Source organism: Rhinolophus hipposideros (genome assembly GCF_964194185.1).
Source record: "Rhinolophus hipposideros genome assembly, chromosome: 13".
Lineage (NCBI taxonomy): Eukaryota > Metazoa > Chordata > Mammalia > Chiroptera > Rhinolophidae > Rhinolophus > Rhinolophus hipposideros.
This window is the reverse complement of record NC_138059.1, coordinates 17695412-17839590: the sequence shown is the minus strand read 5'-3', so window position 1 is coordinate 17839590 and position 144179 is coordinate 17695412. Positions and strand designations below refer to the sequence as shown.

Genomic DNA, 144179 nt, shown 5'->3' with positions numbered 1-144179 from the left:
GTTCTTATATAACATCACATCACATCACAACACAATACAACATAACATAACATAATTAATACAATACCAGGTCCTATATTAATTTTTGCTCCAAAAGACGCATTAGAGCTGATTGTCTGGCTAGGTCTTATTTTGGGGGAAACACAGTACTAAAAAGAAGATTTGTCCTTTGTCCTCCAAGACTTCACGGTCTAATTGACAATAAGAGAAAAGTACAGGAGAAACACTAAAAATACTAAAAAACTGTTTAAATCAAAAGGAACTCTATTTCAGTAATAAAGGAGTGAAATACAAGAGAGCTGAGAGGAGTTCAGGGGGAACAGAATGCTACAGTGGGTGAGAACGCAGGTTTGGGGATCAGCTGCACATGGGTTGACAACCCGGCTGTCATTCCCTTGCTCTATGATCTTGAGAAAATTAATTAGCCATTCAAAACCTGTTTCTCTACCTGTAAATGGAGCTAATAATGTCACCTACCTTACAGGGTTGTTATGTAGAGCACTTAGCAGAGTGATAGGCCTGGAGCAGTCACTCAATAACCAGTAATTTAAAAAGAAGTGTGGGTGGGGGAATAATTTCCAAATGGGACCTAGAGAGGATAACAATATTTCCCAGAGAATGTTAAGATTTTTATCTGAATGTTAAATCCGTGGGTTGGGGTAGGAATTCAGTGGGCTGTTAGAGGAAGAGGTAACAGGCTGAAAGCTCATGGGCTTGGGGAAATGTAAGTCGATGTATCTGAGTAAATGGGAGGGTACAATTAGGCGGACATGGAAAGACAGACTAGAAAAGTAGGTTGCACTTGGATACTGGTTGTCCTTAAAAGCCAGACCAAGAAGTTTGGGTTTTGTCCCACATTCTCCGTTATTCAATAAAATGGGGCACCTTGCCCTTAGTTCTTATGAAAAATGTTTTAACTCACTGTACATTTTCCCAATAAACCCAGATACCATCATGAAGAAAACATCTGTTTTTCCCTTCATATTGTTCAGGAGCAAATCCCAGTTTGATTTTCAGAAGCTTGTTCAGCCCTAATGTAAAAAATACGTAATAGTGCTCAAGTGGTAACTAAAACTATTTCAAAGGAATTTTAATTTAAAAAAAATGTTTAATGTAGCCTCTTTTTAACCCCAAAGACACCGAAGGTAAATGAGTCCTTGGACTTTTCTTCCATTTTCCTTCTAAGACGAAAGCTTTCTAAAAGAGCTTATTAATATCACGCCGATTTAATGTGATGGGTAAGGTCATTCTGCGTTAGTGAAACTTCTAAATTATTCAATATGTTTAAAGTTACTTTAATACTTTCTAGAACAGTACAAATAAGAGATCAACAAGGTATTTGCCAGATAGACATCATAAGGAAACAGAGAATCATCATCGGTGAGTTTGCCTTAATGAGTTTTACGTAAATGCATTCTGTTAAAATGGCCTGAAGAATGAATGGGAAAGTTTCTGTCCCTTTAAATACAATCATGCATCCAATTAGTCCGTATTAGGCACTGAAATGAATGAGATAGATTCCCTGCACTCCAGTAGCTCACATCTAATGTAAGTAAATGATGGCAATAGCTTCAGGATGCTAAATAGAGGTAAAACCAGAGTCTGACCAGAGTCTTTAACAGACAGTACCCTTGGTTCTTTGTTACTTTGTTCTTTATTACTTTGCTTAATAATCCCGATTTTTAAGAACGGTCGAAAGTGATGCTACTGTTCAGTCTCACTAAGATTTAATTCCACTCTCATCAACTCCAAAGTAGTGGATTCCAAACACATAAGATCTCAATGCATGTCATATATTACTACAATCATCTTCTAAAATCTCACCAACAGAAACACTGCCTATTGCTCCAAACTTATTTCCTTCCTTGGCTTTTTCTTACTTGAAAGTTCAATTTTGAAACCTTTCGGGGAAACTAAGTTTCTGTTTCTATGTCTGGGTTGAGAGCTTCTTGATGATGAGGATTGCAGCTTCGGTTTTCTTGGATTCCCTAGATTCTAGAACAAATTAATAGAAAGTGAGAAAGAAGAAATGAGTGAGCGTGTGAATGACTGAATGACTAGTTGAATGACTGAATGACTGAGTGAATACTTTAGGAAAAGGGGGCTTTGTCCAGAAAACAGTCATTTAGTTGAGAAAATTTTATCTAATAATGTAACAATTGTAATCATAATTGATAATAATTATTGAGTGCTCACTGCGTTGGGTTTTGTTTTGAGCATTTTGAGTTCACTCATTTAATCTTCATGGTACAAAGTATTGTCTTTACTTTACAAAGAAAAATGGGAAGAGATGTTACATAATATATGGATCTGGAACCTGTTTGAGAGGTCTTCACTTGGGTACATGGCCTCATAAGGGCTTTTGGGAATCTGTACCTAAGTTTGTATTTTTCTGGGGACAAGGACCCTACTTTATTGAGATACCCAAAGTAGCCTGTGACATGACCTCTCCTCAAAAGTTAAGATGCTTTACATGTTTTAAACTCACCTTAGATACAAATGTTTAAAAAATCAAGTAGTCATTACACTAAATTAACTATAAATCTGGTAATAGTATTTTAAAATAAAGGTTTTTCACACTTCAACTCAATTTCCTCCAGGTTTTCTCTTCAAAATAAATGAACAGGCAAAAAGACCCTTAGAGAAATTAATTCCACCAAACTTTTCTAAATGTCCCATCAGACATTTCCATAAAAGACAGAACTAATAACAAAATCAAGAAAGTGCGATAATGACCATCTGTTTGCCATCCCAAACAGCATTTTCTCAGGTCCCCTTTATTGTTTAGAACTACTAGATATCTTCCCCACCTGCCTGGAAACAAGTTCCCTCCTCATTCTCCTACTGTCTCTATTATGCCTCTATCTCCTTCATTAACTTCTCCTTGAATGGTGGGTAGTCCCCAAATTGCATTGCTTAACTCTCTGCTCTTCCTTTTTCTCACATTTTGTCAAAGCTCTCATCCATTCTCATCACTTCAGCATGAACCTCTAACCAAGCAGCTCCCCAGTCTTTGAAGGTCATTCATGACAGTTTTCCTAAGTGTTGGTTATACACACTGGAAATTTCCAACAGATGTCATCTTCCCATCTCAAAGTTAACACATCTGAAACTTAACTCAGCATCTCCCCCATTACACCCACTCCCTTTATTATCTTCTACTTCTATCAGTAATACTACCATTATTGAGATTGTTTGTGCTTAAAATAACAAAACAAGAAACTACTTGGTTTTTCTTGCTCATTTCTCCCCATATCCAAGATCTATTTTTCACAATACTTGCTTCATCTGCCCCTTTTTTTCAATTCCTCTTGCACTCATCCTAACCCAGAGCTTCCTCATAACTTCCTCCTCCCAAATGCCTCCAGTGTCTTGAATTTGTGAGTTGTTTTCTCTTTGCTAATATTCCCTATGCACCCTTTGGGACTTCACTCAAATCCCATCTCTTCCCCAAAGCTTCCTCGAAGAACCCTGTAATGCCATCTTTCCTCACCAAATAAACAAACTACTTATCTGACACCATAAACATTCAACAGAGTTCAGGAAAGAATGGGATAACCCTGCATGATCCCCTGTTTTACAGATGGGGAAATTAAACTCAAGAAATGTTCCGTGATTTGCCCCAGGTTGCATCACTGATCTGTGACAGACAAGTTCTGGAATAAAGGACTCTTTACTCCTAGTCCAGGCTCCAATACCAGGCTCTCGGCTCCTTGAAAAATGAAAGCATGGGCTTTTACTTCTTTGCGGCCTCCTGAATGTCCAACACAGTATTATGTGCATAGCAAATGCTCAGTAAATTAAAGTAAGATGGGGGGAGGCAAGGAGAGAGAGAGAGAGGAAAGAAAGAGGGGGAGAGAGAGAGAGATCAAAGATGGGAAAGAAGGAAGAGAACAAGGAATCTCCAGCTAACCTGGTAAAGCTAAGAAATCCACACCTTGGACTGGCTGGGTAGCCAAGACCACAGCCCGCGCCAAGACTCTCTTGAGAAGAGGAGAGAAAGCCAGCATCTGGATCACACCTGGAGACCACAGGAACACCATGTCCCAGCCTTCTAGTTGCCGCCTGCCTTGACCCAACACCAAGGGACTTTCCCAAACCTCTAGCTCACTGTGTGGTTGGTGACTCAGAACGGTTCCTGTCGTCCAAGGTATCATTTGTAAAGTACTTTCTTGGAAGAGAACATGTTTGGGACAGCTGGAAGGGGAGCTCCCTGTGCTGGAGTCACAAGGAGCCTTGCTGTGTGCCGTGTGAAAACACAGGCCTCTTATTTCCCTCTCTCTTCCCTTTGGCTGTGTTTATTTAAAGCTCCCACCACCATGGTGGGGGTGCGTGCCCAGGACTTCAGGCGAGGCCCTGGAACCACGGAGGAGCAGGCCCGGCACTTAGTGCAGGGACCGCAGTCGTCATGGACAGAGGCCTTGGGGCCTCATGAATCAGGGAGTCCAGCCAGGACAGTGGGAGGCATTGGGAAAGAGTTGTTATTGTGTCTTTGGCAATCCTGTAATTATTGTGTTTGCTGTTATGTTTCTGTCTCTGTTGCCATTTCTCTTGGTAAATCTGTTCCCACTTGTGTCTTATACAGAGAGACCTTTTAAAACTACATTATTAGAGAGGCAGGCTCTTGGGTTGATTCCACAAAGAAACTTCGGAGTTAATGTGGTAGCTCAGGAGAGGGCTGAGAAGACAGGTACCACCAGGGAGGATGTGTCTTCATCAGCAAGAGAAGGACGTCAGGTGGGCCATCCCTGCCACCCAATGCCCCTTTTGCTCACCTAGCACCACCCAGCGGATTTATGACCTTCAACATCCTACCGGCAAAGGGCTGTTCAAATGCACTCGGAAGCCTCCTCCACTCCCTCCTGCACAGCAGCTTCTGTTCAATCAAGAAATGACAAGGGGAGAATAGGGTCAGAGTCTCTTTACGTTGCCAGCAAAGGGGCCCAAACATTCCACCTCACACATCTTAGGACAAAGGGTAAACCAACAAAGATGTCCTGACTTACAAAGCCAGACCATTCTTTCCCTGTCAGAGCCTTCTGCACAGACACAAGTGACGGCATGGATTTATCAAATCCTCACCTGGTTTCCTTCCTGGAGAACCTCTGTTTGCCAGTGGCAAACATCAATGAGGCTGGGTTTTAATGTAATCGTGTTTTTTTTTTCTGTTCCCCCAAGAAAATCGCCAAAGGCAAGCAGGATTGAGCCTTTTTAGAGTCAGGAAAATTGTCTTAATAATGACCATAGTGGGCTTTCCAGACTAGAAAGAGAAAAAGAAACTTATGTTTAAATCTACAAAGACGGTATGATTCCACAGTGGTGAGCAGACATTCAATTACAGCCATGCGCTGCCTCAGCTTTTCCTCATCAATTTAAAGCAAAATTCTATTTTTCAGTTCTTACTCTACCAGTGGCTTGTGACACACTGGGTATTTATAAAAAGAGGAGGACTCTCATTAAAGATAATTACTAGGTATTTATAAACTTAGCACCATTTTTTCCCTATTAAAACTAATAATGCAATGAATATATCCTTACATATAGCTTTTAAAGATGAAATCTTTCCTTGAAATAAAATCCCAGCATATCAATATGTCTGCATCAAAGACTAGGAATACTTTATGGCTCCAGATAGATAGATAGATAGATAGATAGATAGATAGATAGATAGATAGATAGATAGATAGATTGACAAATAGATAGGTATATAAAGAGATAGAGATATCTCCTTAAACTGTTTTCTGAAATAGTTGTACTGAGTGAAAATGCCCCCAACAGAGTATGAGCATATACATTTTTCTAGAATGTCACCAGCACTGGCCATTACTAGTGAGTGTTAAATAGTATCTCAGTTGCAATATATTATTTTACAAGCTTGTCTAATGTCTGGTGGAAACATATTTCTCACCCTAACCTCTATTCTTGTTCAAAGATGTGTGTGGTTGCCAACTGTATTATTTTTCCGAATGAATTTTTTTTTGAAAATTTTGGTAAATTCCAGGGCAAGAATCCTATAGGTTTGATTGAAATTGTATATCTCTACATTAAAATTATAAATCCACAGATTAACTTTTAAAAAATAATAGACACATAGAAATCTTTTGTGTTTACATTTAAAAATAGCATGCATTAATTCTGTTGATTTTTTTCCTATCACTCCCCTTATTATTTCTGCAGCCATGTTGACAGTTGTAAGGTTGTGACAGAGAAAGTCAGTGCTCTCCCATATATATGTTTCTCCTCTCCTTTCTGGGCTCTCCCAGGAAGACTGTATGTCCCAGTGTCCCTTCTAGGAGCAGCCATGCTGCAGAGCTCTGAACAGTGGAATATAGGAGAAAGTGTGAACTGTCTGCAGACCTGACCTCTAACTACCCCCGTGTGAGCTGCCAAACTCATTTCCCTCCTCTCCCAGTCAGATTCAGAAGATCCAGGGTTAACCACATGACCCCTGGAAGATGGCAGAGCCACTGGATAGAAGCATGGTTCCCTAATCACCGTGGAGAAGGCCAACATGCCAATACTGTGCTGGATCATTACATGGGGGAAATAAAATTTTTATTGTGTCAACCCACTGAGATTTGGGGATTGTTTGTTATAGCAGCTAACTTACTCTAATGCAATAGTGAGACTTCCTACCTTCTAAGCTGAAGACTCAAGTTTAATTAAAGACTGTATAACTCAGGGTTCTCCTGAGGAAAAAAAGGCAATAGGAGAGAAAGAGAGAGAGAGAAATATTGATTTAAGGAGTGGCTCACACAATTGTGAAGGCTGGCAAGTCCAAAATCTGTAGGGCAGGCCAGCAAGCGAGAAATTCAGGTAAGAGTTGATGTTGCAGTCTTGAGTCTGAAAGCTGCTAAGCAAACCAGCAGGCTGGAAACTCAGGCGTGTTTCTGTTACAGTCTTGAGGCAGAATTTATCCTTCTTAGGAAAACCTCAATCTTTGCTCTAAGGCCTTCAACGGATTGGTTGAAGTTCACCCAATAAATAGAGGGCAATCTATTTTACTCAAATCTACTGATTATAAATGTTAATCACATCTGAAAAAATTACCTTCACAGCAACTTCTAGACTGACTAAACAACTAGGCAATTATCACCTAACCAAGCTGGCACATAAAACTAGCCATGATAGGGACCAAAGCAGTAACATTAAAAAAAAAGAAATTAGAGGCATCATGGTGTAACAAAAACAGTATGGCCGTGGATACAGGCAGACCTATTGGTGTCACACAGTTCTTATAATCGCATATTCTCCCTCAGTTTTGTCATCTATAAAATAGGGGTAATATAACGCATCATGCAAGTTTCTGATAAAAATGAAAGGAAACCATGTATGTAAATCTCATAGCACAATGCTTGTCATATGAGAGCAATGGTTCTCTTCCCCTTCCACTCAAAGGGGCGTGGTGACCTCTCTGTCAGCAACAGCTTTAGAAGGATATTTTCACTCCTTAATTCCCCACTGCCCATTCCTCAGAGGTGATTCATTGGATTTTCCAACCACTTAGTACACTTCGTCCATTTAGGCTACAAAAGTTACTTCTTTATAACATGCAGGAATCACACAATTCAAGAACAGGAAATCTATTTACAGGTAGGTAAATTACAGGGACAGTAAAAATAATGAGCTCTTTAACTTGACAAGCTTACCAAAAATGTATGGAACTCATTTCAAAAGTCCAACCTGTTTTACCCACAGTCCCCCTGAATTAGATCCCTACGGCTGCCGTAATGAAGCACCACAAACAGGGTGGCTTAGACAACAGCAATTAATTTTCTCACAATTCTGGAGGCTAGAAATCTAAGATCAAGAGGTTGGCAGGGTTGATTTCTTCTGAGGCCCTTCCTTTTGGCTTGTAGATAGCTGTCTTCTCCCTGTGTCTTCACACAGTCTTCCCTTTGTGTGTGTCTCTGTCCTGATCTCTTCTTATAAGGGCACCAGTCATGGTCCCCTCATTTTAATTTAATTACCTCTTTAAAGACCCTATCTCCAAATACAGTCATTCTGACGTGCTGTGGGTTAGAACTTTAACATAGAATTTGGGGGTGACGTAATTCAGCCCATAACACCACCTAACTTACCCACCACCTCCATTCTAACCACCCTCACCTGGTGATACACACAAACCACTCAGACTGTTCTTACACGCCTGGTGCTTGAAGGGACCTGACCTTGCCTGGTCTGTTATCTACTCAGACCACAAGTGATAAAAGATTTGAAGGGACACACACACCCTCTTTGCGATCAGTGTTGAACAGGTTTCTAAATCACAAAATCAGAGAGCGGACTCTGACCACGGAACTGAGCCATCTAGGGATTGAATTGGTAACCTTGTAGTTAGCAGGATTTGCTGATTATCCACAAATGAAAAGGAAGCACATTGCAAAATAAACAGAATGGGTCAGGGTATTCTTCTTAGCCCATTAATCTAGGGATGGCAACCATACTGCATTTTACTAGCAATAACTAATACTTAAATTAAATGGTTCAGAGTGCACGAACTCTATCAATAACGAACACGCATATTAGCTGAAAGAACCATAAGCATTTAATTATCACAAAAAGCAAAAGGAAAAGCATCTTAAAACTATGCCAACAAAGAAGCAGATACCACTCTGCATTTTGAACAGGTTTCTAAATCACAAAGGGTGGTAAATCATGTTACTTATCATTTAAAAATAACTAGGTTTTAAGAAATGAAATTAGACAAGTGATTAATGCGTCAACTTCAGCCAGAGTTCCTTTGATAGTTGGAAGAAAATAAAAGCCAGCCAAGAAATAAACATTTCAAATTCAGGTGCTTTGCAATCTGTGCTCCAAATGTTTTCCTGAGCTCGTGAAGAGGTGGCTTGCTCTGCATACACAGCAGCCAGATTGCTGGCTCGAGTGGATTATCTTCAAAATAAGAGTGTTGGCACAAAAGAGGAAAAGCCACAGTCACCACGATGGACAAAAGTCCACTTGAAAGAAGTGGGGCAGGGGCAGAGGGATACCACTGGCTAAAAGGGTTGTCAGGTGCTGTTGAGAGAGGTCTGGGGTGGGTTTTTTTTCTGCTAGTTCCATTTATATTGGGGATCCAAAGATGCGGTAGAGTCTTTCATATTGAAATTAAAAGTTGCTTATAACAAAAAGAAAAAAAAAAATGTAGTTGACAGGACAGAATGCACAGAGAGAGAGTGAATTAAGTTAAGTTAGGGCAGGCACCATAGGAACCCCACTACATGAGTCAAACCCCAGCTCAGCCACTTACTGACTGTGTGGCCTTGGGCACTTTAACTCTCTATGCCTCAGTTTTTCCATCTGCAAAATGGAAACGATATAAACAGTACCTACTTCATCAGGCTATTATGAGAATTAACAAGTGTAAAGCACAAAGATTCTATAGAGCTACATAGTAAGTGCTGTAGTTATGTACTCTTCTTATCGTAATATGATTTTTTTTTTATTTTGTAGAACAAGACCAAAAAAAAAAAAAAAAGTGGTTTTAATAATAATGGGCCAGGAGTAGGGTGAGATGAATAAGACAGAATAACAGAATTCACCTCAGGTACAAAATTAAGAGGGGTGCCAAAAAGTTCAGTAATCAAGATAAATAATAATATTTCAATGTAATTTTCTGAAAATCAAAGTAATGCAAAAAAAAAAAATCCAGGATGAAGAAAATATCAAAATTTTAAACAAAGAAAAAAATCAGAATTGTTGATTTTTTTTTTTCCTTTTGCCACAGGCTTCAGTATGGGGTAAATTTCATTTATATCATAATAAAATATTTGGAAGGTTATACCCAAACTTTTGTTTCTGGAATGAGAAATTACATCGAATTTTATTTTCTGTTTTACGCTTCTGTGTATTTTTAATGTTTTACCGTGAGAATACATATCATACAAAACGAGGATTTTAAAAGTCTCATTTCTTAATGAAACCATGAAAGAAAAATACAAGATGGTACAAAGTATATCTAGGCAGTCGACTGATAAAAGAGAATATGGCCAAGTAGCCCACAGAGACGCCACTACAAACCATCTCCCAGCATTGCAGAGCTGGCTCTTTTGTTCCTTAAATCTACGAAAAGAAAAAAGAAAGAAGAAAGGGTAAGAAACAAGAGTAAAATTCACTTAACCTCTCTGAGCCTCCTTTTCCTGCTTTGTAAAAGGAAAAGATTAGCAGACACCCGTCATGCGGCACTGCCCTGGGTTCTAACCAGTATCTCCCTTGGGGTGAGTGAGGATTCTTCCATTGGCCTGTGTCCAGGGAAAATGCAGGCCTTGGGCCTGCCATCCTGTTCAGCTTCACCATGCACCAAGCCTGGTAGCAGAGGGCCCTGCAGAGTCCTTTTTTGTGAACTCTTTATTGTTAGAGAGAGGCTGGGATGAATCTGTGCTCCCCATCCGAAGACCTGGAAATGGAGCCTGGTTCTGTCGAGGCCCCAGCTGCTAGAATTTGAAATGGTTCCAACCTCTCTGATTCTGTGTCCTCATCTGTAAATAGGAAATAATAATTCTGTTTCTGTTTCCTCATCTGTAAATAGGAAATAATAGTTCCTAGGATGGCTGTGAAGGTAAAATGAGAGAATATATGTAAGGCATTCCATATATGGTAGGCCCTCAATAAATGTAATTTCCTCCCCCTCCCCACTCCTTTCCTTTGGGACAAAACTGTTAAAATATTTCAATTCAAATGTCTCTGCTATGAGAGGGAACTAGTAGCACGTCAGTGCCCTGCAGCAAATGATGTAAAAATGATCGAGATTTCACTTTGGAGAACGGTACATCGTTCCTCCTTTGCGGTAGATTTCCCTCCTAATTACATTTGCTTTGAACAAATGTTAAAATTCTTTGACATTTAATGAACACACTGATGATCTGAGAAGGTGACCCAGGAGCCTGCTGGTAACAGAAGGTGGGCAGTGATTAATAATTTGCTATGTTTAATCCCTAAAGCAGACCAATGGAATGTAGATAGTCAGTGTCCTTTTTTCTGTTTGGACTATTTCCAGTGGAGAGAAGGCACAACACTTACCTACACAGGTTTAACCTTCCAGAGAACTTTATAAATCAAAATAAGAAAAATGGGGATGAAACCGTGGGTTATGAAACTTTAGAGTAAAGTTTTTTTTCAAATACCATCAATATAACATCCTGAAAACAAGAGAAAGTTAACCAGTAAGTCTCTCCACATACATGCTGCCCATTTCCCCTAAATTTTCTGGTTCTTTTTAAAAATATGTTTTATTTTAATAATATTCATAAAGTGTTTCAATAAAAAAAAATTAAAGGCAAAAGTTAAAATAATCCCACTATCTAGGGAGTCCTTGCTGACATTTGAAAAATAAAATAGAAAGCAATGCTTCCACACGATTAGAATATTAAATAGAGCAAGGTAAAATAGGAGTGTACCCTCCACCACACTCCAGGCTTATCCAATTATTTACCCCAAAAGTAAATCTGCTTACTAGTTCTTTGGAGAGCTTCACAGACATATTTTCAATGCATATACCAGGATTTATGTATCTTTTTCAGTTACACATAAAAGATTATACTAATCACAAGGTTATCCATCTTTTTTTTTTTTTCCGTGTATGTTATGGGATGAATTGTATCCACCAAAATTCATGTGTTGAAGTTCGAATCTCCAGTATCTCAGAATGTGACTATATTTGGAGATAGGGCCTTCAAACAGGTAATTGATTAAAATGACGTAGTTAGGGTGGGTGGCCCTACTGGTATCTCACTGTTGTGTCCATATAAGAAGAGGAAATTAAGACCAGCAGGGCACATATGTACACAGAGACAACCATGTGGAAAGGCAGCAAGAGTGTGGCCAGCTGCCTGCCAAGGAGAGAGGTCTCAGAAGAAATCAAACCTGCCAGCACCTTGATCTTGGACTTCCAGCCTCCAAAACTATGAGAAAATAAATTTCTGTTGTTTAAGCCACCCAGTCTGCAGTACTTTGTTATGGCACCCTAGCGAACTAATACAACATACCAGCATATGTTTGTGACAAATCCGTATCAGTGCTCATGCGCCCACATTCCATCAAACAAATTATCACAATTTCTTTAAACTCTGCCTTATTGATTCACACTTACATCTACTCCTGGTTTTTGGCTAATTCAAACAACGCTGCAGTGAATATCCTTGCATTACTATCTTGTCATAATTTTTTAAGTATCTTTACAAAGTAAATTCCCAGAAGTAGAATTGTTGGCTCAAAGTATAAATGCACACATACTTAATTTTGATAGATATTGTCAAATTGCCCTTCAAAAGTTTCAACTTTCACCAAAGGTATGTAAAAATGCCATTTTCCCCACTCTCCTGTCAGCACTAACTATATCAGGCTTTTAAATTTTTATCAATCCAATGGCAAAAAAAAAAAAGATTTATTATTCTAGCTTGTTCCTATGAATAAGTCTGAGCGTCTCAGAGAGCTGTTGAGAGCACAGGCTCAGGAGCCAGATCATGAGCTTCAATTCCGTTTCCTAGCTGTGTGACCCTGGCCAAGTTGCCTAACTTCTCTACACATCAGGCTCCTCTTCTGTCAAATGAGATAATAATGGAAATTACCTCACCGCAGAGTTCTCATAAGAATTTCATGAGTGAATAGATATCAAGTGCTTACAAAAATTCTTGGAATACAGTAAGCTCCAAATTAACGTTAGTTATTATTGTCTTTTAAAAAAAACCAATAACATGTTTATTGACAATATGTATTATTCTTTTTATGAATGCCCTATGTTATGCCCCGCCTCCAAAATTCATACATTGAAGCACTAACCCCCAATATAGCTGAATTTGAGATGAGGCCTCCAAGGAAGTAATTAAGGCTAAAGGACGTCAAAGGGTGGGGCCCTGATTTGATAGGATTAGTGTACTTATAAAAAGAGACAGCAGAAAGATCACTCTTCCTATTCACACAAAGATGTCATGTGAGTGCACAGAGAGATGGAGACCATCTACCGGCCAAGAGAAGAGGCCTCAGAATTAAACTTACCTTATTGGCACCTTGATCTTGAACTTCCCAGCCTCCTGAACTGTGCAAAGTAAATTTCCATTGTTTAAGCCACCTAGTCTGTGGTATTTTATTATGGCAGCCCAAACAGACTAATACACCCTGTTTATGTCTTTTACCCATATTTCTATCCAATTAGTCTTTTTCTTATTGATTGGTATTGAGTTTCCCTCACCCATGTTACTTTAACTTGATTTATAAGGACAGATGTGCTGACCAAAAGACTCTGATTGAGAAATGAGGGCATATGGTATCACAGATTCTATTCCGGTATTACCCGTGGTTTCTACTCAGATCTCCCAACCAGAACTGGGCTAGATGCAGCAGAGAAGTAGGGCTACAACCACTGTCAACCAAGAATGTGAATCAGGCAGTAACTGAGGTAAAATTTTGAGGCTAACCAGTCTAGATTTCAGGTGTGTGTAAATTCTGGTCTTCAACAGCAGCACAAGCGTGGCATTCCACAATCTCCTCCAAAGACTAGGAACAAGCACCAGGACAACTGCTCTTGACATTGAATGTTTTTACACATCTCTCTATTAAAGAAAAATGTGGACGGTATCAGTTACTTCCTACCCTTGTTCATTTCCACATCAAAGTCTTGGTACCAAAATGCACGTTTTGAAACTTAAACGCAAAATTGTAATTTAATGCAGAGCAATTATAAGTAACAGATGCCGAAAGGTTTGCACTTTTTGCTTCCACAAGAAATATACACATTGGATCCAAACTTTTGGATATGATATCCAAACTAAGTTAGGGGCTGGAAATGAGAGATTGTCCAATTTAAGCCCACTGGAAAGTATGGGGAAATTGGGAGACCAAATGCATAAAGACTGTACTGTATTTGACAGACAGCCTCAATTGATTGGCACACAGGACTCCAAAGAGGAGATAAAGTGTCATTAACTAGCTGTATGATCTTGACCAGGGTATTTACCCTCTAGGATTACGTTTCCCCAGCTTTAAAATATGAATGATGCTACCCACCTTAGCGAGTTATAAAGATTCTATAAGTTAACCACCAGAATGTGTTTAGCCACCTGTGTGACATATGACTAAGAGCTCTGCAAGTGACTAAGTATCTCCAAGACTTTCTCTCAGTATCTGAACTCTTTTATTTCTAAGTTTTTGTGATCTGTCCAATCCAGTTCCACGTTCATCAATTGCCTAGTAAGTGATTATTGAGTTCTAAATGCCCAAGACCACCCGTACAAGGAATAAAAGAATAAGGCCCTCAAGAAACTTCCAGCCTCATTACAGAGGGCAAATGGGTACATATAAAATAATTAGTGAGCGACATAAGGCAATGAAAGTCAAGTAAGTCAGACCATAAATGTCACTGGTGCTTGAGCCTGGAGGTGTTCAGGTGGCATGGGAAGGAGAATGCTTTCCACTGGTCAAGGTGTAGGTCAGTCACCAGATGGGCATTGCTAAGAAGGCTGTGACTATGGCCAGCTGCTTCATTGACTGTAACATTCCATCCTCACGGGCCACAAAGCAGTTCTCCTTCCTCACAGAGAGTGTCCCAGGCACAGGTGTGGTGTCAGCCCATTTAGGTCCCGCCGAGTTTTTTTTTTTTACATGTGGCCTGGGTTAGGGAGGGTGGACATTTCCGTTCCCCTGAAGTATTTCATAGATACCTTTCCTGTGGCATTGCCACGCAGTGTCATGCACTGTTCTATGCACGCCTTCCCCACCAGTGGTGGGTCTCTCAGGGGCAGGGAAGGTGCTTCCTGTCCTTTGACACCCTGCCCGCCATAACCAGGTGTCCTGGTCTCCCACTAACAGTCACCTCCGTGACTAAACAACTCAGTAAGTACATGAATGAATGAATGAATGAATGAATGAATGAATGAATGAATGAATGAAGCTCAGATGTTCTAATATATCTTATGTCAGAGAGTGGGACAAGTAGAAATGGAGTAAAATGAGAAGTGAGGAATATAAACAAAAAAACCTGCTTGTCAGAAAACGTGGACACCACTTACCAGAAGTCTATTACAACGAGACTTCCATCACATCCTATAGTATTTGTTTTCTTCATCCCTCTAATTCCAACCAATCAAGTTGGAAGAAGCAAATGAGATTTTAGTTCGCAAACACAGAGTTCTGTTTTCAGAGGAAGCGGCAGGAGGCAGAGAGGGTGTTTCGGTTATCCGTGCTGCGCAGCAAGCCACCCTCAGCCACCCTCAAACCTAGTGGTTTTTAAAATGACAGTATCTTCTCCCTCATACTTCTGTGGCTTGACTGGCCACCGCAAGGCAGCTCTGGCATGGGGGCTTTTGTGAGGATGAAGCCGGAGGACAGACAGCAGGGGCGGGAGTCATCTGAAGGCTCCAGGGGCCGCCTCTCCACGATGGCTCCTTCACGCACATGCTGCACCTCACTCTGGGGCCCCGAGGCATCGCCCGTGCCTCTCTCTCATCTGGTATATCATCCTCCAGAGCCTCCCACGTGGCTTGGATATCTCACAGCGTGGTGCTAACAGGGCAGTCTGTCTCACTCCATGGCAGCCAAACTCCAAGAGACTGAAAGTGGAGGCAGCTAGACCAGGTAAGACCTACAGAAGTGTCAGTGTCACTTCCACCGTCTTCTGTGGTCAAAGCACTAATGGGACTCAAGGGAGTAGAGACATAGACTCCATATTCTGATGAAGGCATGGCAGGTTCACATCTGGGAAGAGAATGAAGGATGAAGACATGGTTGCAGCCAGCTTTGGAAAACACAGTCTGCCATCGTTTGTTGCCGTGCTGTCACCGCGAATGCTGTTACTGTTGAAGAACCCCTGCTTAGTCAAATTAATGTGAGAGAATGTATAAAATAGTCCAATCCCTAAATCCCACTGCCATCAAGTCTGATGGCTAAATGGCAGTGAGACGGACATGTTGCTTGAGACGAAGATTCTCCCATGAGCCCCCAGTGCCCCAAACCAGGGCCCTTCACCAGGCAGTGAAGCGCCTCTGTATAAATGAGATAAAGGTGCCCTTTCTTCCAAGTACATGCATACCTTGGAGGGCTGTGGCCACCGGTATGTGCCACAGCCTTCCTCCTGGCATAAGGCTCTACACGTAGTAGGCCTACAGTGAAAAGTTGGTAACTTCATGAATGAATCAGCAAGATATAGGCACGTTTTCCTTTTAACCGGGTGGTCTATAGAGTAGGAAGGGGAGAGAGACAGGGGGAACTGGATCAGAAGACAGGAGGATCTCCACAGCCACTCAGCTCCCACAGGCAGCTGAAAGCCACACCCCACAAGGTCCCCTCGAGGTGACAGTGAAGAGGAAGGACAGTGCATTTGCAGCTGAATGGAACTCCGTTCAAATACAGCCAGGAAACCGAAGCTAGTGGCAACTAGCTAACCTAGGAAAATAAAAGTAGAAAGGACTGTTATTTACAACCTAGTGAGGCGATTCAGCCAAAAAAACATTGTCTAAAGCATGACCAAGGAACATAATTTTTCAGATACATAGTTACTTTTTCAGAAACTTATAATTCACCACCATGATTTTAAAACACTGCCCTTTGAAGCCGTAAATTACCATTTGTGGGTGTTTGACTTATCTGTGGGCTTATTAAATCAGACCTTCCCCCCCCCTTTCCAAGTTATAGCTATCAGTTTACGATTAAACTTTGGCAGGGTGTTAGTGCTGTCTTTGTGGTGGCTCAGAAAACTAACCAGCTGCAAGTAGAAATTTTTAGAAGTTGCATGACTTTAAAATTCCTTTTTGTATAAACAGAAAAATAAATTATATATACATATATAAATTTTCCCTCTGCTCTGGTTATCAAAAGCTTGTGCAACTGTTCACTCAAAGTACCACAGGAGACTATCCAAGCTCTTCCAAAGCCAATATGGTCTCCATTCTCCCCCCCCTCCCCAACTAAGAATAATTTAGGCAGAAAAATGTGATTTCCATGAAATCCGTAAAGTATTGCTTTGCATCAGGTGAAGCAAAACCATAATCCCCGAAGACTCATGGATTTGGAAATCTACCAAATCACTTCACTCTACCCACGAAGGACTTCTAGGGATGTAAAAATGTAAATATTTTAGTTTATAGTTTATATGGGGTGTTTTATACAGCAGAGAAATCGGAACACCCTTAACACAACTCCGTAAACCTACCATGCTCTAATATCGCCCGCTGTACTCCTCTCTTAATTCCTCTTATCAGGGATGTAGGGCAGCTCCTACATGCGTGAAAGCTTTCGACATTCCTCACAGAAGATCCTGGAGAGAACTAAGTCATGGGAGTGGGTGTGTGGAAGTGCAAAGCAGGTTTGAGAGCCCTCCCACTCCTGACCCTGTAAACTTTACCTTAAGAAGTTCACACCGAATTGAGTGAGGACCCCTCACATGCTAAGAGGGCAGGGTTGTTGTTAAGACTAATAAGTGCACTAGTAGCTGAAATTCATCACAAGCCAGGCAAGCTCTTTACATGCTTTCTACCTCATTCCTTCTCACATGACCTAGGTGGTGGGCACTAACAGTGATCATGTCAACAATAATACCAAATATTCATGCGGTGCTTACTAAGTGCCAGGCACCATTCTAAGTGCTTCCTGTGTATGGACTCACGTAATCCTTACAACCACCGAAAAGGCAATAATACTAATTAGTATTACCATTTGATGAGGAAACAGAGGTGAAATAACTTGCTTCAAGTCACCCAGATAGTAAGTGACGGAGGCTGACTCTGAAGTCAGTGTTTTTAACCATCATTCTACCCATTTCACAGATGAGGAAAGTGAGGCATGGGGAGACAATATGACCTATGTTCATAAACCTTGTGAGTGATCAAATGGGATTCCACGATAAGTATGCCTGGCTCCAGAACCCGAATCATGTGACTGACAACCTGACAGAGGCCAGATCACAGAGGCTCACACTGAGGAAATTCAAGCCGCCCCTGTTTACAGACTGCCAACCTCCAGACATGTCAGTGATGCCATCCAAGGTCAACTAGCAACCAGTCTCCCTGCCTGCTCCACAGATACTTGAAAGAGCCCAGCAAAGATCGTCTGCTCTTGCCCAAACCTCCCAAACACCCACAGAACCTCGAGCTAAATAAAAGGTGTATTGTTTTAAGCCACTAAGTTTCGGGGATGGTTTTTTGCTAAGCAAAAACGAAATGATCAGTATATGGTGGCACAATGCTAGACACTATAGCGGTGGCACACAAAACAAATAAAACCCTGTTTTCACTCACTTTGGTCCATCCTGACTCATATTTACTTACGTACAGCCAGGTGAGTTCTCCAGAGAAGCGCCACCATCCCCTATGGGAGCATGGAGGAGCGTGAGACTGAATCTGCATGGGGGTGGGAGTGCTGGTGAAGGAGAGCATGTAATTGGGGTGTAGAGGTACCAAGTCATCAGGCACAGCTGAGGACAGGGGAGCCTGGGGGAGGAGGGGGGCAGAATATTCTGCTTAAAACCCAGGAAGTAGGAAAATAGTAAGTAATCCTGGAGGTTTGTGATTAGCTTGGGCCAACTCAGATAATCCAGAATAGTCTTCCCATCTTAAAATCCTTAATCATACATAAATGCATGTACCCTCTTTTTGCAATGCAATGTAACCTCTTTACACTCTTTTTAAAAAATGTTAAAGAGGGTGGCCCAATGGCTCAGTTGGTTGAGTGTGAGCTCTCAGCAAGAAGGTTGGTGGTTCAATTCCCGTATGAGATGGTGGGCTGCGCCCCCTGCAACTAAGATTGAAAAACTGCAATTGGACTAGGAGCTGAGCTGCGCCCTCCACAATTAGATTAAAGGACAACGACTTGGAGCTGATGGGCCCTGGAGAAACACACTGTTCCCCAATATTCCCCAATAAAAATTTTTTTTTAAATGTTGAGGATTCCAAAGAGCTATTGTTTAAATGATTTATATCTATTTATTTATTACTCTATTAGAAATTTAAACCTATTTTTAAAATATTTTATTAATTGATTTTAAATTAACAATAATGAGCCAATTACATGTTAAGTAAATAACATTCTATGAAAAATGTTTCTTTATACAAAATGTGAAAAGAGTGGCATTGTTTTGCATATTGATAAATCTCTTAAATGTCTCTCTACATAGCAGACAGCTAGATTCTCATATCTGCTTCTGTATTTAATCTGTTACAATATCACACTTCATATAGCACTTGGAAAACTCCACTGTAAACGCATGAGATAGTTAGACATCATGAGTGCCTTGAAAAGATCTCAGAGACCTCCAGTGGTCCCAGGACCACACTTTGAGAAATGCTATTCTTGCAACACAAATGGCTTGTAATTTACTGCACTCGCCTTCCCAACCCTATCCTTAACCAGTGAACTTCTGCTTTTCTTTTAAGACTCAGACATCGCATCGTCCAGAAAGTCTCTCCTGAGCCCTGCAGGCTGAGTTAGATGCTTTTCCTCTGCCTTCTGGGAGCACATCTTGTCTCACTGGCTCTTGCTGTCACTCCACTCATGTTGCCCTGTCACCCTGGATTTAATTCCCTGTGTAGGAGTCCATCCAACCACCACACTGCAAGCTACCTGAGGATGGAAGCCATGTTCTTTTCATCTCAGTGGCCCCACAGAAGCGGTGTGCTATAAATGTTTATTGAATGTAAAGTAAATGAGTCCCGCCTTCTGGCAATATGAGCAACCAGCATGAGGGAACACAACACAGGGAGTTAGGTAGGCAGCACCTGCTGTTACAGACTTTGTTTCTTTCCATCTGGCCCAGTCCAAATCAAAGACCCTTACCATGTTGTAGGGCACACACGCTCAACCTACAGGATTTCTGGCTCTGAGAATGCTGAGTAGTCACTAAGCAGAAGAAATGCTTGCAGGCCCCTAAGAAGCTTGAATCTCCGAGTCTTGTCAGGTACTCTGTGGATCACATGGGAGGGTCAGAGTCCACAGCACAAAACACATGTTTACATCCCCCATCTGCCCTGCAGCCCTGAGTTAAAGGAGCAAGCAGAGAAACATATGGAAAGCCAATGATTAGGAATTAGCCACATGCCTGTAGTTGGAATTTGCCTAAGGTCTCACTTAATACAATTTTCTAGAAAACGTCAGTGAGCTTAACCAGCAATCCTGTTGACTTGTCCCCCAAACAAATGTAGAAAAGACATGAAATGTGATTGCTTTGATTCCATGGTTTACATTGAGGGCCATGTCTAGCAAGTTCAATGGCTGGGTCTGTCTCCATCAAAGGGCACCTCGATTGCTTCAATTGCCATGTCCGTCCCCACAGAAAGAATGTGCCTGTCTGCCTACTTATTTCTCACAACACTGAATTGGGTGCACACAGTATACATTATATTACAGGTATAAAAGGGTGGGCAGCGGATCACTGCCAAGTATGGCAGCCATGAGAATGCACCTTGTAGACCTCTAGCTGCAGGGAGCATAATTGACCAAGGGACAGGCTGTAAAAGCAATGGCTGCACTGTGCTAAGGCCACACTTCCCATGCTGCTCCTGTGTCAGGCCAACCTACTTCTGTGATTACCAACTGGGGTTCAAAGACTTACCAATAGCACTGCCAGGCCTTCTTTAGGCTACACAGCACCCCTATGTTTCGACCCAACCTTCCCTCGCTTGCTCCTTCACTTAGTGTCAGAGTTGCACCATGGTCTGCCAACTCTCCCACACTTTTCTGGCTCCCTCCCCCATTTTCTCTAACACAGGTACGTCTCCTAAGAAAATTCTTGCACATTTCATCCTGTCTTGGCATCTGCTTCTTGGGGAATCTGGACTAAAACTCCAGGCAACACCAGGTTCCATGTTCAAGAAAGAACACCGGACTGCAAAGCAGGAAAATTAGACCACTGTCTCAGCTCTGTCCTTTTCTAGTTGTATCAACCTACTTCTAAAAACCTCATTTTCTCATCTGCCAAATGAATTAGCTGGATTGCATATATCTACGTTCTCTTTTGACTTCAGCCCTTTGAATTCCATAGCTCCCATCCTGCCATTTATGACCATAGGGTTCCTGGAATAGTAAGAGACAGGGTCCCTAGCATGGTGAGATCTCAGCTGAGGAGTTGCATTGCCATATGCTGCCCTTGGCCAAGAGAAAGATAAGAGGTGGCCAAGCCCTTGATGGGTAGTACAAGGGTGTCCTTGGGCTAGACCCTTCTAGAGAACTAAGTAAGTGGAACATATATGGGGGTGCCAAAAAAATGTCTACAAGTGGACACTTTGGTCAATGTTGCTTAAGCAGTACTTCGCTGTAATCAGAAGTGTCTGGACACTGATGGTAACCACTTTGAGCATCTCTTGTCATTGCAGAAGTCAAACATGACTTGTATTCATCTTCCGTTATCGGTATATATTGAGTATTATAATTTTAATAGAGTTTTCCTTTCTTAAAATGTGTCTACATTTTCTTGGCAGCCCCTCTATTTTGCTGTCCAAGTTGCTGTGTAACTAGGAGTTCCCCTTGACACCAGAGCATGGGTGTGCTACCCAGCTTGAAGAGATTCTACCCCTCTCAGGAAGAGATGAGATGTGCCTGCATCTGAACCTCTAGAACCCTGTGTCAGTCTTATCTCCAGACACTTAGTACATGTACCTCACATGTACTGACAGCTGTAAATTAAAATCATCGGTGAGCCAGCGAGAGTTTACGTCAGTTAGGGCTAGGTATGGCCACCGGGGTGAGAAAACCTACATTAACAGCAGCTTAAACACCCTAGTCTTGTTCTCTCAAAAAAACAAAACCAAAAAAAAAAAAAAAGTCCAGCAGTAGACAGTGCAGGGCTAATAAAGTGATTCCACAAAGTTCAAGGACTTATATTTCATTCACCTTTCTACTCCACTGTATTTTGATCCAACTTGGCTGCAAGAGCTCCAGCCATCATGTCTGAGTTTCAGACTAAAGGATGGAAAACAGAAGAAGAGACCACTTTCTCACTTTAAGCACATTTCCTAGAATTTTCACCATTTCCAATTGCATCTCTATTACTGGCCAAAACACAGTCACATAGCTTTACCTAGCTATAAGGAAGACTCAAGAATGTATATATAGTCTTTTAGCTGGTGACAATGCATTCAGCTGAAAATCGGGGGTTTTATTACCAAGGGTAAAGAGGGACTGGATATCAGGAGGTAACTAGCAATTTCAACCACAAAGACTGATGGGGAAAAACATGCCTGGAGGAGTGGGAAAAAAGAGGGCTCACAGAGAAGGTGAATGAGTCTGGCATGGAAAAGACATCACCCACCATCTGGGAGGCCATAGTTTGTCTCAGGACAAAATTTGTCCCAAAATCTGTCTCAAATTTTTCTCATAACCAATAATAATAAAAAAAAAAACTTGGCAATCTTTGCCCTAAGAAAAAATACGGACATGACTTATATTCTACAATAGATGTAGCTAATTCACATCTCATTTTAGTTATACAATATAATTTATAAAATATTACTTATTTGGAAAATATTATGTTTATAGTATTTATGTTATGATTCAGACACATTTTTAAAATACTTTCTCTGGGAGTCAAGATGTAAAGTTGCAACATAGTGGGGGCTGATTTGTGATGTTAGAAGTGAGCATGTGTTTCTTGGCACACCCTGTACCACCTGCACCACCAGTGAGTGAGATGCTTGAGTTTCTTAGGTGCCCTCATTCTTCACCTGCAAAATAAAGATAGCAACACCTGTCAGTATGGAGTGTTATGAGGGTTTCAAATAATGTTCTCAAAGCAGCCACTGCCGGTCTGGCTCATGGTAAGTGCTCAGTAAAAGCTATTATTATTTCTGGTCTCCATTGCTAGGTGGAGGTTCCCAGAGAGGAAGAATTTGTCTTCTTCTTTGTGCCGCCTCCTTTTTTGTTTGTTTCTTGAATGATAACATTTCAAAAAATGATTTTTCCATTAAAAAACCTAGCTGGGTCCCATTTAACATTTTTAACGCTACAGGCAGAAAGAAACTATTCTTAAGATACAAATGGATTGGAAAAGGAACTCTCTTCAAATAGTTGTTTGTTTCTTTTATTCCACATTTATTTTTGCAGACACAAAAATGAAAATGACACAGCTCTGTATTCAAGATTAATCAAAGAGCAGACACAGACAGCACAAATCATGACACACAATAACAGCTACACAATAGCAATGTAAACAATGCTATGGGAGCACAGATGAGGGCCCAGTGAGAGCCAGGAGAGTCAGAGCTTTACAAAGGTTTCATTTCAGGTCCTTCTGGTGTTGCTGCTGCCCAGTTTTTTCATGGGACACTGGGTTTTCCCACAGCCACAATGGCAGAGGTCCCAGTGTCCAATCACTGATTCCATGGAAGTAACAGACAGAGAATGGGGATGGGGGTCCATGTTTTGTTGGTGTGAATCTGGAAGCCGTGACCTACTTCTGGAGGCAATGGTGGTCACAGAAATCCATCCCTGGATTATAACCGGGAGGGTGTGTACCTAGACCCATCAATTGCTGTGTCAGCTTCCTGATTCCCCAACTGCCAAGATGGCAGCTCCCCAAATAGGCTGCTTCTGTGTTGTTGTTTTGGAAGTCACGCTGAAAGCCCACTCTTCCAGCCATCTAAGGATTTTATGAGCACCTTATTCCCTTTTTGATTAAAAACAGCTAGACTGGTTTATGTTAGCTGCAAGTCAATCCTGTCTGATAATGGAAAACATTCAGAGGCATTAAATGATTCACCCAAAGTCTGATCTCCAGGCTAGGACTGGAACCCAGTTCTCTCAACACTAAGTCCTTTGTGCTGTTCTTTCTCCAGTCAACTATATCTTACACAGGAATGGAAAGAGAGAATGGTGCTAAGCCTAAGGAAAGGGCTTGGGTTTGGGGTGCGGTTTGGTGCGCAAATCTTCCTCCCAAGTTCCTCTTCTCCTCCAGAGTTCTTGGCTAAGGAAGCATTCACACATCGAACAAATATCAAATAAAAACGAAATGTTATTCTTTTAGAAGCAAAGCAAACCCTGATACTCCCATAAAGTGAGATTCCAAGGTAAATTGGGGGGAGTCATGAAGTGTAGGCTTCTCCCCATTCCAACAGATATGGTGAGATCCCCCAATCTTCTGGCTTGAGCAGTCAAATGTACCAGCATGGCCAACCTAAAGCAGGGACCCTTGGGTGTCATTACCACATGGAAGCAGGACTCACTGGCGAACTTTTGTAATGACATGAGAATCAGGTAGAGAGAGATGGAGAAGGATTTCCATCAATGTCTTGGGCTCCAACCACCCAGATTGGTAGTTCTCTCTCTTATATGGGGGTGAGGGAAAGGAAGCTAGAAAATGGATGGAAAGAACAATGGAAGGGCAGGCAGAATTCTTCACCCCCTTTGGACAGCAGTGAGACTCTGGGGAGAAGATCCTGAGCATTCTCCTCCCCCTGTGGAAAGTAGGACTAATAGGAAACACTAGGTCCTAGAGTCTAGGGTATCTGGACAACCAGGGGAACCAGGAGGGTACCAGGTCCTGGAAAGAATGGTGAAAGATTTGAAGAGAGAAAGGTTGACAGAAAGATGCAGGGTATTGCAGAGATTCCTTGTCCCCCTTCACTATCTTGTTCAAGAATCTTTTAGAATTTAGAGCTTTTACATCAACACATAAATGCCTAGATGAACATCTCTATCAGATTGATGTTGAGAGATGCAAAACTCTTATGCCTCATGCTGGGCCTGCTTGGCTCCATTCCCTTCTAAGTGATGCTTGTTCATAAGTTGGCATTCATCTTACTCTGGTGAGTTTGTTTTATCACGGACTCACTGAGAGAAAAAAAAAAAAACATTGCAACTTACCACAATAAAGTAAATATCACAAGATAAATGACAATGTTGGAATGGAAACCACTTAGGGACTCAGAATGGTCAGAAGCAAACAGTTTCTAGACTATTAGCTGTTAAAGGTCATGCCTTATGTCACCCAAAAGGGGTTTCTCCTAGATTTATAGCATGCTCTCGAGGAAGATTTATTGCCATGTTAATTTTTTCCCCCATTTTAACTTTATGAACTATCAGCCTGGAATTCTCTCTAAGTTATTTAGGACTGAGGAGTTGCTGGTTTATAAGAAATGCTTGTGGTACATTTTCTACAATGTTAATATCCATATTATGAATCAGATTATAATGCCCTTGAGAAGGAACCAAATCACCATCTTCCATTTGCCTCTTCAGATTCACTCTCTAATGTTTTCTACCCGGCGCTCTGTCCCAGAAAACTGACCTGGAAAGACACAGAATAAGACTCTTACCTTTGGCTTCCAGTTGGGGGACAGGCACAAGGAGAACTGGCTGGTATTGGAGGGAGGAAGGACTTAGGCTTGGGGCATTTACTTCTGCAGATCCCTCTTCTGTGCTCCATGGTGGGCTCCACCCTTGATGAAAAGTGGTAGCTCCTGTCAGGTAGCCCACTCCTCATAGTTCTCTCTGTCTCTAGTCTCCAGTTACCCCTCCCTCCCTGTCATAGATTGTATCATTTGTTTACAGATGTTCATGTCCTTTCTCAAGGCAGAGTTTGAGCCCACCCCACAGATTTTGGACTTGGCCATCTGACTTGCCTTGGTCCATGGAACATAAAAGCAGGGTATGATATTCAACACATCAGAGCAGAAGCAGTATGTGTGTTCTTTCATGGTCTGGCTCTGCCCTCCATCATCAGACAGTATGTCCCAATCCACAACTACTGTCAGCCTGGATTCTCACATGTGAAGACATGTGCAACTCAGTCAAGCCAGCCAAGTGGAGCTAAGGCCCACTGAGTCCAGCTGAACCCAGCCGAGCCCAGCCGAGTCAAGCAGAACCACACCCAGTCGCCAGCCCTTGGGTCACATGCACAAGAAACAGACATTTGTATCATAAGCCAGAGATCATTGAGGTTGTCTGTTATCACAGCAAAAGTCAACCGATACATTTTCATTGCCCCTTCAGACCTATTTTTAAAGAGCACCTACTTTCTTAGATTTTTCTATACCCCTTGGGGTTTCCCCCACACACTTCCCAAGCCTTTATAAATAGTTCCTTTATTAAAGACTCCTCAATTTACTTAAGTGATTATGGCATCTGTTTCTTGCTGAGACCCTAACAGATACATGTCATATGTAGAGCTGAGAATATTATAAGAAGCCACAGAAAGGCTTGATATAGAGAGCAACGCTTCCAAACTCGAACAGTTAATACAAGGAAACAGAGGATGGGAGGGAGGAAGAAGAAAAGAAGGAGGAAAATAAGGAGGAGGAGGAAAAAGAAGAGAAGGAGGAGGAGGAGAAAAGGATGAAGGAGAAGGAGGAGGAATGAGAAGGAGGAGGAAGTGAGGGGAGAGATGCCGAGGAAGGAAGAGGGAGGGAAGAGGGAGAAGAAAGCAGTTATTGAGGATTTACTATGTGCCAGACACTGCGCTGAGAAGTCAAAGGTTATCTAGTTTCATCCTTACAACAACCCTAGGTACTATTAATTATGCTCATTTTGTAAACAAAAAGAACAGAGTAAGCAGCTCTAACAAGGTCACCCACAGAAAAGTCCAGATAAATCGTTCCACAGCCTCAAGACAGAACACATCTATTATAGTACTGGTGGTGAAAGGCTTCATGATGACGGCGTCTGAGAGGGCCTTGAAGCATGGTGGAGTGACGCTAGTTATTCAAAACTCTTGGACAATGGATGCCAGGTCTTGCTGGGCAGGGGAACTACAAAAACAAGGACAATTTGCAAAGTGCCAACAGCGAAGCAAGTCAAGTTCATGCCTTTGATAAAATGTGAGTCTCTGAGTAGCTCCAGAGCTGATTTGGGTTCTGTGGATTTCATAAAAGAAGCTCCATTTAAAGCCTACTACGTGCATAGAACAAGCAGCACACAAATAAGTGAGCCGTGGGGCTCTCCTCTGAGGGAGAGGTGAACATACAAGTTCCCATTGTCTCTTGGGCGTTATTTCTGCTTCAAGATTGTCCTCACACAAGTGACAATTTAGAAGAGGCCTCTACCTTGCACTGATCTTCCAATCACACTCTGTCCATTCACCAGTATTGCATGGAAGTCTGTCTCTAGAAATGCAGGCAGATGTGCCATTATTTAATTGTAATGAGCCTTTTGGAAGAAGACTCACACAACCAGTTCTGCAGCATCACCAATTACCATTTACAAATGATCGACACATTATTGATAAGGCTGCTGATTCCACTGCTGGGTAACTGAAATCCTAATCCTTTCTATTTTTGGGGGGGAGGTTGGTGAGGGGTACAGTGAACTTTATTGATAGTGCATGACAATGTAGGTCTCCCTAAGACCCTTCTTTTCTTCAGGGGGTCTGAGATGGAAACTGCGGACATCAGGAGATTCTCAGTCTGTTGTGGATCAATTTGGGGCAAAGACTCTCCAGCAGCTGAGGGCCTCTCTTCCTCTCATTGGGGCTGGTGGTCCGGGGGCTCTTACTCCTTGGAGGCCATCTAAACCATGAGGTCCACCACCCTGTCACTGTAGCCAAATTCACTGTCATACCAGGAAATGAGTTTGACAAAGTGGTCATTGAGGGCAATGCCAGTCCCAGCATAGAAGGTGGAAGAGTGGGTGTCACTGTTAAAGTCACAGGAATCAGCCTGGTTCTCGGTATAACCCACGATGCCCTTGGGGGCCCTCCAACCCCTGCTTCACCACTTTCTTGATGTCATCGTATTTGGCAGCTTTCTCCAGGTGGCAGGTCAGAGCCACAACTGACACATTGGGGGCAGGGACACAGAAGCTCACATGCCAGTGAGCTTCCCATTCAGCTCAGGGATGACTTTGCCCACAGTCTTGGCAGGAATGATGTTTTGGGCAGCTCCTCGACCATCATGCCACAGCTTCCCCTAGGGGCCATCCACAGTCTTCTGGGTGGCAACGATGGCAGAGACTGTGGTCATGAGTCCCCCCACAATGCCAAAGTTGTCATGGATGACCTTGGCCAGGGAGGCCAAGCAGTTGGTGGTACAGGAGGCTTTGCTGACAATCTCGAGAGACTTGTCATACGTCCCACAGTTCACACCCATCAAAGACATGGGGCATCTGCAGAAGGGGCAGAGATGATGACCCTCTTGGCTCCACCCTTCAAGTGAGCCCCAGCCTTCTCCAAGGTAGGGAAGACACCAGTGGACTCCACAACATATTCAGCATCAGTGTCACCCTGTTTGATGTTGGCGGAATCTCGCTCCTGGAAGATGGGAATGGCTTTCCCTTAATGACAAGATTCCCATTCTCAGCCTTGGTGGTGCCTTTGAACTTGTCATGGCTGGAATCATACTAGAATATGTAGACCACGTAGTTAAGATCAGTGAAGGGGATTCCTTGATGGCCACAACATCTACTTTGCCAGAGTTGAAAGCAGCCCTGGTGACCAAGCACCCAATACGACCAAATCCGTTCAGGCTGACCTTCACCATCGTGTCTCAGGGCCACAGCTGGCACTGTGACGGGAGACGCAGCCAATGGTCACAGGAGCAGAGAGCCTTAATACCTTCTGATTTCATCTCCTTTCCTGGAAAGGTTCTCAGCCACCAGTGTATCTGCCGAACTCCTTCACCTTCAAAGTGGAACTCCAACGTCCCTTGTGAAGTCCTACGATAAGTGGCTGGTTGAGCGCAAACACTCGGCTACTCAAGCTCTAAACCCCAGCTCCAACCTGGCTGTGTGACCACAGGCAAGTTACTAAACGTCTCTTTGCCTCAGTTTCCTCAGTTATCTGATTCCTCCTTTTAGATATTGGCGAGTAAGGCAAAGAGCATAAAAGCCTTCTGGACCCAATAAGATAAGAGTGCCTACCCATGAGGCTGCTGTAAGAAATGAATGTGTACCTTCTGTAGAGAGTGCAGAATGGTGCCTGGCACATAGCGAGTGGCATTGAAATGTGTGTTATTATTTCTGTATACCTTCGCTCCTAACAAACTGTGCTAATTAGCTCTGTCTTTCCAGCCAGACTTGACTTAATTCCTTGAGGGAAGTGTTCTGTGCGTCTTATTCACCTTTATGGCCCCAACTCTCAGCCTGGTATATAGTAGGTTTTCCGGAAATATTTCCTATTTGCTGGTTATTTTGAGCTCAGCTAAGCTTTTCTCCCTCCCCCACACTTGGGCTGGTTCCACCAGCCTTCTGGGGAAACATGGAAGCATGTCAAGTGACCCCTTTGAAGGAGGACAGGGCTTGCTGATCTGAAGACAGCTAACCACACAAGTATAGTTTTCCCTTTTTGAGACAAATCATCACCCTGTTACTGTATCTGCTCCTGCATGGGCCATGTTCACTATTTCTCCAATTCCAAGGCAAGCACAGGCCAAGAAGGAAACAGGGCAATGAAACAGGACAGATGGGGACAGTGGCAAGCAGGCAAGTACGTGCCCTGAATGGACAAGGCAGCTCCTAACTCATCACTGCCATAAAAGTTGCGGGGTCTGACGTTGCCAGAGCTCTTGATGTTTCAAGAGAAAGTAACGGTTTGTGGGCCACCTCCTGATTTTTAAATATTTGTGACAAGCTCAAAAAGATTAAAAGTATTTTGCAAATCATATAACACACATCTGGCGGGGAGGTGAGGTGATGGATATATTAATTAAGCAGACGGAGGGAATCCTTTCACAAAGTATATGTATCATGATGTACACTTTAAATATATTACAATTTTGTTTGCCAATTATACCACAGTGAAACTTAAAAATAGCACATATCACTAGTTAGCACTAGTTGGCAACTTGTGACTTACTAGCAAGAGCTACGAACCAGCCCCCAGGCACAGTCTGAGTACATAATTTCCAATAGACAACCCAACGTTAGGTCCAATGGTAATAGATGAATAAACTAGTTCTGAAAATAGCGTGGTTCTGTACTTTAGGTGCTCATTCTTTCCTTTGTCCCCCCTCAGACAGTAATTCCCACTCATTTTCTTCATGCTGTTTACAGCCCCATTTTTCTCAGTACTAGTTTGACAAGTGTTCATTGAGCAACGACTACGTGCACAGTTTAGAAACTAAGACACAGCGGTGCACATGACAGAGATAATCTCTGGTCTTAAGAGAGTCATTCAGGCTTTCTTATTACTGCATGGCCCTGCCCCAGTATCGACCACGTACCCGCCATGCATCTGCTATGCCCCAGGCCAGAATTGCCTCATGGGAATGGGAAAGCCCCATGGAGATCTGCGAGTTGCCTGTGGTCGGCCAGATTGATATTTAAAAGCATCTAATGCCCTTCCTGGGGGAAGATTTAGTTCCCTGCCCCATTGGCAGCAGCCTTAGCTGTAGGACTTGATTTTGCCAGAGAAACATGAGCAGAAGAGAGATGTGATATTTCCAAGTAGAGACTTTAAAACCCAGCTTAGCAGTTGCCATATTCTGGTTTCCTTTCACTACAAATAACACAACTTTCAAGGTAGAGTCTGTTCCATCAGCCCGAGTCATGGAATAAAGCCACCCTCAATGAACCTGAGGCATGAGTACAGGACAAACCGATGGCTCAGAACCACAGAGGTGGGGTCATTTGTCATTGCAGCATGACCTCGCCGATTCAGGGCCCTTAACGGCCAACGGGTCTACAGTCAGGTTGAGTTGGGCTTGAATCCTGACCTTGCCATTTACAACCTTACCATGTTGGCATGTGCCATTTTGGCAAGTTGAGTAACCTTTCTGAGCCTTAATTCCTTATTTATAAAAACGAGGATAATAATGCCTACCACATATACATTTGAGGTAAAATCTAAATGAGATAACAAACATGGAGACCTTCGCTCTGTTTCTGGCACCCCACAAACATCTGTCCTCAACCTTTCTCCATCTGTAAGTGCAACCCTAACAAGCAAAAATGTGGGTACACATGCATCTCCCCATTCCCCGGGAGCCTTTTTTCCCCTGTCCTGTCCTCCTGACCAGCATTCAGACCATCTTCTGCCCTGCTCTACACTTCCATACTTGCTCTCCTGTTGTCCCTTCTGACAAGCACCCTGTTGTCCCCTGCACGCACACCCAGACATTCATCTTCCTTCTGACGCCTGCCCTTCCTCCCTTTTCCAGCAACAACTGTCTTACTCGAGAGCCTCAACCTCTTTGCCTGCATCTGTAATCACCAGTGAAATGCTGAGCACAGCTGGATTTTCACAGCCAATGGTTAATTGCAGGGAGCTGAGGGTGACCCAATGGCAATTTCAAGTATTTGGAGTGTGAAATAATGAAGATGCTGGTGAGCAGACAGCCTGAAAATCAGCATACAGCCCCCCTGGACTGCTTCCAAGGGTTCTGATGAAAGCGCCTCTCCCCATCTGGTGAGGCCTGTGCTTGAGTTGGGAAGCAGACAAGAACCAGAGACCACCCCAGGGAGAGGCGTGGCAGGAAGAGTGCATCCTCAGACCTGTAGAAGGATTGTGATACCTTCCCAGTTAGCATGGCAGCTAGGCTCAGAAAGGAATACACAGGAAGTAAGCAGCAAAATCTTTAATGAGGTGGTGACCTTGAAGTCCCAGGCTTCCCCTAGCCAGCCACAGGGGTCCCTGATCCCTACCACCTTAATGAAAGCCTCCACTAACACACCCACCAAAGAACAGGCCCCATGGATAAAAAAGGAACCTGATCAAATATGTGAGACCCGCAGCTCAGTGCTCTGAAAACCATGAGGTCAGCCCGTGCCCCACATTTTATCTTTCTTTGCCCAATCTACAATCCAGACAGTAGTGGGTAGATAAATAAATACCCAAGGAGACTACTTTAGAGGCTTCATGTGGTGTCATGGGTTTATCTGTACAGAGGAAAGTTTCCTAAAACGTCTTCAACTTCCAAAAGCAGCATTTTTTTTTCCTAAGTGCTTATTCTGTGCCAACACTGGGGACAAAGCAATAGAAAAATCTAGGCCCCTGTTTTCAAGGAGTTTACAGTCAAAGGGGAAGAAATATAAACAAAGAAACCATTTGAACAGTGAGGCAAGCCCAAGGTGTGGGGCGTGGGGAGAGGTAAAAAGTGCTTACCATATGACAAGTGCTCCATAAAATAGTTAATGTAAACGAATTTGTTAATTGTGGAAATAATCAATAAATGGAATCCCTATACCAGGTACCTTCTTCTCACAAGACATTTGTACATGCTCGTCCTCTGTCTGGAACACTCTTCCCCCAGTTACCTGTGTAGGACATTCTTGTTGCTGCTGTAACAAATTACTATAGACTTAGAAGCTTAAATCGTTCATATGTTCTTTTACTGCTTTGGAGGTCAGAAATCTAAAATGAAGGATTTAGCAGGGCTGCGTTCCTTTTGGAGGCTTCAGAGGAAAATCGGTCTCCTTACCTTCCCCAGCTCCTAGAGGCCACCTGCGTTCCTTGACTGCTGGCCTTTCCTCACATCACTCCAGCTTCTTACTTTGGTCATCCTTTCTCTTCCTACTGACTCTCACCTTTTTGCCTTCCTCTTTTAAAGATCCTTGCGATGACATTGGGTCCCCCAAGAAAATCCAAGATAATGTCTCCATCTCAAATCTTTAATCACATCTGTAAAGTCCCTTTACCACGTAAGGAAATAGTCACAGGTTCTGGGGATTAGGATGTGGACATTCCTGGGGGGTTGGGGGGATTATGTTTCGGCCTATCATAGCCCTTATTCCTGTCTTTAAATTCTCTGCTGAGATACTACAGTTGATCCTTGAAAAACAGAGGTTTGAACTGCATAGGTCCACTGACACAAAGATTTTTTTCAATAAATAATGTAAATGTAATTTCTCTTCCTTGTGATTTCCTTAATAACATTTTCTTTTCTACTGTTTACTTCACTGTAATAATATAGTACATAATACATATAACATACAAAACAGTTGTTAATTGACTGTTTATGTTATTGGTAAGGCTTCTGGTCAACAGTAGGCTATTTATTAGTATTTAAGTTTTGAGAGAGTCAAACATTACATGCAGATTTTCATCTATGTGGGGTATCGACACCCCTAACCCCCTCATTGTTCAGTGGTCAACTGGACTTATCTCTGAGGCTTTTTTGGCCAGTCTAGCAAAAATCAGACACACTGCCTGTACCTCTCGCATTCTCATCTTCCTTACCGTGATTATTCTCCACTTTCTGTATCACCATGGAAAATACTTTTTTTTTTTTGCTCATTTATTTATTTATCCTCCCTCCTCCCTGCCCCCAGTAGAATGTAAGCTTCATGAAGGCAGGTACTTGGTTGGTTCGTATGTCACCAGAGCCTAGAAGAGGGACCGGCCCTTAAAATGGAAGAATGTCACCTACACATGAGATGGCACGAATGATAGGAACTCAGCCAGGTGAAGGCGTAGTAAAGAGAAAAAGGGGGTGGGGTGGGCTCCAGGCCAAAAGAAAACATGAACAAGGCAAGAGACCTAGTTAGGTCCAGAAGTAGAAAGAGATTCAGTATCACTCTGAGGTGCACATTTTTGGTTGCCCAACGAGCAACCATTTCCCCATACGTCTCCTAACAGAATTTCAATTTTGAGCATATACTCAGTATTCACGTACATACACACTCAGCAGACGCTGACCCCATGCTTTCTTCTTTGTCACACAGGCCCTGACGCCTGCAAGCTACATTTCCCAGGTTCCCATGTCAGCCATTGGCTTGACCAATGGGAGGCCCTGGTAAGAGATAGAGGTGTTATTGACTGACACATGTTCCCTCAAAATTCACATATTGAAGCCCTAATCCCCAGTGTGACTGTATTTGGAAATGGGGCCTTGAAGGGGGTAATTAAGGTTAAATGAGATCAAAAGGGTAGGACCCTACTCTGATAGAACTGGTGTCCTCATAAGAAAAGAAAGAGACACCAGAGTTCTCCCTCCCTCTCCACACACAGAGGAAAGGCCATGTGATGAAGATACTGCAAGAAGGCGGCCATCTGAAAGCCAGGAAGAGAGGTCTTACCAGGAGCCATCCCTGATCGTACCTTGAGCTTGGACTTCCAGCCTCCAGACCTGTGAGGAAAGAAGTGTCTGTTTAAGCCACACGGTCTGTGGCATTCTATGACAAGCTGGGCTGACTAAGACAGTTAGGAAGGAGAAAGAAACAGCCAGAATATTTTTCTCCCTCCTCCCCTGACTCAAGCAATTCTAGCTCATCACCGGCTCCTGCTGGACAGGCCCATGTGGTCCCTGCTTCTGCCAGGTAACAGAGGCTCCAGCGGTGGCCTTTGTCCCTAAGCATCTCTTCTCGCGAACCTCTGGGCTACCACCTCATCCTCTGTTGGCCTCTCAGCTCTCTTTCACCTGTCCCACCAAGTCCCTGTATTTCATCCCCTCCGTTTTAAGAACTCACAAGGCGTCTTCTTTTCCTGGTTGGCTCCTCCTTGACACCTCATGTGGCACATAAGGTGTATGTGAGGGAAGCCTCACCAAAGGTTATTAAAGGGTGTTGTAGGGGCCAGTTCACCAAATTCCTTGCCCATCAAATTACCGGGGGCAAGGGGGGCGCCAACACAGAAGTATTTTCAGCAGGGGCAGAGGGAGTATGTTTGAAGCTCCATTTTAAAAGATGGAAGTCCCAAAAGGAATGTATCTGTAGCACCTGGACAAGTATTCTGTGGTGCTTACATTTTCCACATGGTTTCTCTAATGCCGTGTAGACCCTGCCAAAGGCTTCTCTTCCCAAAAGGAACGATAGTGGGAAGGAGCGGAGAGACACCAAAGTGAATCAGAAGTAAGAGCTAGCCCTCCCATCTTGTCCGGATCGAGGCATTTTGGCTCTTAAATTGTGTCTAAACCATAATTTACCTGGTGGAGCCCACACCCACCCCACAGCCACCTTTTCTCCCTTTGTAAGCCCCTGGATTCTCATGCTCAAAAGCCAAGGACAGCCGCAGTTGAGAAAATGCAAGCCAGAAACCCTCTAGTCAGCACTTAGAATACAGGATTTATCAGTTCCAAAGAAGGGTGTTGTGTGGGTGATGCCGTGAATGGCAGCTGGTACCGGTAGCTGGAACTCAAAGGGCCAGCATAACGCAAACCTTCTTTTTCTCTCTCTCTCTTTTTCAGTTGGTTTGCTTTTTTCTCTCTCCCTTTCCTCTTTTCTTTCTTTTTCTTTCTTCCTTCCTTCTTTTTTTTAATTTTCTTTTTTAAAAAAAATATCCTTGGAAACACTCTTCTGCCAATCACTGTCAGCAGCTCCTCAGACCCGGGTAGAGCAACAGCAGATGCAGAGGGAGATGCACAGACTTGGAAATGAGCTACGGAGGGTGTGTGTGGGAGGGAGTCCTATCTCCAGAACGAGCAGATGAAACACGCAATGCTAATACCGCCGAAGACAAATTCTAACGTAATAAGAATCATTCCTCAGGTACACAGACAGGCAGAAGACAGAATGGAATGCTTCATCACACAGGACTGAGTTAAGTATTGGGTTGGTGCGAAAGTAATTGCGGTTTTTGCAATTACTTTTAACCTCTGAAGCCACAATTCCTTTGTCACCAACCTAATACTATTAGAATTGCTATTCTCCTCTAAGAGACGGCCACTGAGATGTACACATATTGCTCATATATTGAAGGCAGAAGAAGGAACGGCAACAGTGTCCAATAGGGGCATGGGACCTCAATGGAAGCAGACAATGCCAGGGCTCGAGGAGGGGCCTCCTGTCCCGAGAGGCCAGGAATCATTTGAGATGCTCTTAAGACAGGTGTCCTTGTGTATCCAGGTCAGAAGGGCTGGCTGGAGTGGTTTGGTGAAAGGGAACAGGTTGTAAGGACACTAGAAGTCAGCTAAGGTTCCTCGTGTTTAAGAAAAGCCAGGGACTTCAGGAAAGGGCTCACAGGAATTTCAGAAGATCTGTGTCTTTCCTGGCCTCTTGCACTCTTCACTGACCTGCACAAAGCCGTGCTCTGCCATCACCACGAGACCTGCACAGACCCCCCCCCACACCAAGGACTCGGGGCCTGAGGCTGGGAGGCGAGGGGGCAGGTGGAGGGGACCCTGTCGGCCTCATGGTTAGATTCTTGCTGTCAGTCTTCACGTATTAAACTGACATACTGTGTCCCTGAGATACACTCCCAGGACTAATTTTATAACCTGTTTCGGCATTTCATCATTTTTTTTTAATACAGTGTTGATGATTGGGACCGTTCCTCAACACGGAGAAGCCCTTGGTGTCAGTGACTGACAACGTCTTCATGAATAAGGTCGGAATGTCCCAGTGTCCCTCGGGAGCAGATAGATTCACTTCTTTGACATTTTATGTACAGGGACTCAACTGGGTCTCCTTAGAGTGTATACTTGAAGAGGAGGTTCTTTTCCATAGCAAAAAAAAAAAACAAAAAAAAAAACGACTGTGGAATCCCAAAATAAAGAACATTAGAAAAGAACAGAACTGACCCCTTTTAAGCCCCCAGAATTCCTATGACAATTTGTGAGACATCAAGACTCTCTCTCTCTCTCTTTCCCTCTCTCCGTCCGTCCCTCCCTCCCTTCCCTTCCCTCTCTCTCTAGCTCCAGCCTCTCACTCTCTCTGGAATATTCTTCCCAGCCCACTCCTGTGTGTCTTTCCAGCCTCAGCCACAGGAAACCCCTTCCTGCAGAAAGGCTTCCCAACCTTTCCTAATAGCAGGTTCTCTGGGCTGCCATCTGGTGGCCCCTGTACTTCTTACCCATGGCTCTAGTCACAATTGCAAAGCATCCATAGCTTACGTGATGATGTGTTTAATGCCTGTCTCCCCCTCCAGACTGTGAACTCCATGAAGGCAGTGAGGCAGCCCTAAAAATGCACCACTCAGGTCTCCTGGCCTAGGGAGGGTAAGGGACCCGTGGCCCCCTGCTGGGCTGGGCGTCCCCCATTGTGTCCCAGCCACTGGCCGTGGCAGCACTGAATGTGGGTCCCATTCCTGCCAGACGTGGGACTCCTCTGACAGGCTACTCCACCTCAAGGGCTCCCTATTTACCAGGTCAAAACTTCCTCAGAACTTAATGTTTATTTAAAAAAAAAAAAAACCTGAAAAAAATATGTTGTTCCCCCACGCTCCTTCCTGCCTCTTCACAGGACCATCTGAAGGCTCTCCTTACACGGCCAGCTCCCTTCCCTTTTTTCCTCGAAATGCATCTGCTTCCCTAAGGACTGGAGGACTGGCACTGATGCAGGCAGTAGTCCTGCTTATTCCCCGCAGTTTTCCCCAGGACCTGGCACATGATACATGAACTGATGTATCATCGGTGCTCGGTAAACACGTGTAAAATAAATGAACGTTTGCAGACACGGTGAGAGACCGGTTGAGAGAGGTGGGTGAATCAGAGCAAATCACTCTCATCCACTGGGACCAACTCCAAAGATACGCCCCACAGAATCCAGACCAATGGCCTGTGACCATCCCGATGGCTGAAGATAAAAGCTGTTCGCAACAAGGTAACATTAGCATCAATGCAGCTACCTTTTATTGAGCCTCTGGTAAGTGTCAGGCATGGACAACATGATTTATAAACACCAATTTATGGAATTCTCACAATAGCAGTATGAGGTTACTCTTACTCCCATTTTACAGATGAGAAATTTGAGGCTAAGTCGCTCAGAACAGCTTTAAGTTTTGCTATAGTGACAAAAACCCTCATATCGTGAAGACTCAAAACTATTGTATGTCAATCAGAGTTCTATTTTTGACACCCGGCACCGCCTTCTCACCTTTCAGAGAAGAAGCTAACAACCTTTGAATAGCTCCAGGGGCTAAGTGTGGCCTCCACACCCTGAGTCTGAGGTCCTGCTTAGTTTGGACCTCCTGTCACTCAGGAACATCTATGCATTGCTTGATGAGGTCATAGCAGTAGACGGGCTCTTGAAATGACACCCTCGACTCTCACCATCCCTGGCAAACCCAAATCAGTGGGCTTTCCAGTCACAGCCTGAAGCTCATGTGCCCTGATAAAAGCTGGCATTCAGCCCTTTCAAAGACTGGGCACTTTATTATTTTCAGTCCTCACTTTATCACTGTGTCCAGAATCCCCTGGTGTGGGCGAGTTTCAGCCAGGCAAATAGAAAAGAGTCTATTTTTATTTCAGTCTCTCTCTCTCTTTTTTATACACATTAAAATCTTCTTTTAATAAACATTAAAATCTCCCAGTCTCTCAACAATTTTTAGAATGACTCGTTCTCCCAAATGGCCAAGAGAATTTGATTGAGCTTTTCCTCTTTGTAGTTCACTTTTGGCAGATAACAAGATGGGCCAATTACAAAGCCAAGAGGTTCTCTTTTTTTAAATTCCAAAATACAAACTAAAACCATAATATGAAATACGCTGATTCAAACTAAACCTTACTCTCCCACTCCCCAAAAACCAACGGGGTCACTTTGGGAGGTTCTGCTCAGCCCTCCCAGTTGGTGACCCCTGCCACAGACCGGGTAAGATATTTTGCCCCAATTCTGACCATGCTTAATGAAACTGAAAGTGAGAAATGATACCACAATCCTCTATCATAGACAGGCATCCATTTTGGTTCCAGGGTATTTCTCTACTGAGAGACAACCTTAATACGGGACACTCCAGGGACAAAAGAAACCAGCTCAGGGAAAGAAGAAAAGTGACGCTGTTTCCACACTGTCCTGCTTGTCTCTGAGACACTGCAGCCTTCAGACCAAGCTTCTGCTGCCAAAGTTCTTTGGCCCTGAAGCAGCGTCTGGTTTCCTGATTCAAGCCTCTCGTTTGTCAAAACGGGTTCTCTCCCAGCAGGATCTTGAGTCCCTCTAATACTTCTTAAGCCTAATTGGAGTCAGGGGTCTGAGACGTCTCAGCCGCTCTTGAGAGTCAGGCAGTCCCAGAGAGGGAGACCTTCCGTCTCACTCCTAGGACCTGCCAGTTGTGCTGGCCCCAGTCCTACGTCTAGTGAGTTGTGATCTGAGCCAATCCCATAACCAGTTTCAGTACCTCAGTTTCCCCACACATAAAACTTACCTCTGGGACTTGGGAGTCTTAATGAGCATTGGCCTTTCCTAGACAAATTAACCAGGTGCCGGAAACATCTGTGGCTGGAAGCAGAGCCTGCTGTATAAACAGAATATAGTATTCTTACACACAAGACTGTAGCAAAGCTCAAATACCAATTGAACCTGACTTCATCCTAAGTCCCGTTCAGTAAGTATCTCGGGAAAAGCCAATCTCTTCTCCTCTAGGACTAGGTTATATTTAAAGAACCCACCTTCTCATTTACCTTGCTCTATTCTACTCAGAACAAAGCGTGTTTTTTTTGTAAAAAGTGGAGGAATCAATCATTCTTACGCACCATGTTCCATTTTCATCATATAATAATAGAAACATAAATACCCACCAAGATAATACACGCACCCTATGGATGAGGGCAATATCTGTCCTATTCACCGTCACCCCCCCCCCCCCAGAATGCTGAGTCATAGGGGATGCGAAGAAAGAACTTGTTGAACAAATGAAGAACCTGGGAAAACAATACATTATGTTTACATAGATTTTACTCTGCCTTTCTAGCATCTCCTCCTACGCTGTCCTCAGTTTTTGAGTTTATTAAGGCAGAAAATATAAACGACTTGAATAATAAAATATAAACCAGTTTAGGCTCCAGGAAATCACTTTGACACAGTCAGGGGCAGATCTGGAAACAAAACCTAGGTCTCCAAACACCCAATTCAGTCTTCTCACCTTTACAACTCACTGCTATCCTTTATCTAACATAAGGATCAGAAACTATAGAAGTAGGAGGTGGAATGAACCAGACTGCCACCTGAGTTTAATAAATAAAGTTTTGTTGGAACACAGCCACACCGATTCCTTGACATACAGTCTATGGCTGCTTTCCCACTATAGTGGCAGACTCGAGTAGTTACCATAGAGACCATAGGACACCAAGCCTAAAATATTTATTATGTAGCCCTTTACAGAGAAAAGCTTGCTGACCCCTGCTCTCTAGCAACCTTCCCTGGAATCCCGCATCCGTCCTGGATCTACCTCTAGAGATCACGTGGTCTTGGCCATACAGCCTACACAATCAACTACCACGTCTTGAGTGCTTGCTACCATATTAATTTTTGCTCCAAAAGACACATTAGAGCTGATTATCTGAACCGGTCTTATTTTCAGGGAAACACACACACACACACACACACACACACACGTAATTTGTGTGTGTGTGTTTTTCTGGTAGATCAAATACCAGCAATTCCACATAGGCTAAGCGAATCCTATTATCTCCATTTTTAAAATGAGAGAACAGGAGTGACTGGCCTCTCGGCACGCAGCTAAGTGCAAGAGCTCTGATTCTAACCAGCTTTGCGCCTAAGGCACTAGCTCGACTGCTGCTTCTTAAAACTTTACACTTCACTTCATGTATTAAAGGTTGTACGACCTAGTCTAATGCTAGTTAAGCGAGCCTTTCTCAAATTTATTACACCAGGAAAATTCTGGGTTTTCCTCCACCTCCAAGTAGTACCCATGATATCAAACAAAACTAGTCTTCCTTGGAAAACATTTTGGGAAACGCTTCCACTCCCTCCTTTCCCCCCCCAACAAAGAGCCTGCCACTTTTCACAGGCCCTGCCAGCCCCGGTCCCCTGGCTGCAGCCGTCTCCTGCCATCTCCTGCCGCCTCCAAACGCCCACACACCTGCTCTGGGCATGCCCCATTTGAGACACACTGTACCTTGCTCCGCGGGCAAATGGAACTCCATTTTCACTAAAATAACCTGAATAGTTCATGCTGTTGCTGCAGCCTGATTCCATTTACAGGAATAATGAAGCTCCGTCCTTGTGTGGCGTTGGATGTGCACTTAATACATTTGAACCATCCCACTCTTCCCGTTTCTGGGGCAAATAAACGACATCTTCCCTCAGAAAGGCTCACTTTCCCTCAGAGTCCAAATTCTTCTTAGGATTGATGTACCGAATCAGTTGCAGGCTTTTTTCCAGTCGTAGGATCCAAACTCTGAGGCTGCCTTTTGGCCTAGGTCAGTTGAGCAATGGGGTATAGGCTGAGCTGTGTTTTCCCCATTTTGTAAAAGAGAGTAATTGCTACTATATGTAAAGTTTACAGCCAGGGCCTCGTTTATTGCCAATTGTCTTCAGGAATAATGTAAGTCCATAACTTGTCATGAGCGTCGTCCCCTACCCCCCACCTCCTAAAATCTTAACTTGGTAGGGAGGTTAGAAATCTATCAGAACCAATGACAGACATCCGTGCACAAAAATAGAAAGCCTCAAATTTAATATTTTATTGCCATATTTTGAAACAACTGGTTAGGCAGCTGCTACTGTTATCTTCCAATTACTTCTCATTTTTCCAGAGTTTTAAATGCAAGCTGTAACAAATTAAATCTAAATTTCTATATGCTCTCTCTCTCTCTCTTTTTTTTTTTAAGACAATTTCAGAAAACTATTTAAAAAAAGAAAAAGTCGAACTAGATTGGAAGAAAGGGATGTTGGCAGCAAGAAAGATGAGGAGTCTATTCTGCCTTCAGTGATTTGTTCCACTGCCTCCAGGTAGGCAGCTAGGCCTGCTGGGTAGCCCACACAGACTCCCATTCTAAACAGACTGTGTGCACTTTGCTTAAAATTCACTTCTCCCTGCCAATTTTATAAAGGTGTTCAAGAAGAAATCCCTTCTCCGACTGTTGACTATCTTTCATGCTCTGGTGTCAAACTCTTATCAACGGTGCTCAAATACACAAGAAATCACTCACAAGATTTAATAGGTCATAATTTGGACAGACCCGTTCAAACAAGAGTTGCACATGATTCTGGCTGCATCTGAAGACAGAACAGTGTGGTCATTTTTTTTGCCCAACATCAATATGCTTTTTCACCATAAATTATGGGGCTTGTGTGTAGCAATTACACTTTCGCTAGAAAACTAATGCATACTTGAATCTTGTCTTCTTTTTCTTTTTCTTTTTTTTAATCTGACTGAACCCTGTTTGGGGGGAATTGAGAGTGACGGCAGGAGGCAGGCTGTCACAATTCCTCTCCCTCCCACTGCTGGGATCCCACATAGATTTCAAGACAGAAGTCGTTTCACTAAGGCCGGGCCCAGAGCACGGCTGTGAAGTGGCACACACTTGCTGTCATTTTCGCTGCAGTCATTGCTCCGCTGCCTCTGCGTGGCCCCTACAATCAGCAGCCAGGTAAACAAAGCCCTGCTATTGTCTCAGGCACCTGGTTTGAAATGCTGGCGACTCACGAAGGAAAGGCTTTTCTGACACCTGCCTACAAGGCTCTCTGGACCTGTGGGTCCTTCCAGTTTACAGCCTTCTCCGTTCCTCTTCCTTCCCTACCCCCCTCGCCCCAACCCATACCGCCTTCCTTCAGGCCCGGGTTTTGGGGTTTTGGGTTTTTTGGTGTTTTATTTTTTATTTTATTTATTTATTATTTTTTTGCTATCTGGAATCCCTTTTCTGATCCAGGACCTGACCTCTATTAGAGGTGGCGACTTTAAAGTAATTTATTGCGTTATGTCTCTCCGAATCATCTCTGATAACTTAAAAAGAAAAAAAAAGAAAGAAAGAAAAGAAAGGAAACAGATTTCCAGGCCTTATTTCTGACCTGTTTTTTTTTTAAAAACTCCCCAGGCCATAATGACATACAACCAGATTCAGGAACCACTGTTCCAGAGCAAACTTTAGCAACCCTCAAAATCACCTGGGGTGCTTGTTAAAGCCCAGGTGGTCAGGAGATACCCTCCAAGCTCCAGATTCTAATTCTGGGTTGAGGCCAGAGAATTTGCATGTCTGACAAGCTCACAGGGGATGTTCCTCCAGGGGCTACACTTAGAGAACCACAGCCTTCGGGAAGCCCATTGAGAGTCAGGACGTACTGCACAGGGTATGGTACATTTGTCTAATGAATAACCGCAGAAGGGGCTCTACTGTTAATACAGTCGAGAGGAAAACCCACAACCATCGCCCTTTGGAAAGTGTTTTGTGATTCTACTTTCATCCAGTGATGGTCCACCATCATCAGATCACAGCTAAAACCCACTTGCCAAGTTCAACATAAGGAGAGACTCAAGTGCTGAACTGACAGGGTAGGCAACGCTCCATTCTTTTAAGGAAAAACTACCACTCTTAATTGGTTGGCTGGTTGACTTTTCTTCCTAGAGGTAATAAGAGGCAAGCATCTAGTACCTAGCATCAGGAGCAAAACATCTTTTTTTGTCCAAGTGTGCCTTAAATCGGGAGCAATGGTTTACTGCTAACTCATACTCAGAATCCATGGAGAATTGACAGGGCCAGCTTCTAACCACTTTCAGTAGAGCACCCAACAATCGCTATAGTCCGTTGATACAAGACTGGAGATTGTCATCTGATAAATGCCATATGAGCACTGCATCAAAATGCAAAATCAACACCTTCCCTTTCTCTCTCTCCGACCCCAGATGCTTTCTGAATTTCTGTACATTTGTGAATTCACAGAAGCAGGAACAGAATGCCATGAACATCACAAATGCAAATGTCTTTGTTCCTAACAAATTGCTACAGTTCCCCCTCTTCCGTAAGTCTGGGAGTGGGAGCGAGTGGACGCCACATACCATTTCATAGCAAGTTTAGGAGGCAGAGTTCGTTTTCCAAAGTGTTTTTTCAAGGGTAGCTCTGAAACACACACCACCAAGTATTCTTTTTCCAGTGCTGATTTATACTTTGACATCTGCATCTCTAAATACTTCAGTCTCCAAAGAATCTGGTTTAATTTTGTTTGCTTGAAATGTTTTCATCTCAGACCAAATTTAGAATACCCGGCCACCTGTTTACACCACCAATATCCAGCAAAGCAGCAAAAGCGGACCTCTTCCATCCACTTCCCAGCTAGAACAGGCAGGGTGATGGGGAGATGCAAGGGGGTTTCCATTAGCCCTGAACTCCTTGTTCCTTCTTGAGTGTGGAACCTTTGTGCTCCAAATTCTGCGGAGAGCACACCTTAACTCCGCGGTGTATCAGACAGCATCTCTCAAACAGGCAGGCTCAGCGTGCAAGAGACAACATTCAAGCTCTTTAAGCAATGCTGAGACACGGTATAATACAGAAGAGTGAATGATCGAGGCTAATAAAGCTCTTGGTACCGGCTTCCACAGGTACTGTGAAAGGGAGTGTTGATGGTGGCCAAGAGATCAGGCTAGGTACCCTCCTGGTCTAAAATTCTATTAATGTATTTGCAAAGTAAGTTTTATTCTCCTATCGGCTCTTAAGGCTGCACCTTCTCAAATCTATTGAGGCCCAATAGCAAATAAGCCTTGGCATATATGTGAGTTGGGTTAGGTAGTTATTTCTAAGGTTGAAAGCAACAGAAACCGACTCAAAGTTGCGGAAGGGGGGCGGTGGAAAGCAGTGTTGTTAAGATTCAAATGTGTTTTTGTGAGACCCAAAGGCAGGAATACAAACAGGCTTCAAAATGGGACTGGAAACAGCAAATCCAAGGGTTAGGAATCCAGAAGCCTCCTTTCACCTTTATTCCTCTCTGCTTCTTTCTCTATACTCTTCTCAGCTACTCAGCTCTGTATTTCAAAATGGTTAACGAGCTTAGATATTCTCAGGAAATGAGCCCAGTGGATACTGGAATTCCTTAATCTCAATTCTTATTTATCAGAAAAAGGTTACTGAATGGGTGAGGGGTCCACATGGCCCAATGGACATTGGGAGCTCACCACTAAGACCCTATGAATTTAGGGGTTGGGGGAATTAGGGGCTGAAACAATTCCCTTCACCACGGAAGTGAAGACATCACACAAACAAGAACTATCTTCCCAGACGTGTGTTGAGAAGGGAGGTTGTGCCAAGTAGTGCTCAGAGAACTCAAGGCCTTAACTCCAGTCCTGCTCCTGCCACCTAGGAATGTGGTAGCTTTGGTTAATCACAACTTTTGAGGTTTGGTTTCATCATCCCTGTGCAATAATTCTCATTCACGCAATATTCTCAGCACCAAGCACATTGGCTTTAGAACACATCGGTCCCCTTTTCCCATCCCACATGAGAAAATATACAAGCAGTTTGTGAACTGTTAATATATTAATGTAGATCGTTCTTAAAAGCTGTTTCAAACGTAATTAGTCTATTCACTTTCTTCTCCAAGCGGCAGGGTCTTTTGCCTCCGTAATAGGGGTCCTCCTTGGCAGGTATGGAATATCAGAGACTGCAGGCAAGAACAATACCGCCCATCCATTAAGACCAGCCTAGATATTTTATGTAGGCAGCACATGCATTTTGTATTTCTTTGGCCCATTGCCTCCAGAGAGTGCATTTCTGTTATAGTACAGTGGACTAGAAGTGGAAATCATCAGCTGCAATTCCTCTCTGTATCTCATTAGAGGTCTAGTTTCCCCTTAATGCACATGAAGACCTTTCATTAGCAATAATGGGAGCTGCACGCATCAAAGAGAAAAATAGACCCTCACCATTGTGATCTAGGAGATGAGGTTATTGGGACACTTGCCTGCCTGACTGGAGAATTATGACATTGAGAGATGCATGATTAGATCAGGGAGAAATGAAAATCTTTGTGACGATTTTTAAAAATGAAATGCAATTTAAAAACCTCAAAATGGAGGGCAAGAATCAAAACTAAAGAATCACAGGCAGATTGAATCTAAGAATGAGTTAAGCATGTGAAAGCCAAATGACAAGATAAACAAAGGTGGGGAAAGATTACCCAGGGGATCTGACAAAATAAGAACTATTTCCAATACATACAAAGTAAAACACTGGAGAGACACTCCGGTCCAAGAAGAAAAGGCAAGGACCATTTACTGTCAGAAGCAGTAAACACTGTTGAAAGTTAAACAAATCCTTTGCCTCGTGTCCACAAAGAAAGATGGAAGATGCCAGAAATGGCTGTGCCCTGGAGAGGGGTCAATGAAAAAAAATATCACTGAAGGAAATAGAAGTGACACCTGCGTTTATGTCTTGTGGTTGACACAAATGCCAGAAGCGGTAAGAATATTTTCCTACTGCAATCAACTCAACTTTAAATAAGGACACTTGGAAATGGGCCACCCTGCATTGTGAAGGGTCTGCTGAAGAAGTGGTGGAGTCCCTCACTTTTGTCCAACTGGAAAACCAGTCATTTTGGGATTAAAAGAGTAAGTCATTTTTACCTTTCTTTATAGTACAGCATCAGTGGATCAGAAGTTTCTTCTTTTTTTTGGGGGGGGGGCGGGGCGGGGAGGATGCTCATAGAAAGAAACTAAATACATATCTGCAACCTACTGAAAAGGACTTCCAGCAAGTCCCCGAGGAAGCATGGATGCAGCACCCTATCTACTAACCCCTCAACTCATGGAAGTTCCAGGGGAATACTAAGTTAGAGTCTGAGGCTGAATCTAATCTTAGGTAGACCCCTTGCCAGTGACTCCTTGAAAGGATTGAAAACGGGAGCCTAACTCGCCATCAGTGTCGTGGGCTCAAATCGTGACTGAATAAGAAAGATACAAGTACTCAGAGAGAGATATCTGGGAGACCAACCCCCTACGGAATGGTTCACACTCCCCAGTGTGTGGGGGGTGGCCCTTGGAAACCATTTCTACATCCATGGACTGTATCCCTAAAATCACTACTGAGGCTTCAGTATAGCCCCTCTGGGTTCTGCCAGTAGCTGTAGAACCAAGCAGGCTTAAGGAGCATTACAGGGAGTGTTATCTATGTAAAAAGAAAGCTCCAGGCAATGGGTATTAGGCCACAGCCCTTTGAAGTCACAGCAAACTGTGACTTCCCAGTAGTCCTGGCTCCTCAGCCCCTCATTCCATCTCCAGTAACTTGGGAGTTAGATCAACCAGCTCTATTCCATTCAGAGGTTCAGGCTCCAGTTTGGGAGTCGGCACCCAATAAGCAGGTTCTAACTCTTCCACTGCAGACACCACCCACTGCTTTCCCCTCATCAATATTAATTTAGTAGGCCCATACCATCATCCCATCAATTATCTACTAATCACGGTCACCCTTTCCATACATCCCAAATAAGGGATTCTTTGCTGAGATGGACCAAAGCATTCTCCAAGGCACTGATGACTTCACCATGTGCCTACAGGGCACCTGAGTCATTGGCTTAAAATAAGCTCTATGGCTATTTGGGTTGACAGCCCCCAGTTTAGTATCATTCCTTTAAGCACTCTTTCTCCATTCCTACCATAGAACTGATGGCAAAAGATGCCCAGTGAGAAGAAAAAGAAAAACAATTGATGGTATATTATTTAATTTGAATGAGAAATGTTTACTATAAAAATGGAGTTTACAACTCCAATAAAAAATTATTCATAACATTCTGATATCCACACGAGAGTTCAATGCCAGCACAATTTGAAACATTCTAGAGAATGGTGCAAAAACATAGCGAACAATGTAGTAATATTTTAGAAGACTCTAAATATGAAATATGAAATACTCAGATGCCTTAAATGAGAAATCAAACCAAGCTCCAGTAACATTAGATAACCACGTCTGTTTCCAAAAATGGAGAAAAAAAGTTTTTACTTTACCTCGGTATTAAAATAATAAGGTACTTTGGGAAGACTAAAGAGTCATTCCCTCAGGTATTTTTAACTAAGAATAATGCTACGTTTTCTAGAACCTTACAAAGCATTATCAATGATTATGGAGTGAATGGCAAATGTTTTCACTTTCTTGGTTCGTAACATTTAATTTTCCTTTAGATTAACATGGGAGGACTTTTGTGTCTTTTTGGTTCTTGGGTAAGTGAATGATTTATTAGACCTGGTACTCAGTTTATGAGCTTTTCTCATTTCAACTTGAAGAAACTGCAAATATTTATAGAAGATGAACCACATGTATTTGCTCCTGAAAAATGTCAGAATATAGCACTCAAATCAAATGCAGAACAGAAGCTGTTCCCTAACACTACATAGCGTGGTGATTTAATTTCCATTGACATGTTTTCCTAAACAGTTTTTCCCACCACAGTAATTCTTAACTCAAAAACTAATATCTTCCGTTAAGTGTGTACTCACATTATTACTATGAGTTATGGGTATCTAAACAGTTACATGGAATTTACACACAACAAAAATCACACCTTTAAGAAATATAATGAAATGTTGTTAAATTAACTTTACACCGTGAGGAAAACTAATTAAGCTTCTGTTTGAACTGATTTTCCTCCATTTTGCTCTTTGTTACTTCAAGAGTGCTTTGTTCAACTCCACAGTGCAATTCCAAATCTAGGCAATTTTAGAATGCAGAGAAATGAATCAAGAGTATACAATCCCCAAGGGCAGCGGCCATGGCCAGTTTTATCAATATACCCCTCTGCCTAACGGTCACACTCAAAACATGTGTTGACTCTCGAATAAATCACCATAGGTATGAGTGCAAATCAGTATTACCTTTTTTGAAGGCAATTTGGCAATACAGGTAAAAAGCCTCATTCTATCTACTGTTTGACCAGTAAGTCCACTTCTAGGAATTTATTCTAGAAAAATAATTACATGTGTGAGCAAGTGCTTGGATTCTAGAATGATCAAGAACCTGAGCTTTTTAAAAGCAGAAACCTAACAAGCCAATATCCTGCATGGATAGCCGGGAATGTCCACCTCATCATGACACCTGAGTGCCTGCTACTTACCAACCACTGTGTGCTTTACCCCACCCCTCAAAGAACTTCCCTAACACTCACACCCACCCTACAGGCTCAACACACTCTACCCCTTTTCTCATCTCATCTGCAGGAGAAAAAGTGGGGCTCAGGGAGGATAAACAACTAGCCTAAGGACACACTAACGGGAGAAGAGCCAGGTTTCAAACTGGCTGCCTGATCCCAGAGCCCCAGGGGTGTCTCCAAAACTTTGTCGTTGGAAAAAACGACTTCTCAACTCTCCTTACCTCTTATCCATTTCTTCTGATTATCCTCCTGGAGCTAAGTCTTCGAGGTGAAAACCACCCTGTGAGTCTGGCAGGCACACACCCACCAGCAGGTAGGCCTCACTGACTCTGAGGTTGCACGAACTGGATCTTTGATAATCTTTCAAATACAAATTATTAAGATAGGTCACCCCTCCCCACCCCCCGTGTACTATCGTCTTCTCAATTCTTTCCTCTCCCAAAATACTTGCTTTTAGCAGAATTTTACTTCATGGTACGGAGAAGATAAACATGAAGTCCTAAATTTAAAAATATACACAGAATGAATTTCATTTTCATACAAAATAGTTCTTTGGTGAAATGAATTTTTTTTTTAATCTTAATTCCTGTGCCCAATGGCCTATGAGGATGAGGACTGGTCAACCATCACCTCAGGAAGTGAAAAGGCAGACCTCTGGGAAGCTCTCCAGGCAATTCCAGGCCTGGGCCGGGGTGCCCGGGCATGGACATGAAAGTTGGGCTTCCAGGAGCGCTGAGTGAGAAAGTACTAGAATTCCCAGTGGATGCCAGGGCCTCTGGGTGAGAGGTCGAGACAGGCAGACCTGAGCAGTGTGGTTGAAATGTGGCATCTCAGAGGTAGCAATGGTGATGGACTCTGTGGGTCTGAGCCTGGTGAAGCCTGTTTTAGCTTTTGGAAATTAACAGATATGAGGAAAACAAAAATAAGAAGCTACCTAAAACATATCTAAAACCAAATGAACAAGCAGACAAGATTGTTTTATTTATATTTTACTATTGGCTAGAAAGACGTTTCAATATGCAAATGTATTTCTTCCAAGAGTAGCCCCAATGTGATCTCAAGAGTCCAAGTGAATTCCTTTTCCGGAAACTTCTTTTTCTTAGTTGTTGTATTCTTGAAGAGCCTGGGCCATGAAGAGTTTGCCTAAGTTTTGGGCAGTGAACTCCTTGATGTTCTGGCAGTAAGTATTAATCTGGCCTGTGCATTTGAGAAAGTGAGAGAGAGAGAGAGAGAGAGAGAGAGAGACATAATGACAAATTATAAAATGACCTAGAACACTGGACAAACAAGAAAATCAGCCTAATACAGAATCACCAACATTTTGTTTTCGTTTGAGTCAAGTAGTTTAAAGAATCAATACTATTTTTCCATAGGGACAATACAGAATGTTAAGTTCTTAAGCTATCTTCCACTCCTGGTTAAATGAAGAAAAGAAAAAAAAAAAACAATTTAAAAGGTTTTCATCAGTTAAGTATATATATTAGCTGTCAATCAAAATATGCTGACTATGCAGGACAGACCAACACGGTACTGTGACAAATGGGAAAATGGCACTGGCTCTCCTTAACCAGGTCGAGAGAACTACAAACTAACTGACCCACCTGACCCACACAAGAACAAGTACAGTAGTGCGACGTCTGAGCTCTGGAAATATTAAGGACTCCTCCTCCCTCCCTCGGGTCACGGCAGAGCAGGAGCAGAAAGCTCGTGTGAAGAAAGGACTCTTTTAAGTCTTAAAACTAATGATCTAATCTGCTGCAATGGTACATATTTTTTTAAGGTATTAGAAATACAATTCTGCTTGCACTGGACCTTACATAAGGAAATGTGTCTCAGTTTCCCAAATTGAATTTATGCAAGATGGGATCACAAAATACAGTGATGGTTTAAATAAAAAAAATTTTTATTGCAGTCAAAGACACATTGCCATTAATCCTCCTCAAACCCCCCGCCTTGCTTCAAACACACTTATCCCACAGTTCCTGCCACTTTCTGAAGCAGTTCTGGAAGTCCTCTTCTGTGAGTGTCTTTAGCTGCACTGTAATGGCTGCAATGTCCTGAATTGATTCAAACCATTTACCTTTCATGGTCATTTTGACTTTGGGAACAGCCAGAGGTCGCACGGAGCCAGATCTGATGAATAAGGTGGATGAGGACACACCATATTGCTTTTGACAGAAACTGCCTTATACCAGAAGTGATGTGTGACAGGGAGCGTTGTCATGATGGAGGATGAAGTAAAGACACTCACAAAAGAGGACTTCCAGAACTGCTTCAGAAAGTGGCAAGAACGATGGGATAAGTGTGCTTGAAGTGAGGGGGAGTATTTTGAGGGGGGTTAATGGCAATGTTTCTTTTACTGTAACATGTTTTTTTAATTTAAACATTCACCATATTTTTTTTATCATATCTCATATATGTATTAGAAAGTTTTATGGAATTTAGATTCCTCCCCACTACCCAAAAAATATATCAATAGAAGTGAGAAACTGTGGAAGATCAGCTTTTCTTTGAGTAGGATTTTCACTCTAGTAAATGTCTTACAGACAACTGGCTGAATCAAACAGTATTTAACAACATGTATACAGAAATAAGGTATTTCTAGCTAAATAAGAGCATGCATGTCATATATTCAAATCAAGTCCCAGTATAGGACATAAAATCTCCACCACTTATAGGAGTTGTTAAATGTGAAGTATCCCCAGAGAAAGTCCATCCAAAATTACATTCATGTGGTTACAATTTAAGTCAAAATAAGGGAAATACTCTTCTTCAAGTCTGAGAATTCAATCCGGTTCGAACACCCACACACAGACTTGGGCTCAGTGTGAAGCAACACCGTGAAAAGTGAATTGCTTAGGCTAAATGATCTTTTGCAGTATGAGACTGTAAAATTTTTTTAGTTTCCATGAAAAATAACTCAAATAAAACCTTTCCATTTTGGAAAACTTATAATGCCACCTCAAAAATGTTTACATAAACACAGAGTGAAGCCCTGAAAGGACCTTAAAAGTAGCAAAGACTAACAAATTCTTAAATTTCAGAAATTATAGGTGCTAGATTCAAATTCGTCATTCAACCACTTTAAATGCACTAGCTTTTATGACGTATTTTTCTGGTGTGATTTTTTTTTGTTGTTGTTGTTTTAATCTCTCCTGGTCGTCCGCTTTCTGAAGAACAGAGAACAACAGCCATGCTTTGCCCTGGCTGACAGTACCTGCAATGAGCAGAGACTCCATCCTGGCTGGGGGCTGGTGTGGTTTGAAAAGTTTGGACAGATCCTCCTCGGGAAGTGGGGGTTCTCCTCGACTCTGGCGCTGCATGTTCTCCTGCTGGCGACGCTGTTGATACTAAAATGCAGAGAGAAAATGACCTGGTTGTATTTCTCCATCTGAGGAGAAAAATGACCTCCCTCACTTCTGCAACCAGTAAAACCCCACTGCTCTGAATTCCAATCTCAGTGTTATAAATGGCAAACCTTGGTAACTCTTCTTCCAAAAGGCTAAATATGGCAACGGTAGAAGAGAATTCCTTTATTGTAAACTCTAGTGTCAACCTGAGCTCTAAAAGTCTATAACTAATGATTCAGAAAAACAAACTGGTTATGTGAGAAACAGGAGGCTTAAAAGGCAAAGAAGCCTACGGTGAGTGAGTGAAAGGGAGTAACTTTACCATTTATGACAATGGGGTACATGACCGCATTACAAGTACGATTCATCTTAACTTTAATAACTAAGTAATGAACTACATATGGGGGAGTCTTTCAACTTTATCCCTGTTGACCAAAATAACAATAATGCTGATGGCATTATTATTGTATTACTAGAGTATCATCATAACTATTATAATAGTAAACCCTATTACTATTCTTAACATCTGTGCTTTAGTTCTATAGCTAATAATGAATATTAGCTCAGGTAATGCTTCCAAAGATTCCTGTGGTTCTCTGAAGTGAAGATGAGAATGTATATAAAGGTATAGATCACCTACAAACCTACAAGTCAAATTATAATCAAGAACTTATAGTTGGATGGTTTACAATAGTAGAGGAAATAATATCCGTCACACAGCCTTAAAAGGTCAGGTAATGAGAAACCAAAGTGGGCTAGTAAAAATTTTAAGTCCATGGAGTCCTATGAAAAAAGCAAGGGAAATGATGGTTCTTCCTGAAGTAAGGGAGTAACTTGCTTTGCAGATTCCTACATTTATTATGGGGTATGAGAATAGAAGTGAGACGAATCTAAAAAGGGTTATGAATAGTAAGTAAGAATAAATGTCAAATGCAAAATTTTAAGAATAGAATTCTGAAAAAATATCTGTAAGACTGGTTTCCGGAATCAACTGCCTCATAGATGACGGATTTTCAATTCAATACCTCAGGGTTAGTCCTTTAACTAAAGGAAGAACCAGTAGAACAAAATTAAGCTGAGTTTTCTTTTGTTTTTTTTTTTCCCTCTAACAGAGATTTTCACCATCACCATCTTCACCACCATCTTTTCAGTTAAAAAAAAAAAGGTTTTATAGATTTATATGTGTTTTACAATTCTAAGTATGGTAGAAACAAAGTATTTTAAATTTCATTAAATATATGAACACTGATATTGAAATAATTTTAATATAGTATTCTCAGAACCAAGTTGTGCTTAGAATTCTGTTTAACACCACCTAGTTTAAAGTACATTTTAATGGACACAGAGAAAGTGCAATCCCTTTCACGGATAAACATTCTGGAATCCATTTATCTGTGAATCAAATGTTAACATTTCAGAGCAATATAACCCCAATACAACATTCCAGGAACTGTGAATTGAAAATCATGTGGACTTCAGGCAATACGAATAAAGAAAAGGTTAAGTGGTCATAGCAATCTGTATGTGCATATGAGAATATTCAGGTAATTCTAGGGTTTTTATCCACATTATATGATCTATTTCACAGCAGTTGGTCTATTATTTCCTATCAAAATTGCCTGCTCTTAATCACAATTGCTCAGTTTTTTAAATGAACTGAAGATTGCTAACTATGTTGCAATGAGCCACTACCAAACCAATTATAGTTAGTAAAGAAATGAGCTGTGACACGCTGGAATCTGTGCCTCTGATTTTCTCAATAAATGTGACTCTTATTTGCGTAACCTTGGCATCGCAACCTGAGCTTAATATACTGGCTCTCTTTAAGGCAGGTATTTTTAAGTACAACTTGTAAATAATACATTAGGAACATACTACACAAAGAACGATTTTTTTTACATATGATATAGAGTTACTAGCTAACAGTCAATGCTTTAACAGAGATAATTTAGATCATTCCGAAGATGACTCTTGAAGCCTCGTATGTAGAAATGAATTGTTGGTTGAATTTTTCTGTCATACCAACCTGGTGTTTCTGCTGCTGCTGTTTACTCATGTTCCTCATATATGTGTTGTATTTAACTATATCTTGGCTCATTTCATCCACTCTGTCCATCAGCAACTGTAGATTCTTTCCCAAATGATTGCTGAAACGTAAACACGAAACGTAAACATACTGACATACCATATTTTAAAGTTATAGCTCTGCCACTGCTCTGAAGAGTTCTGAAGGACCCAGCGGCTCTGCCACTTGCTAAAGTGTAAGAGCGCGCGCGCACACACACACACACACACACACACACACACACACACACACAAAAGCAAGGGTGGAGGAAAGGATCTGAGTCCGCTTGCTGTTCATCTTTCCTTCCTGAACCCACAATTGGGACAAGAATATCTGGCTCCATTTCTTATTGTCTGAGCACACACGTCAGGGTAGGGCAAGAATATCTATAATGGATATTTTCTTTTCAACCAAGTTTAGCCTGAACCCTTTTCCTTAGCACCCACTCCCCCAAACTGTGCTCCAGAACATTGAAATCGGTAGCTGGAACCGATTTAAGAGGAAGAACCACGCAAACATAATTTCTCTATCTAGCAGGCTTTGGCAGAGCCACAACAGCATTTCTTCTATATAGCAACTTCTTCATATAATGTGGGCTAATGCCCACCTCTTTCTGTATGCCACTAACGTACGAGCAGGTACACTGACCATCACGGTCACCGATTTCTGCCTGCAACTATCTCCTATCATGGGAAAGCCTGATACTACATATATTTACTTTAAAATTAACTAGCTGACAAGTAGTACTCATTCACTCATGTCAAACAGGTATTTACTAAAGACCATTATGTTCCAGCTTCAGTGTCAGCAAATACGGAGACGACAGTGCATGAGACATGCGTGGTCTCCATCTTCATGGAGCTTACAATTCACTCCAGGTGGGAAGGAAGGAAGAGGGAGGTGGAGAGACACGTTAAACAGTATGGTTGGAAAGAGATTTAGAAAGATGATGTGCCGAAAGCAAAGGCTGAGAAGGAATCAACCACATAGAAGTAACCTAGGTGGAAGAAAGCACGAGTGCTGACGGCCTGAGATGGGCGAAAACTCGACAGATAAAAAGCAGCGGCCTGGCCTGGCTGGAGCATAGTGACAGGATAAGGTGGTGGACAAGCACACAGAGGAAGTCATCAGCGGCATCACACAATGCCCAACACAATGTGAATGAGACCCCTCAACGTCACCATGAACGGTGCCCAGGAGTTGTGCACGTTGGTGACAAGTTCTGCCCTAAATTTTAAAACGACCACTCTGGCTGCTATGCAGAGAACACACTGGAGAGTAGAAACCAGGAATTCAGTGAAGAGTCTACTGTGGAGTGTTGGCAAGGTTGTAGAGAAACCAGACACTTGTACATCGTGGTGGGAATAAAAACAATGGTGTAGCCGCTGTGCAAAACAGTTTGGTGGTTCCTCAGACAGTTAAACATAAAGTGACTATATGACCCAGCAATTCCACTCCTAGGTATACACTCCAGAGAACTGAAAACATGCTCACACAAAAACCTGTACACATATGTTAATAGCTGCATAGCCAAAAAGCGGTAAAGCCCCAAATGTCTATCAAAGGGTGAATGGATAAATTATGGTATAGCCATACAAAGACTGCTACTGAGTCATAAAAAGACTGAAGTACTGATACATGTGTGACACTTAAAAACATTACACTAAGTGAAAGAAGCCAGATACAAAAGGCCACTTTCTGTATTGTTCCATTAATATTAAATGTCCAGAATAGGAAAGCCATACAGACAAAATAATGTGTGCCTACTAGGGCATGGGGGAAAAGGGGTGACTACTGGGCATGGGGCGTCTGTTTGGCGTGATGAAAATGTTCTGGAATTAGCGGTAATGGTTGCATAACATTGTGAATATATTAAAAACCAATGAATTGTACTTTTTAAGATGGTTACAATGGTGGATTTTGTATTACGTGAATTTTATCTCTACTTTTAAAACTACATATACATACATGCACACAAAACTATCATGGTATTAGAGAGAGAGAGAGACAGTGGTAGTTTGAACTAGGACAGTGGCTGTAAGCACAGAGAAAAGCACGCAGAACTGAGAGAGGAATCAAGGTGATTCCCAGTTTCCAGCCGTGAGCAGCTGAATGGTTGGTTTCAGCATCCACAGAGAAAGGGAAGGCTGAGGAAGAAAACTGGCAATACTGGGAATTAATGAAAATAAATCCAGTTAAAATATGGATTCAATATGGATTCCATCTATAACTTGAAGAAAATTAGGTTTTGGCTCTTTCTGAAATAGCAGAAAGAGCATAGAACTGGTACATGTGAGTGTGTATGTGTGTGTGTAAATTTACCTTTAATCCCAGGTCTGGCACTACCTACCTAACCTTGGCAAAATGACAACGTATCTAGGAATCGAGGGCTTTTTTCAAATTAAATTTTATTTCTTATTTATCTTATTCCACTGTAATTTAGTGAATCACTCTCAACACTAAAATATTTCTTCCTCTTTGGAAACCGGATTAAGCATTAACTTCTATTTTCTTCTAATTTCTTAACAGTCTGACTTTAATTCACCCATAATTAAGTGTTTGGGCCAATGGTACAAGGTGAGGAATTAAAATTATTTTTACCCTGTAGCTAATCAAATGTCTAGATCCATTGATTACAGTCACATCGCTTTCCAAATAACTTTAGGATTAAAACTGAACAGTATTGTGTCATCTCCCATGTACTCTTTCAACTCACATTATCCAGTCCATCCTTCCTTTGCCAGCACCGTTAGATACTAAGGATTAACACTGCTGCACTCAACACATTCCAGTAAGGAGAGGAAGGCGAGCAGATAAATACAACACAGTGGTGGTAACTGCTATAATAGAACAGGATAGAAGAGAGTGTGGTAGATCAGATGCGATGTTCTGGGTTAGGAGACAGCTGAATTTTGAGGTTTTGAAGAGGAGCTGGAGATAGGAGTCAGAGACAAGGAAGGTGGGGGGGGGGTCACTGCTGATACTGGGTGCAAGCAGCATGCTCAGAGACTGGCATGAAATGCATAAGGCAAGACAATTGTACACCGGGGCACAGGAGAAGCGCAAGACTGGGGTGGAAAAAAGCCATGAAATAAAAGAATGAGACAACAGAGCACAGAGACTCTTGGAAGCTAAGACTGCGAGTCTGGATTCTATTCTAAGCACAATGGGTAACCAGCCAAAGATTTTAAGCAAAGGAGTAATATGATCATATAATTTGCATTTAGCAAGATCACTGCCATGAAAGAGGAAAAAGGTTAAAAGCAGGAAGTTAGGAGACTGTGAAAGTAATGAGGCGCAGAAATAATGAGGCCCTGGCCTAAGGCTGCGAAAGACAAGGAAGTCTGATGACGTCACTCCAGGAAAGCACACTTCCCGGGAACACTGATGAGCAGACGAGGGCTCGCTGAGAATGAGAAGCCAGCCAGTTTCATAAACTCCAAAGAAAATATTTCAGGACGAAAGGGTTATCAACATATTCAATGTTTAGAGTCTACATCCAGTAATACAGCAATAAAGTCGCCTTCTGTGACTTTAGTGAGACTTCTAACAACACAGAATCGATGGAACTCTACGTGTTGAGGATAAGTGGGAAATGAGGAAACAGACATGACACATAAAAAGTTCTATTAAGAATTTTAACTACAAAAACGGAAGAAAAATGAAGCAAATGGTGAAAAATGGATAATACTGGCATGAGGTCAAAAGACGTTCTTTTGGTAACTTTGTTTTTTAAGACGAGGGAGATTTAAACTAGTTTATCGTCTTTATTCTTAGGAAATACATGTTCAAGTAGTTAGGGGTTAAGAGTCACGTCTGCAATTTACTTTCAAATGGTTCAGGGGAAAGAGTACACGTTTTTTATGTCTACAGACAGAGAGCAGGTACCAATGTGGCAAGATACACAACTGGTGAATCTAGGTAAAAGGTTTATGGGTATTCACTGTATTATTCTTTCAATTTTTCTGAAGAGTTGAACACTTTCAAATTTTCTAAGTCGAAAAAACACATCAATAAACATTAGTAGAAAAGAACGAGTACAGGGCAAAACTGAAAATACGCAGAAGCGCATAGAAACAGAGTGAGATACTGAGAAGGCAGGAGGGCAGGATGGGACTGGCCTAAGGGAAGACACTGACCCTTTCAATGGAAGAACTGAAGCCCAAAGAGCTATATTAAATACAAGAATTAATTACGGTAGTCATAATTAACTACACAACTGTTAAATAATTCATTTGTGCCCTTATGTGCAACAGGAATTCAGAGAAGGGAAAGGTCCCTATCAATCCTATGACCGGGCAATTGTGGGGGCTGGGCTGGGAGAGGAGGTGTGCAGTGACCATGGAGGAAACCATGCAGATGAAGAAGGCAAGGTACTGTTGTACACAGAAAAAGATCTGGAATTTGTTCCCACAGCTTAAATCTTGGAGGCCAACTACACTTATTTTAACAATGAGAAAAGTATGACTAGAATAGATCCTCCCTCTCCACCTAAGAATGCCTTTAGTGTAAAGCATTAATATTATGTGTTGTAGGTATATGCAATTACGGTGAAAAAAATACTAGCACAGATATGTGGACTTTAAACATTTTATAACATTTATATAACTATAATGCTCTTCAGAAATATATCCAAGAAGAAATACTTAAAAATCTGCACAACAGGCCTTGTAAGGAAAAAGGAACGAACATTAACACAGAACAATTTCACAGATACCAGGAAATCACGTGTCCATCACCAAAGGCAATTTTACGGGGATCTTTTCAGTACCAGTTCAACTAGAATACTGAAACAGGGAGCTATTGTTAGGAGTTTCAATAAAATCGCCTTTTCTTTTATTGTCAAGGAAACAAAGAACTAAAAACAGATAAACAGATGTCAGCCAAGACGTGTAGTGATAAGTCAGCTCTGTCTAAGATATCAATTATCCATATTATCCTTATGTATGATACCCACCCTTGCTTTACCTTTTTAAAGAGAAAATAAAAACAAGTTTTTTTTCATGTGTGAAAAGCTGAAGGCTTGTGTGTAACACATTTTTAAACAATTAATAAAGGCTGTAATGAAATAATCATTACTAAAACTTTCATCTAATAAAATTAAATATAGGAAGTTTTTTAAATGAAAGGGAATATAGTATGTTTTATTCACAGCATAGAACAAATTTATCAGGTAAATTAAAGAACTGGTCTCCACATATGGGTTGTGAAAAGCAAGACCACGCAAAATGTTGAAGAAGGTGCTTAAGAATGATTTCTGATGCAGTTTCTTAGAAAAAAATTTATGGCAACTGGCCTGATTACCATCATCATGCTATTAGAGTTATAAATTAAAAACTGAAATGAACAAAGCTTTTAAAATATTATTATCAATTTGGGTCAATGAGATAATAGTCCATTAGTATAAGCATTGCTTCAAGGTTGTTTCATGTTTTTTCTCCCAACAGAACACCAATTTACCCTTTAAATAACTTAACATGGAAAGCAAAGGGCCTCTCTTCCTATTTTACATAAAATACAGAGGATAAAAACTATAATAAAATATTTGTCTAGATCTTAGTAGCTATGGCGAACTGGGAACGTTTTCTTGGCTATTATAACAAATGCTTTGGACAAACAGACATTGTAGGCTAGCTCACAGGTAATGCTAAAGCACAGAAGGGCTATATGTGTTTTGTATGCTCAATAAAGGAAGCTTGGGAAAAGCTGAAGACATAAATTAAATAAGCAAAAGCTTTCGCATAGTAAATTTAAAATTAGTATATAACAAAATACTTAATTCATCAAATTGTAACCTTGCATGCTGAAAAGGTTCTCAGCTCAAAGCTTTAAATACAGGTGTGCCAAGTGTGTTTGTAAAAGCAATAAAGAAAAATATGACCTTCTAAAAGGGACAAATTAAAGGACTATCATGAATATATGTTTTTAGTCAAACAGTACACTCTTTGATGCCAAATCAGCCTCGCAACCTAGCTGTCTCACTTAGCACTGTTTACTATCCAGTTTCCATCTTCTGCCCCAGTACAGACTTTCTAGTGGCCTCCGGTGGATTCCTGCAATGAAAGGTGGCACTTCAAACACAAGTTCTTCTCCATCCAAGAGCATGGAGAAGAACACTGGGCTCTCTGGTCCTTCTGAGTTTATCCCACTTGTCTTACAGCAAAGCATCTTATATTTTTCTGTGGTACAAGCTTCTATCTGGGATAACTGGAAATTTGACAAGTAACTGAGCTTCTGTTCCAAACTGATCGCTGAAGAAAACACACCTTGTTTCTTTTAGCCATTCAACAAATGCCCATTGATTGACTACCTATTCTGTCCATTTAATTTCATTCTACAGGTCTGCTATTAGCCTTTTCCCACCACAGAACAATCATGAATACCAAACTCTAAGGGCACTGAAGAGGAGCTATATACACAACTTTGTTAACATTTCTGTGAAGAGAAATAAATGAGGGGAAAAGAAACATTAATTCTATAAAAGAAACAATCTGTTTTGGAACATTTTAGTCAGCATTTTACCAATATAATAAATAATATCTTAGCAACTAGATAGCCAAAGCAGTCACAGTGGAGGAAATTACGTCACCACTGTCTCAGATAGCAAAAGCCAGTGCCAGGTCCAGAAAATTCTAATTTTAGTTGAAACTTCAAACTGGAAGCTTTCTACTAATGAAGTCTGCATCTGAACAAGGGCAAGTGTCTCCGGTAAAACAAAAAAAGTACTTTTGGTTTTCTCCCGAGCATTATTAAATATCCAGACATAATACCAACAAGCCTCCAAGGATAGTGTCCAATAAATAAAGAGCCAAAAAAAAAAAACCCCTCCCACATGGGCATATACCTTATCAGAACAAAAATGATACAGCAAAGGCAGCAGAGGGTTCTTAGATTAGGAGCTAATTAGGATTCAAACACTGTTTCACTTTATCAGGTTGGCGTTTTTCCTGGGATCTGAGCAAGGGAGGACAAGTACTACATGTTGTTACATATGTCTTGGTAACCTCAAAATGTGCTTAAGTAATTTTCTTCTTGTTTCATAGGTTAAAGTCTAAGTAAAGGAATCTTTTAGAGAAAGAGATAAAAAGGGACTTTTCATTAGGCAGGGCCACTTACCTGCTAGCAAGACTGAGCAATTCATGTTTATCTGCTACAGCTGACTTCTTCTCAAGCTCCCACATTAGGACATTGATCAGATGTGAATTTTTAATTACAATCGGCACTTCTTCAAACATGTGCTCAAAGGTGATACTTCCCTTTTTCAATCTGTGAAGCATGTTAAAAATACTTCAGTCTGGTGGTCAGAAGTAAATGTTAAATTGACTATTTCATACATTTTCCCTAATTACAGGCCCTCTCTCGGATATTTGTTTGTTTCATTAGCACTCTAAAAAAGGGAGAGAATGAGTTTTACAATCAAGCATAAGTCAAGTGATTTGAATAACTTTGAAAATGATCCAAGTTTGAGCTAGAAGCCTAGAAAATAAGATTCTTGGCAAAAGAAACTATTCTTTCTTTGTAATCAGGTATCTTGAACATTTCAGTGATACTAACATGTAAGTATCACAGGAAGTTATGCTATATAATCTGTATCTAAACCCTTTAAAATAAATAGCTAGAAAAGGTAAATACTGAAGTTCTTAGAAAGTTAATTTAAAAAGCCCACTGAACTGAAGAGATTAACAACTAGTAGACTACTACTCACAGAATATTCCATTGGTTCCAAACACAGCAAGAATGCAACTTCTCTGTAGTTTAGTTATACACCATACCCAGAAATTTATCAGTTAGCTTTTCTTTTTAAATTCCTTGCACCTTAATTGCTTTAGGAGCCAAATGGGAAACTAGCAATGAACTGTATGTCTACCCTACATTAAGTCAAAAACACCACCTTTAAATAAGAAATAAAAATTCCTATAATGAATAGAAAATGAAAGAATTCTGAATATTTCTTTAAAATTTTAAAGTAAGTATTCCAATGGCATTGTGTAGGGTCACAAACCAGCTTTATTGATTAATTCTCTGCATACTTGTTACCCATAAAATTTCCAGTGAGCCACATCCCCTACGGAATCCTTAAAATGTTTCTTTCCCAGCCCCCTCCCCACGAAACAGGAGCTCAGAAAGTAAGACACACAGCTGACAAAAGTACTGACAGAGCTTACAATCTGAGAGCCCATGATCATTCGTTCCATGTCCATTATTTAATCATGTATTTTTTCAAATCCAGTAGCTGACTAATTCCCACTCTCCCTGAATTCACCCTTGGTGAGAACAGATGAGACGTTCCATAACGAATAGCTTAAATGGAAAAGGAGGGATCCAGTGGTACTTGGCCACGCAGAAAACTCCTACCGTCCACATGGCAAAAGCATTACCACACCACCACCGAGTATTCAATAAACGTGGCAAGCTAAAATCTTAAAAGAAAAACACCCAGTCCTTTACCACATGCCTTACTGGCCCCCAAACACTTACGCTTCAGGAGAAAAATCCTTCTCTTTACAAACTTCCATCAGTTTAGGAGTCAGTCTGTATGCCTTCAGTGAGAGAGACCCTTGGGCAGTTTTTATGGGATCTCAAATAAGGAAAAGAGAAAGAAATTACTAAGAATTTTGTCACTGCCAGTGCTTAAATGGCACTGGTTCTAGGCACATGCTGTTACTTAGCATACAACCTTGGCAAAATGAAGATCAAAATAAATAACCGGAACACAGTTTGAAGCAGATTCAAGCCAGTACAGCAAACAGTAACTGAAAATGGAGGAACCTATCATTCTACGTATAACAGGTAGAATAACTTCCTCCCTAAAGTAAAAGCAGAAGATTCAAAGTACAGTTATTTCCAAATCTATTCCTCAGCCAGAATCAGTAATCTTGATTAAAATGAAATATATCATATGTTCTATACATCTTACATACATCTGGTATAACTAGAAGGAAAATACCGACGAATATTATTAAATAGGAAAACTCACTGCATGCACTTGTGCAGCTCTTCAGTCGGCTAATGTAAATGAACAGCCCTGCAAACAAAATTTATCCATCCTAATAATCACTGTTCAAATTTCTTAGTTAAAATAAATTTAAAAACAAAGCCATTAAAGTCAAAGTGCTATCACAAAAGTGTCTTTTTAGTTTCAGAGAAACTCATTTTGTCCAAACTAACTACTTAAACACTCCCCACTAAGGGAGCTTAGCACTTGCTGCATGATAACGGCTCCGGCATGCCAATATTCACCTAAAACCTGTGTTAACATTCATGTTGTCTGAAACTTAACACAGTGAAACTTTTCGCAATAGGTGATAAAATGAAAACCAAAATAGATTGAAACAAGTGGAAAATTCATCAAGGTCTGATGATGCAATGTTTCCAGCCAATATAAGTACACTTTAACAACTTGTTCTTTACTGTAATCCAATTGTTAACATACTGAAACAATTTTGGGGCAGCTCATAAGATTGATCGTATTCATTAGTATTTTTTCTGACAGATACTCAGGACGTTACATTTACTTCTCAGCTGGAAACTATATGCAAGTCTGCCAGATATGGCAAACTGTGAGTGTGTGGGGAGGGGGAAGGCTATAAAGCTGTTAAATTGCCTACAGTTCTGATACAGCACAGAACATCTGGTCTGGAGAGCTTGAGGAAACACCATTAAATAGGCCGAAAAGAAAAAAATCTTTGTGCTAAGAAACAGTCCAGGTTTTGTACGCTGCTGTCAGAGGTATAAAAAAAAAAAAAAAAAACTTGGCACACTGCGTTATGATTGGTCAGTCACGTACAGAGCCAGACACTCTAGCAATCCGGGTTTGTTAGACATCTGGTCTAGTTCCACCAGCCCCTTCAAATGAGGGAGGGGAGATGGAGGAATAAAAATGAAGCAGCTACTCCAGCATTCCAAAATGTACACATCAGGGCTCTGATAGCAAGAAAAATAAACAGAAAGAAGGAAACCCTGTCTAGACTTAGCTGCTGCTGAGGCTGCTGCAGAAACAGGGTTGGTATTTACATGAGAAGGCCTGCCAGGCTGCTCTTAAGAGGCAAAAAGACAGAAAGCAAAAATAGTAGGAATAATATTAAGGGAAGAAAAGAATAATAAAGGAAACTCCTACAAACCGTAAATGAGAACGACAGATTCTTCAATGGCATGCTGGTAACTGAACTGAGAATCGAGGAGCGCCCGGGTGACGAACGAGCCGTAGTATGTGGACTGGTACCAGCCCACGTGGAGATGGTCGATGTTTACATGGCGAAGGCTTCGCATCATTTCCATCTGATACTGGACTAGATGATGGGGAGGAGGGGATATAACAGAAATTAATGATACCACCAATAGTAAACACAATCTTTCTGGAAACACACTTCTGCACAACTATTTATTAGCTAAAGGGAACAGGTTTCCGGATTTAAAATTCATTCAGCTCACATACAAAGAAAATAACATTAAGTTTTCAAGTCATTTCAAATCACTAAGGCTTTCCTTTGTTTCATTAGCAAAAAAATATTTTGTAAAGAAGGTATTAAAAACACAATAACAATACCTCGTTCTAAACAAGGAATTATTTATTAAATGTAGTTTCCACTCCCCTTCTTAAAACCCTAAAAATAATAAATATTTAAGAAAAAAAGTTGTGTAATTACTAAACTGGTAGTTAAGAAATTTCATTTGAATTAATAAGTGAGAATTGTTATCAGTGTCTTCTTCAACAGTCTTTAGAACTGAGACGTTAAAACCATCAAAAAAACTAATGGGAAAACAATTAACTACCACATTATTTAAATATGAACAGAATACAAGCTGTAGCTGATTTAAAATATAAGAATTCATTTTTGCCTTCATCTGGTGCCCCCTGCTGCATATGCTAAATTTAAAAAAGAATTATTTTTTCTTGTCTCTGTGTCGCTTTGTGTTAAGTAATACGTAATATTTTTTTCATTAGAACAGAGTTTTATTTTAATCTCCATGTATGGAATAAAAACGTTGGATGACTTTTACTTTTGTAAAATTAATGACTATAATGTGCATTATTAAAGCAGCATCTCTAGAAAAATAGATGCAAACTGACAATAAAACATTTAAAAAAGCAATATAGCCCGATAATGAGTAGCAATTATGTGATACAGGACAAAATTTTATAGTCAACATAATATTCAAGCTATTTCTATTATAATGAATGCTAACTATGTTGAGTAAACATATTTTCTTAACTCGGAATCTAACCACTTCATTTTTAAAACTCAATCAGGTTTGAACAAAAGTTGTTATATGTCTGTCACTTCCTGGGTTATAGCACCATAGTTTTACAAAGCAAGACAAGATTCAGGAACATAAAGTAAAAAAGAACCTTCCTCAGATGGACAAGGTCTTATTTTGCAACACTTTTAGCAGGTAAAGAAATTACAAATCGGTTTATTCCAAGAAAGGTTCTATTTCTCATGATAAAAAATGGCAGTCAACTCATCATCTACTCAAAAATTATATGTGTGTTTTTTTTTAATTTTTCCTTTTATACATAATATGATGGCCCCAAGAAGCAGCATAGAATTAACATGATAATCTTATGTCAATTATCTTTTATCTTAAATTTGTGTCTCTTTAGCACATGAAATCCCAGCTAGTTGTAAGGTTCATAGCAACTGCACAAATTTGGGACAAAACCAGTGATGTAGTCTCTTACTGCTTTAAAATTCCATAACCCTCTAAAGTAAAATCACTGATTTGGCTAATGAAGTTTAATCAAATTTAACTTACAAATGAAAAGTTTCAATACTACAAGTAAAGAGTCAGACTAAAATGATCATTTATTTTAAAGGGATAAAGAAGCGATGGGAAGAGATTACCAAGCAACTGACAGTACAAATACAGTTTTATAGAACAATTTTTTTAAAAATCCATACTACCAAAACATCTGTTAATGTACTGTTTAGCTATAATATAAGCAGGGGTTAGATTCTATCAACTTGCAGGAGTAGGAAAGAAGACTTGGAATCCAGAGATCTAGGTTCTCATGCCAGCTCTGAGATTTCTCCCGTGGGGAATCTTGCTGTCCAGTTAATGAGCCTTCCCTGACGCTCAGCTTGCCCATCTCCTAAAAGATCTGAGAGCTCATCCCAGACAAAATGCCATGACTGCACATTGTTCATCAGATATGCTAATTATAAGTAATGATTTTTCTATAAACTAAAGCAGGGCCTCCAGCATGCATTAATACTGAACAAAACAATATATTTGTCTGAAAATATTCTGTAAGCTTATTAAGTCTCCCTTTCAATAGCCTGAAAATAGCAAATTTTAGGAGAGCATTTTCAGGATGCAGGCGGTAAAAACAACAACTCTATAATCGGTAGCAAACCTCCAAATTCCCTCTTCATCCAGAGTCTCACCTCCTTTACAGCCCCCTGGGTAAGGACAAGAATTAAAATGAAGTGTTTCGATTAGGGAAGAGACTGAGGGATCTGAGGCCTGTCGTCCTGTGGAGTTAGCACTGCTCCAACTTATTGATTTCTGGGGATAAGGACACAGAAGTACAGAGATGCGCTGCTACATTATTGGGACTGAGGGGGCCACCTGCATTTTCCTCTTCTACAACTTAGAAAATCATGACACCCATCTTTTGCAAGACTGTAATAAAAACTTTGTTTTTAAGGTCGTAAGAGTTTTCACAAGACCTAAATACTATAGATGAATATAGTATAAAAATGTAACTGTTGAGGGGTGGCCCGTTAGCTCAATTGGTTAGAGCGTGGTGCTGATAGCACCGAGGTTACTGGTTCAATCCCCACATGGGCCACTAGGAGCTGTGCCCTCCTTAAAAAAAAAAAATTAAGTATTAAGATCAATGGCAGGTAAGTTGATAAAATTGCTTTTGAAAATCTACAGCACACTGGAATTTCACTATTACACACAAAAAAATATGTGCTGGGCCTATTTTATGTGAAATTTCCAGATATTCTCTATCTTGGTTTGGACTTACCACCTCAATTTTAAAAATTAAAAAACAAACAAACAAAAAACCCCACAACTTAACAAAAAAAGAAAGTCCTCTTGGAGACATCACACACAGAAAGAAAGGATTTATGAGGATTGATCTGTGAGAAGATAAACATGGGTCCTCACCAGGACGACTCTTACGTGAGGCTCCAGTAAATGCATGGTTTGAGAGGTCACTTTGATTTAATAAAATTTCCTTACAAGTGATATTTTTTCTATTATACACAAGCCGAGCTACAAGAAACAACTCACAAACAGCTAGTGAACTGCTTTATCTCTGCAGACTTTTAGGTCTGAGTCCTCTTCCTAATGTTGACAGGGACGTGTGACCCTTGTCTCCCTGCACCCACGCAGGTTTTCCTCCTCCTCCAACACACGTTTTCAAAAAGCACAAAATCAAAACCCTGCAAAAGCTATGTAGAGATAAGAAATGCAGAGCAAAACCTGCTCCCAGAAGCCACCGTTAATCAACAGAGCTGAGCCGTCACACCAGCTGACACCTATTTACCCCTCTGGCCTACGGAAGAGACAGGGGAAAAATCATGAAATGGTGACATGCCAATAAATTTTACACACGAAATAAGGAACCGTCATTCCAGATTCTAATCGCCAGGGCAAACGCCATTGCTTTTGTGGCTATGCTAGTCTCTCTCAGGAGTTACACTGTGGGAGGTAGGGAAGGAAGGAGGGGAAGAGGCTCCAGAAGTGGCAGTGAGGATGCTGTGCCCCGCCCAGCCCAGAGGCTCTGCCCCAGGGGGAGGTAGAGCTCTGCCTTCTCTCGCACAGGTCCAGCCCGACTTCCCTGGGTCGGATTTTTAACTGGAGGATGTAAAAGATGCGGCTAGACAGAGATAGGGTTCACTCCTATCTAGGGAGCGCCTCACACCTCAGAACAAAGAAAATCACTTCAAAAGAAATAAAAGGGAAAAAGAAGGAAAAGAGAAAATGAGGCTCCTTGCTACAAAGTACCTTTTCGTATTGCTGAGTTAATGTTGATCAATGAAGAAATCCCACTTACAGGCAACTTTGGAGAGTTGGTCCAGGGTTAGACACACTTTCCTTTTTGTTCTAAAGTTATACTTAACAGAAGCCCAAGCAGCAATTGAACCAATCGTATTCAGTTAATGGCTAAATAATCTTGGGGAATTTCCCAAAGATGACTAGCAAAGGGAAGAAAATATTTGGAGAGGGGACTATTTTAAAATGTATGATAATATCCACCAGAAGGGCTCAGAATTGTGTAGGGAAAAGTTTGGGGAAGAACCTTTTAAACATTCTTAGTTTAAAAAGCCAATACCCTATCAACTGAGAAAACAGTGAACAGCAAATGAATTTCAAAGACAAATCGGAAGTTACAACTAAACTGACTCAAATTTCTAATACAAAAGCTACACTTAGACGCAACGGAGATGGTGCTACAAAATTTGGAAGAATTATAAAAATAAGCTGAGGTTTTAGAAATCTCTTTCACCTCTACAATTGTCTTCATTAGCTAAGCCCCTCCCAAGCAAAGGAGAGCCTGGTTTACAACACTAAACAACTGCGTGGAGTCTGGCATCGGTATAATCATATTCACTTTTTCCAGATACCCTCTTTGCAAAACAGTCCACTGTAAATTGCCTAGAGCTAAAACTGTCTTAACGAAGGCTGGCTGTCCAGTGACAATTCTTTTCAAAACATCCACATTTGTTGGGCTTTCTCTTGTTTTATCTTCAAATATGAAAACACTGAGAAGAATGTTTTTTTTTATCTAAATGCGACACCTGGAGCTGCACTGCCAAACAGCCACACAGGAGTCGGAGATGGGAGCTCTGAAGACCACTGGGAAGGGCAATGGGTGAGAAGAAGCTCTTCAGTTCAGCACAGTCATAACCAGCATTCTTTTCCCCTTCAATTCCTTACCCTTGTTTTAAAAATTATCTTTTCCATTTTATTATTTTAAGTGAGCCCTCATGAAACACAATTTCTCACTAAAAAACAGGAACAAAGAATCGCCACAGTTTAGTGAGGCTGGGATGAGCAGAAAGTGGAAAGTTAAAGCTGTAGCATACTCTTACAACTCAACCTCTGTTGGTCAGATTAAGAGGGAAAACGTGGTTTACAGATGTCAAACTAGGCAACTCTTAAAGGACAAAGTAACCTAATTTAAAATTTAAAAATTAAAAACAAATTAATTTAATGAGCCTATTGTCTTATTTAATGACTTAATATTGTATCAAATAAACCCAAATTATTTTAAAATATTTATAAAATTGTATTAAAATATACACAGCTAGTATAGCCGGGGGGGGGGGGAATGTAGAGCTGAGCCCCAGGAAAGAAAGAGTACTTAGTAAGCACTTAGTGTGTCAGATTTCCTGCTAAGTGGGCTTCATGTGTTACCTGACTTTAGTCCTCACAATAACTCTAACAAGCTAATCGCGATTACTGAAATCCTTTTAGAAAAGCTATTCACCACAGCTTGTAAAGAGGCAGGACTCAATTTGACTTCAGACTCTCTGACTCCAAAGCCCACGCAACCACCCATTTATAGAATTTCTTCTCTTCGTATTGGTAAAATGTAAATTATTTCTAAATCAATAAAGCATAACACAGAGATACAACAGAAACATACACAACTTCTAGGTTTTCAGAAACCACAGCCTGCGCATGTCTGATCACTAGATTAACCAATAATTTAACTCTACCAGTAGATTTTATGTGATAAAACTACCTTCAAAGATTTTAAAATGTCAAAGTCGATGATTATCACAAATATGTAATCAAACTCCTAAAACACTGCATTCTATCTTACTATTTGAAACTTATGCCAAGACTACTTTGTAACTAAGAACTGGCTCAGATCAAAGATGACTCGTACAAACACATCAAGTAAGGGAACAGAGACCAGATCTAGTACATGTTCTTTGCAGCAAAGAAACAAACTAGGCCCCATCTAGAGATGGCTTTAAAAGCAAACACACAAACAAAACTCCACAGCTCTGAAACAAATCAATGATTTCAACAAACAGGACAGGGAAGTGAAACACATCAGACGCTCCTGTCTGTCACAGCACCAGGGCTAACCTAAGCAGGGCTGTTAAGAAAAGAATGACAAGTGCCTCCCAGCAGCGGTGGGACACCAGTAAGCGAGGGAAGGCAGGACACTGTGAAGGCAACGCCCCGTTATTGAACAAGACAAACTACTCTGCTTTCCTGTTCGTATCGGATTTTCTGCCAAGCTGCACATACGTTTCAGGCAATGTTCAAAGCTAGTAACAGATGTAGATTTAAGCAAACAGAATGTGCATTTGGGGGGGAAAATTAAATAAGAGTCTTCTTTCGGCGGAGTGCACATTTCTTAAAACTTCCATATTCCCTTCGCCCCGTCTGTATCACATATTCATTCTTTTCTCAATTAATACATCTGTTATTAAGGCCGCCCTGGTGTCTGCCTAAGAATTATGGTAGCAGTTCAATTTTTCACAATAAAGTGCCCAATATAAATTCTACTCTAGAAATTAACCTATTCCATTTAAGTAAGAGTAACAAAAATACTGCCTTTCTTAATCTTACAGAAATATTTTTTTAAATAGTTCATTTGTCCTGAGTGGTTTAATTTCTTCTTTAAAATGTTTATGAATTCTGATAAATAATCTCTTCTGAATACCAACTGGGAATAAGGGATTTGGGGGGTGACGTTGTCACTCCATCTTCTAAAACCAGTAAGACTTTTGAAAATTATTGGAAATGGGGTTTTTTGAAAAGTTTTAATGTACCTCAAGAAGTCTTCTATGAAATAAACTGGACTCTTCAGAAATTAATCTATACAAACTGTAACAAATTCATATTGTTATCTTCTTACCCAAATCATGAAACACAGCCAAGAGACCCTGTTTCTTGAGATTATGAGAATTTGAAATACATATACATGTATGGCCTTGGTCATGAAAACACATAAGAGCATGACAGAGAACAGCTACTAAGTTAACTGTACTATGCCATTTGAGATGTTTATACAAAGGAAATGAATTCACCGTAACAGGACCAAGAGTTTTAGGCCCCTTACCTCTCACCACAAAGAATTCTCACTTAAAAAATAATCTACTGACCACTGCTATCGCTTGCAACAATTAAGAGCATGGTATGTTAGAAGACCAAATGAGAATTTCTGGATTTGGAAATATATATATTCCATGCTGTGTAATAAACAGGCTCTTTCATAAGGGCAGGTAACAGTCCTGTGATATTTACAGCTATATATCAGGTACTAGATTAATGCTAGCAGGTAGGTGCTTCAAGTACTCTAAAAGAACTGAATGTTTCAAAAAATGTGGTAGTTGTTAATGCTCTAGAGAAATGTTAAAATTATCAGGAAATTATATAATCTCCATCTTACCATCCATCTTATCATATTCACAGAGTATGTAAAGTAGCCTGCGTTAAAACATAAAATAGTCAGTAAAATTAGGATTCAAAAAAATATAAATTAGAATATAGGAAGTGAAACTGAAGGTGAGGCCGAAACCTGAACAAAGTGGAACAAGCCGTAGATATTTTGAGTAAAATTTATACACATTTAGCTCTGAAAAGCCTGGCAATCTAAGCAAAAAGAGAAACATGGTCATTTATATTATCCAAAGTAGGCAAGATTTTTCTCTAGTTCTTAACCTTAAAATAAAATTTCCATGTGGGGTTTCAGGAGAAAACCACTGCCTAACTTTTTGAGAAGCAGACTTTTCTATAATAGAAAAATCAATCACACTTGATTGACCTTTCCTGTAAATCTGGGTTTCTAATGTAAAACAAAAAGAGAATGGCCACACGAGTGCTTTTCATTACATGGAAAACAGTTCGGATAAGTTATCCTCATCTCCCGAAAAGAATAAAGAGCTGCCAAAATGAATTGTTTTATCCTGTAAGAAACTACCTATCAATTCAAATTCCAGTTATTAAAAAACAAACAAACAAACAAACACAGAATGGAATGCATCAGTAGTGAACACTAAATAGTCAGAACAAAGAACAAATGATGACTTTTTAGACATAGTATTTGCAGTAAACAAACAAAACTATCTCAAAAATAAATGGTCTGAAACCATGTGCTGAGCATCACCTGTGTAGGGAACCTGATAAAATTACAGTGACATCATCTTCTAAAAGGTGCCCCCTCTTCAATATGGCTGCCCAATGAGCGGCTGGTGGTGAACGCATTTCCCTCTCTAAACAAACCTTTATTTCCTCACCGAGAAAATGGTGGTCCACATGATGATGACAATTTAGAAAAACTTCCCTCCAGTCCAGATGGCTCTTGGCTTAACGAACATTTTCAGGGGGCCATCCCCTAGGTGCTGCACTCTGTAAAAGCACACACTGACTTTATCAATCACACCCTCCACGCCTACAACTTCTGTTTTCTCCCTTGGTGAGGAGCATTCTGAGTCATCAATCTGACTACTTCTCCCACACTCAGCTCAGTCATCTACCTTCTTCGGTAGCTTTCAAATTTGTTTTCTCCAAGGCAAAAATCATTTATAGTGTTGCTAAAAAAAATTAACTGGCATGGATTGAAAATGCTCATGTGTGATGCTAAGAGAAAAAGCAGAATATAAAACTATAAACTGTATAATGCCAATAAGTAAACAACCTGGGTTGTGCCTTCTTCCTAAAGAGAAAGATTGGAAAGAAATGTGCTAAAATGGTAATGGCAATAGTATTCCAGGGAGTGAGATCAAAGGTGATTTTTGTTTTCTTATTGATGTGGCACATATAATAGGAGTACGTATGGATAGGATTCTCTATTGCTGGCCAACATGCTACATTTAACATGGTTGCCAAATAATCTTTGTACCAGTGCATCTGAAGTGTTGAAACAGGGAACAGGATAGAATACCAGACTACTTAGAATCTGAAATAGCCAACCTGGCCTGAATACCATGTGCTATGCACTGACCGGGACCCAACCCAAGGCCTAGCCCCCAAGATTACGGTACTTAGAGATGGGGCCTTTGGAAATCAATAGGTTTAGCTGAGGTCATGAGGGTGGGGCCCTCAAGGGGATTAGTGTCCTCATAAGTAGAGATAACACAGAGCATGCTTCCTCTCTCCATCTGCAGGCTGTACTGAGTCCTCATGTGAAAATACAGTAAGAAGGAGGCCACGACCCAAGGATACAGCCCTCACTAGACACCAAGCCTGCTGGCACCTTGATCTTGGGCTTCCAGTCTCCAGAACTGTAAGAAATAAAGTCCTGTTGGTTAAATTACCCAGTCTATGGTATTTTGTTATGGCAGCCCAAGCTAACAAGATACCATCTTCATTACACATTAGTTGTGTAACCTACTACAAATTATCCCAGCCTAGGTCTCCTCTGTTGTACAATGGGGAGGAAAACAGTACCTACCTCATAAGGCAGTTAAGAAGATTAAATGGAATCATTCACAACTACAGCTTGGTGTACTGAATTACCTCAAGAAGAGCAACGGGTTTTCACCATCACCTATTATTTAAAAATGCTATTTATAATCCAGAGGTTATGACACTTATCTGGCTCAAAGGAAAAGGTTCTGGAGTTTGGGTTGACTAAATTGGTCCCCAAGTGTGTAAACTCCCCTTTTTTCCATCACCGTATTGGGAGTAGGGGGAAGTCAGGAAAATGGGGGAGGAGATTAGAGGTTGTGTATGTGGCTAAGAAAAGAGGTCTATGAATTTGTAACATCCACTTCATGAAACAGAATTCTTATGTACAAACATGAATATAATAAAAAAGCAATCTACCATGAAAAGGGATTACAAAAGGAAAAATATAATTCCTTAGATTTTTAAAACTAAGCTAATTATATTCAATACAATAAAGAACAGATTCAATAAAGAGACAGCTACAGAGATTAGATTTCAAGAAAAGGTAATCGTAGGTGGTCTATTATTACTGTGTATATAACAATATAATTGCTTGTACTATGTAAGTTTCTATCTCCTGATTCCATTTACAACTCTTCCAAAGAAAGGAAATAAGCTCCTGCCTTCTCCCCAAGGAGTGACTTTAAAAACAACACTGCGAATGGGGGTGAGGGTGGGAGTGGGAAGGTGGAGTGAGCAGCAGGGCCAGTGTACCTGAGGGGCTGAGTAAAGGTTAGTGGAAATACAGCCTATCCAAGTGAAGTAGCTGAACTCAATTAGATACAGCAAACAGCTTTCCCCCGTGCCATCTGTTGCTTAGTGGGATGATCCACTGTGGAACTCTCAATTGTCCAAAGGTAGTTTCCTTTACCTTCAAACACCAGGACAGACTGGATAGAAAATCAGTATTAAAGATGCCATAAGAAGAAAGCCTGAAAAGAGTATCCTTAAGTGCAACCTAAAGAAAGGAAAGTTAGCAAGAATTAAAAGTGACAAGTTATAAAAAGAAAAGGTTAAGACGGACAAATAATTTCCTGTGGATTATTTAATCAGAGAAACAGAAGTATGTGCGTAACCACACTCTCAATCCACCCTTTCTAATCCCTACCTCTTACCTTACATGCTCTGCCTTCATCTAAACTTATTTTTATAGAATAAGGAATACAGGTACCAGATCGTTTGAGAATACAGATCGTTTGAGAAAACGATCAAGCAGAAATCCTCAAGGCAGCCACAATAAATCTGAGGTTGGAAAACCTGAGGCTTGTTTTAAATGAGGCCATGCTACCTTTCCTGTTGCAATCTCCTTTTCCCCAGACCAAATGCACAGGCACTTGTGTGGAGAGAGGGTCCAAAGCTTTCACCAAGTTCTCAAAGGGCGTCGAGAGCCAAGAGAGTATCAAGTACTGAGATGCAGTGAGGAACAAGCCTACGTGGTCCTGGTGGTTTGGAACGCCTCTGTGCGCCTGTGAGGGGAAGGAGGGAGAGAGACGAGGCGCACGGCACAATCAGTCAGCTCAGACAGCCCAACTGCACAGGCATCACTCAGATCACCAAAGATACCCCATCAGCAAGAGCAAGAACGACAGGCCAAAGGTCCAGAGAAAACCCCAGTTCTCAGTGGGAGACCCAAGAGAATGTCTGCACTTTTACCCTGTCTTACCAAGACCAGAAAGTCCGCCCTGGGGAAAGCTGGATGGACGCTTCACCTAAACTACTCCGTGATCAAAACTAGTAATTCCCAAGGCAGACAAGAGAAAATACATGCCCTCACCCACAAGGTGGTATGACTGGAGCTAGTAAGCCAAGACTGCTGCAAAGGAAGGGCATGGTAATCCTAATAGAGAGAGAGAAAACCCTTCTCTATTTGAGAAGAACACAGATTTTGTGGAAAAGTTGGTCTCTAGCAAAAATGTTGCATTATAAATATATGCTTAGCACAAATCATACTCTGCTATGTCACAAATTTACCTTGGAGGTATACAGCTCTAGTCACACTAAAAACCGACCTCAAGCAACTGAGTAATCCTGTTCTCCCTTGAGGTTTTTATACAGAGAGCTCTAGAAGCCATGCCTGAGACCTGTCTACTCAGTTCTCATTACTGAGTAGTAATCTGAAGCTCCTGAATGTACTTTTCTATGGAGGCCTCTTGGATTAGAGAGGAAGAAGAAATACCAGTATGGGGGGGAGGGGTTCCAACCACTGAAAAGCAAGAAAAGTACTACAGAAGATGTTGGAAAGCTACAAAACAGACCAAATAATTCCCTCCGCAATTGGCAGGCAGGATCCTGCTGCCAGATGTTTGAAATAGAATTAACCTCTATGGACAACACGGATAAAAATAAACTGCTATTTATTCTAAATAAATAAATATCTAGGTAAGCCTAAATAACTATCTAGGGAAGGGCTATCTCTGTTTAACTTTCCTGCAACACCTCTTTCAGACTGTCGCCCCCACCACACCAAAAAAAGTGTCCCTTACTGCACTGTCCACAGATGCTGAGTCAGCAGCGTACACGGAGGCTTTTGAAAATGTGTCAAAGACAGATTAAACAACACCTACTTACAAAGCTAAGTTAAATCGGGATATTCGCAATATTTCAAAGCATCTTCAAACCAGGTAACCTCACCTTAACAACAACAAAACCCTCCTCGATCCTCAAAGGATATATAACTATTCCTCGCAGAAAAGATTACAATTGCGTTAGATAAAGGCATTACAAATGGCTTACAAATGGTTGTTCTTTATATTTGGGGGAAGAAAACTCTTAAACAGCAAATGCATACGTTCACCCCTTCACAGTCACGTGAGAAATAGTTTTTACGAGCTACAGTGCGCCAGACTTTCCAGTGCTGTCCAGCGCAGGGCGGTGGAGACAGAAAGGTTCCTGCGGCTGCCATTCCCGTGGAGAGAGGCACACAGGACACACAGGGTGACGGCCAGAATTCCTACCCAGATGCTTCGTGTTCCCCAAAGAACATACCTGGGCAATTCCATAGTCTGGGCCTTTAAAGTGAGCCAACTCTCTCTGTTAATAACAACCAGGAAATTCAAGTTGGAAGTCAAAGGCCTGGCTTCTTACCTTGCAAAATAATAATACAGGGCAAAACAGCAGCAGGTTGAGAAAACAGGAGACCTGAGCTGCAATTTTGGCTTTGCAGAGGAAACCCTCCAAACTGCCCTGAAAAATACAGTTTTAAGATCACCTAATTTTTAATTGATCTCAAGTGAAAAAATGATTTGGTTTCATGCTTATCACATGGTACTGGTGATAATAGTAAATGACAGTAAAATAGAAATGACTACCCTCGAGAGAAATCTGACAGCGTAAGAGTTAGAGCAGGAAACAGATTAAAAAAAAAAAAAAAAAACTTCCACGAATAAAATTTCATGTGTTTCTTGACTAAGTTTTGACATTCAAATCAATTATCTCTATTGTGCCTTCAGGTACTAATATTCTACCTGGATAAATGAAAACGGTCAGTTTCACTAAAAATATGGTCCCGAAACCCTAACAAGAATGGTCAGAAGAGGGGGAGCAGTAACAAGGATCACGCTCTAAGAAGTGAGGAGAGTTCTAGACTAACGAGCTTCTGTGGGCTCCTCACACATAAAACAGGCCTCAGGCTAATCCTGGAGAAGCAGAAGGAAGAGGATGAGGAGAAGGTTCAGAGGAGGTCATTAGGTTTTCCTCCCAACACATAAATTTTACATCAAACAAGCACTGGAACAGTGTCTCTCAAACTTTTACCATCATTTAATGGATATTTGGCACTCAGGAAAACCACCGATTGCAAGTTTTGAAAAGTTATCCTCTTTTAATCATACAAATAAACAATTTAGTAAATTAAAAACAAAAACAAACTTGCTGTATATCTGTAACAGAGATGACTTACATCCACCTCGAGGTTTTTGCTACAGCCTGGAGATGAATGACTTGGATCGTATACTGTGTATCTAAGAGACTTCTTATTCTATTTCTACTAAATTAGAAGCTTCTTACTTATCGATCACAAACAAAGGCAGATGATCCTACACATACACAGATGAAAGAGACTCCAAAATGATGGCGGTAACTCATTACATCTCTGTCCAAGGAACACATTTTAGCTAAAAATTAGTATTTCATTCAGGGAAATTCTGGGGATGAGAGTCTTACCTTGACTTCATTAGTCTCTGAAGCCATTCACATCCTACTGCAGTATTTAGGTGGAATGGGAACACTACGCTCTACCCAATATCATAGCCTGAATGTTAAAAATTGTAATACGTTACTCACAATACTGTAAAGCTACTCAGGATACATGTTTAGCTAAAACATGCCACTTTAGCAAACTGTTTGAAGGAATGGAAATAGCGTGTATTGGCACCGACTGTCTCATGTGAGGTACATAAAAATGTAATCTCTGCTCTCATGTCAAAAATTCTTGCAGGCATCTTTCTCCTCATAGGCAGCATGAAATAGCAGGGTCGGCCAATCTCCTGCCACTCACACAGTTTTCACTCAGCATATTCTAAAAAGATAGAATTTTTCATTTTATTATTTTCACTATTTCCTTCCATACCAAATTAAGATTTGAAAGCATAATAACATTATTTCATCAAGTCTAAAAGAAGAGGGCTGGCAATTTAAATGATAAGGCCATAAATTAAAAAATGTATCCCAACCTCATAGATGTTCAGGGACACAGAGAAGGAAAGGCGTGGAGAATTCTGGGACCAACGAAGCCCTTCCCCGGAAATAAAGCACTGTGGTAGCAATGCCCTTTTCTTGTTAAAAATACAACTGCACTCTACCTTGTGCAGTTGTGTCTATCCTGACACTTTTTCCAGAGCACATCATGGCTCACAGAATTATTTTGTGAGCTGTGATAGAGAGATAGATAGATGATAGAAAGACAGATAGATAGATAGATAGATAGATAGATAGATAGATAGATAGATAGACAGATAGATAGATAGATAGATAGATAGACAGATGCAGATAGACATTCTCTTGAATCACAGATTTTCCATGATGAACAATAAAAATCACCCGGCACTTTTCCTTCTTCGTACAAGAACATACATGGTATGAATGAATACTTCTGTGTGTATCAACTGGGACACTGAATATACAGATAAGTGCAGTTCTTTTGCACACTGTATGTGACTGATACCAGGCAATATTATCCAGCAGTCATTTTGTAAAGGTAACAATATAGGGACTCTGCTTTCTCTCCAGAGTTTGTGTCATTAATTTGGAGGCTGGTTTCAGAACGTTCTCTGCAACAGTGTAACTTCTGCATGTTTGTGGTTAAAAAAAAAAGTTCTACTTTGAATGATGTTCTGGTAGTTGGGACTCTTGACCATCTTTAGCAACAAGATTCATTGTTTTTGGAAATAATTCTTTGGAAAGTATTATTTTAGATTTGTCCTGGAAAAACTTTATTGATTTACCCTCCCCCCACCAAAAAATGCCATTGTAGTTTATTTTTAAATCACACAAATGTTTGGATAGCATTATGTCACTACTTGACGAAGTTTCATAAATAACTAAAAACTTTGTCAATAAAACCTATTTTCAGGCAGGTATCACAGTGATTCTTATTCACACTATTTTTTCCCCAATTGCTTGTGTAAATCATATTCCTAGATTTTCATTCCCAGTATATAATCCACAACCCTTTTAGGCCTGGGTTTCTCAGCCTGAGCAGCACTAACATTTTGAGCCCAACGAATCTTTGCTGTGAGAACTGTCCTGTGTATTACACACAGTGTTTCCCAGCAGCCCTGGCCTCTACCCACCAGGTGCCAGTAGCACACCCCCAAGTGGTGACAACCAAAAGTGTCTCCAAACACTGCCCAGTGTTCCTGGAGCAAACCCCAACTTTCCTCAGAATACTGACTTAGGCACTAGAGTCCTGTTCAGTTGTCACATTTATATTATTCGGAGACATGGTGATTGGGTTACCACTTTTATGAATGAATCAACCACCGCCACCACCCCATTTTTGAGATGGGATTACAACACAGTAAGAGTTTAAAAATCCAAATTCAACACACAAAAATATGCATTTGGTGTAAAAATGCTAACCAAAACAAACTACCCTATTAAACTATTACCAGAAACACAGTGACCAACACATTATCCTTTGCAGTATACACACAAACCTCTAAGAACCTAACAATCATTAAGAATGTAGGAAAGTTATAATCAATCTTACACTTCAATGCCTTTTTTCTTATAATATCAAAATTCAGGGTAGAAAGTGAAGATTAGTTTTTTTTAATGTTCCTCTGCTATTTTATGTATTTAACTTATAAAATTCAGTAACATAGGCTATGAACATGCAGGACTTTTAAAAGGTTTAGAAAACTAATAACAGATACATGTGCAGCTGAGAGCCTGAAGTTGGGGAGCAGTTATAGCAGTCATACCTTCTCATAAATTTTCTATTGTACAATACAATTTAGTAATACTAATCAGGGAAAGAACAGGAGGGGGTAGACCACACGCCTGAATTAACACAGCAGGACTAATAAACGTGGCAGGCCAGGGAAAGGCTGGACATGTATTGCTTATCTTCCAGGTCTTAGCTCAGAAGTCCCTTCTTTCTGGAAACTTTCCAGGTTCCCCACGTTCAGGTTCTGTGCCCCTACTGTGTGTGCCACATTTCTGCTTTCATAAGATTATCCCACTATGCTATAATTGTCTTGCTATGTCTACATTTTCCCAGTAAAACCATTATGTCCCCAGCACCAGGTAGGTTGCCTGGCACAAGTGGATGCTTTAGCAAGACCTTGTTAAAAAAGATTCCGATGAATTCTACGATAGCTCTCCTTATGTATGCAAAGGAAATAATAACATACGCAAATTTATCCAGAGTAATTAATATCAAGGAAAGAGGAAAAAAATCTTAAAACCAATCTGGAATACTGCAAACATTCTGGGTTATTAGAAATCTCAATGAGCACTGTACAAGACTGTCTCTATATTTAGAAAGCATAACTCGACATTCAGATAATTTTTACTTATGTCTTTTTCAGAAGAACATACTATAGAAAAATAAAGATAATATTTACAATTATTTTTAAGTATTTCACTCCATTGGGCAAATAAGCAGCTGCTAATTCAACAGTGTTTGTAATCAAATAAATTTGAATGAAAATATGTGCTTTTCACCTGAAAACTGTGTAACTTAAAAAAAAAAAAAAAAAGCCCAATGATAGTTAAGATGTGGTTTAATTGTAGGATTGCATATGTTCCAGTGTGGCTGGGTCCCAGTTTATACTTGTCCTGATGGCCCACATGATTTGGCATTGGTTTGGGACTAAAGTGTCACAGTGTGTATTGTGTATTATAAAGTATATGATCACAGTTAAATGGTATGGTACTCTTGTATACTACTACAAGACAACCTTTAAGGAAAAATGCTGGGACTAAGAATAGTTTCCACTTACTGAGCACCTATTATCTGTCAATCAATATATCAGATACTCCCCGTATTTCATATAAGGCAGGTATTAGTTTTTCCAGTTGTCACATGAGTAATTTGCCCATATAATAGGTAAGTAACCACCATAGCTCAAAACTAGACTTTCCCTGCTACCAAGCCAACAGTCTCTGCAATATAACATAAAAATATTTGTGTCCCGTGACTCTGATTTGCCTGCTGGAAATCACCAGGAAGGCTGTAATTCATAATTGGGGGGTAAATGTTTTTTTCAAGTAGTCATCAAAAGTTGTTTAAAATTAGAAACTACCTAAACATACCTGGTGATAGGTATTAAGTGATCATTCATACCTTCATGTTACAGAACCACTTTAACAATGATGAGATCATTCAGTTAACATAATATAATGTGAAAGATACAAAAAGAACACTCTAAAACGAAAATTTTTAAAGCATATTTTGAAAGACTTAAAATTAAAAACGCCAAATTATTCGCTATCACTGTGGTAAAGATACAAGATAGATAATTGCTCCTCTTTTCCAAATTCTCTGAAATATTGTTCTATTAATTTTTTATAATTAAAAAATTATTTAAAAAGTAAAGCAGCAAGGGTTAAAAGTTCAAATACAGTACATGCTGTTCTCTAATTCCTTACAAAATTCACATGCTCACAAAAGTGATAGTTAAAAGATACAGATAAGATAGGGAGGAAAAAAGCAAAAGAGAGATGCAAGAAATTGAGTTCAGTAAGAGAAGCATTTCAAGAGGCAAACCACACGTTCCTACGGAACGGAAGTAGAGTCCAGGAGACAGAAATTCATGTCAAGGCTATATTCAGATCAAAGAACATAAAAGTAGGGTCCATTTGCTGCAGAATTGTCCATTACACTGAAGGTATCAAGCCACAATGAGCTCTCAGCAAAATTCAAAATTCAAATCAGTTAAAGGCTGTTGAGTCAGAAAGTACAGAAAAGATGAGAAGACGGCTTCCTCAAGCATTTCACTGGGAAAAGGGAGCTTGGCAAACAGGTCAAAACACAGAGGTCAAAAGCATAATTTAAGTGAGCAGCGTCTTGTTTGAGGCCATAAGAAGTCAAGTTACTAACAGTAATTAGTAAATATCCATTTTATTTGATGTAGCTGCCACCATGTCTTTCTCTCTGAGCATCTCTCCTGTTTTACTTTTATACAAATTAAGGCATGTTATAGACACTTCCTCCAAGGACTACGCAAAACCAGAAGAAAAACTCTTTAAAAATATTCCTGTCTCCTGAGGCAGCACGGTTCAAATGCCCTCACAAAACTCTTTATAGGTCACATTTCAAGAGAGTAGGAGATGTGTTCTCTGGTTAATTACTCATAATAGGAAAAAAGTAAAAATTACTCTAAGTGCTTGGTCTGTACCTAATAAATTTACCTTCCCTACAAAATTAAAATGCAATTTTGTTAAAGATATGCAGAGTGGTACAAAGCCACTTGGGCAAGAAATGTTTGATTTGATGGGGGTGGGGGGCGAAAGTTTCACCTTCCAATTGCTTGTTACTTCTACTATACAACCACATAACCAAGAGAATACGTAAGAACGGAATCTTGTGATATGCTGTTTGTTATGGTTGTGATGCATGAACTTTTCCATAGAGACCCCTGCTTAGAAGATAATCATCTGACACTGAATTATGACTAGCACATTAAGGGCCTGTCTAGAGAAAATCAACTAAACTTGCATAAATGTTTAAGGTCAAAATATCTCAAAGTACCTACCATCTAGTAGTAAACAATAACATTTTACAGATGGCATCATAAAACAAAAATTACAATAGACATCTGCGCTCCTATCAGGAATAAAAGCAGACAGAGCCATACCCCACACGTATTAAGCGGAAAGCTCTTTCATTGTTGCAGTGCCCATATAATGAATTTATCTGCTTCGTGTGAGAGAGATCAACCTACTTCATACCTGAATATTTACTCCAATTTTGAGCTTCCCTTGTGTATTAGTCTGCTTGGGCTGCTGTAACAAAATACCATGGACTGGGTGGCTTCAACACCAGAAATTTATTTTTCCCCAGTTCTAGAGGCCGGGACATCCAAGATCAAAGTGCCAGCTCATCTGCTTCCTGGTGAGAGCTCTCCTCCTGGCTCACCTGTCTTCTTCCTGTGTCCTCATAGGGCAAGAGAAAGAGGGAGCAAGCTCTCAGGTAGCTCTTCTTTTAGGACACTAATCCTATCAGACTCATGATTTCATCAAACCCCAGTCACCACCTAAAGCCTGAAGTATCATCACATTGGGAGTTAGGGCTTCAACACATGAACTTCAGGGAGGGGGTATAAGGGGGTAGGGGGGAAGAACACAGATATGCAGTTTATAACAACTTCTATTTAATTTTACTTTCTGGCAATGGTGTGTGTACACAGAGATAGATGATAAAAGTCAAATTTTTTTATGTAAATTACAAAACTTTCTGAATACAAAAATGGTTGATATCAATACTCATAGAAAGGACTATAGGAAAACAATATCAAATTTGGGCAAATGCAGAAAAACGTAATCTCTGGTTATCATGAAGGTGTTGTTTTTTAAATGCTAAGGTCATATCAGCACTGAGTGATTTATAAAACCCATGCAGGTTACACATGTTGAACTCTTCTTAATTGTAGCTATCTTCATTTTTTCTTTTAAGCCACAAGATGACTCATAATAGACTACATTTATTGTTAGCTTATACACTTCATGTGTATTTATGAAAATCATCCCACTAGTTCTATGATGTATGTGGGTACTGTTATTATCTCCATTTTACAGACAAGAAAAGTGTAAGAAGTGCCCATAGTAGTACAATTGTAAAACACAGAATTTAAAAGGAGAAAATAAGACCTGTCTCTAACAATTCCCTGTCTGGAAAAAGGACTAATCACAAATCTGTAGTCTTTCATTTGATTACTAATAAAAAGAGCCTGTCTTTGTTCTGTGTTTTAATCTCAAGAGAACCTATTATGCTTCTCTTTGAGAGTTAAGATGAAACTGGACGGAAAGTATCAAGTTCTCACCAGATGGAAGTCCTGCAGACATGAGGGCTTTTTCCAAAATATTTAATTCGAAATAGGAACACAGAGTGTATCTTCTGAAAAACAGCCACTATAAAACTGTTCTTGCTGGACGCCCCCTAAGGTGAAGATGCAGAACAAACATGGATAAAGCAGTTTCCAAAAGACATCGCGTAATTCTTCCCTTTCTTCAATTAAGATACATTTTTAAATTACCTTGTGGGGTTAATTCTGTTCCGATCATTCCAAAGGAACAAGATAATGCATTTCTGCTTAGGTACTACTGCAATTTTTTCAAAGTAACACTCCTTAACGTTACATAAAACTGCTAGACCATTGTTGATGGGAAGGAAAAACACAGAGATTTGGAATATCGTGAAATCTTTTCCAGACTCAAAATTATGACTAGTGCTAAAAATCAAAGATTGAAGGAAACAGATAAGAAAATAATTCTTTTGAACTGTAGGCATACACTACGGGAAGTATGCATAGCATGAAAACAACACAGCATTTTACAGTGTTTATAAATCAACATCCTGCAGATGTTATGATTAAGAATATCCACAATTTGTTCAATTATAAAATGTTTTAAATCATTAAATTAGCAAGAAACTCATAGCTGCTTCAAACGTTTTTTTTGAAAGGAGCATGTAAATCATACATATTTGTTGTACAATCAACAAAGAATATGACTTTACTGTTTATTTCCTAAGAGGTACTTCTTGAAATACGTATATTTTCCAAGCTTTTCCACACAGTATATAGACACAATATATCAACTAGAAAAAGATTTATAAAATGTAGCTGCAGTACAACTTACTTGATATTGTTATGCAAATCACCTACTTTTTCAGGTTATAAAAGACCGTGCCTTTTCTCTCTTGTTTATAAACAACCATACTATGCCTAAAATAAACTTCAAATTCTGATTTCTTATAGTGTTTGATAGAAGAAACTAACCAGGAGTTTGCCCTAAAGAGAAATGGAACATCTGGTAAAATGTGTAACGTGCTGCAGGATCACAGCTGCTGCGAAGGTTCCTATTAGTATTCCAATCTGATAGCTGTAATCTCCGTGCTAAGTGGTAAAAAGCATAACGGAGAATAGAAAGGAACTAAAGAAGCATCTTCTTGAGCTATAGAGTGCTTTCTTTTTTCTCAGCAATGTGCTAACAACTGGGCCTCACAGCATACTTGGGGAAATATTTCTGTAGTTAAGTACACACTTCAGCTTAAAACACATACCTATTCAATAGACTGCTGCTGGCACGTGACTGCTGATTACGTCCCTCCCCAAGTATATTAACCTAAGCCTTAATCAGGACAGGATGTGTGCTATTTCTTGTCTGTGACTCATCAATCTACTCTGCTTTTATTTTTCAACTCACCAATAAGACAATTTGGAGTAGAAGAAATAGGAAAGGAAAACTGAGAAAGTGCAGATGACCAGAAGAGAGGGCATTATTAACTCAAAATAGCCTGCTTTCACAGGCACACCACGCTCAGCAGTCTTTCTCCTCCATTTACTTCCAACTTTCAATTTTCTGCCATAAACAGCAACAAAATTCCATGCTTACTGCAGTATAAATTGCCTTACATTTGTGACACTTTTAAAAGCCCCTACTGTGCCATGAAAGGTTCCCAAACAAGGAAAGATGTGCACAGCAGGAGAGGAACCCACTTACATGTTCTCACAGCTGTGAGGGATCAGTCCCCTAGGGGAACAGAAATCAACTGCAAACTGAAAAGTGTTTAGAAATAAAATGTTTCCATCACCTCACACTATCAGCTACTTCCATTAGTACCCATGAGAGAGACCCTGGATTTTACCCAGCATTTTCATACAATAAACTTTACTGACAGTAGAAAAGAGAATACATTTACGGACTAATCCGACTACTAAACACAGGAAGTTATCAATGAAGAGAATGGATACTTAACTTCCCATTTCTGACTCTTCACTACTGGACTAAACAACTAATCACAAAAGCCTTAGGAAATAGTTTACAAGTGTTATTTATGGAAGCTTATTTTGGGTTCCACATTCTGAATTAAAGCCGTATTACTTAAAATACAAAACATTCAGCATCACATCAGGAACTGATTTTACACCAAGTACAAAGTCAATGATAAGCCCTATGGAGTGAGCTTTGTGTGCCTGTGGTGGTTCTGCGGATATCTTGACTACCTACTAATCAGAAAGGGTAATACAGTCTACATCTCCTGAAAAATAAAAGATGAGTGGCCAAATGGGCTCAAATCATCCGTATTACATTGAGAACAGGAAGATGTGAAAAGATATTCAAAGTCATCACAAAGTGAGCTGTAAGCCCAGTTCCACATGATTTCTGCCAGTGTTTCCTGAGCACCTATCTCTATTTCTAGGCACTTCAGAAAGAGCTGACAGCCAACCCCGAATCAACCAAGACTCAGTCTTTGCCTTCAAGCAGTTCACAGTAGGTAAGAAAGCCACATGTACAATACCATTTGATGAATTCAGTACATATAGAGGGTGCAGAATTAATGCAAAGGGGACAAAAGGGACAGGCCATTAAAAAAAGCTTTACAAAGGTTCAAAACCTGTGCTAGGTTTTGAAGGATGGGCAAGAACTTATCAGGCAGAAAAAGTGAGAGCAGTATTCTGGCCTGAGGAAACCACTATGCAAAAGCATAGAAGGGTGAAAGGGTTTTTAGGGAAAACCTTTTACTCTCATACTATATAACATGCACAGCAGCAAGAACAAGAAATAAGGCAGAAACACAGGCCTGAACCAGATCTCAAAGGGCCACAGGGACTTGACTGCACAGGCCAGGAGGTACCAGAGAAGGGTTTTCAGTAGAGGAGTGACGTGCTCAGACTTCTGATTTAAGGCAAAAACTCCGGAGTGAAGAATGAATTAAAAAAGGAAAAGACTCGGGCAAAGAAACGTATTAAGAGGCTACCACAGTAATTTACGCAAGAGATGATAATGACAGCCTGAAGTTAAATAATGTGAACAGGCTGAGCGGTTAACATGAAACATGGAATACGCTCAACAACTGCACATGTTACCTTTAAAAGGGACTCATGCAAAAAGTGTGCCATCCAGAAAACCCCAAAGTTCCAAAAGGCATTTTAAGTTGTATATTGCATTAAAGGAACACTACAAAACAATTTCTATTAGTAAGAATCAGCAAAGTTTATACATTCGAGGAAAGGATTAGAAATCACATCCTGCCTGCCCCAATCTTCAAGCTCCAGCAAGAGAGGCACAAAAATCACAAAATGATCTCATAAAATTCACAAAACAGTGTAACCTACAAGTTTTAAAGTAAACAACTGCTACAATTTATAATTACATTATTTTGTTACTATGTCATCTAAAGACAAATAAATGTAGGAATTCAAGAGAAATTGATTCAGCCATTTGATAGGCTTTATAAAGTGTTTTGTACTTAGTTCTAATTTTAAGTTAGAAAAAAATTTTAAAGGTAGAGCCAAGAGACATTAGTTTAATCTGGGACATTTTTCGAGGATTTTAAAACTGCGTTGTTTCCAAACTTTTTACCATGGCTACTTTCATTTCTGAAAATTTTTCAAATCTATTGAAAACCGCCCACATTGAAAAAAATCTAACGACGAGGGTTGTTATTTATGTACTTCATGATTCTTTTTGAAGATAGTTATAATAGAAACTCAGTCACAAAAGCAATCATTCATTCAAATAAGAAACCTAAAATGCCCAAGACACTCATCTAGAAAGGATCAGGTCTGACTACTGCCTGCAGATACTTATAATACAAGCTAAGGTAGTTAAAAATAAGTACTTCCGAATTCTGAAGGTCAGGAGACACATTCTGACCACAGCTTAAATGAAACACAACAAAATGTTACTGTCAATGCAAAGCAATAAAATATAAAGATAAATACCATATTTAGTTGGCCCAATTTCCCTTACTTTTATCTATAGGATATTCACATTACTGGGAAAAACGAAAGAAACATTTGAATACCTAAGGAAAAGATCCAAAAACACTGCAACAAGCAGCTACTGTCAAACTCACCACAAACATATTGGGTAGTAGTGCAATCCCTTCTGAATATGCTCAAGTACTAGCTCTAAACACAGAATGGCATCTATCTCTCTGGCATTCAGACCTTAAATAAGGGTTGTAAATGGCCAACTTTAGCAGACGAAATGTTTCGACATGTGCAGTGCTTTTAAAAACCTAGAAATTTCACATAAAAACTGGAAACAATGCAAATGCCCACTGAGCACAGAATGAATAAATAAAATGTGATATAGTCACACAATAGAATACAGCAATGAAGAATGAACTGCAGAGGATGAACCTTACAACTACAATGCTGAGTAGAGAGGAAGCAAGACATAAAGAAAGTATATACTGTCATTACATTTATCAAGTTCAAAAACAAACTCAATTTATACTGCATATAAATATAGCTGGTAAAACTATAAAAGATTAAGCTTCAAAAAAATCAGAACACTAGTTACTTGCAGGGGGAACACAAGGAGTTGTGATCAGGCAGAACGCTGGGCAGCGGGGGGAAGCTCCCCGTGTTCTATTTTTTGACCAAGTACTGGTTATGTAGCTGTTCACTTTAGAATTAGTCATCAAACTGCATTTGTTTTATGGTCTTCTCCTATAAATATATTTTGTAACAAAATGTTTTTAAATGGGATATGGGAAGTAATATTTTCTAAAATGAGGCAAAAATCTTAAAATTAATATCTTGATTTAAAACAATAATAATGTATAAATAGCTCAGTCGCTTTGCAGAAGTCAGGCAGTTCCTCGAATGATTAGAGTTCCTATCTGACCCCGCGATTCCCTCCTAAGTATATACCCAAGATAAATGAAAATGTAATGCCCACATGGAAACTTGTATGCAAATGTTTATAGCAGCATTTCTTATAATAGCCAAATGCCTATCAACTGATAAATGGAAAAACAAAATGTGTAATATTATTCAGCTATAACAAGGGATGAAGTTCTATCTAATAACATGTGCTACAACATGGATGAACCCTGAAAACATGCTAAAGGAACTAAGCCAGACACAAATGGTTCTACTTATAGGAGGTACCTAGAACAATCCAATCCATTGAGACAGAAAGTAGTTTAAAGATTACCAGGAGCTGAGGGGAGAAGGAATGAGTAGTTACTGTTTAATAGGTACAGAGTTTCTGTCTGCAGTGAGAAGGAGATTTCAGAAATTAGTGGTAATGGTTGTACAACATGAGAATAATTAACGCCACTTAATTGTACACTTAAAAATTGTTAAAATAATAAATTTTGTTTTATGTATTTTACCACAACAAAAAAATAAGTATACCAAATAAAAAAGAATGAAGTACTGAAACAAGCTACAATATAGATGAACCTTGAAAACATTATGCTAAGTGAAAGAAGTCAATCACAAAAAGCCACACAATCTATGATTTCATTCAGATGTAATGTACAGAACAGGAAAATCTACATAAACGGAAAGTAGATTACTGGTTGCTTAAGGCTAGAGGTAGAGGCTGAGAGACAGAGAGGTGACAGCTAAAGGGTACAGGGTTTTTTTATGAGGTAATGAAAATGTTCTAAAATTGACTGCATGTATCTGTGAACATACTAAAAAGCACTGAATAGTACACTTTGAATTAGTAAATTACATGGCATAAAGAATTATAATTCGGGGGCCGGCCCCGTGGCTCAGGTGGTTGGAGCGCCAAGCTCCTAACGTCAAGGTCGCTGGTTCGATTCCCACATGGGCCAGTGAGCTGCACCCTCTACAGCTAAGATTGTGAACAACGGTTCGACCTGGAGCTGGGCTGCCACGGGCTGCCGAGTGCTGCCAGGAGCAGCTGGGGGCCAGCGTGAGCAGCCCGGGGCCAGCGTGAGCAGCCGGCACCTGGCGAGAGGTGCCGTGAGCTGCTGTGAGTGGCTGACCAATGAATGGTGACAAGGAGTCTCAGCTGGGGGGAGCGCAAGTATCCTAATACCAGCATGGGCCAGGGAGCTGTGCCCTACACAACTAGACTGAGAAACAACAGCTTGAACCGGAGTGGAGGGGGGAGGCTGAAGAAGGGGGGAACATTGTATTTCAATAAAGTTGTTAAAAAATAGTAATTGCAGAATTCATTAATACAGGTGAGAATAATTTTTCTGGACTCATCTGTTTAGAAGCAATAATGTAGAAGGTGGAACAATACAAATTATATTTTTTAAATGACTATACATTTCTGAATTAAGTAAATATGTCCATCAACAGAATGCAGGACCAGGTTTCATTCTTTCATCCAACAATTAATTACAATGAATATTTTTTAGAACAAAGAACTGGGGCTCAGAAAAATAAGCATAATATAAAAGAGCTCAGTAATATAGACTGTATATGAGATCATCAATGACTCACAGTCCTAAAGCCAAGTATTCCTATTACAAAAATCAAAAACTCTGGAAACTATATATTTATTAAAAGCTCAAATGTAGTCAGAGGCCCTATCACACCGAAAAGTCAGATTTTCTGTATTTTAATTAAACTATTATGGGGAAAATTAAAGGCACCAATAAAAAAGTATATATGACATGAGCATATCCCAGAAAATCTAAGGGCTCTGACATCTGATGATAATGCCATATCTATCCATTCCTCCCACATGACCATGCATTCCTGTCTAGTATAATAATCACTATCGTTTTAATATCTGTTTAAAATTGTGTTCACTTTCGCAAGTATTATTAAGTCAGTCATACCTGTTCTTAGAAGACACTAAGCCCCAGACCCTTCTCCACACTGGATCTCCACTTCTTATTTTGTTTCCTGCCATTTGGCCTTAAGCACAAGCAAAGAGCTGGCCTAGGACTTAGAGGTGACAAACCTCTGATGGACCACGAAAGTCACTACTAAAGTCACTGATTCTATTACTGAAAATACACAGCAATCACAAAACAGAAAAAACAACCAGACTGGGGACTAATAAATTAAAAAGAAAAACAGCTCCTCACATCCTTTATCCCACACCCCCAACCAAAAGCACTTGGTGGAAATACATTACATCACACACAGTAAGTTTCAAAAGAAGTTCTAACTGAAATGAGGCAACTTATTGAAAGGTTGCTACAGCAGACATTTTAAGCCCAGGACAGGGAGTTCTAGACTTACTAATCCTTCCAGACTGCTATAACGTTACTTTGATCCTAACTACCATTTCTAGGCTGCTTTACATTGGGATCTAATTATAACCTACTTTTGTTATAATTCTCAACATGTAGAAGAAAAATGTCTGATATAATTAGATACAACAAATACTCAATATTAGTTCTGCTCTCTGCATTCATTCAAAATAAGAGAGAAAAGTAAAAACAGCTAGAAAATGCTTGACGTTTATTTGCTAAATTAAGCAAGTGAATAATAAATCCATTACTGTCAACATATTAAAAGGTTCTGACAAGCAAATAAAATATGAAAGCAGGAGTATATGTACCATGGCTAAATCCATAGTGATTTTCACCAAAATTAGTGCTAGGGTTGTGTCTCTGACAATACATTCAACTGCAATGCTTATTATTCAGGTAAACTTTATTGTTCAACTTTGTTTCCCAATATCCTTAGCTCAAAGTATAACAGCCCTAGTGCAAATGTATTTGCTACGTTACTAAGTTTGATGGCAACTCCTAATGACAGCAAACATTGGTTAAACTATTAAGTTAGGAAATGTAAGAACAATTTTCAGTTTATAAATAATCTATTTGTACACTGCATCCATGATACACATAAATACTACACTTTGAATAAAATGCTGCTAATACTAGAGGACTCCAATTCAAGACCAAAATTCCACCCTGTGGTTTTGACTCACTCTCCCATCTTCCACAAACTTAGTTTTTGGTAGAGTGTGTTTAAAAAGCCCCAATGACACTTAAAATATATATACTCTAAAGTGTTCTTTCTTCAGACTGATTACTACAAATAAAATTGAAACAGCAATAAAAAAAACTCCCAACAAACAAAAGTACTGAACTGGAAGGCTTCACAGGTGAATTTTACCAAACATTCAAAGAAGAATTAATATGTATCCTTCTCAAACTACTCCAAAAAATTCAAGAGGAGGGAAAGCTCCCAAACTCATTTTATGAGGCCACCAATACCCTGATTCCAAAACCAGACAGACATTACAAAACTAGAAAACTTATAGGCTGGCATCCTTGATGAAAACAAATACAAAAACCCTAAACAAAATATTAGCAAACTGAATTCAGCAATATTTTTAAAAGATTATATACCATGATCAAGTGGGATTTATTCCTGGGATGCAAGGTTGGTTTAATATCTGCAAATGAATGTGATATACCACATAAACAAAATGTGATATACCACATAAAAATCTTATGATCACATCAATAGATGCAAAAAAGTGTCTGACAAAATCCAGCATCCATTTATGATAAAAACTTTCAGCAATTGAGGGAAGTCATCTCAATATAATAAAGGCCATATGTGACAGACCCACAAATAACATCATACTCAAAGGGGAAAATCTGAAAGCATTTTCCTTAAGATCAGAAACAAGACAAGGATGGCCACTTTCACAACTTTTATTCAACATATTATTGGAAGTCCTAGCCACAGCAATCAGACAAGAAAAAGAAAGGAAACACATTCAAATTGGAAAGGAAGAAGTAAAACTCTCATTATTTGCAGATGATATGACACTATGTAGAGAGAACCCTAAAGATTCCACCAAAAAACTACTAGAACTGATAAATGAATTCAGTAAAGTAGCAGGATACAAAATTAATATTCAGAAATTGGTTGCATTTTTATACATCGATAATGAACTATCAGAAAGAGAAATTCAGAAAATAATCCCATTAACAATTGAATTAAAATAAAAAAACACGTAGGAATACATTTAACCAAGGAGGTAAAAGACCTGTACTTGGAAAACTATAAGACACTGAAGAAAGAAACTGAAGAAGACACAAATAAACAGAAGCATAGACCATGCTCATGGAGAGGAAGAATTAGCATCGCTAAAATGTCCATACTACCGAAGGCAATCTATAGATTCAACGCAACCTCTATCAAAATACCATGGCATTTTTCACAGAACTACAACAAATAATCTTAAAATTCATATGGAACCACGAAAGACCCTGAATAGCCATAGCAATCTTGAGAAGGAAGAACAAAATTGAAGATATCATGCTACCTGATATCAAACTATACTACACAGTGTATAGTAATCAAAACATCATGGTACCAGCATAAAAACAGACACATGGATCTGAGAGCCCAGAATTCAACCCATGCTTATATGGTAATTTAATCTATGACAAAGGGGACAAGAACATACAATGACATAAAGACAGTCTATTCGATAAATGGTGTTAGGAAACTGGACAGGATAGATACATGCAAAAAAATGAAACTGGACCACCTTATACCATATACAAGAATAAACTCAAAATGGATTAAATACTTAAATGTAAGATCCAAAACCATATTAACTCCTAGAAAAAAACATTGCTCTTAGACCGTGTTTTCCCGAAAGACCTTGCCAGACCATCAGCTCTAATGTGTCTTTTGGAGAAAAAATTAATATAAGACCCGGTATTATATTATATCGTATTATATCATATCGTATCATATTATATTATATAAGACCTGGTATTACATTATATTATATTTATTATATTATATTATATTACATTACATTACATTACATTACATTATATTATACCTGGTATTATATTATGTTAAAATAAGACCAGGTCTTATATGAACTTTTGCTCCAAAAAACACATTAGAGCTGATGATCCGCTAGGTCTTATTTTTGGGGAAACACGCTAGTATTATTTTTTCTGATCTATCTCCTAGGGCAAGGAAAACAAAAGAAAAAATAAACAAATGGGACTACATCAAACTAAAAACATTTTGCACAGCAAAGGAAACAACCAACAAAACAAAAAGACAGCCTACTGAATGGGAAAAGATATTTGCCCATGATACATCTGATAAGGGGTTAATATCCAAAATTTATAAAGAACTCATACAACTCAATACTAAAAACAAACAAACGAAAAACAAAAACAAAACCAATCCAATTTAAAAAAGGACAGAGGACCTAAATAGACATTACTCCAAAGAGGACGTACAGATGGCGAAAAATGCTTCAATATGATAAAGACCAATTAAATATTCTGATTCAAACAGCAAGACCACCTACCTTATTACCTCTGGCTAAAAGTAAATACTGTTTTAAAATCTAACCTAACTGAAACTTACACAGAATATTTAGAAAATGTTTTGGTGTGATACTAAGAATTAAGACAGGTTTCACAGCAAATTAAGGACCACTCAAAAAGAGTCATTTGTCCTTCAAAATAGAACCCATCTTCCTGCCACTCCCATTGTATTTTCTTCTTCTATTGTGACCCTGAGACTTTATTAGAAATACTGTTCATAATAACGTGCTTAATGAGTTTATTCTCCAAGGTAAAATATTAAAATACTACAGCAGACCCCCATTTACCCACGGTTTTGCTTTCTGCAGTTTCAGTTATCCATGGTGAACCACAGTACAGAAACATTAAATGGAAAATTCCAGAAATAAACAATTGATAAGGTTTAAATTGCGTGTCCTTACTATTGTGATGAAATCTCAAACCGTCCCATTCCATTCCACCTGGGATGGAACGTGGATCATCCCTTTGTCCAGCCTACTCAGACTGTATGTGCTAACCTGCCCATTGGTCACTTAGCAGCCCTCTCAGGAGTGTGCGTGCGTGTGCGTGTGTGTGCATGTGTGTATGTGTGAGAGAGAGAAAGACCACATTGACATCAATGTTACTACAGTATATTGTTATGATTGTTCTATTAGTTATTGTTGTCCATCTCTTACCAACCAAGCCTAATTCATAAATTAAACTTTGTTATAGTTATGCATTTATAGGGAAAATACAGTGTACATGTATAGGGTTTGGTACCATGCGTGGTTTGAAGCATCCACTAGGGGCCTTGGAATGTATCTCCCGCAGATGAGGTGACTACTGCAGTTTAATATTAAATTAAGAGAACAGTAGCTCTTCCATGGTTCTCCCAAACCCTTGTATCTTCTTAATACAGCCCAAGCTCTTCTATTTGTATAGTTAATTGATTTTATCTTTATGTCAACGCCATAATCATAGCTTACCTTTTTCTACTTGGTAATAAAGTTAAATTCATTTATATGCTAAAGTAACTGTAGAGAAGATTGCTCAAGGCCCGAATCTTTAAATACTCAAAGTTCATGTCCAGAAAAGCATGCAATTAAAACAAAAAACGTTATGTCTCCCGAACACCAGATTAAGTTTTTGGACTTCAGTAACAATGATGCAAGAATATATTAGGAAGTCAAATAAAGAATTTGGTTATGTTGCACAACCAAATAGAGCTGATGTATAATCCAAAATATAGTGAATGTTTAATTTGTGGGAAACTACATTTTTAATCTTATAAATACATTCGTATCATTTATATCAGCAATTTTAGTAACTGCTTGTTCATGACTGTAAGCAATAGCTTTAGAAAAGCAGCCTAAGAGTGAGGGGTGGCTATTTTCAGGGCCATTTTACCAGAAATAAACAGTTCTGATCACTTTTCAAATGGCATCACCCACAGCATGATAATGAATAAAGAGAGAATGGCATTGGCGCACTGGTAAGTGAATGCTGAATACTGAATTGGGACGCCTGCTAGGCTAATTCACTAAATGATTACTCATTTCAAACCAAAGTCAGAAGAAAGAACGACAAGTCTGTGAATATCGAGTCTACTGTAGTAAAGTTTAAATGAAAATTTATATTTTTTTACTTCAGATCTGTTTTATCTGTGGAACCCCTCCTCCCAAGACACAGGCTCCAAACAAGGAGATTCAGCCAACAACTGGAAAGTGGTTTATACTTATGATAGACACTAAGCAGTCACTTACCAAGGAAACAGCCTGCCAGCGTTACCATCTGAGTAGGTCAACGTAAAATTATTTGCCTACATATATTAATTTCATAACTTCTCCCCTAGTAACACATACCTATGTTTCAAAATTCAGTAAATGTAGAGTGAAAAGTAGGTCTGCGTCTCACTCCCATACCCTTCCTACAGAGGTCACCACTCTTTCTAGTTTATGTACGTATCCTTAAAGAGGTAGCTTCTGTATCTACAAACCTATTACGCATAAAAATCCATAAATTCAACGTATTTTCAACACAAATGGCAGGTAGCCAGCTCAAAAAGAACAAATTTACTGCCTTAAAAATGTATCTGGGAGATTTTGCACACCTGTTCATACAGCGCCTTTCAGATTTCTGTATAGATGCGTGGCATCCCACTGAATGGATATACAGTTTTTTAATCATTCTCCTACTGATAGGCATTAAGTTTTTTCAATCTTTTGGTAGTACACATTCCTGTAATAAACACCCAGGTATGTACATCACGCCACATATGTGTAAGGAGATGTGTAAGTCAATTCCTTTAGGTAAAACTTCAGGGTAAAGAATTAATGGTGAGCAAATATTTCCATTTTTGACATTGCCCAATTTCTCTTCATTCAGTTTGTACCAATTTAAACTCCCATCAGCAATATATGAGTGTGCCTATTTCCCTACATCATGTGTGTGAAATTCAGTGCGCTCTCAAACTTTTTAGTCTTTGCAAATCTAAAGGATGACACTGGTATTTTGTTGTCATTTTACATTGTTCTTTCATTATGAATAATGTTGAGCATATTTAATTCTGCACATTTAACTGCTATTTCTGTATCTTTTCCTGTGAATTGTCTGAACCTCCTTTGGCCTGTTGCTTGGCTCATGGTCTACTTTTTCCCCCCACTGGAGTTGTAAAAATTATTTTTAAAACTTAGCCTTTCATCAGTGCTGAACTGCAGATATTTTCTTTCACATTGCCATGCAGAAGTTTTTATTTTTATTTTTTGAGTTATCAACCATTTATTTTACACCTTTCTGGGCTCTGTGTCACACACAGAAAGGTCTTACATAATCTGAGACCGCATATTAAATAATTCCCTCATGTTTTTCGTTCTTTCATGATTTTTGGTCTCTAGCTTTTTTTTTTATTACATTGAAATCTTTGACCTGTATATATACTCTTGAGGAGTTCTGTAACTCCTCCCTAAAAGAGTTTTCCTAAAATTAAACTATGCTCAGATAAGAGATACTATGTAATGCAGATAGTTAGCTCAATCCTTTAAAGAGGAAGCATGAGCTAACCAACTCAGGGAGGTATACTGTGACATAGTAACAGGAAATGAGAAAATCAGTTTCTCTCCAAACTTCTTCTATTTACTCCATCATCATACAGCAGTAAGAAAATCCCATCTAATGCAAAGGTCTCAAAAAGTAGGGTCAGCCTCCAAAATGCTTGTGCCGAACTGTGCACAAGTACATTTTTTTCTGAAGAAAAGATCCACACCTTGGGGTAGAGGGGTGTGCAATGGTCCAGAGCAGTGTCCGAGCCCACACATGTGAGGAGGGTGTCTGAGTCTAAACAGGAGAAGAAAAGTGGCCTCACACGAGAGCGGCTGGAACCGGGAGTCAGAGACTCAGTAAAGTGAGGAAGTCAGGGGAGTGGGGAGCACAGCATTAGGGTCAGCATCTGAGCAGGGTAAGGAAGGCGGGCAACCCAGGGACGCGAGGTCTGGTATGAGTATCAGGGCCCAACAGAGGCGAGGAAGGCGTCCTGGGCACAGGAACTGGGGATGTGAAGTCAGAGTCTGGGCAAGGTGAGGAGGGCGTCCGCACAGGAAGCGGTGTAATGGCAGAGACAGCTTAGTAGTTACATAAAGGAGAAATTAACCAAATAAGTAAATGTATTCATAATGTAGGCCAGTATTTTCACTATCAGAGAAGAGAGTTATAAATCTAGGAAGGGGAAAAACCAGAATAAACTCTGTTGCAGTGCACTGAAGTTGGACATTTCAGTATGAACTCATAGTTTTCAACGTAGGTAAATAAATACAGAAGTACAGATGCAGAAGTGTTTGTGTGTGTGTTACTCGTGTGCTTCAATACGTACATCCCGCAGTTCCATCAGCATAAAAGGTCCAGAAGTACTGACACTCCAACAGCAATGAGCACACTCAGTGACCACTTTTTGTCTTTTAAATACCATCCTTCTCTAGGAGGATGTAGGGCTCCTTGGAGAAATGACTGATTAAAAAACTGTGATGGGAAAAGCACAAAATGAGCCTGGAGCACCATGTTTTGCCACAGAGCAAGGAAATGCTCGAAACACTGATGGGACATTGCAAAAGGCCACAGCTACCCTGAAAGGAATCCTACTGATCCAACTGGGGATAAAATGAATATCAAAATAAATAATGATAATTATATATAAAAACTCAATGAATAAAAGAGGAAACCATGAATATCTATAAACAGATAATTTGATAATTTTCTAAATAGAATGCTTACAAAGTTTCACAATATGACCCCCCCAAATACGTAGAAGTGGTTCTTGCCTGACACTATTCAAAGTTTTCTAGCTCTAACATAATTAATAATTAGGAATAATGATTAAGACTTGATAGAAGATAAGCATATTTCATGACTACATCAAGGATCAGATTTCATAGCACTATACAAATTGTTTCTAAAACAATGTGTTATTTCTACCTAAAATAGGGAGTTCCATGATTAGGGCTTCAGAATACTTACACTAGTTTCTTTTTTATTAGCATGATACTGAATTTCTATTACATACGCATATATTTCATCCTTGTATCATGCTTCGTCTTCTTGAGAAAAAGAAATCAAAATAATTCGTGAAGGTAAAATGGATGAAGGGTAAGTATGACTACAAAATATATGAGGCACAATAGCTTTGCTCCAAAAACAGTACATGTAACCAAACATGAAAGACTAGCACACCAGACCTCCCCATATCCCAGCATATTCATACAGTAAGGGCACAGAAGTAGTAAGCTCACTGTGGCTTTTCCAAAGGGTTGCAGATCACCCCAAAGGTGTGATATACTGGGCCTGGATGATAAAAAAAAAAAAAAAATTATGAAAAAATAAAAGAAAAAGGATGGCTAAATGGAAGGAAGAAAGGAAGGAAGGAAGGAAGGAAGGAAGGAAGGAAGGAAGGAAGGAAGGAAGGAAAGAAGAAAGGAAGGAAGGAAGGAAAGAAGGAAGGAAAGAAGGAAGAAAGGAAGGAAAGAAGGAAGGAGAAAAAGAAGGAAGAAATTTTTAGATTTTTAGAAAAGTATATATATTTTTAATGCATGCCTATTTTCATACATAAGGGATACTGAAGACCTACTGTTGCCTTCACAGACCCAAATGCTGGCAGAGTTGCTGGCTTTCCACCTCTGTTCTACTACCAATAAATACCTTCCTACAGACTGGGAAGAAAGTGGAGTTCACTCCACCAGGGAGCTTATGAATTAAACTGCATTGCAGGATGACTCCAACTCAAGCCACTGGCCCCATTCCTTAAAGAGGTGAGGTTCCCATTGTACTGAGTTACAAACTTTTTTTTTTTTTTTTTACCCCCTTTACCAGAAACCTCTAGCTGATCCTGTACTCCTCACACTGAATTAGTAATGGTTTATGTTTCTTCCCTCAGGGCCTAAACCATTATTTGTTCCTATTAAATATCATACTGTTCAAAATCTTCTAAATTTTGACTTGCTCTGATTACTTTGAATTATACAATGCAAATTAGTCTATTCAATAAGGCTTAATCTTGAAATTTGATAAGCATCATCTCAATTGATTAAGTTAAGTTATGCTGCGGTAGTAGACCCCACATATTTCATATGCCTCCAGGCATACAGTGAACCCCAAATTGTACCCAAAATTGTGCTTTTGTGAAAATTAACAACAATATCTACCACTCACTACGTGTTTACTATGAGGCAGGCACTGCCTTATGTGTTGCAAGCATTTTCACTCAATCCCCAGAACGACCCTAAAGGATAAATGGTATTACCGAGCAACGTCAGATCATATTCAAATCCATCAAGTCTATTTAACTCCAGAGCCCATGCCTCCACCGCTACACCAGGGGGCCTACTGGGTAGCTATGATTTCACATACAAAACAATTATAATAGTAGCCATTTTTACCAGGGTTTTAACAAGCTGATCAATCTGACATAAAAATAAATTTGTCATCCATGGATGATTATTCAAAGTAAGCCATATAAACTTCACTTAAAATGAGTTTAAGCTGAAATTTTCCAGATCATAACAAGCCTAGCCTACAATTGAAGTTAGCTGTCATTCACTAATACAAATTTACCCCTTTACTCAAAAGACACGAAATTTCTCATAGCTACCCCTTGTTTTCATTCCCATCGCCGGTGCTCTGATTGGTCTTCCTGCAGGCTAACGATTTTTCTTAAAACAGATCTGAACATTCTCCTAACACGAAAAGCCTTCATAGTTGCCCAGTGTCAGTGATTTAAAGACCAAACTCTTGAACAAATTGGTCAGAAACTAATGTACACGAAGTTGTAGATATCAACTGTCACCATCTTACAAATGAGGAAACCGAAGCTACAAGAGTAACGTGTAAGTTAAGGGCTCTGCATCTCTGCACCTTTGCAATAAAGTCCTGCAATAGCTTCCACTTCAAATCCTCTCCCCGCCACCAACCTCTTTACCCACTGTAAGAAATCCTGATCTCTCACGTCAGCTCCAACGTCGTTCATGCTGCCAAACCCTAAATTTCATTGTTTTCATTGTTTTTCTACTGAGAGATGAAAGACATTGTGAATAGCAGTAGTTCATCTTAGCAAGGAACTATTAAGAAGTGGGGTTATTCAGAACTTATATATGTAAATTTTACACAAACATAAACATTATATATGTATATACTTACTTGGGTATGTGTGCCTAAATCCACTGAGTTATAGGTCAACCATTCTTAAGTCACCCAACTGTATCATTTTATGAATTAAAAAAATAGGTATATTGATTTGATAATACTCATTTATATGTCCAACTATTTCATAGTTCAATTTCCCAACAATTTTTGTCATCAGCAAAACACTCAACATTTGATTCCTCTAAGCTCAAAAAATTATTCCGTAAATTTCATCAATTTTAATTTAATTTAAAATTGATGAATTTTAATGAACACACAGGTACTGTGTGTTTTAATTTAAATGAACACACAGGTACTCTGATTATTCTCTCCTAAGGGTAAGATCAATGGCAAATGACAATGTAGATTTTTTTAAATGGAAATAATGAAATAGAAGAAGGCAGAGTATTTTAACAGTCTGAAGAACTGCTTAACTGCCTAGGGAAAAGAGCAGGTGAGAAAATTCATCCATAGTGGGCTAGTGACAATAGCAGCTGAAACAAACGATTAAATCCCAGTATCAATTTCCTCAAGTCTTCGAGTTCTTCTTAAAGAAAAATCCTCTTCATTTTTTAGCTACTACTTAGCAAAACAGTCAATGGTAAAATGCAAGCATAGCTTATTGTTCTTATTTCTAGTGGATCAACTGACATTCTTAAATATATATATACATACACACACAGTTTGAAGGGACGCCAGAAAGGTATCCGTAAGTAAAATGGGTATCCAACATGGAGGTTAAATTTAGCATGCTTAGGGTTCAGAGAGTCCATTTTTAATGCAATAGTTAGGTTAAACATAACACTGGCACTTTTAAACACCTTTTTTGAGAAATGGGAAGGGATTTTTCTATCACTGCTAATTTACTTAGAAATTATATGCTTTCCCAAATTCAGTCCACCCTTCTAAATACAGAGTATGCTCAAAACATTTAACCAGCTATCTTTAATCACAAAATAAGAATTCTGGTCTAAATTTATCTTGTTACTTTATTCTAATCAGTTCTCCTTCAAAGTTAAGAAGAAAAAACACTTTTTCTAAATACCGTGTTAAAATTAGGAAAAAAGTATAGTCCCTAATCACAAACAAAATGAAAACAAAGGACACCAAGACAGTAAAAATTGTTGTCACATCATTCAAGCTGTTAATGCTCTTCCACTACCTATAGAATCAAATTGAACTATTTTAGCTTTGGTAAGCGATCCACAAACTCTCTTTTTCCGTTCTAGCCATTCAACAAATATTTCATTGAGCTTTTACCATATATCACTGTTCTACATACAAGAGAAACAATGAATCAGTCTTAGGCCCTGAGCTCAATGAGCATCCAATTTGGTAAAATGAATAGTAGTTGAAAAGGCAATTAACATATAGTCTGGCAGTCCTCGTAGTATTTATTAATTACTGAGGTGTTTTTAACACATCTCCCGAAATTCTTTGATATTCCTCCTATGAGACAGTGGACCTTAGCGCCCCTCCTCCTGTGCGCTGCACTTAGTGACTCACTTCTAGGGAAAATACTGACTATTCCGTGGAGAACCCTGAAAGTCACCCCCTAAACCAAGTGACCAAGGTTAGTATCACCAGCACTAAGACATTTTGAGATGATGTGCCCCTGATGCGATGTAATGAGAAGGGCAATTCACATTTCCTTCCAAAAAGTTCACAACCTCAATCTAATCATAAGAAATCACCAAACAAGCCCAAATTGTGAACAGAATAGCTAAGAGTAGTTTTCAAAAGTGTCAAGGTCAGGAAAAACAAGGAAAAGACACAACTTGAAGGATACTATAGAGACATGACAACTAAATTCAACATGGTATCCTGAACTGGATGCTGGAACAGAAAAAACATGAGTGGGGAAACTAGAGAAATCTTAAGAAAATCTGTAGTTTAGTTAATGGTTTTGTACCAATTTTTAGTTTTGACAAATGTACCACGGTTATACAAGCTGTTAATATTAAGGGAAGCTGGGTGATAGGTATGCAAGAATTCTTTGCAACTTCTATAAATCTAAAAATATTCCAAATTAAAAGATTTAAACACACAGAAGGTGCCAAAAAATGTACACACATTTTAAGAAAGGAAAAAACAGTATTAAAATTATAATAACATATCAATAACAGAAGATGAACACAAGTCATCTATATACATATTTTTGGCACCCCCAGTATATATTCTGATAAGTACCATCAGGGAATAAGCATATGACCTATAAGTACATACAGCCAGAGCCAGTCTCAGGGATAATAGGTGTGTGGGGTCTGGGGATAACGTCTAAACTGAGTCCCGAAATATGAGAAGGAGTTACTCAGCAAGGCTGAGGAAGAAGATAGAACAGGATAACTCACTCTCCAGGAACCACACAGATTTTGGTTTGGGTGGGAAACAAGTGGTTTAGTACAGCTGACACTCCTCTTCGCAGTGTCAAGAGATAAGCTCAGAGAGGAAAGCAGGAACCACCTATCGTTACGATGGAGCTCAAATCCCACTAGTTCAGCCTAGTGCTGAAGTGACTTGCTCTGCTGAAAGCATTTCCTATACCAGCCACTTGGCTATAACCACACCACCTGGAGCAGGACGGTACTTCCTTCATAAAGTAGCCACAAGGATTAAGTGAATGCATGTAAGTGCCCAGCACATGACAAGTGCTCGATGAATGTTAGCAATTACCACTGTGGTTGTCACACTGCCGCTACCAGCAGTGATGATACGGATTACAATAACGATGATGCAAAGTCCCCATTGCTAACTTTCACGCATTTGACTATCTGAGATCTTCCCCACTTAAAAAGATAGGGGGGAAACAAAAGTTGGTTACTGATATGCTCTAATTAATAACCAGTAAAGACATCTATTTTACTGATACTGATAAAATCTTGATGTACAGGTACTGCCTTATTCCATACACAGGAGAGTAAGGTTAGTCAACAAACACGAAGAGATCCCTGGGTCAGTAATCAAATGAAAGTTTAAGAACTGCACAAAAGGGAAATCAAAGGAACGTCCCTACAACTACAATATATCCTTTTCCGACTTTCTTAACTTGAATTTAAAAGCTGAAAACATTTCAAACATCCAAAAGAGAACACAGCAGTTATTTAAGGATATTGTTAAGCAAATTATTTCAAACATTTTTTTCATCTCTTAAATAATGTCATAGATTGTGTGCCGATATGTAGCTCTCACACTAGTAGTACAAAGTGGCATCGAAAAATACAGTGAATGTTTAAATTTAAAAAAATTATTACAGTAAAAGACACATTGCTGTTAATCCCCCTTCTTCAAACACACTTATCCCACAGTTCTTGCCACTTTCTGAACCAGTTCTGGAAGTCCTCTTTCGTGAGTGTCTTTAGTTGCACTGTCAGGGCTGCTTCAATGTCCTGAATTGATTCAAAGCATTTACCTTTCATGGTCATTTTGATTTTGGGGAGGAGCCAGAAGTCACACAGCGCCAGATCTGGTGAACAAGGTGGATGAGGACACACAGTGATGTTTTTGTTTGACAGAAATTGCCCTATACCAGAAGTGATATGTGACACGGAGCACTGTCATGATGGAGGATGAAGTAAAGACACTCACGGAAGAGGACTTCAGAGCTGCTTCAGAAAGTGGCAAGAACGATGGGATAAGTGCGTTCGAAGTGAGGAGGGAGTATTGTCAGGGGGATTAATGGCAATGTCTTTTACTGTACATTTTTTAACATTTAAATATTCACTGTGTTGTTTGATCACATCTTGTACACTCTACAACAGTGGTCAAAGTTGTATTAATATTCACCCCAAATGTAAAAGTTGACAGAGTTCGTCTGCACAAAAGGCACTCTGTAGTGGGAAGGAACTCTGCCGATAACACTGTCCTCGTACAGCACGGCACTGGGGAAATGCGAACTGCTGCACCACATATTCCTGACGCTGGCGTGCCAATGAATGACAATGAGTGTTTTCCAACTTCTAGCTCACATTCTGTCAGAGATGGATGCTAACCCACCTGTACAAACTTAAACACCCAACAGTATGTCCGAGATGGTATAGTACAGAAGTAAAGCAAAATTTTCATCTAATCTGTGTGGTACGTTACATATTGAGGTACATAATATGTAACATATTCCACATAAAAAAATTACTAAAAGACTCCAGAAAAACTTGTTTATGAAGGTTGTCTAGCAGCCATGGATAAACTTTCTTAGAATAAACACAATCACCAAGCTTAGTGTCATGAATATTTCAAATGCAACACCAAAAAGTCACTGATTCAAGTATATTACTACATGTAACTTAAAGTAGCCTCTTTCTGCTTTAATGAGTAAAAGCCAAACTCCTATTCGGCTCTGGAGGACACAGACCCTTAATGTCTCATTGAGCAGGATTTACTCAGACAGACTAGCTTTCTGAGAGTTGCTAAACAATGCCAAGTTCATTCCCGTATCAGGGGTAGCCTGGGCACTTGGTTTCCTTCTACTCCTAGTTCTTCACACAGCTACCTCTTTCTTATCCTTCACTTCAACTGAATGTACTTTATCCTTCAGCTCCCGTCCCTGGGACTCTCTGAAAGGACCTGTAAGGTGGGGCACCACCCGTTAAAGCGTCTGTTTGTTTCTTCCACAGTACTTAGCACAATTTGTAAATATCTTACTTGTTTAACTGTCTATCGTCTCTCTCCTCCACTTGTTCATCCTGTGATCCCTCAATATCTGGCCAAGTTCCTGATATAGCCAGCAAATATCTGTTAAATGAATGAATGAATCCAACAAGTTGCAAAAATTATCCTTAAGACAGGAACAACAGTCTAAGGAATCTCATGCCGTGAAGGGATGATTCTGTTGAAAGAGTAAAGGAGACTGACTCACTCGTTTCTACTTTGAGTAGTTCTGTCCTTGGGAGCTTTACAACACAGATTAATCCTCTCTCTTAAGAGCCCTAAAAATACCATTTCACATTTACATCACACTGACTATTCCAAACAACCTATGTATTTTCAAAATGGCCCAAACAGCTCCCTAAATTGCAGAATCTTACACATTTGATGCTTCCGTAAAGCTGGTATTGTTACAAGTGCAGGAACCCCTCTGGTGGTTATTTATCAACAGCTTACCATCCGCTCTGCCTTACACATCATTGTCACAGAGCAGGTGCTTCTCACAAAGGATTCCAGAGGAAAAGGGATGACAGACCAGAATTTGATTCTTCTAGAATGTCAGATATTAAAGTTATTTGATACATGAAGTCAAACCCTCAAAATGTGTGTATACCCTTGAACTCGATTTTCGGTCATTTCTTCCATAACTCTCTCTCTAGCATTCACCTTTCATTCTTACTGCTACTGCCCATATTTCACTCAAAGCCTCATTAATTCGTCTGTTTTTCCTGCCTCTAGCCCCCAAATATTGATTTCATACTATCTCACCTCTGCTAGGGAACCTAGGATAACTGCTTTAAGTCTAAGCTTCTCTTCCAAGCATTCAAAGACTTCCACAATCTGACCCTATTTAGTGTCATTTCAGGCCATTCCTCTAAACTAAGTCTTTGCTCGCAATGACACATCTTCTCATTTTTCTACGCTTTTACCACATGCTTATTTCTAAATCTATGCCTCTGCCTTTTATATGAGTTTATTTTTCCTGAAGCATTGAGGCATATCTCTAAAACTTAAAGTACTACCCTATTTTCCAAAAATAAAAATGTTACAAACTCTTGGTAAGTGCTCTTTCCAATGTTCAAATCTTTTCCTATTTTTAATACTTTTCTCCTTTGTCCTATCAGGAAAAACAAAAAGGCTGTTGATTGTCATTTCCATATACTCCTTTCACTGCCACAGGCAAATCAGATATATTACAAGAAGCCCATCTTAAGTTAGCCCTTAACCTGTCTAAAAAGTTACACTGGGACATGGAAACAGCAAGCCAAATCACAAAAGTTGTAAGAGTACTCAAAAATCAAAACAGTGAAAATTAATGAGCACGTGAATAAATGTACAGAGCACTTTACATGTAAATTTTCAAAATGGCATTTAATGATGATGACTATTATGCTAAGGACAACATCTTAAAATTACTAAATTTCCCATCCTCCCTTTATTAGTCAAAATGAGAATTTATTTGCCCAACCCTGAATATTTATTTTTCCAAGCTAAAACATTTGCTTAAATGCATAACAAAGATACCATTAAATACATATAAAACACTACTTCTACAGTAAAGAAAATTAGTGTAAGGAAAGTCTGTTGATTTTGATAACTAAAAATTTCATTCATCTATTTTAGACCAAGCGAAGTTTAAAATTTCAAGTTCAAAGACAGAGAGACAATGTATCAAACAAATTAAATTCTGTGATTAGTATAATTCATTCATTATGGGTGAAGTATTCAAAATCTTTCCGTAAATTCTCAGAGATGTTCATCAAAACCACTTAATACCAGCTGACGGGAAAGCGATAGCAGTGCAACGTTCCCAAAACATGAAATATGCATTTTACATGTATATATTTATATAAAACAATAAATAAATGAATTATACCAAATATCCATATAGTGCTCCACTACCACACGATAAACAAAAGTATAGTTAGGATCAAGCAAACAACTAAAGAGAACATCAAATGAACTTGGTAGTCAACTGCTGTACTTTCAAAGTTTTTAATTTTATGTTAAACAGATTTTCTCATTCTATGGCTTGATTAGCTGTTAACTTGCACCTCTCTCGAATTTTTGGCTTGGCCAGAGCCTTTCTTTTTAAAAAATCTCTGCGGTGAAAGAAATTGTGGTCTAACTCACAAAGATGGCAAGAAAACTTAGCAATTTAAAAAGACAAGCCTTGAAATAATATTGTGATCAAAGTATCAAGCAGCCTAATAAAACCCAGGTGGCTTGCGCTTATCATACATGGTACTCATTACCACGATTGCACTATTTAATCTACTTCCTGGTGTCAACAAAAACTTTCTGTTATTAATTCCCCTCAGTTATGGATCTGCTTAAGTTACTGAAGTTTTCTGATAAGACAACTCTTTGTCCCAAAAAATTTTAAAGAGAGAACAGGTCTCAGTTTTAATGTTTTAGAACTGGAGCCATGGTTGGTAAAACCACAGAAACCACAGTGGCTTTGTATTGTTAGTCACCTATATAAGGTTATGTTAATGCCTACAGAGGTACCCGATAGGTAACCATATGCACACAAAAAGAACTGGTTTATAAATTATAAACCTCAGATTCAAATAGATTTATCCAGTGACAAAGATGGACAGGTTGGATTCTGCCAGTGAATTCCTCTAACCCATGCACAATTCCCCATCATTCATATGGTTCCCTGTGGATTATGTGTAAGATTGTGAAGCAATTTTCCCATCTATAGGTCTTTCTTAACTGACTTTTTTAAAAGGTACCTAAATGTCTCTCAGAAACCTTTTTTTGGCATTTAATTTGTGTCCAAAAAGGTTCCATTTAGTCAAAGTAAAAATGCTCGGATTATGAAATCTACCTCAAAATTGGTGGCAAACACTAAAGCAGCAAAAAGATTGCATCAAAAAAAAAAAGGAAAATAAGAAAAAGAAGTATGAACCATAGTTACTGTCCTTGGATTTCCTTAGCTGGTGTCAACCATAGGTATCATGATACCCAAAAAAGGTGAATTGTGAGCGTTGTTATGTCTTGCACACCTCATTTTCAGACAGCTAGTTGTACTGGTTACAAAGGAAAATCACCAACTGCTCACTGTTTCATGAGTGGCACCCAACGTTCCCACAGATTCCTTGCAACTAACTGGTCCACTTCCTTTCCAGGCTCTGTTCTCATTCACTCTCTGTGTGCAGATGGCAATCAAGCAGGTTGAAGCACTGAACAACAACTCACCACTTAACCGTACTGTGTAAAGAAGGAAATTCACATGAGAGCTGTATCAGCCTTGTCTGTTTAAGTCATCTGCAAAGCAATGGATTCCACAAAGGCTTCCTTCTGTCACTGGTCAGACACTGATTTCCTAAGTCAAATTAAACCATCTATTCAAACTTGTTTGCAATTGCATTTAGTGGCATTTAATAAGGACATATTTTTCCTCCCTGAACCCACCCAGATCAATCTATATTGTCAATCAGTTTCTCCATTCCATGTAACAAAATACTAGAAGCTGTGCTAACCTGTAGTGATTAAATGGGTTTAGAACATCTGAGCTGCTATACATGTTTAACCATCACTCAAGTTCTGTTGACCTGACGACTAGAATTGCCCTTTATTTTTATTTAATATCTAGTATATAGACACACAAAATTAGGAAACTTTCTGAAGTCCAGTGTTCAATTCAACAATCATCTGATTCCAGCTATATGATAGTAAATAATAACACCAAGTAAACATGTCATGCCTACAAAGTCACAATTGCAGGCATTTATATAACTCACTCAGTGATTCTGACAAAATACTGGGATTACTGACAAGCCTCCTGAATTGTGGTAAATTACTCTTAGATAGGCATGTTGGGGTTTCTTGTTCAGAATTTGCCACTAATTTTAGAGCTGGGTCTCTCTGGGGCTCCATTTCCCACCTGCTAAAAGAATTATAAAAGTTCCTGTTGTGATCCATTCCACAAATGTGACAACTGAGACTGGAGAGACCATGATTACAATCACTGGTAAGCCAGAACTTGACCAGCACTTTAGCCAGAACTCAGCCTAACCTTCCTTCCTTTTATGCCTTTCAGAAAATTTGCAAGATGTGTGTGTGTGTGTGTGTGTGTGTGTGTGTATGATTTTAGAAATTTTCTCAACTAAGAGCCATAATGGTACATGTTATATACACCCATCATTTCCATATATATAAAATTGGCTACTGTAACTTTTTATCAGATTGCTCATAGATTGAGGTGATAACATTGAAAGACATATGAGGTGTGATCAAACAATACCGTGAATGTTTAAATAAAAAAAATTATTACAGTAAAAGAAACAATGCCATTAATCCCTGTCAAAATACTCCCCCTCGCTTCGAACACACTTATCCCATTGTTCCTGCCACTTTCTGAAGCAGTTCTGGAAGTCCTCTTTCGTGAGTGTCTTTAGTTGTGCTGTCATGTCTGCCTCGATGTCCTGAATCATTGTGACTTTGGGGAAGAGCCAGAAGTCACACGGTGCCAGATGCAGTGAATAAGGTGGATGAGGACACAGCACAATGCTTTTGACAGAAATTGCCGTATACCAGAAGCGGTGTGTGACACGGAGCATAGTCATGACGGAGGACGACTTAAGGCACACTTTAAAACACACCTTCTCTCAACCATAGCTCATACCCAAGTGACTGCACCGAACATGTAGAACCTTGTCACACACTGTTACTAAGGTTCAACGCGCCACTTCCCACATTGAAGATCCCCGCCTTTCGGTTAGATGGCACTGGGCAGCAGCATTCGCTGTATTTTGTGATCCCAACGAAAAGGCACCGTGTCACACATCACTGCTGGTACAGCAATTTCTGTCAAATAAAAACATTACCGTGTGTCTTCATCCACCTTGTGCACCAGGATTTGCTACCATGTGATTTCTGGCTTTCCACCAAAGTCAAAATGACCAAAAAGGTAAACATTTTGAATCGATTCAGGACATTGAGGCAGCCACGACAGCGTAACTCAAAACACTCACAAAAGAGGATTTCCAGAACTGCTTCAGAAAGTGGCAAGAACGATGGGATAAGTGCGTTCAAAGCGAGGGGGGGTATTTTGAGGGGGATTAGTGGCAATGTGTCTTTTGCTGTAATAATTTTTTTTAAATATAAACATTCACTGTATTTTCTGATCACACCTCATACAAATCTGGATTGTGACAAAACATCAGAGTCTCGCTATTAGTTGCCCAATATCTCCTAAACAGTGGAGAAGTAACCCAGATATGGCTTACCGTGTTAACAGTTCATGTTATGTCTTTACCATCCCATTCCTCATTTTACCACCAGAGAAAATGGCTAGTGGACATAGAGGTATTACATCACCATGCTTCAAACAATTCTTCACTCTCCTCTAGTATTGAGTCCTTTTAAGGTTTTTTTTTTTCTGTTTCCAGGGTGAGAGTGGTAGTGGGAATGGTAGGAATAAGATGAGGAAAAAAACTATGAATTAAGCAGAAATAATTCACATTATCAAAAGAATCTTGGTCATAAAACTGAGTACACTTTTAAAACTCAGTACATGTGCTCATAGATTCAATTATTGACAGAGAAACTTTAAACTTTTGGGAGTCACTACCCGGTGAGATAAAAAAAATAAAAGTAAATTTTAGAAACAAAACTATTTTATAAAACAGTGGAATCACTTTGAACTGCAATTTTTGAGATGCATAGATTCGCAGGTATATATTTGTAAACCCAACTCATTCTCCAATTACACAAAAATATTTTTTGGACACATTCACCTGAATGGCAATGTAATCTTCACTTTACACAAATAATCTGATTGCACTAACATAATGTGCTAAATTTTCCCATGCTTCTATTCAAAGATACTTCTTAGAACAGGTAAATTCTTTAAATAATAAACACTTCAGAAAATAGCCTTAGTGGAGACATAGGTACGATGGCCAGTGCAAATGCCTGGCACATAGATTCCACTAAATAATGATTTGATGAATAAATAACAAAGGAGTAAGAAAGAAAAGCAGAGAAGGTACAGTGGCTTGAGGACAATGGGTATTTGGGGAGTAAGGACTGCTGTTGCCTCTGCTGCCTGCTGCGGTTATGCCAACGTGCCACCCTTCCAAAGAGCCCCAACCAGACTCTGCGGCTGGGCTCTTGCAGCCACTGTTACTGGTTGTGGGATTGGTAGCTTGTCGGCAAAACATGTCTCTACAAGGTCATCACCTATCCAATGCCACAAAACGGAAACAAGACCACCGGAATAATTTTGTGATCCTTTCACCAATAAGCAGGGAAGAAAAGATGCATGTATATTAAAGTGTCTGTAGGTTAAATGTTAAGCGAAAGCAAAGGGTGAAAGTGAACAGGGATGAGGGGTGAGGGTCGCCGGGAGATGCAGGACTGCGTTATAAACCTACAACACATTGTTAACTTAAAATAAATATTGCCTTTGTGTACAAATATACCACAAAGCATCGAAAATGTACTCAGTAAAAATCACTGATAAAAAGTAGCCAAACTCCTCACGATGAAAAAGAAATGAAGGTATGAAAACACCACTCTGAAACTGGTAAGAGCAATCTCAGACACAAGTTTCAAGAGCTATGAAAATTTCACCTACTGAGATAAATATAAAACAAACCGAACACTTCAGTGGCATGACTAAGATATCACTCTTTTAATATAAAAGGCAGTTCGGAAAGCAGTATTGGCACTAAAATATCAAGTCTGATTATAATAAATCTATCAAGCCATAAAACTTGCAAATCAGGTAATATATTTAATTGGAGAGGGGAGGTGGGTAGCACTTCTGGGCAAGATAGGAAGTAAGCTTGAATTGCATTGGTCACGACAATTTTGGAAAAACAGAAATAGCGAGCACCTTTGGTCACACACTGAAACTGTGGCTTTTTGATATTTCAATTAGTGCCAAAACAGTTCATTTTTTAATGGTTATTGCCTTAAAGTTTAGCAATAAATTCAAATATCTATACCTAACGTTGTTGTTTAAAAGTAAGACAATTTTTATTTAATTAAAATTTAAACCACAGGGAATAGTAATTTAAGGATTACATTTTTAGACTTGGGAAACTTAGGAATTTTAAATACTATTTAAGTACTGTATCCACCTGTAATTTTCAAATCTTAAAGTATTACTTTAAGTCTGCACAAAATTTGAACAGGTTTTACTTGGCTTCTTTCCAAACCATAGCACTTACACTTTAGGGACCAAGGGAGGGTACGGTGTAAAGCGCTTTAATTTTTTTAAGCAGAAAAATCTTTTACCTTGACCACATATTCAGTAGTATATATTTCCACGCACAGAATTTTCTCAACTCATTTAAAAGGAGGGGAGGAAAATCCTAAATTTTAAAACATGAAGTAAACGCAAAAATGTTTTTCAAGCTTTTAAAATGAAGCTAGACTTTACTCCTAATCGTGTACTTAAAATCTGACACCTAAACTGAAAAGAACGAAAAAGGCATAAAAATATTGGGGGTGACGATGCCTCATATTTGGAATTTAGTTCTCGTATTCTAATCATCTTAGTAAACCAAAAGCTAAACATAAAGCAAGTTTAAGGTTTTTAAGTTAATTTCAAATCACAAACCATAGGCTTTCTGAGCAATCAAAATAATTTAAGTAGGCAATAATCTGAAGTTCACTGCCCTGAATATTCAACGCTCAATCAATAAATGTGAATGGTTTAACATTTTCAAAACACTACAAAGAGATCAGCATCCAGGAGAATTATACTTACCTTATCCAGGAGAATTCTAATTACCTGACTACACAATGTTTCATTTAAAATGCAGTATTTTGTTAGATACTTAAAATGTATTAAAGACATTATTTAAATATTTATTAAATATATTAAATAAAGATAAGTGAAGCGTGGGTTCCAACTTTCTACAAACATGTCACTAAATTATCAGGAGTCTTTTCACAGATCTAAAGAGCCTCGACCTCAAAAATGACTTCTCCTGAATACAAATTCAGCAACAAAATTTGAAAAATGCCGCCAAGGAACAAAATTATCTCTGAACAATAATGATGACAAGTTGAATTTATATTACATAGTTTATTTTTTATTTCTAGAGATCCTTGTGTTATTTATGAGGGCCCAGAAATGAGAATAATTAGAACAAACTTACAAGATGTAACTTCTTTAAAAATTATTTAAAATGCAACTGTCATTGACCTACGAAATCAAACTTCACCTCCCCTGTGAAGTCATTGCCAAAATATTTCCGAGTGTTCCCATCATTCTTTTTCTTTTTCACTCTAGACTTACATCAATTTTGTTTCACAAATCTTTATTTACACACTTGTCTCTCCCACTTAAAATCTTTCAAAGCAGTAACCAGGATTTCATATCTTTGTATCTTTTTCACCACCTACTCAATGTACTTTGCTGGATAAAAGCTGAAATGAATTACTGAGATTTTTTTTCCAAGATATTTGAAATATTTTATCATACAGCCACTTAATGAGTTGAGATCACAAAGCAAACATGCTTCTACTTCACCAATAAGTTTCAAAACCCACTCCAAAACTGTCCTATATATCCAATGTTTCTACCAAGAAAATCTCTTTAAAAATGCAATAAAAGAAACACATTTTTTTAATGAATCTGTCGAACAGATCACCATGATCACTGACTATTCATACAGATAGAAGACAATTTAAAATAATAAGTAAACATCATGTCTTTTCACAAAATGTCCCATCTATCTAAAAAAATACAAAAAGCTTTCTCTACACTCCTGGCTCAACATTCTCCTGAACTCAAAAGCAAGACAAAACCAAAACAGTCAGCATAGGCTAGGTTTTCAAGTTTTTCCCTGAGTGTGACGGCTACAGACAAATTAAGAAGAGAAGGAAGGTGAGATTTCAAGAAGCAGGTAATTAAGCAGAGATTCTCTCCAATATAAAATACATTTATAAACCTACTCTCTTTGAACCCTAGGTTGTGAAAAATTACATTAAATATATTTTAATTACATTTTTACCAATTCATATTTTAGTCCTTGAATGGCCTGTTTAGGACTAAGACTGTTTTTCTTTTGCAAGCTGAATGATAACAAAATAATTATGTATAGCATTCAGTAAATAGTAGTCGTATTTCTTGCTCTAACACCAAACTCGAGTAACAAAAGACAATTACCAAGTACCTGAAAATGAACAAAAAAGATAAAAGCCATACGTGTGTGTGTATCACTTCAATGTGTGGAATTACTTCAGTAATGATAAATGCTACACACATTAATAGTCTCTGAATAAGGCATCATTTCATTCCCCTAAGTACATTTCAGTAGTACAATTCGGTCTCCATGCTTCATTTTTGAAAGAAACTTATTTGAAAGCCAAGGATCATCCTTTGGACTGACTTAAAGAGAGCAAAATAAAAAATCTGCCCTCTCCAAATATGAAAATTATGGATTTGGCTCCGATGCAGAATAAAGTAAGCTTCTTCTATCACCTGCAATATTAAATTGATTTAGTCTACTGAAAAATAAGACAGTGAGTTACTGGATCTGTGTTTAATTCAGTGCACTTTATAACATATTTAAGGAATTCAGTTGTATAAAACAGTATCTGAATCTTATCAGATGAAAATATTTTTCCCTTTTAGCAAGCCTCGGGTTGCATGTCTGAGAAAACAAATTAGTCTCCAGCTCTCCTAAGCTTGATAATAGTGCCCCCTAATGGGAATTTTAATATGAGTTTTTCTATTCAATTTTTAAAAAGTATATATTCTACAACATGAGCAAGTTATCCCACTTTCAACTACGAAGTAAATTATCTAATATAAAAGTGTACCAAGATTTAAGCCACTCAAAGGAGAATTATCATGTGTGCAACAAAATGTGAATTCAGGGAGAGAAACAAACAAGAAAAATTTCACGCCACAACAGTTTTCTTAGTTTTCATCACCCGACTGGAACATAATCCCAGGCAGCACTACCCAGAAAGTTAATCTCGTAAGTAATCATTCAGCTGTCCCTAGTACTCAGTAAGTGAGCAATTAATATGTGCTAAATGAAAGATATTAAGATCTCAGAAGAAAATGGATTCAGAAGTGAAGTTACTCAGTGTCCCATGAATCTTAAGTATAGAACTGGGATTCTCACCCAAGGTTTTGGCCTCACACCATTACCTTTCCACAATACCTGGCCACAAGTCTGCAACCATGAATTAAATACATTTCTACCCTATTACCTACAAACAGTTCCCCTAAACAGCAACAATTCAATACGTGGGGGGGGGGGTTCTTAAAGGAAAACTGCATTAAAATGAAAGCAAAAAGTACGTATTTTGATACTTTCCAGACGCACCAGTAAAACAAACACCTGATAATATCAGCATTTTCATTACATTGCCCACAATACATTCTGGATTCAGAGTTAATGTTAAGGGGAACATCTAGAAGAAATAAACAACAAACAAAAAGTCATCAATTTATAATGAAAAATGGTAACTACCACCTTATTCTTTAAATTTCTGAGAGAGAGAAAATAACAAGAAGAAAAATTATACATAAAAAGGGGGTAGTCAAACTTTCTTAAGAGCCCAACATTAAAAAAACTCAGGCTGGGTGCCCATATGGCTTCTGTCAAAACTACTCAACTAATGCCAGTGGACCAGGAAAGCAGCCACAGAAATTACATAAATGAATGGGCATGACAGTGTTCCAACAAAACCTTACATGCAAAAACAGGTCCACCGATCCTAGTTTGCCAGCCCCTAATTTAAACATTTTACTTTTGGCCCACAGATTTAAAATCTCTACTTTACATGAGGTACCAAAACCAAAATAAAAATTAAATAAAGTTTTTTACTTTTAAAAACAAAAAACAAAACTACGCAACTCAAAATACGTAATCACTAAGATTATAAAATATTTGGTATTTTACTTCCATTAGCAGGGAAGACAGAAGAAAAGATCCCTCCCTGATGTCAGAGGCTGGGCCATTTGGAGTTTGCAAAGCCTTGAGAAGGTTGTCACCTCCCTGAGCCTCAGTTTCCTCACCTGTAAAATGGAGCTAATGTACGTGCTTCTCTCACAGGAAGGCAGAAAGAATCAATGAAAAAAATAAACATGCTTGCTCAACAACAAAAATCCTTCCCTGAATAAATACTAGTTTTAGCAGGTATGATATAACAGAAAAGCAGTAAGCAAAACAATGGGCCTTTCACATGACTTAATCGAAATGTGAAACTATTCGATTCTACCATATTCCCATACAGTAGGAAAATTTAGCTTTTATCTAGGTTTGATACCAATACTAATGCCCATTCAGATAAATAAATGGATTGTAGGTGAGAGAACCTAAAATTCAAGACTACTACATAAGGCAATGAAGAAATACGGAGTGTTGTCTTGGATTTTTCACATGTATAAGGACAATGACAAATCCTACTAACTTCTAAAGCTAAGCTAAAGAAAAAAATTTTCATTGTTTTACCCAAAAAGCAGATTTCAGATACAGAATAACGATGCTCTCCACTTACCAGCCTTTAATCACTGGCTTTCCCTTCACTAAGTGTCTGAAAGCAACACCACAGAGTGGGAAAACCACGGCCTGTGGAACCTGGCAGCCACAGATTTCAATCCCTCTTCTCCCAATCCCCAGCTAAATGATTTTGGACAAGTCATTTGCCTTTCTGAGCACCAGTTTCCTAATCTGGAAAACAGGACTGATAAAACCTTCAATGGTGCCGAGTAATAACTGATGATGGGCAGTGTACATATAGTACACAATGTCCAGCATTTTATTATTTAATGCTAGATTAAAATGCTAGATTAAAATGCTAGATTAGAATAGCATTTCTCCTTATCTCAGTGTTGTTAAAACATTTTTTAATAAGTTTCTTACAGTACGTTAATGAAACAGTATGTGGGTCAATTACCTCAAGTCCATAAGAGAAGTTAGCTTCCAATGATCAAGATATAAAAGTAGTAATATTTGTTTGGTTCATCTACCCTATGGCATTGAACGGATTTCTTGCTCATATTCTAAACTGAGAATTTTTTAAAACAAAAGTAATTACCTGAGAAAACTGTGTGACAATAAAATCTGTCCTGGAATGGATTCTACGTCCCACCGTGCCACTGAGTAAGTCACTTGGAACGAACCTCTCAGATTCCTCACTTGTAAACCAAAAAAATTATGCTGACAATCCTTTTGTCTTCCAGCTCTAAAGTAGTTATTACTGAAATACAATTAAGCATCTCCAGATATGCTGGTGAATAGAGAAACAGAGATATCCTAATATTGCCAGAATGGACTGCAGAGAAATCCCAACCTTAAACCTGCAGTATTACAATAATTCAGGTGAAACATTGCAGCTCAGATGACACAGGGAGAGCTTGGTAAGTTTAAAAGAAAAAAAAGATACATACTACACAAAAGCTTTTCAACATTCAAAACCCTTAAGTACCTTTAGTGAAAAAATGATTTTGGACCAAACTGCAGTATCAAGGTACTGACCTAGCAAGAGTACACTTTGTGTCTATTATATGTTCAAGGTACTATGAGGATGTGGAGTCGAATGAGTTAGTAACATTTTATCCAAATTAAAAGTGACCAATTAGAAGTTATATAAACAATGAATGACTAAAATAATTTTTTAGAAATCTCAATTATAATAGCATCAAAACAAACATTTAAGAATGAATTTAAGGAGGCGAAACACTTGTACACTGACAACTACAAAACACTGCTGAAATAAAGTAAACAGGACACAAATGAATAGAAAGATATCCCGTGTTCAAGGATTAGGAGATTTAATATTGTTAAAAATGTCCATACTACCCAAAGTGATCTACAGATTCAATCCCTATTAAAATACCAATAACATTTTCTGTGGAAATAGAAAAACAAAACAAACAAACAAAAAATCCTAAAATTATATGGAAACCTCAAAAGACCCTAAATAGCCAAAAAAAATCTTGAAAAAGAAAAACAAAGCTGGAAGCCTCACGCTTGATTTCAAAACATATTACAAAGCAACAGTAATTAAAACAGTATGGTACTGGCATAAAATTCTTAGAAGAAAATATAAGGAAGAAGCTTCATGACATGGGTCTTGACAATGATTTCTTGGATATTACACCAAAACCTAAAATAGACAAGCTGGATTACATCAAATTAAGAAGATTTTGTGCGGCAAAGGAAACAAAGTGAAAAAGCAACCTAAGAAATGGTAGAAAATATTTACAAACCATACATATGACAAAGGATTGATATCCACAATATATAAAGAACTCATTCAGCTAAACAACAAAAAATCCTAACAAATGAGCAAAGGGCTTGAATAGACATTTCTACAAAGTCATACAAATAGCCAACTAGCATATGAAAAGATGCTCAACATCACTATCTATCAGGGAAATGCAAATGAAAACCACAATGAGATATCACCTTAGAAGGGCCACTATCAAAAACCCAGAAAATAACAAGTGTTGGTTAGAATGTGGAGAAAGTAGAACCCTTGTATACTGTTGATGGGAATGTAAACTGGTGCAGCCACTATGGAAAACTGTATGGAGGTTCCTCAAAATATTAAATACGGAATTACCATATAATCTAGCAAATCCCACTTCTGGATATATATCCAAGAGAACTGAAAATACGTTCTTGAAGAGATATTTGCATCATTATTCACCATAGCAAAGAGGTAGAAACAATCTAAAATATCCATCAATGGATAAATGGATAAAGAAAATGTGGCATATGCACACAACAGAATATTTAACCTTTAAAAGACAGAAATCTTGTCACACACAACATGGATGAACCTTGAGGACAATTAACCTAAGTGAAATAAGCCAGTCTCAAAAAAGGCAAATGCCACATGATTCCACATACACGAAGTACCTAAAGTCGTCAAACTCTCAGAAACAGAACGTAGAATGGTGGTTGCCAGCAGCTGGGAGTGGGGGTAAGGAGAGAAGTTGGTCAATGGACATAGTTTCAGTTTTTACAAAACAAAAAATTCTAGAAATCCGTTGCACAACAACCTGAATACAGTTAAGACTACTCTATACTTAAAAATGCTTAAGGTAGTCAATTTTATGTTATATGTTTACACCACAATATAAACCCTGAGAGTTCAGACAAGTGAGAAATTATTTTCAACCAGATTTTGTTTTCATCTTTTAGGATACTGACCTTAGCCTTTGGTGAGTTTTTAACTATTATCCTTTGCTAACAAAGTCATTACACCTGTGGCACAAAAATAAAATGTTTCTGAAATGCTTAAGAGTCTTCTTTCTGAAGTAGATAGCTCAATTCATCTCTTCATAAACACTAAGTGAAATACCATAGCAGGAAATGGATGTTGGACACACAATTGATGATTCCTGTCCTTCATAATGTAATTTATTTGGCAGGCTGATCTCATAATGGGAAAGTTAACAGAGGTACAGCGCCTATCCAAATTACCAACATCAGAATCACAAACTCTGAATAAAGGCCAAACGAATGAGGTTTCTGAGATACATGTTCCTTGCAGAGAATTGGTATAAATTTTTCAAGACACTCAGACATCACGTGAACGAGGCTAACGAGGTCGATTCCCAGTAACAGATGATCAGGCGGTATGGTGAGAACTGCACCAACAATCCAATGGGACAGTGAGGATGGGTTAACCACCGTCTGTGTGCAGAGACACACCCGAGAAGAGCAGCCTTACCTTCGTCAAAGTCGGCATCGTCTTCCGTGTGCTGCGGGAAAGGGAAGCAGTTGGTAATTTCCAGCCGATCTTCTACAACGAGGCCCAACAGCACTCCCTGAACCACCTCGGTTCCCTGTCCTTCTTCTTGATAATGTTTGATTATCTTTAATACCACCTAAAAAAAAAAAATCAGATGTGAGCTTACACAGAAGCAAGCTTAAACATCATTCTTGTAACTTACATTTCCTTAATTTCGAGGAAAAAAATAAATAAACCATCCTAACGGGTTTGTAAAACCACAAAATTATATAGCAGAAGTAATCAAATTTCTTACAAATCATTTCCTTTACCCTTACCCAGGTAATACAGCTCACACAGTCTAAATGCACGTCTGAAACTCCTGGAGTTGAAAGACACACACATACAACACTCATGCCCTCAGGTCAAGGAGCCCCTTCGGTCAAATCAAATGTGTCACCTCAACCTGAGGTTATTATAGAGGCAGCGACCCTGTTAACCTCTGTTACAAGGAGATAATCTCCTGACACAGATGACGGAACCATCAACAAGACACAGAAATAAAGACCTCAATTATCTGAATGCCTGCAAGCAGAACTGTTCCCTACAAGTTCTCAACATCTCACGATGGTTCCTTAACGGAGCATCTCGTTCATCAAAGGAGACAAAAATAGGAACATGTACCCAAGAAGGATCTGGTTGGTAAGGGAACACAGAGAACCAAGTCTCCAGCACTACCTAACTTTCCTCAACCAGAAGCATACACCAAAGAACCTCTAATGCATACACCAAAGAACCAATTCTTATGTTACTCTATCCTTTAATATTTCCATAAAGATAAAGAGGTAACACTGCAGGTTAAACAGGCAATCAATTTAAAAGTTCGCAGTAACAGTTCTCAATAATCCCTACAACGTGAGTTTAATATAAGCAAAATGCTTTGAATAGTGCTGGGCACATAGCATTCATCAGTAGTTAGTAGTATCTAGCATAAGCTCATGGCCTGAAAACTAAAGGGCAACATGGGCCAAAATATAATGAAAAGTTTTCAGAGGGGAAAAATAAATCTAACAACAAAATAATTAGTGTATTACTGATAACTGTTTTGTTCTAAACAAATACACTATTGATAAAAATTAATTATCAATAAACAGTTAGTGACAACAGGTTATAATTATTGAACATTATGTGCCAGGCAATATTCTTATTATTTTACATATGTTACTGAATCATGTAATTCTCACCATTACTTGAGAAGAACGGCATTACTATACTCATTTTACAGGTAAGAAAATTGAAGTCGAGAGAAATTAAACAAATGGCTAAAGGTCAAACATCCAAGTTAAGTGGTAGAACGAAGATTTAAACCAAGTCAAACTCCAAAATTTGCACGCATACTTTAGCTTTAATAACAATATGATTTTCGTATCAGTAACTCAATAATGAAAGCAATGGGTTAGTAATAGATGTGAAGCAAAGACTGTGGGTTGAATCGACCCAAAAAGATTTTACTCCGGTAATCCACTTCTTGAAAGGTACAAAATGAGGTTTAACAGTCCCGCGGGTATGGGTATGAGTTCCAGCATCTACCAGCACCTACTGGCTATGACCTTGGAAAAGCTACCGACGCTTCCTAAATCTTAGATATCTAATTTGCAAAATGGAGCTGTTTTATAGCATTACTGACACTACTGAAAATGAGATAATGAATAGTAAATACTTCGCACAGGGTCTGCCACATAATAAATGATCAACATTATTGATTTTGTTAATAAAAATAAGGGAGAACTACTTAACTCCTACTCAACGTACCTCTCTAACAAGGACAATTCTTCTCACACTTAAAATAGAAGAGGGCGGCCTAGTGGCTCAGGTGGTTGGAGTGCAGTGCTCCTAACACCTACGTTGCCAGTTCGATTCCCACATGGGCCAGTGAGCTGTGCTCTCTACAGCTAAGATTGTGAACAATGGCTCCACCTGGAGCTGGGCTGCCATGAGCAGCCAGACCGGAGGACAGCGTGGGCTGCCATGAGCGGCCAGGGACCGGGGGAAGCACAAGGCTCATAATACCAACACGGGCCAGGGAGCTGTGTCTTACACAACTAGAATGAGAACAACGGCTTGAACGGGGGGGGGGGGGGAAGAAAGAAAGAAAAAATATAAGAAACATGAATGAGAAAGAAGGGATAAACAAAACTAGAAGACACTAGAAACACATCTCTCTATCGACTAACTTGTCTAGGTTGTCTGCGTTCCTGGATATTTAGCCCTGTTAATGAAATCACCGAACCACTGTTGAAATCAAAGTAAATGAGAGATGTTAGAAAACATATGAGCTTAATGCAGATCTTCAGACAAATTCTAGAACTGATTTCTAAACAGCGGTTCCTATGTGTGCAAAAAGAACTACTAACGACCACAGCCGAGTTTCACAAAGCAGCCAAGCCAAGATAACCTTGATTCCTTTTATAAAGAAAATAGGAATGAGAAAAAAATTATTATATTTAAATATTTATCTATTTATATCACAGTTTAAAAATATTTTCTATTGAAACACTGCCTCAACTCTAAGAAAAATGAATTGCAAAGGGATTAGGGGCGGGGGCAATGAAACCTGAGAGCACAGCAGCTTGATACGCCTGCCCAGAGTCAAGGCAACTTTTCACAGCACCCACCGAAGTATGGCACTCCAAGTAAGCAATGGCCTCACTCTGCAGCACCACTGACTTGTTATATTCAGTTCTCCACGATGACCAAAGAGAAAATTTCCCAGTAACAGTACGCAACTGAGAGAGAGTAAAAGCACAGTGTTTTAACTACCTGCTAAAGTCAATCAATATGAATAAGCATACACAGAAAGGGGTAATTATAAGAGAGGGAGCTTAAAACCCTGTGATAAAGACCAGTTCAATGAATTAAAATTTCTCTGGTACGAACAATCACAAAAAGCACTTTCCAAATACTGAGGCACTAGAGGATGTGTCTTACTTTGAAAGGCAAACTAAGGACCATAGGTTGATAGCTTCAGAAAAGAAGATTTCCATTTTAAGGATGAATTCTCTCCAGCATTCATGTCTGTCCAAAATAGAAACCCTTCAGGAAAGGCCTGGTGATCACTAAAATAATTTCCAACTCTAATATTTATGATCTTGCCATTTTAATATAATCTGATGAAATAAAGCATTCAGGAAAAAACCATTTTTATCAAAACTAGCTGACTCATTCTTCATGTTGACATTTTACGGCCTTCCTATTTCCTACATACACGCTAAAATCTCAATTCTTTTGTTCAAACAATAACGTAGTGGAATTGCATTACAAACTAGAGAGTAGATGTCAAAAGGAAAATCCTGAGCAGCAGTAACTAATTGGTATACAAGGCTTTTGTTATTCTATGGAAATAACAAAATAACCCGGAATTTACTGTATACATAAAAATCATTCCATAGATTACCAGTCTTTATATTTGACACAGAATCAACATTCTGCTCAGTCTTCCCTCTTAAATATTCTTATAAAAATAAAGGGACGTTTTACTCATCACATCTTCAACACCTAACACAAGGACTGGCACATAAAATAACCGTACTCAAAATATATTTCCTGAAGTAACGAATGGTAAACATTTACCCATCGCTTATGATACATCAAGCACTCCACTAAGTGTCTTACATGCAACGACTCTTTTAATCCTCAAAACCAGTCTATGACGTCAGTAATACAATTTTCCCATTTATTGATAGATGAGGAAACATAATTTGACACAGAATTATTAAATCAGGGAGGTGAGATTTGACTTCTGACTCCAACATACTTTTAATTACTTCAAAATAACTGAGTAACTGTAGGTTTTCCATAGGTGTTTGTAATTAACAAGGAGAAGGCAGTGCTAACAGCTCTCGAGGAAGGAAATCCCTGTATCTAGGCTGCAGAAGCAGGGCTTCAGGGCATGGAGTAGAAGTTCAGTGTAGAGTTACAGGTCAAGGCAACAAAAAAACATAAGGGAATGGTGCTGGAGGCCAAACTTTTTGTGCCCTAATCCCTAGAGGTAGCATCAACAGGAAACCGCCATGAGTTGCAAGAGTGTAATACAGCCTTGAATCCTTACCAGCACTATTCTCACAAGCCACAAGATGGGAATGTTCCACCACAGAAGTCCTGTTTCAGTCATGCTCTTTCATTTTTTTCTCCCTCCAATCAACCTTATGCCTCTGTCCATAAAACAGTGCTGATATAGTTTTAATTAATCCTATTCATTGATGTCAGACTCTCTGTTCTTAGTTTTAAAAACAGATACATGGAAAACTGAATAGCTCTCCAACAAAAACATGTTGGAATATTATATTTTGTTTACAAGTGTCACAAATGATACCACTTACTCAGGAGTTCTATATCATTTGTTCTTGGCTTATCAAAATGAGCTGGGGAACTTTTTTTAAACAAATGAAGAAGAGGAGTCTTACCCTGGCTACATAGTAGAGCCATCAGAATTTTAAAAAATGAAAAAAATCCTGATGCCTGAACCCAACCTCTGAAACTCAAGACATAACTGCTTTGGTCTGGGCTTCATACACAGGCATATGGGGGACGGACGGGCAGGGTGTTTCCTCCCATTTTTCGTGTTCAGATTCTCTCAGGCCTTGCAATACGCCATTTTGAAATACCTTCTCTCCTTCTACTCTTGTGTACACGTGGAAATGTTGAATAAATCGCATTTCTAAAACGTTTAAAGAGCCAACCACGCTAGAAGAGGAAACTCACAACCCAAGCATTAACCCTGTGAGTGAATGCAGAGGTGGGCAAAGAACGTTGGGACCCAGATATAACTCCCAAGAGCTAGGAGCTGGGATACAACCCAGTCTCTGTGCTGGGTCAGGGGATCTTGAAACTGTCTGAGTCAGTAAGTAGAAACTGACACCTTTCCAAAAACACTAGAGCGCTATAAAATTGTTGGTGAAAAGGTAGAAAATAGGGCCGGCCCAGTGGCTCAAGCGGTTAGAGCTCCATGCTCCTAACTCCGAAGGCGGCCGGTTCAATTCCCACATGGGCCAGTGGGCTCTAAAAACAACAACAACAAAAAAAGGTAGAAAATAATAGCTGCAGTATCTTGTAGTGAAATATAAACTTACTGCGAGACCCAAATTCCTATTCCTAGGAATTAACCCAAGAGAAATGAAAATATATCCGCACAAAAATATATTCACTAATCTTCATAGTAGCATTATTCATAAGCCCAAAACTGAAAGCAACCCAAAGGTCCACAAATGTAGATGGATGACGAAATTATAGTATATCCACTCTATGGACTACTACTCAGCAATAAAAAGGAACAAAATGCCAATAGAACAATAAGGAGGAATCGCTGAAACATTATATTAAGTAAACAAAGTCAAACAAAATGCTATGTACTCATTCTAGAAAATGCTAGGTACTAATTCTGCGAAGCGGTCGCCTGGGACCAAGACGAGGGGGAGGATACTGACTGAAGAAGGGCACCTACTGTCTTTAGGATGAGGCAACTATTTTATTTTACATCTTGCTGTGATGGCAATTATACAATTGTTTACAACTACTAAAGCTCATCAGACTGTACAATGAAAATGGGTAGATTTTATTGTATATACATTCATACTTTAACTTTAAAAAACTATGCACATTTTAAAGTCTGTCTGATAAAGAAACAATTCATGTGTGCACCCACTCCCAATTTTACTCTCAATTTCAGAGTTCAAAGATCCCTCGAAATGCTATGAGGAACTAGGTTAAGAACCACCACTATATCCCTGCATTATGTGTAACATATATTTTATACATCTATACATAAATTCAAGTTTATAGTAACTCAAGTTTTTAACAGGCCTAGGTAATCAAAAATAAATTAAACTGGATTGTTTTAGAAGTCAAAGAAGTGTAACATTTAGAATTTTTCTGTTATTTTTAAGTATTTCAGAATTTAATGAGATTAATCACATAATTAATAGATAATTTCAGGTACCTAGAAAAATCTGTTATGTAAAATTAATTCACCAGAAAATGGATAAATGTTTAACCATCCCCTGCCATAAAAGACAGTTAAAAAAAAAACAAAACAAAACCCACATTTCCTCAAGTTCTACTTTAACAAGCGTACCTCTCAAAGTGTAGGAGTACTAATGGCAAATATTCAAACCTGAAGGCCACAGACAAACTTGAAGAGATCGAAGAACCTCCTAAAATCATAAGCAATATTTTATGTCTATGTACTGAAGGACATTTTCCTAGGGGAGGGAGAAAAGGTCTGAGGCATTCATCAGATTTCCAAAGCGGCCCAGGACAAAGGGTTAGAAAGAGCTTTAAAAAGTAATAGTAATGAAAACCTATTATATACATGTAGTTAGTTACACTTTTATGTTTGTATGCACAAGAATGGTGTGGAAGGACATACATTTTCTTTTATGAATCTTTGTTGCAAAGATTCTTTCATGAAAATTCTCTTATGGAATCTGTTACAGTAAGCATGTACTTGTTTTTAATTCAAAAATATCTAATCAAGAAATTTTTAAGAGAAAAGATTTTAAAATACAGCAATCACTGCAATTTATTGCATGGAATTTCACAAAGAACAAACTAATGTAATTTCATTTTCTTGACATTGCTACTGAGTTAACAGAGTAATGTGGATATATCTCGATTTTAGCCTCTTCTTTTGGATATGTTAAAAATACGTATGTAGGGGCTGAATAAGTGGCTTTGAAAGGAGAAAAAGGAAAAAAATCCACACACTATAAACCTGAGCACCTGCTGACGTTAAATTCTCATCTCTTGTTGATACGGTTACTCTTCAACTCTATTCACAAGTGTCACTGCACAGGCATATACAAACTGCCAGAAAACTTGCATATGTACACACCATCAAGGTAAAAGAGGTTAACTTCTGGATACATAGAGTGGTTTTCAACAAGCAGAGAGAGCTGGTTAAGAGAAGCCTAACCTAAGCCAATTACAAATCAGCAAAATATCAATTCAAACTTTGTGCAAACTGATGGCAATAAATCTTCACCAGGAAAAGCAGCAAGCTTCCCCCTGTCCCTGTAATACACATAAAAAGGATCCATTGAAAGCCCCGTTAAAACGATCAGGGACAAAGCAGTTTAAATTGCAGAACTATACCATCTATCATTTTTCACCCTCCTTTAGAAAACTGAGTTCATAGAGAATGCTCGCAGGTTGCAACCTGCAACTTTACTAGCTCACAGATAAAGAAACGTTGAAATTACTAAAATGTTGTACCATTAAAATTAAAAAGTAAATTTAGTGGTATTTAGTGACGACAATACTATTTTAGATACAGTTCTATTAAATATTACAAGACTCTGGTTATAGGAAAATGTTATTAGCTAAAACAGGTCTATGAAAATCTTTTACAACAGTGCTTCTCAAGCTATCAGTGGTGAAGAATTCATTTTCCTCCAGTCCATTACAGACCAGTATCTTAACAAAAGAATAAAAACTACTTACTCGAAAAGTGAAAAAAATTTTAAAGGCACAGAAAATACAAGCCCAGAGATCCCACGCTTGGCTATCACGGCAATACCCAAGTCTTTAAACACTCACTCTCCACCCTGTGCTTCTCTCCGGCAGACCAGTAAACAGTGCAGGAACCAGACTTTGGGTAGCACAGGTCTAAAGAACCTGTAACACTTTGGGTAGCACAGGTCTAAAGAACCTGTAACACTAAGAAGGTAGACAGTTCTCTCCAACTCCAGAAGTTGAACATTCAGCTGTTATAACCAAACACTTCTTAACATGTGACTTAACATGTTCAGTGACTTAACATGTCACTGAAAGACAATACATTTGAAAGACAGTCTTTCAAAATACAACATTATCTCAATCGATGTGAGAGCCAAACTGTGTGGCTCTCCAGCCCCCGTTTCCTCCGCCACCCCTAATGCTTCTACAGGACAGGAGAGGCATACCACTAGGCTGGGGCAGACCGCTACCGTGTGGTGATTCCATTCTGAACATTGTATTTTTAAAGGGGTAAAAACAAACTTGTTTCAGCAGCAGGATCCCACTTTGAATTGCAAGCTCCGTAAAAGGTAAAATAGTGAATAATTTAGCCAGTGCATGAGCCTAACTCAAACCTTGATTTGCTGTTTTCCATTGGTTGTCTAGAACACAGTCTAGAACTAGTCTTTCCTTCTCTGTGAAACAAATAATGTTCCAGTGAGAGAGGTAACCAGTAGAAATGTAAAATTAATTATTATGAGTACATACACAAATGTGAATCTCTGGTCTGTACCAACAGAAAAATCATACAGCCTAGTTGCTGAGAGGCGGGGCACTAAAATCTAAAAGAAAGTTTGAGTGCAGCTCTGTGGCCGTAGGCAAGTTACCTTATCTAACCAGCCTCATCCACGGTATCTCCTGTGGACATAAATCAGTCAGTACCTACGTCTTGGCATGGCTGCATTAAAAAGGAATCTACCCACAGTACCTAGCGCGCAATGCAGTGCCTGTTAAATCCTCCTATTCAGTCCTCAGTAAACGTTAGCTACTGTTACGACTATTACTACACCAACATTTCACCTAATCTCATTCACTCATCCATCTGTCCAGTATTTCATGTGTGACTAGAATATGCCAGGTACCCTCATGGCACCGAGACTTGTCTCCCCAGAATGTTCAGCATCTATTGCTCAGAGGTAGGTGTTTTTCAGTCTAGTAAGATGTAAATATGACTTATTAAAAATCAACTACCTGACAGCAGCAAACTTACATTTTTGTTACAACTTATCAGTCATCTGGACCTAGAGCCATTTATACTATAAACAACCAATACAAAATCTTGTTTCAGGACAAGATTTTTAAAATCTGTATTAAAAAGTCAAAAGTGAGGTTAAACTGATTTATTCAAAATATTTGTGTATTTGTGTGTTTGTACGTATATATGTATGCAAGCTGCCTTAAAAACATCATTATCCTTGATAAAAATAAAGACTAGATCCACTCCAAGAGTTTCTTCTAGTGTAAGATAAAAAGGCAAAGCCCAGACGATGCCAGTTGCCGGCCAGTGGGGGAAGAGGCCAGGCAGGATTCATGATTCCTAGCAGGCTTTATTCCAGTTTTGTAGATTCTGGGAGGTAAGGTCCACAGCCTGAATTTCTCACATCAATCACCGTCAAAGAACAGCTATTACTGTAGAAGAATTTTAGTCTCAAAGAAACTGTAATGCCACAGAATCTCCCCTTAGCATGTTCTGTAAAGTCAATATCTAGACTTTCATTTAATTCTGGCATCTTTCAATGACTGATCTGTGAACTTGGCAGTTTTCTTATTTGGTTAAGCCTAGATCATTTCTTCTAACACTGAACAAAGAAGGTAGTTATTGCCAAAATGTAAATTCAAATACCAGAAAGCAGCATTACTCTTAAATTTAACACATTTTATGGCTCAAGTGGGATAGGGGTTCCATTTCATAACTGGCTGAGTCAAATAATACATAGGATTTAAATCATTGCTGTTAAGTTTTGATGTGAAAGAAATTTAACTTCAATAGGGGGGAGAAAAGGTATTTTGCTCCTGACACATATGGGATTAGTTACAATGCTCCAATACACTTAATCAATATCACTGTTATAATATTTCAGTTGAAAGAGTGTATTTCATTCTTATTCTCTTGGATCTAACGCTCACTGTCCACGGTTTTAAGGTCAAATCAACTAATTGTTGGAAAAAGGGGAAGAAGGGCAATATCGCCTCAAGAAATTCAACAGAATAGCACTGCTCTCATAAAAAATTAGTCATGAGAAAGTACAATGATGTAATAAAAAGCACAAACGTATAATTACAATTAAATGTTAACTGATAACAATTTTTAATTTATAACATTAAGTTTTTACTTTACCAACTCAACACATATAAACAATTTGCAAATTTTCCCACGTGTAGCTCAAAGGTAATTTTTCTAATGTAAAATGAGTGATAAAAAAGGCCTAGCTGGGACAAAATTCATTTCCTCTCTCATACAAAACCAAAATATTTCAAAACTATTATGAGATGTCTACTTCCTAACACATTACGTTGATTAAATTCTGGAGCATGGACCACTATATAAATACAAAGCCTTTAGATGATTTTAGGTGCTTCAATTAAGGTTTGTCTCTGCTTTCTGAACAGGAGGCAGCGCTTGCTAAAATAGATCCAGAAAGAAACAGTCAAAGAAGAGTCACCGTGATAGCCTCTGGGAAGAGGGTGGTTGAAGGCAGAGATGAAAGTGAGAGTTTCTTTTCACCACTTATTTCTTTTTTGCCTTTTGATCTGTGTACCATGTGCACCCAGTGTAATGGTTGTGTTTAAGTAAATAGGTTTAATAAATTAAAAGGGCTTCAGTTGTCCCAGTATAAAAAGTACACTACACTAATTCCAGGAGAAGGTGATTGATCCCTCACCATCTCTCACCCAAAGAGGCTGTGGGGTCTGAGACAGGCCACCCCAAAATATGCCACAATGGCATATGGATTACTTTGAATTAAGGTTACTTGACATGCAGCCCATGCCAGGAAGGCATCCTGACCCTTCCTGTCACTTTGAGTGTAGAAAATAAACCTCCCCTGTGAAAGGTGCCCTCCCTACTCCAGGAGGGCCGAGAGAGACCCTTATCACAAAGGCTAAGATTCAGAGCCAAAAAGCTTATATAACATTTTATTAATTTACTCCCCAAGCCCAAGCCACGTTTAGATTCCCCACTAATGAATACCCCAACCTTAAATAGATATCTTTCTAACGAGCACGTTTTTATCCTGTCAATTCTTCACAATTATTGTTTCTTTGTCTAAATAGTATTAAAAGGTTCCTCGTTCAATCGTTTAAGCCTCAGAGTATGCTCCAAGCATCATACTGACATTCTTTCGTGCACACATATTAAATTGTTTCTTCTCCTGTTGATCTAGTCTTGTGTCGATGTTATTGTTTTATTATTAGTCTAGCTGTACGAACTAAAGCAGGGTGGGGAGAAATTCTTCCCCTCCCTAGAAACGGCCTTAGGAACAAAACTGAAGATTATGCATTTCTGCACAAAATGTAAAACATGGGTTTTCTTCTGTCCAAAAGGAAAAATTTGTGGTTTTAACTGTTTTAAAGGCTACCCTTAAATCAAACTTGTAAACAGTACCTACAAGCCTTCATTTGGAGGCTAAAACCAAAAAGTAAAGATCTTAAAAGTCAGGCTATAAAGTTTGACTTTATTTTGTGTACCAGGGATTTTTCAAAGGGTTTTTGCATTCTGGGACTACAGCTGTCATTTAAGATGATTTGCTCAGCAACACCGTGTGTGATGGTCATGTACAAAATGGAATCTGTAATACCAGTCAGTCGCATGAGGCTTGCCCAATAGTTCAGAAAGGAGAGCAAGAAATGAACAGTTCAGAAAGGAGAGCAAGAAATGAATAGTTCAGACAACAGTTGTAAACTCAAAAACTAAGTAAGTGATCTTAAGCAAATCCAAGAGAAACCCAACAATCCAAGATGATACCAAAAGCCTGGGTCTCCTGGGCAGATGGTGTATTACTAGGGGAGAGGAAATGTTTACTGAATTGCTGTAACAAGCATACTAACACACACACTTAATTTTAAAAATAAAGACTAGGGTTTTTTAAAATCCTAACTTTAGTTGGCAATGGTGCCAAGAAGCACCACACCACTCGGTCGGTGGCAAAGTAAACTGTACGACACAACTATTCTGGAGAGCAATTCGGCAACATGCTTAAAAAGCTTAAGAACGTGCATAACCTTTAACCGATTCACTTCAACTGTAGGTATTTACTAACTGGAGGAAAAACACTACCAAAGCAGAGCCCAAAAAATTAATGGTGCTACCCGCCCTCAGGTTATGAGTTTATAAACTAATTTTCCTTGTGGGTTTCTTTGTGTGACTTCACCAAACTTTTCTTAAATGTATTTTGTTTTTTTTAAAATCGTATTTTAGCATAATACTACTGTCCTATACATAGACATTTGCTTACTTACATTAAGTGAAACTAATTGGGGACAGAGACAGAAGGTATAAAAGGTGCTGGGGGGAATCTATTAAGTATCAGGATACAATGGACGTCTGTGACTATCTGGGCGAAAATGAAATCTTACAAAGTTTTATGCCAAAATACAGATGATATTCAGACTTGAAGGGTAAGGAGTTTTACATTTTGTCTAAGTTAATACTGAGTTACCACTATTTTGCTGTATCGGTTTTTTTCTTGTATGCTTGGGCGTGGTACCAATATCAACAAAAACACAGAATACTACTCTGGCATACACCAGTCTCCATTTCAGCCCTTTCAGTTTTGATGAAACAATAGTTTACCATCAAATAGATGGATATGTAAATTACACTGTACTTTGCTATTAAATCTAATCTTTACAGGATACAACCATTTTATAAAATGATCTTCTAAAAATAGTGGCTTACAGGGAAAAATAAAGTTATTTTGAGTTTAAGTATATTTTGTCATACATTGCCAAATGAAATATCCAAGTATTATATTTTAAATGACATTTTACAAAAACAAAATTATAAACGAATTTCCAAAAGAAAAGCAAATGCAACTAAGTTTTCTTGACTGCTGAAATTAGAAGCTTTCAACTGAGAAACTAAGAGATGATAAAACAAAAGTGAGACAATCTGACCACAAAAAATAACTGGCAAAATCCCTCTCCAAAGCCTAACACTCTTCAGAGGCTTTTCTCCCCCAACGCCGGGGCTAGGACTGACCTAAAAGTCCAGGAAAATGCTGCCAAGACTTAAAATACCTGTAGCTGCTCAGCCAAACTCATGAAACACTCGGTATTGAGCAGAAGATCAGAATTTACAATTATAGGAACTAGTAGAAAGCAAGTGACAAGAAAGCAAAAGGTAACAAACAGTAAGTAGTTTATTCTACACTTACTGTGTAACCACTGTTTAATGTCAGAATAGGCATTTGAGGAGTAACATATACCGTTTCCTCCAGGCCAGATATACTGCGACAACTAAAGTTAAAATTGTTTACTATATTCCATTTACTTGGTCAAGCAGTTTGAAACTCCACTGTAACTAACAGAAAATATCAAAATCCATACCAACTACTAAAACTGTTATCAACAATGTTTAAACATCATTAAGAAATTATAAAGATTAAGCTGCTATTTATTACAATAATAAGGCCATGCATCATCCTCGTATTAAACCAGAAGAAACTAAAGCCCAGAGATGCTAATTGGTTTATTAAATCATCTCCTCCATGAGAAATACCATGTATGCTGGACTCCTTAAGTTATACCAAGAAGCTACAAGAAACATTAATACAGCTTGTCATCACTGTGTATGCTGTAAACACAGGACGCACTGCCAGAAAAATTTTTTTAAAAAGCAAATAAACCCTCTGACCTTAAGGAAATGGAACAATGCCCAGAATATGTGCAGGGTTATCCAAATTGTGGATGCACCCTGAGATGGAAAGTCAGATGGACGTAGGTGTACGTCGTGAAGGCAGCAGGTAAAACTATAAATAGTGCTTTTTGTTACATAGGAATACCTACTAACGCTTTTCCTAACTTTCCTTAATATACATCCTATTTTCTTCAATGTTGATTCCCCAGTATCTTAATCTGTGTGACCCACAAGCTAAAGGTTGCCTTTTTCCAAGCTTGAGAGTATTTACTAAATTGACCTCTTTTCATTATAAATATTCTCCTAGAATATGACAAATTATTAAACACAAAGGTTCTGATACATTCTCATATATTTCAAAGTTATAAATCTAGAAGAGTCCTAAATTTTGGGAATCACACTTCCAGATGCTTGAGGAAGGAGCACTGGATTATTTTGTGAACATCTTTACTACTATTTCCCCCTAGCCTGACATTCATCAGGTCACATAATCTATAGTCACCTGAGTTTCCTCATTTGTAAAGTGGGGATAATACTGGTTCCTACATCAAAGAGTTATCATATGGCTTCAGTGCTGTAATATATATAAAGTACTTCAAACAGCACCTGACAAATAATAAGAGCCATTACAATGAGTCATTACAATGTATAAAGCAGCTTGTATGTATAAAGTCCTTATGTTTAGGAACAATGTATCAAGTCCTTACAATAATAGAAAGCAGAATGAATTGAGAATGGCAAGATACAATCTGAGCTCAAGCTCTAGCATATATTCGCTTTATGTCCTTGAAAAGCTGTTCAGTTTCTATGAGTGAGTGAATCATGTTGTATAATCTGGCCAATCGTGGTTTTATCGGTTTCTGGAGCTCCTAAAATACAGTAATGTATGTCAAATGTTTTTATCTACTTTAGAAAGCTATCATTTAAGCAATAACACCTTACTTGCCAAAGCAACAAAATATAACTAAATGGTTAAAATGTCAGACTGCACACTTAATTTAATCTTCATTCAGAGTCTACTTAGTCTCATGCTATAAATAATGCTAACAAGATTGCTTATATGGTTTCTCATTCATACCAAATGTAAAGCTGGAAATCAAGGGGGGAAAAGACAGATAAATTTGACCACAACAAAAATAAAAGGCAGTCAACTTGATACAAAGATAAATTACACTCAAAGAACCTAAAATTCAAAGACAGGGGACCTTTATAATACAAATAAACAGGCATAAATACTAAGGTATTCTAAAGACTCTTGTCCAGCATGAGGCAATAAATTATGTTCTTAATAATACTAAGTCATCAAAACATGGTTAAGTTGTGTTCAATATTCTCTGACTAAAGAGGGAGAAATTGATGTAATAAACACACTTCAGGAAGATTTATAATTAAAATGACTGAAATGTTAAAGTTTTGCATGCTTGAATCTAAAGTTATCTGGCTGAACGATTCACACATGTGAAGCAACAGATTCTCCAAAGAAGTCAGAAAAATGAAAGAAGACAAGCAAGAGTCATACAACTTTTTTATTAAAACATTAAAATAAAAGGCCAAACTATATTCCACTTGAAACTAGGATTTCAGACAAGAGCTTCCATTCCATAGACTTTAACAAACTATTATCTAGTCTCTTAACTTAATATTGTGTCACAAAAAAATATATATAGTCATACATGTTATGGCCTAGTATAAGCACTTTACAAATCTGAATATTCTTTTCAGTTCACAAAGCACTTCCACCAACATTTTCTCATAACTACATCTAAATAACCACCAGGCAAGAGATATTTATCTCAGGGCAGAGATAAATCTACCCTCAAAGCTGGTGTGAGGACCAGACATAATCTAACCAAACTGTCCTGCACAGGGTCTTCTCAATAGTAGATGTTCAATTAACACTAGTGATTTTTCTACAAATAGAAAAAAAGATGAAGAAATGTGAGCAAGTTTATGAATCTAACTGGTCTTCTAGCCTCACTCCTGTGCGCCTTTCTCACCAACAGACTATATAAATTTCTACAAAGCATTTTACTAACCCTGTTTCCTCATGATTCCTTTTCAAGAAAATTTCTGTACCACAGGACGGTATTATAATAATTCATTCACAGTATGAGTGCTTTCCATGTGTCGGTCCCTGTTCTAGGCACTTGCAAATATTGAAGTGAACAAACCTGATATTGGTCCTCTCGGGAAGTAGATATTTAAGTGTGAGAACACAAACAAGCAACAAGAAGAGAATTTCAGACAGTATCAAGAGCCCAACAAGATGATATAAGGGTCAGTGAACTGATGGGGCCACTTTAGATCAGTCGGAAGGTACCTGTGAGGTGACATCTGAGCTGACACCTGAATAACAAAAAAGTGTATGTAGCTCTGACCTTTTCATTTATTAATAGCACTCTCTACCTTACTTCGAATAAAGGAGAAATCAGGTAGCTAACAATTGTAAACAATGAGGTAACTTTCTTACACAAAGGGAAAAGAAAATTTAAAAAGTAGTAGATTTTGATGACAATGGGTTTTAAGCACTGGCACTTTGGAAGGCACAAATGTTTTACACTTTAGCTTTCAGATCATCTTAGTGAGAAAAACTACATAAACAGTAGTGTTAATTCACAGTATATACGCACAGGCCAAGATGAACAATACAAAACGTCATCATAAAAAGTTCAGAGAAAGGAAGAGATCAATGTGGAGCAGAGCTGTACTTCTTAACATGATATGCTATAAATCATCTGATACAGCAGGTTGGGAGAGGCGCCTGAAATTCTGAGACACTGTATTTCCACAGTTCTAACAAGATACCAAGGGAGGCCAACTCTGCTCGTCTTACTGGTCCACGGACCATACTTTGAGTATCAAAAGTATAATAAGAAAGGTAAGAGTCAAACTGGTTTCAGGGAACAAAGCGGGCTTCACATGAAAGGTTCAACAGGAAGAATTCGGTTGATCTTGTCTAGGAACGATGAGACCATTTGACTATTCCTCTATTCTATAAGGATATACTGGGCACTGACTCTGTACAGGGTGCATAAGACACACTGACAAGTCTAATAGAATGGACTATTTACAGATTGTGAGATACAATTTCACACAAGGAAAACAGCCATGTAATTGTCCATAAGTCAGATGAAGAAAATTACACATATTCATACAATGAAATGCTATTATCGTAATGAAAATAAATTACAACTACTCACTCTAAAATGGACTAATCTCAACCACGGTGCAATACAGTGGTACATCGGTATTCCGGAAGACAGTTTGAGTTCTGAAATGTTCGAAAACAGCCGACAGCTAGGCCTTGGGATCTTGCACTCAGCGGAAGCTGTGTAACATGTTCAACTTCTGAGGCGTGTTCGAAAACCGAAGCATTTATTTCCGAGTTTACGGCGTTCGTAAACCGAAATGTTCGTCAACAGAGATGTTTGAAAACCTAAGTACTACTGTATATGTATACATATTACTACTCAAGACACAGGAGAACATACTATAATTTCATTCATATTTATTAATATGAACAGGCAAACCTAGACAAGTTGTTTAGGAATACATTGGTAAAGCTATAAAGAAAACCAAGAAATCACTGAAACAAAGCACAGAATAGTAATAGGGTGGGGAGAAAGGATGGGAGGAAAGGATGAAACAGGGGAAGGGGCTTCAAAGATATTTGTAATGTTCTATTTCTCAAACTAAATGGCAGGTGATTGGATATATTGTGATTATTTGAATTATGTATTATAGACACTATTTTGCATGTATAATATAGTTTGACTTTTTTTTTTTTTACACTTTGCTAATGTTATGAATGATCTTTTCAAAAACTAAGTCAGGAAACTGGTGGTGGCAGATTCTAATAGCAGTGAATTAAAGAAACAATGGAAGACGACCAATATAGACGATTTGTAACCACTGACTTCAAAAAAAGTGGGGATTAAGGATGGAATAGAGTGCAAGTAAAGAGGCAGAGTTGCACATTTTAATATAGGAAAAGTCCTGACAAGGGAAAGGTAATATTAAAGATAGAGGAAATGATGAAACAAGACCAAAGGTAGGAAAGGTTCAAGAATACAAGAAAAATTGGTCTTGGCCATTATCAAGGTGCCAGGAACAAATGAGGTTAAACATCAGGTATACCAAATAGTTCTGTGTGGCTAGAATGCACAGTTCCTAGGAAGCCTGGAAAAACTAGGAAATAAACCAAAACACAAAAGGGAGGACAACTCAATGTCCTTGAGTTCAATGCATTGAACTCAATGCAAAATCACTGCAAACATTTCAGGAAGGAAAGTAGTAAGATGTGAACTTTCGCATTAAGTCAATGTTTTAATAAAAGTATGAAGGATGGACTGAAGCGGGCTAAGACAACAATCCAAGGTACCATTAAAATAATCTATAAAAGACAAGTATCAGGACATAAACTAATAGCAGTACAAAAATAAAATGTGATGTTTTATTCATTCATTTATCCTATCTATGTCAGTGAACAGGTCCAGTATTGGGAATTACAGGTAACAAAAGCATAGTCTCTGCCTGCCCTCAGCGCTGTCAATCTGGTGGGGGAGACACACAGGACAATTACAGGCAGTGGACAATGCTATGAAAGAAATACAGGGTGGCGTGATGGAGAGTGAGGGGAGGAGGCTACTTCTAACAAGGCTGTTAGGCAAAGCCTTTCTTGAGATGGTGTTATTTAAGCTGAGACCTAAAGCATCAAAAGAAGCCACCAAGAAGGAAGGAATATTTGAGAGACTATTTCAGGCAGAGAAAACAAAGAACTGAAAGGTCATTGTGACTGGAGCCTAGAAAGTGTGAGGTGAGTTTGCAGAAAGAGACCAGAGTAGCAGGACCTTGAAGACTGGTAAGAAGTCTGTATTTTATTTTTTAAGTGGATATGGTTGGTGGCACACAGATGAGAAGCAGACGAATTGGATGTATTCTGAAGGTGGAACCACAAGGATCTGCTGAGAGACTGGATGTTGAGGGTAAAAAAAAAAAAAAAAGAATACATGTAGGTTAATGCCTAGGTTTTCTGACTTATTCAAATGGGTAGATGGTAGTTCTATTTATTAAGATGGTAGAGACTGAGGTAGGACCAATGAAGGGGAGCGACGAAGGAGGGGGAGAAGTCAATAGTTCTATTTTGGACATGTTAAATTTGAGGAGCCTATAAGATAGCCAACCAATGATGTCAAGCAGGCAGTTGGGGATTCCAGAGTGGCATTCAACAACCAAATGTGGTCAGGAATATAAATTCAGAATATAAACACGGAAAGCCACAAGAAGGGTCCTTAAAGAGGGTCTACTACTATAACTACTACAAATAACAGCAGCAGCTAAGAGGACGTGGAAACTTACTATGTCCCAGACATCGTGCTAGTTATTGACACATTCAGCCAATTTTCATCCTCCAGACAACTCAGATGAGGAAAATGAGGCATAAAGGGATGAACTTGCCCAATGGCACTCGGCTAATTAGAGGTGGGACTCCAACCCAAGCAGTGTGGCCCCCGACGTGTGCTTTTAACTACAGTTGGTTACAGTTATGTCAAGCAGAGACCAGAAAGAAGGAGGCTTCTACCCAAATCCTGAGGCACTCCAACATTCACAGGTGGGGAGAGAAGAAGCCAACATAACAGATGTGTATTCCAATTCTGCTGTTTCAGGTAAAGCGCTGAAGGATAGGCTCAAACGTGACTACGAAGTAAATGTCCCCTTGGGGAGTTACAGATGTCATGCCCCAGCAGGGAGGCTTTAGTTTCCCTTACTCTCCCCTCGCAAAAGCCCTGGAGTCCTAGGTGCTTCTCGACGGTTCCCTCACCTACTTGTCTTCCAGAGAAGACTTTCTCCAACTCCCCTCTCCCAAGCATCACAAAAGAAGACCCCAAGAATCTGTCACACACACACACACCCCTCGCCTTGTTCCCTCTATTCCCCCGTCAGACGGCAGAGAAGGCTGTGGCGTCTCCCGATCAAAAGTGAAGATGAAGAAAGAGGGTTTCAGCGGACAACTCTGGCCCAGCCTCCCCAAGCCCAGAGGAGAAGCTGCCGGGAAGCGCTTCTGGCGGGACGGGGCTGGGAACTATGCTCCCACGTGGGCCGGGCGGAGACGGAACCCCACTCACCAAGCCATCTATCTGCACTTGCTTCACGGCCGAATCTCCGGACCCGCCTTTGCTTTTGCCCTTCCCTGCCGCGCCGGCAGTGGAGCTGGAAGAGGTGGGAGCAGAGCCGGTGCCTTCCTTGCGGGACGCCATCTTTCCAGCCGGACAGGAAGAGAGAGAAACGTGAGTAATCGGAAGCGGAAGTACAAGCTCTTCGTGACGTCATGCGCAGTCTGGCGTTCGAGGGGCGGAGCTGGGAGAAAGAGCTGGCGTAGGGCCCCGCCTCCCATCTTTTTCCAGCCTCACCTCCTTCCCCCGCCCCCCACAGTTCCCTGCGCATGCGCATCGTGCGCTTGCGTCTTCCCTGTAGTCTTGTAAGAAGAAAGTAGACTTTTAAAAATGTTTTCTACTTTATGTTTGGTCAGTTTCCATTAGGCAACTGATCATAATAGCATTATAGATCACATTTACATAAGGTCTCATGCGTAAAAATGCTTTCACTTCTAATTTTTTGATTAATCCCCATTCCCAATCTTGTAAACCATGAACTGTGTTAACTCCCATTACACTTATTAGGAAAGTGAGACGCGATTTATCCAACATCATTCCGTTAATTAGCCCTAAGCGGTATTGCAGTTTGTCTTATGTAATTTTAGATAGCGGTCTCTACATAGATTATATAAACATTAATTAAAACAGAAACTTTGATCACAATTACTAGAACTAATAGCCCTTTGCTGCTATTAGTCTCATGTAAGATTTACATAAGCACCAAGAAGTTGTTTTATGTGGAGTGGTGATGCGGCACATATTTTCTGAAAATCATGCTGACTTATATAACACAGTTTGAAATACACATCTCAAGTCTTTAAGAGAATAATTTGACAGTTTTAGAAAACCATCTTAGATGAATTTAAAACATTCTCCACTTCCAAATACAGTTTGCCTATTCCTTATTTTTGAAATGTTTACTCATTCAATAAATACTGTGGGGACAGAACCAGCAGTGCATTTTCCAGGCTCTCGGCCTTACATGGAAAGGTGCAGGCTCAGGTAGTAAATGGCCATCAACTGTGATTGGATGGCCATCAGCTGTGGCTAATTGGCCCTCAACTGTAACCAGTGAGCCATTGGCCACTAATATAACTGCTGTGGCTACGCTAGCAGAAAATGGGGGCTAGGAAGAAGATGGTGGCTGGCAAGCGCGGATTGCAGTTAGCACTGTGGAGTGAGGGTTGTGGATTGCAGAGAAGTGGATGGCAGATTGCAGACAGTGTGGCTCCTGCTTCCTGTTTCTCCAACCCAGCCACCAGCGAGAATATAGTAGTATGACTCCCCTTTCTATGGCTCCGTGGGTGTTCCCTTTTGGCCTCACCATATCCTGTGTTCTTGTGTGGGGAGTGGGAGCTGAGACCCCGCCTGACATCCTGCATGACAAATACCTAGGCAGAACGGACGAAGTGGTTATACCAATGAAGGCTATTTCTTGCCCTGAAGATTTTTTGTTGTGAGGGTCTGGTGTTATATTACAATCTGAAAACAGGAACAGTTACACCTGACAAAAATTCCTAATGCTACAAAGCAAAAAGTTAATATCCATTCTTTTCAAGTGCTCATGAAATTTTTATCAAAACAGACCACAACCTGGGTCACAGGGACTGTCTCAACAAATTTAGAAGTACCGAAGGTTGATTATAGTAGAATTACACTAGAATCAGTAAAAGAAAGATAGTCAAAAAGAAGAATGAAGAAAATCCATCATGGAAGAACCAGAACTGGAAATTAGTGCCTATCGTTAGGTAGCTGGAGTGATGAGCACCAAAAAAGTAGGTTACTTACAAACAATAATTATTGTTTTATCCTACAGCATATATAACAGTTTTGTTTCAAAATTACAACGCCAATATTACCACTAACAGTAAAACTAGTGAGTAAAGTTTACAGTTTCTTTGCAATATTTTTGTCCTTGGAACCAGTCATGTGTGCTAATCACACTATAGGTTCTTTTAACCTGACCAAAAAAAGTGCATGTGGGCCTTCTGCTTGAAATAGTCCAGAGCCAAGAGGTACAAACACAGATGGTCCCCACCTTACAATGGTTTGACTTATGATTCTTTGACTTTATAATAATGTAAAAGTGATACACATTCAGTAGAAAGCATACTTCAAATTTTGAATTTTGACCTGTTCCTGGGCTAATGATACGCAGTATGATGCTCTCTTATGAAGCTGTGCAGTGTGGCAAGATGCAGCTCCCAGTCCAGTTCGTGATCACGATAGTAAACAATCAATACTCTACGATGTACGTTGTTGCAAACATCTTTTGGATATTTGGCTATTGAGCACACTTAAGGTAGGCTAGACTAAGCTATGTTAGGTAGGTTGGGTGTATTAAATGGATGTTTGGCTTATGATATTTTCAACTTACAATGGGTGTAGTCGGAAGTAACCCCATCGCAAGTCAGTCCAGGAACATCTGAACAGAGAGAGGGAGGGACAGAGGAAGGAAGAAAGAGAGAGAGAAGAAGACCCATGAAATAGAATTTGAAATAGAAAATCAATTTGACCACCCTAACTAGAAAGGGCTAGAAGCAATGTCACTTCCCTCACTTGGATTCCTGGTTTCCTGCCTATGTCACTGGCTGTTCCTTTCTTCTCAGCCACCAACTGCTGATTACTCTTTCCCAACCTTTAAATATTGAACAGCACCAGATTTCAGTCCTTATACCTCTTTGTTCCCTTATCTTTATTCCCCATCATGGTGATCTCATCCACTCTCAAGGCTCTAAACTTCATGCGTATGCTGATGATTCCCAAATTTATATTTCCTCAGACCTCTCCACTGAACTCCACACCAGAATCTCCATCTACTTATTCCACATTCCTAGTTAAATGTCTAATAGGCATTTCCAACTTAACCTTTCCAAAATTGAGCTCCAAATACTGCCGACAAAAAGAAATGTTCTTTCCCCAGTCTTTCCCCATCTCTTTTGATGACAGCTTTATTCTTCTAGTTGATAAAACCAGGATTCTTGGGGTCTTCTTTCACTCCTCTGTTTCTCTCAACCACCCACCCACCTACCCACCCCATCCCCATCCATCAGAAAGTCCAGTAAGCTCCATATTAAAATGTATGCAAAATCTAGACTTTTTCTGGGAAGAAGAAAAGATATTTTTTCCTACTCCTCCCAGTAAGTAGGTACGTCTACACCCCTGGACATTACATATAAAAGAAAAATAAGAAGACTCTGCAAGGTGGAGGGACGAAGGAAGACTGGATGGGGATGTTGAGACCCAAGGAACAACACAGTGGTGATTTCCCAGGGTTTCTATTTGCCACATACATCCCATACTTGGAGCTGAAGTCCAGCGACCTGGAAACATCAACAGGCACAGACAAAAAAAAAAAAAAAAAAAAACTCCCGCCAAAGTCTGTTCGCTGTGTGCACTGTCAGTGGAGACCATGTGAGGAGTTTGAACTTTCACACTTACCAGACAGCAATGAGACAGGCACCTCATCCCCCCAATGGAATGATGTCAGAGAAGGCCTAGTGGAGAGTCAGGATTTTACCACAGCAGTAAGGAGGCCACCCACCCCATGAAGGCAGCATGGAAAGCAGTAATAAGGCACTCCTACCCCTTCCATCCAGAAGGTATTGGTGGAGGCCTACTGAGAACTGGAACTCCTATCTCCCACCAGTAACGAGAAACTATTCTTGCACCTGAGGGAGTCAATGGAGGCTGAACAAGGAACTTCTATTTGCTCCCTCATAGGGCAGTCACAGAAAGAACTCCTCCCTTTCATTACCAGACCCGTGTCAGAGGAAGCCAGCTAAAATAGAAGGGCTCAAAATCCAAAGTTCCATAACAGAATACACAAAAGTCTATCAGGAAAATTTCAAACTGAATGAAAAAAGACAATCAATAGATGCCAACACTGAAATGATAGAGATGTTAGAAAAGATTTTAAAGCAGCCACCATACAATGTTTCAACTAACAATTACAAACATACTTGAAATGAAATTTCAGCAAAGAAATTGAAAGTCTCGGCCAAGATATAGAAGATATAAACAGGAACCAAATGGAAATGTAGAACTTAAAAAAATACAGTAACTAAAATGTTTTATTTTTATTTTATAGTTATTTTATTTTTTTTAACTCAGTGGATGGGCTTAACAGCAAAGTGGAAAGGACAGAGTAAAATAATCAGTGGACTGGAGATGGAACATAAAAATGACCCCGTCTGTACAAAGAGGAATAGAATAGAAAATGATATAACCACTGTGGGAAAGAGTATGGCAGTTTCTCGAAAAATTAAACATAGAATTACCAAATGATCCAGCAGTCATGTCTAGCTATGTACCCAAAAGTATTGAAAGCAAGGACTCAAACAGGTGTTTGTATACCAATGTTCATAGCAGCATTGCATATAATAGCCAAAAGGTGGAAACAACTCAATATCCTTTAACAGATGAATGAATAAACAAAATGCAATGTATACAGACAATGGACTATTATTCAGTCTTAAAAAGAAACAAAAGTCTGATACATGCTACAACATGGATGAAACTTGAAAACATTTTGCTAAATGAAATAAGCCAAACACTAAACAACAAATATTGTGTGATTCAATTTATATGAGGTACCTACAATAGTCAAATTGGTAGAGAAAGAAAGTAGAATAATGGTTATTAG

The 144179-nt window shown here is 39.3% G+C and overlaps 1 protein-coding gene and 1 pseudogene across 2 annotated transcripts; both read right to left on the bottom strand.

Annotated features, from left to right (window-relative positions):
* Window positions 1-27398: 27398 nt before the first annotated feature.
* On the bottom strand, window positions 27399-28406 carry LOC308506586 (glyceraldehyde-3-phosphate dehydrogenase-like; annotated as a pseudogene). The gene has a single exon. The product of its transcript is annotated as a glyceraldehyde-3-phosphate dehydrogenase-like (transcript).
* Window positions 28407-47082: 18676 nt separating this feature from the next.
* Window positions 47083-139672, bottom strand: EIF3H (eukaryotic translation initiation factor 3 subunit H). Its single transcript, XM_081070950.1, has 8 exons — window positions 139505-139672; window positions 119972-120128; window positions 64056-64223; window positions 62413-62512; window positions 61051-61200; window positions 53896-54016; window positions 51737-51869; window positions 47083-49716 (listed from the first exon to the last, which is right to left on the bottom strand). Exons 1-8 carry the CDS (start codon window positions 139634-139636, stop codon window positions 49619-49621), a joined length of 1059 nt encoding a protein of 352 aa, XP_080927076.1. The 5' UTR covers window positions 139637-139672; the 3' UTR covers window positions 47083-49618.
* Between the last annotated feature and the right edge of the window lie 4507 nt (window positions 139673-144179).

Bases quoted from the DNA above. Each gene is read 5' to 3' on its own strand.
- EIF3H (XM_081070950.1), bottom strand. From the start codon at position 139,636: ATGGCGTCCCGCAAGGAAGGCACCGGCTCTGCTCCCACCTCTTCCAGC. The intron at 51,870-53,895 runs GTTGGTATGACA...TCTGCATTTTAG, and splicing joins AGCAGCAGCAGAAACACCAG to TATCAACAGCGTCGCCAGCA. The intron at 49,717-51,736 runs GTACTGTCAGCC...TCAAATGCACAG, and splicing joins GGAGTCTCTGCTCATTGCAG to GCCAGATTAATACTTACTGC.